Genomic DNA, 144,179 nt, shown 5'->3' on the forward strand with positions numbered 1-144,179 from the left:
CTGCACTGGGAGCCGGACCTGTGACTCTGATGAGATGTCACTCCCATGAGTAGATTACATCACAGGGCAAAGGTGAAGGAATTCTGCGGATGTAATTAAGGTCCCTAATCACCTGGCTTTGAGTTAATCTCAAGGGAGATTATCGTGGGTGGGCCAGACCTAATCAGGTGAGTCCTTTAAAAGAGGGTCTGGAGATCAGAGACTGAAGAAGTCACAGAGATTCAAAGCAGCATAGAAGCTCTTCTGTTGACTTTGAAGAAGCAAACTGCCTTATTGGGAGAAGACCACATGGCAGGGGATGGTTGGATGCCTCCAGGAGCTAAGGACCTCAGTCCTATTAACTACAAAGAATGAAATTCTGCCAAGCAATCACTGAGCTCGGAGGAGGACCCCAGCTTTCAGATGAGACCGCAGCCCTGGCCAACAACTTGAGTTCAGCCTGATGAGACCCTGAGCAGAGGACCAGGTTAAGCCATGCCCAGAAACTGCGTGATAACAAAAAGGTGTGGTTTTCAGCTTCTAAGTTTGCAGTAGTATGTTACAAGGCAGTAGAAAACGAATACAGGAAATACAGGACCGTGTTGCAGAAATATCTGTTGCTAACAGAACCCATGGGGCTCTGTTTTTGGCTGTCCATGAAAATTCCAACCAAGCCACATCCAAATGTCAGAACAGACATTTGTTTATTTGTTTCCCAGACAGTCAGGTCCTGAAAGCATTACTTCCAGGTCCCCTGTTTAAAGCCTCTTAAGCTTCTGGACTCCACATGCTGAGTGGGAGTGTGGATGGTGTGAGGAAAGACATCAGCTCTGTCAGCCAACTGAGCTCAGCTGTGAATTTCTGACACCCCTCACCCTCGCCCCCATACCTGGAGAATAGATGTGACCATTCACTGAAGAAGACGGAATTAAATTCTGGTGGACGAGGGGAAGCCTGAAACAACAGCAGTAGCCTATTCCAAGAGCACTGACAATTTATATAAAGAAAACTTCACTCGATCTTGTTAGATTTTTATTGTTATAAGCACAGAAAAGACACAGAGCTGTATGCTGGCATGCTATTAAGACACGGCTGAAAATCCCAAGTCATAAATTAGAAACCTGTAGCATCTCATTCCAAAGCTAACATCTTTGAAATGATGAGACACTATTTTCACTGGCGTTCAGAAAATACGTGAGAGAGACAGACCCACTGAAAGCCCCTCCTTTATTTTGGACACTCAGGGAATCAGAGTTCTGTTGGCCTGAGTTATTGACTTTCTCTTAGGGGTGCAGAGCCCCATTTAACATCACCTTCACCTGCCACAAATAAAATGCATTCCACCTACATGGCATTTCGATGACCACACTTGTTTCCTTTTGTCTTCTCAAATGGTCGTGACTTTCTGTTCCACTTGCCTCAGAATAACTCCTTCCCCCACCTGTTCTTGCTGGTTGCTATAATCTTTCTCGTCTCCATGAAACTTTTTTTTTCAGTCTTCCAACCTCTCTGAAGGTCCCTAGATAAACCACAAAGGGCTATGACTTCCCACAGTGTTTCTTAATTTCTGGCCTTAGCAACCTACATCCTGAAATCCCCATGGACCTGTATTTACCTCTTTCTCCAAGTAAACAGTAAGGCATGGGAAGGAGGATGGCAGATACGTGACTCATTCAAGAGATGATGTGTTGCACTGGCCTTAGAATATTATACTGGGCTTAGAATATTTCTGTAGTTTATATTCATTGCTCATTGGTGAAGGCTCTAACCTCACAACCTCTGAAGCATTAGCACAGATCCCTTTGCAAGAAACTGACTTCATAGGACATCCCTTAATGCAAGAAGGTTTTGGCCCATGGAACGGACTTTATACACTGAGAGATTTCAGGGACGTGGGGGAAGTATTGCCCACTTTCCAAGTGAAGTTGACCCCATATCTCACTTTGTATCAAAACCAGAGCTCATGTTCTCCCTTCCCTCGGAAATCTGCTGTGAAAAGCCTCGGAATCCTTGCTGATTGAGAACTGGTGACCTTGGGGCCAAGCACAGCTCCGGCTTTCATGTAATTTACAGATTCACGGACCACTCTTTTGTACAATTTTGAATTCTGTTGCTTATTTTAGGATCTTGGCAAAGAGCAGTGGCTGAACTATGTGTCTTGCAGTTGAGCAGAAAACCAGCAGTTATTGTATTTCTCCAACGTTTTGTTTGTATATCTTTCCTGGGACTTGGATCCGGCGCTGTGACTTGAAAGGTGGGAGGTACGTGCACACCTGTGTGTGTGTGTGTGTGTTGGGGGTAGTGAACGTGCCCCCCCCCCCATGGTAATCAACGTGGAGAGACAGCCAGATCCACGTCCTGGGGAGCCCTGCTGAAGGCTCCTGTCATTACAGAGGTCCCCTTCACAAAGTCAAACACAATGATTCCCAAAGGATCCCTACAGAAGTGGGTGGAAGGTCAGTGTTTCTTGTCACTTTGTGGTTTCGAACACGAGACCCACAGCCTCCAGGGTGCTGTGCTTTTCTTGGCCAATCACATCAAGGCGGCCGTGCTAACATACTGTCTAACCCTGCCTCAGTCCGCACTGATAGAACCCCAGAGGCGACATCAGCAACGCCGTGCTTTCCTTAATAGCTAAATCTAATTCAGTTCATCCTCCTAACCTCTGGGTCTGTCTTCTAAGTACCAAACTCTGCCCAAAGTTGATCATTCCCTGAAAAATGTTAAGCCTGACAATCATTTCCTTTAGGGACTTTAAATAATGAACTATTCAGCTGGGATAATGATGTGACAATTTGCAGGCAAATGTGGGCGTAGATGTCTGCGTCGTTTGTGAATAGGTATGAAAAAATAGTTCATTTCCTTGAAACATTAGGACTTCTGTCTCACCTCCCCCTCTCCATAAAGAAAAGAGATGAAAATGGAATTTAAAATTTAAAATAAACGGAAGAGATTTTAAAGAGTTAAAACATTTACAGAATACTCTTTCGAACCTCAATAAATAAATGGTTGCTGAATCTCGGACTCTTTTGGCCTTTCTTCCTGGTGGTTGGACCCGTTTAAATTTGTCCTTATGAAGACCACACAACCCACATTTTCAGAGAAGCCCCACATTTTTATTCTGTTTCACTGTCTCCCTGGGATCCGACTTTGATTTGGAATGTACGGTTGCTGTGGCTACAGTACATGGCTAACATTTTTTTTTAATTAATTAATTTATTTTGGCTGCGTTGGGTCTTTGTTGCTGTGTACGGGCTTTCTCTAGTTGTGGTGAGCGGGGGCTACTCTTCATTGCGGTGCGCGGGCTTCTCATTGTCGTGGCTTCTCTTGTTGCGGAGCATAGGCTGTAGGCACACGGGCTTCAGTAGTTGTGACGTGCGGGCTTAGTTGCTCCGCGGCATTACGTGGTTAACTTTGATAAGGATGCTATTTTAATCTTTGTATTTTTATGAAATGCACACACGCAAGCAAAATACACACATGCACATAATTCACAAACAATCTTCACCATCTGTTCATCAAGGTAAAGTGTCATCAGAAGCACAGACTAGCTGGTTGTAAAATTTCTTTCTAGAAGATTTCCAGGTGGTTGAAATAAACACGAATTAGACAGTAGAAAACTCTTAATGTATATTGGTCTAGGAACTTAGGAACTGAAAGAATTAATACAAAGAGAGCTATACAACACACCCAGGGCCCCTAAATCCACAGTAACTACAACAGTAATAATATACAATGCTGTAAGGTCATGAAAATCTATTCTATCATGCACAGAAAAGTACCTGGTTAAAGCTGTTAATATATGACAGTAGAGGGGGGTTCTGTATTTCAGTGCAATATATCACATTTGGAAATGAATGGATATAAAAATATATTTTTTTTGCTTTCAAAAAGTGGAAGCAAAACATAAGCCTTTTCTGCTAAACTATAAAAGTGTAATCAGCAGTTGGTCTGCTGTGGTCTAATAAGGCACGGCCATCACACTTTCTCTGTCTATTCATTCCACTTAGCTCCAGCCTTAACATACAGTAGCATATATGTATATGTTTAGCATCAGGAGAATCATGTCTTCTTCCATGAATTTCTTGTAAATATTATCATCCACTTGAAAGCATCTTTGATATAATTTCCTCCCTAATTTTTTCATTGCTTTTGTTTTTTTTTTTTTTGGTCCCTCTTAACTAAGGAAATACCAGGAAGATATTGAAGTTTCTCCACGGCTAATTTTCCATTTCCATTTTGGAGTCATTTTTGAATTTTCAGTGTTGCAGCACCTGAGAAGCAATTGTATTAGGTCATTAACATGGAAATCTTAAAATATGGTCCTTATGTTGTTCTCTATTTTTTTCTTTTCCTTCTAGTTTCCTCCATCTCTCCCTTCTTTCTTCCTTTCTTCTTGCCTTCCTTCCTTCTTTCCTTCCTAGAATTCACTGAAGTATTTCCTAGGTCCTAGCCTTTCACTTATTATTTTAATCAAAGCTTATCTCTGGGCCCAGGGTGTGAAAAGTAAAAATGTCTCTGAAATTCTATTTTACAATATAGACAGAGAAGTTGGCTTGAGTTTCACTTAAATACTATACACATTCGGTATCACACAAGGGGTGGGGGTAGGGCTGCAACATAAATGTAACAATTCCTTTTAGTCTGTATTTACAAAAGAAAGCCCCTTCCCTAATGAAAAAGTCTCTTCAGCATCTGTTCCCTGAAGCCTGCGGAGAAAACATTTTATCCATGGCTTGGAAAAGATCTCTTTTTCAGAGAACGTCCACTGTTCCCCAAGAGGTTCCATGGGCTGGATTCTCCTGTTCTTAGTTGAGCAATGAATAAGCACTGGATGTGTTTTCCAGGGATGAGCTGGTTATTTCCGGGGTGGAAACATTGTATGTTCCTGAAAAACAGAACAGCAGCTCAGCTGAAGGCCAAGTCTTCATGATTACCAGGGTGTGAACCTCTGCTCATGGACCAGGGGGCGCTCTACTCCAGGAGCCAGGTAAGCTCAGGCCATGCCTGGATAGGAACACATGCCTGCCCTCCTCCCCAGACCCAGAAGTCCTGGAGAACAAACAAAGCTGTTCTCAAGCATGCGTGGCGGCCGACAAGACAAGCACTAACTATTTCACATCATACCAGCAGCCAGATTTCTACAAAAGACAGGGAGATCGCGACAGGGGCAGCCCTCTGCATGCCACCACATGCACTGGCTTGGGGGCATCCGTGGGAGGGAATATCCCTGGTCCCTTTGGGTTGGTGTGACTTTGGGAAGCTCTTGGGAGGGGCCTGGGGACTGAGCTGGGGAAAGGGAGAAAAGGAAAGAAAAGAGAAAATTACAGGAGAAGAAAAGGCAGGACCGAAAAAGCAGCAGGAGTCAGAGAATGCCAACAAGAGTGCTGAGGTTGAGTGTAGCAGGGCGGGTGGCCCGCGAGCTACTGCACAGGCTCGTGTCAGCAGGGGGGTGGGGGCTGAACACGGGGACAGTACGGGCTGTGTGTTGGGCAGGGGAAGCGACACAGTGCCCCACCCTACCATCAGATGGGCGGACTGCCACGGCTAACAAGGTTTCCATCATTGCCTGGGGGGCCCTTTGTCGCTGCTGACAACACAAACCAAAGTTACAGTGATTATGGAAGCCTCAGATAGGCCAACCTGGATCTGCATTAATGACCCTGAAAGGCTAAGTGGCAATGGCCGGGGCTCTCAGGCCCCGAGACCTCGGGAACAGGACCCCAACTCTTGATCTGACTGGCTCAGAAACAATGAACACATTTTACTGACCTTACATATTGCATAATTCTGATTCTGTGGAATCGTTTCACAGAGTTTTCACTGTTCTTGCTTTAATGCAAACGATAAACATGATCCGGGGACAGTGCTGGCCAAAGGGAATAGTTCTAACATACCCTGGAGATCTGATCATTTCACAACAGGTCCAGTCAAAAGTGAAGGTCCTCCAGTTTCACGAGCAATGCATCAAAATGAAGCTCGAAACACCAAGTTCTCTGGAGTTTCAATAATTAATGGGCATTCTCAAAATTTGCTTTATATGAAAAGCTTTAGTCAGGAAGGCTTTTGCTACATTTGATACATGTCTTCATTTGTGAGATCTGTTCAGTTTTGAGGAGCTGAAAGGAAGTCTGGTGCCTATTTTCCTAAGGGGAGGAGGTGGTGGTGACATGGGACAGGAGTTTCAGTTTGCCAGAACAGCTGAAACCCACGGCCCAAAGTCATTAACATGCTTTACCTTATGTCTACAAGGAGGAAACGTTCACTGCGCCACGCCCCTAACAGAACAGCTAACTTGGGTGATCCCTCATATGTTTGCACAGTTTTATAAATGTCGATGTATAAAAGAAGCACACTCCAAAAAAAGAAAAGGGAAAAAAAAAGGGAAATGAAACTCACAGCATGGGATCCTATGGTAGGATTCTCTAAATATATTCTTCGCTGCCCGGTAACCCATAAACATGACCGACCTATTCTTATACAACAGGAATAGAAGAGAACTCCGTGTTTGACCAGGCCAGCAATTTACAGTTCCCAGTTTTACGGTGGATACAGTTTTTATGGAGAGCTCTCCACAGGTTGAAGGCAACTGCCCTCTGTACCAACCCCTTGGGTGTTTGGGAAAATATAAGCAAGTACTTAACCTCTGCCCCAAATAAGGCCATTATGGGTCAATGCCGTGAAGTGGGCAGTGGGACAGTAGGGGCGTGAGATTCCCCCCAGGGCAAATATGTTTAGGTCAAGCCAGGAAACATCTAGAGGTCAGCACGTACCTGTCTTACCAAACAAATTGTTAAATCTTCTTGATATTGGAGAACTCATAGAAAATACTGGAGTGGATGAACCTAGGGATGTTGACTAGAAAAGAAAAAAAGAATTACACAGCAAAGGTGTTAGACCAAGGCCCAGTTTTGATCTGTAGGATGATTCGTTTGCTGCCTGCCGGTGGTCACTGACTGCATCTTTCATTTCGCTTTAAGGAGAGAACCTGGATGAGCATGAATTTCTATTTCAGACAAACTAAGCAGGGGAGCCACCTTTTGAAACACTGTTAACATCACCACCGGTAGGAGGGAAATAGCTTCCAAATACATTTTTTACTGTTCGATAGGGTTTACTATCTTCTGACATAGGAAAACAAATATATTTAAGTGCAATAGTTATCTTCCAAGATGAACTACAGAAAATTCTATTCATCATTATTCTTCAAATTTTGTTCTTTATGGCCTTGAGTTTCCCCAGAAGAGTACTTCTCATTGAAATTTGGTTTTAACCTCCAGTTGATATTATCTGTGCTATTTGTAACCTTATTTAAAGATGTGGGGACAGCATCTTAATGCTAGTTCTGTTCCATGACTATGTTTAATAGGCAGAATCAGGTAAGAAGAAAACACAGTGGAATAATCTATGTTATAACTGGTAGTGGAGAGAGAGGGGTTTGTGTAAGTCTCTACAAAGGAAGCATTTACCTTTGAGTGCTGTGAAGACCATCTCGACAGTGAAAACTTATTCAGCAAGGCTTCCTGTACCTGCATCATTTAAAAGAAGCCATTGTCAACTCAACATGTCACTGCAATTTAGACTTTTCTAGAATCATGACGGTCACTGTTCTTACCTTCTGATCCCAGAGGCATCCAAAGAGTAAAATGAATAATCCCTGAAAAAAGAATTGGGAAGAAGTGCATTTTAATCATATTAATTATATTAATCATATTCTAGTCTAGCAAACTAGGAAGTATTGTTCACCTGCCATAGAATTTGTACTACCTCTTTCCACATCTGCATTTATGGTCCAGTAGATGGCAATGATGTAGTAGGTCCACACCAAGGGACCTCTGATGTTATAATGTCATAAGGATATTTTCAATTTCCCTATTTCCACCCAATTGTGCGCTGGAGATCCTGCTGGTTATGTTATTAAACATACCTCTTATGTCTACAGTAGCCCTCATGTAGTTGTGATGAGAACATAGGGCATGAGGTGGAATAATCAGTCCCTTCTAGTCAAGGCATATTATAAACATCATTAGACATGAGCCTTAGAGTTTGGAGCCATGGGCCCAGTAGCAGAAGTTAGAATTTGCATGGTCTTGGCGTTAGCATCTAGGGCAATGTCTCGGCATCACCTCCAGATGCCCTGGATCCTCACCAGCTCATGGGGACCTAGGCCTACCACTGGCTGAATCAGAATTAAGCATCCCCTTCCTTGTGCTCCAAAGGCTTGTTGTCTGTACCTCTGCTAAAGCCCACCTAACAATGTGGCTTGTATTATAGTTACGTGCTGCTGGAGAGCAAAGAGAATGTCTTTTTCATTTCCACATAATGGAGCAAAATGTCTACCTTACATAGAGCATTCATTCTTTCATCCTTCAGAAAAATGTTGCCTGAGAACCCACTATGTGGTACAGAGCCTTCATTGCATTTGCCAAGGTGCTCATGACTGAGCATCTAGTCTGTGCCAAGGTCTTTGCAGGCACTAGGAATGTACTGATAAATAAGACAGACGCTGCCCCTGACCTCACCAAGGCAGGGCTCATTTAATGCTAGTGGAAATTAACTGGAGAGATTGTTTGGTTTAACGGTGGTATTTTCATTTAGGAGATAATAAACGGCATCAAGATAATGTTAGATAAATAGCAAAATCCAGTGTAGGGAAGGGACTTTCCTCCTATTTGTATTATCAGGGCACTTAGAAGAGAGGTGCGTAGGCAACTAAATTATAATGCAGGTGATAAGAGGCATGCGGTTCCATGGGAGCAGAGGAATGCGCCCTTTCTATTTCACTGACTTCTCGTCATTACCGTTCTTTAGGGCTAGGGCCTCCTATGAACAAAAGTCCTTCCCCGTTCCTACCCCTGTTTGTGTTTCTATCATTATAGCTCCTTCCTGAGAGCGCTGCCCTGCAGAACGTACCTGGAAGGCATTGAGGAGGGTAAATACAATATGGAACACAGCATTGCTCCCCTGGAACACGGTGGCAAGACCGAAACCCCAGGTGAGCCCCAAGAGCGGTGTGAGGACCCCAAGGCTCTTGGTGATCTGGAACAGGCTGCTTTTCTCCTGCCTGCTCGGCTTGTCCCCGATGGAAGGTCTCAGGATCTTGGTGATGACCACGACCGTGATGGTCACGTTGACCACCACAATGATCAGTGCTGGGATGACGAAGGCCAGCAGGGCCTTGGTGTCCTCCCAGTTGAGCCAACAGGCATTTTTCCTCGTGTAGACCTCCCGGGGCTGGGTGGCCCCCACCGTGATGACGGAGATGACCAGAGGGCAACCGTAGCCGAGAGAAAACGCAATGGCCTTCTGAATGGACTTGCTCGTGTCATGCAGGATGAAAACCAACCGGTAGAAGAGCATGAGGCCCAGAGTCAGCATCCAGAAGAAGACGCTGAGGTAGGAGAAGTGGACGAAGAAGGTGGCAGCCACACAGGCCGTCTGGTTGAGCGGGTAGCGGTGGTTGTGGACGGCGGCGGCCACGATGAACCAGACGTCGGCGACCAGAAGGGAGGCCGCGATGTTCACGATGCAGATGTGGCGCATGGAGGAAGTCCGGTTCTTGGTGACCGATTTCCACACCACGGCTTCCACAGCGAGGCAGGCCGCCAAGCTCAAGATGGAAAAGCACAGCCCGATGTAGGAAATGATATCCAGCAGGATTTTCAGGAGAGAATCAGGGTCCGGGGAATCAGGGGACATGAGGATGGAGAAGGATGTGAGGTGGTCACAGCTGCAGGACACACTGTCCTCGGTGACTTCTTTAACATAACACCCGCTGCTGTCCCACCCCCCTGTGTGGTTGGCGAGGTTGAAGTTCCAGAAGACACACCTCGGTACCCCGCCCGAAGGGTTGTTGTTTTTGAAGGTCATCGAAATCCTGAATGGCGATGGCGCGGTTAGATTGTGGCTGACAGTGGTTGTCATCACTAGGCTGTTTGCAAAAGGCTTTCCTGGGACATCCTGGGCGAGGATGGTTTTGAGAGTTGGGAAAGCCACGGTGACGATAAATGAATCTGGTTGCAGGTGTTCCAGCTGGCATTCATTAATGGTCACATTGCCCCAGAGCTCAGAGTCTAAGAAAACAAAGCTCTGTGTGTAGGATTTGGGGTGGCCAGATTTTATGACCATGCTCTTCATCTGAACATTAGGTTGGGAGATGGTGCTATCTTCTGACCGCAAGGCTCGGGAAAATCTTTCCAATGAATCCAGTAACTGTGAGCTCTGATTGGTCTTTTGCTGTTGTGACATCATCCAGGTATTCAAAATGGGTTTGCCGAGGATGACGTTGACCGTGGAGAGGACGTGCTGTAATCGACAAGGCATGGGATCAAACCAACCGAATGTTTTCAATCATAAGACAGAAGAAGAGAACATCTCCCTGGAAACTCATCAAGTGGGTACAGGGAAGAAGAAAATAGAAGAGAAAAATGCAGCATCCCAGGCTGTGGAGGACTCTGATCCACCTTCTTATGGAGGGAATTAGCAGGGGATGGGGCCTCACAACTGCGAGACTTACTAAACATTTAGCAGTCGTGATGGTGAGAACTGCCCCCACCTCTCACTAAGGTCGACTCAGCAGGCTGACAGAGATGTTTATTAATTGTTTTATTTTATTTTAAATCTCAAGCCTGTAAAGGCTTTTGGGTGGGTGGTATCTCACCAGCAAGGGTGAGGTAGTCTCAGAAGACCCTCTCAAATGTTAAGCATCGAATACGCCATGGGAGTGTTGTTAAAGGCATCTTTCTTTTTAGCTCAACATTTTGATTCTCTCTCCCATAAACTTGGAATTGTCATTTGTGGCTTCTCTCCATGGAGAGAAGTGGCTTTTTCTCTCTGCCCTTCTTTGCCTTGTTCTGTTCTCTGCAATGATGAACCCTGCAGTTAGTTGAATGGTGGCCCTTATTTGGAGAAAACCTTATTTGGAGAAAGCATCTTTGTAGATGTAATTAAGGATCTTGAGAGAAAAATCAACCTGGATTACCTAAATGGGCCCTAAATCCAAGTATCCTTATAAGAGACAGAAGAGGAGAAGGTACATGGAGAAGAAGAGAAGGTCATGTGAAGACAAAGCCAGAGGTTAGAATGAAGCAATTTGTTACAGCAGCCCTAGGAAATCTGTATAAGCTCCTTAGACTCCTGGTACCCAAGCTGCTTGCCAGTTACCTCTGGTTGGGTTTGGCCAATGAGAAGCATCGGCGGGAGATGAGAGGATGAGAGAAGAAAGAAGCTGAGATATATTTTTCCTGCTACCCGCTGCACCTTCATTTCACTCTCAGCACACCTTTGGTGATAGTTCCATACTTCCAATACTGTAGTTCCTGCTCAGTGACCCCTCCTCCAACGCTACGGGTGCACTATTTCCTCTCCTTCCCACATTAGTCCTCAGGGTAGTAAGGGCTTCTAAATGTAGCTGGTCTCTGGGTGCCTTACGCCTTTTTTTTTTTTTTTGTAAATTCCTGGTTTTACCTCTGTAAGTATCCCTTCATTAAAGTCTCTTCATGTGAATTCTAGTGGGTGAATTCTCTTTCCTCTCAGAATGCGGATTGCTTCAAAGATCATGTTTTGTGAGAGACCATTGAGAATCCCACCTTGTACATATTCTGAAAACCTTTCACTCCTAGTTTTCATAGAAAGCAGGTAAGAATTCATTCTCTTTTAATGAAGAAACTAAAACAGACCTTCTCTAAAGAAATCTTAAGATCCCAAAATGTACACTGAAAATATTCACTGATATGCTAAAAGCCAGAGCTGGCAAAGCGTTGTTCGGGAAAAGACGGAGAAGAAGTTGCAATGGAGAGAAGTTATGTTTCTTGACCCCAGGTCCTGAGGGATGAAAAGACAAGACCCCAAACTCCTGCAAGGCTTAAGCAAACTCACCATCATCATTTCTGAATTCACTTGGCTTGGAACTGTTGACAGCAAATCAAGGATGTTAATAATGGCTCCCAGGCTCCCAGGAAATGACTTGACTTCAAGTTTCACCTGGTTTGTGCTAATGGAAAGATTCTTTAGGTATGAAGGGAGCTTCTCATCCTGAGAGGGGCTCTTCATCAAAGCCTAGTAAAACAAAAGCCGACACAGAAAAAAAACAAAAAACTTGCCCATCCGTCATCAAATACTGCTGATACATCCATGACAAAAATCTCTCACATCTGAGTTTCCTTTTTGATTCCTCCATTCTCATAAGTATATCCCATAAGGTAATGTACTTATCTCTTAAACTGTGCTTACTCTTCAGAATAGAATATTACAAGAGACCTCACACATAGAAGGGGAACAGTAGAGCATATGTCAACCTGATGACTAGTTGAAAAGAAAAAGGAAGGGAAGTAGATATGACTGCTAGAGAACTAGATTAAAGTTGCATGAAATTGTCACTTGACTGTCTGTATGAAAGCACATTTGCCACTCTGAGGTTTCTATCCCAAATTCCCTGGGACAGTTCTGGTTCACATCTGATGTCCCAGTGTAATTATAAATAGTGTCCTCTTTTATTTTCAAAAATGATACAAATGAACTTATATACAAAACAGAAATAGACCCATATACATAGAAATCAAACTTAAGGTTACCAAAGGGGAAAGGGGTGGGGGAGGGAAAATTAGGACCAACAAGGACCTACTGTATAGCACAGGGAACTATACTCAATATTCTGTAATAACCTATAAGGGAAAAGAATCTGAAATATTCTTTTTTAGATTCTTTTCCCTAACGCAACATTGTAAATTAACTCTACTTCAATAAAACAAACACACACACACACACAAACAAAAAAACCAAAAAGTAAAAAGTATCCTGGTTTGGATGATAAATTATATGGTCACCTTATCTATAATGATCACATTTGTGTTTTCTAACTATCTGACTCCTCACTATAATTAAAGAATGAATTAAAAGTTGGTCTTCTCCATAAAGAACTTTGATGAGTGTTCTAACCCAGGGGAGTTTCTTCCTCTGAATGCAGAAGTATTTGTTTTACTTAACGGAATTTACATTTGTGACATCTCTACCAATGTCATCCTGTGTTTTAATTTCAATCTCTCTCCCATTAAATGATAAGCTCCTTAACAATGGGAACCATGTGTTGCATTTCTTTGTATCCTTCTCATATCCCATAATCCCTAACATAGTCACTTAACTTCGTATGTAGTAGGTATTCAATAACATATGTTGGATGGATAAATTAGACAGAGCATGATAGGTCAGCATGCCCCCTTTCCATTGAAGGGGTATGTAGTATCTAGAATTGGGACCAGGGCCCAATGTTGAGTTCAAATTATAATTTCTATCTTCCTCAATTGGGATAGTTTATATTCCCGATGCTTTACCCATCAAGGTCTAACTCAGATGCCACGTTTTTCAAGCAGAACTTCCTGATTATCCTAGCCCCAATTAATACATATGTAACATCTATATTCCATATCCAATCAGAGGTCAAGTTTTGATTTGGCCGCTTTACCCTGATAGCACCTATAATAATGCTTTATACATAGTCGGTATTTTAAGGAATTTGATGTGAGACAAGAGATAATTAGATAAAATGCAAACCAATATCACCCTTTTTTCTCAGTCCTTCTTCCCGGGATGCAAGGATTTGGAGCTAACCAGATGTTAGCTCCAAATATAGCTCACAGTCTGAAGATGTTACCATGAGCTATAACCCCACTAATTGCCTCATTTATTGTAACTCATGGAATTTTAGGCGTCTCGAACTTTCAGCAACCTAAGTATGAGAGGTAATTTATATTTATTTTGATGAAGTGAAACATGTTTTTCCTACCACATGGCAGTAACCTCTATTCTAGGTAAGAGAGGTCAGCTAGGCCCTCCTATAACTATAGGCTACCTCTAAGGATTAAGGAAATCTCAGACTTGTAAAAGCGTAAAGCCCAACTATTTTTTTTGGCTGATGAACCTTACTTTTTGTGTTGCTCCCCTTTCTGAAAAGATTAGCGCTATTAGCTTGATATAAAAAATCTTCAAAGGAGAGCAGTTAGAGGGGATAACACGACTTCCATCTTGGAGGTAATGGAAACAAGGTATTAAGAAGTCAAGGTGACGCTGTACAGCTGGTCCTAGGGCAGAACACGTATTTCGCTGCCTCCATATTTGGATTCAAGCAAAATATTCAGCATTTCTAGGGTTGCATCTTCTTTGGAATTAAATAAGTATAGCTTTGAGAGCAACACCAAGCAGCTCAAAGCCCGTTTTCCTAAGTGCTGAGAAATAGGATCAGCTAGACACACCTCCCCACCAAGAGTTCAGAGTCAAGTGTTTAAGAATCACCTCAGGGGGCTTCCCTGGTGGCGCAGTGGTTGAGAGTCTGCCTGCTAATGCAGGGGACACGGGTTCGAGCCCTGGTCTGGGAGGATCCCACATGCCGCGGAGCGGCTGGGCCCGTGAGCCACGGCTGCTGAGCCTGCGCATCTGGAGACTGTGCTCCGCAACGAGAGAGGCCGTGACAGTGAGAGGCCCACGCACCGCGATGAAGAGTGGCCCCCGCTTGCCGCAACTAGAGAAAGCCCTCGCACAGAAACGAAGACCCAAGACAGCAAAAATAAATAAAATAAATTAATAAACTCCTACCCCAACATGTTCTAAAAAAAAAAAAAAAGAATCACCTCAGCCAGCTGGAGCAGAGTATTTATGGGGGCAGAGATGCAGTTGTTTTTCTTGACCTTCCACTGGTAGCCCACACATCTGTAAGTTATGATCCCGCCAATGGGACTCCCAGGGATTCTGGGAACATTAGAGAACTGGCAAAGCTTCTGGATGACTTTTCCGGGTTCCCCAACACCTATGATAGGATCTTGGCATGTGACGTTCTCCCCTGCATTGGAAAAATGGACATAAAAAGGACAATTGAAGAGAGGAGAAAAGATAGTGCAAATAAGGTCAGGCTTAGGTAGAGCTTTGATCTTTGAACTCATCTTCTTTTTTCCTTTCAGTGCCCTTTTTGGAGTTGCCCAATTTCTTTATTTTGCCCCTGATTTTCTAAAGCCCCTTAGGGGCTTTCCATGCAAATCCGATTCTAATCTGCGCTGGCTTTTTCTAACAGAATTTATTTCCTCAGTGCCTCTAACCTCCAGGAATCTTCCCTCTGATGCCTGTAAAACCTAAGCCATGGAAAATAATGAGAGCTTGACGTGTACTCATCCAGATGAAAGACAGGCAGGTTAACAAGGGTCTTAGGGACATAATGACTTAATCCAAGGGGTTCTCAGCTCTGGTGTATTAGAATCTTCAGAGGAGCTTGGAAAATACCAATGTCCAGGTTCACTCCAGCCCAAGAAGATCAAAACCCCTTGGGCTGGAATTCAGGCATCAGCAGTTTTTTAAGCTTCCCCGGTGATTCTAGGGTGCAGGCAAGTTTGAGAAGCACCACCTTAATCCAAGGATATAATTAGTAGTAGGAATCCAGGCACCCATGACCTGAATATTCTGGGCAACATTCCTAAGCATTTATTCCTTCTGGTTTCCCGTAAGGATGACTTTTCTTTACCGACTCAAGACAGACTTGAATGGGAAAATGTCATTTATTGCAGAATCTCTAGTCTCCAAGGGACCCTGACTCTCTGATGAGCAGACCCCCGCTCTCATCATCTTTTAAACTTAGCATGAATTGAGTTCTTAGCCATTGTGTAAAATCTTAGAATACCTAAGTAATGTTCTATTAGGAAAAAGAAGAGGAATCAGACTTGGTATGAAGAAAGAAGAGCAGAACAAAGGTAAGTGAATAAAACATGATGATGTCTAGGCTAAGATGGAGGGACAGTGGAGAAATGACCTTGGCTGCCCCCTGGAAGAGGTGTGCTTGGTGGGGTCCAGAGGACGGTGACTCAGAGAGACAGGGAGTTCTAAGTGGCTTCCTACTTTGTTGTCTAGGGCTCAGATACCAACAGATGTTGAGAAGGACCTCAAATCCCTCAGTAAACTCAAACAAGCTTGGTAATGAAGCCATGGATCCTACAGACGTCGCGGGTTCTATTAGAGAGAAGATTTCTGCGGGGAGGGGATTGCTTATGATGCAAGCCCAGGAGTATCCTTTATCCACTTGCCCCTCGGTTGCTACCGAGGAGAGCTCTTCGGTATTGGTTATTACAGAGATGACTCCACAAATCACGACCTTTTACCTTGAAAATAGTATTTAGGGGGATATTGGCTCAGTGATGACAAAGCATGGGAAAGACAGTTTCTGATTCTTTTTACGTAGCCCTTTTTACATAGTTTCTGATTCTTTTCACGTACGGAAATACGGCTTCATCTGCAAGGCTTTCTTGATCAATTTCTCCCCACCTAATCACTAGCAGAGTTAAACCAGGCAGCCCCTTCTAACCACCCACAACTGCCTCTAGTTTAGAATCTACCACATTATATGTGATAACATTTTTAAATCACATTTATCTCTCCCCTAGGCTTGAGGCCAAGAAACACAGCTTATTTCTTTTCAAAGCCCCATGCTTAGCTCAAGGCTTGCTACATGAAAGTGATTAACATGGATTTATTGATGGATGAATGAGGGAGTGAATGAATACATGAATCCCTGCTCATGACTATAACATTTTAAAATAATTTAAAATGTTCTCACCAGGAACCAGATTAAGCTTCATAGATGGGCTCCGGACTGAATTATTAGCGGTATTGGTAATGTGACAAAACACATCCATATTTTCTGGACAGGAAATTGAGTTTGCCACGAAATGGTGTTTGTAGCACACTTGCTTTCCGTTAACTTCTTTTGCTAAGGTACAATGAAAGAATGAAGTCACAGCATTAGTATTCAAAGCACAAATTTTGTTAAAATCATCCAATGTGGATAAACTTGTCCAAACTTTTCCCAAGAATGTGCCACATTCACTTTAATGTGGTTTTCAAAATGCCTCTAGCCTAGAAGTAGCAGTGAATGCACGCGTGTTGAACACAGAATGTCAAAACGCTTAAATAGGTCGGTACCCAGATTGATTTCATATCCCCCCTACCATGCAGTCTCTAAATTGTCCGGTCTCTACGGGATCCCCATTTTTCTGAACTTCCATTGTTCTTTCTATCTGTAGTGCTCATTTTGTATAGTTAATGCTCTATGTATTTTCTTTTATGACATATGCCCTTCTAGATATCGATATATATGCCCCACTTCTTTTGTCTCCTTTTCATTGCCTACTGTTATGTTTTGTATTAAGCATAGGTCCCAAAGAACAGTTCTTGAAAGTATGAATGAGCTTATAAATCCCTCGTGAAGGTGTCCATGCATTACGATTTGTGGTTGTGAGTTCATATTTGGTTGACCTTAATCTACAGGAATCCTGAGGGATCTGGATGGAGGGTACATTCTACCAGAGAGGATTTAAATTTTTTGGCCAGGTACCACTGAGTGCTGCCAACGGACTACTTTAAGTTAATTACTCCTCAGCTTGGAGTTATTGGACCACATAGGTTGTATAAATTCAAGCCCCAAATCTGAATGAAGGCAGGACAGTTATACTTCTCAGGGGATATTCTTGCCCACCCAGCGCTGAGGCTCTGAACTCTGTCAGATGAATTTTGTTTTTCTAGCTTCTTCTTTTACTGAGCATGTCATTGTCTGAGGGTCCTGACATTGTGTTGAGGGGATAGGTTGCCTTAGTTACTGCATTGGGAGCAAGCCCTTTTCTTTCATACACTTCAGAGCCTTCAAATTCAAATTCAAGATTCTGGGGTTTCTAGGCTTCCCTGGTGATGCAGTAGTTGAGAATCTGCCTGTCAATGCAGGGGACACGGGTTCGAGCCCTGGTCTGGGAAGATCCCACATGCCGCGGAGCAACTAAGCCCGTGAGCCACAACTACTGAGCCTGCGCATCTGGAGCCTGTGCTCCGCAACAAGAGGGGCCGCGATAGTGAGAGGCCCGCGCACCGCGATGAAGAGTGGCCCCCGCTCGCCGCAACTAGAGAAAGCCCTCGCACAGGAACAAAGACCCAACACAGCAAAAATAATAAATAAATAAATTAAAAAAAAAAAAAGATTCTGAGGTTTCTGATATTGGCGGATGCCCTCAGGGAAACTCCAGCATTAGCTAAAGCATTACCTCTATTTTTGTTTTCTTCTATGTTTTTGACCCTTGGTTATTTCTCTTACTCTCTTCCCTGCTCAACTGTGCATTTAAAAGGGTTTTTGCCATATTTTTTCTTTTATGCTGTACGCGGGCCTCTCACTGTCGTGGCCTCTCCCGTCGCGGAGCACAGGCTCCGGACACGCAGGCTCAGCGGCCATGGCTCACGGGCCCAGCCGCTCCGCGGCACGTGGGATCTTCCCGGACCGGGGCACGAGCCCGTGTCCCCTGCATCAGCAGGCGGACTCTCAACCACTGCGCCACCAGGGAAGCCCCTGCCATACTTTTATTGCGTGCTGATTCATAGCATAGAGGGAGCGGTGATCAGAATATCGAGTCTACTATACTGAGCACGTAGAAGGCTTGTGACGGTAACTTAACACTACCTTCAACAGCTGTCACTAAAAACAGTGGGCTCCACCCTCACAGACTCTCAAGATGTTGTCACAAACCAATGAGCCACTGGTCACATAGCAAAATAGAAGGCAATAAAGCCTCATGGGCTTCCCTCTGTTACATTATGTCCCTGAAGCAATCCCTCTCTGTCTCTTTACCCCTATTTTAAGAGTAAAGTTTTAGACTCGACATATAGGGAATCATGTGTCCTTACAATTCAACAGTGGGCATCTTACCAGCCGGAAAGGACGAGGAACCAGCTTGGAAAATGACCTTGTAGTCTCTGTCCTCCTCAATGCAGCACTTGATGTGACGGGAGCTCATGCATGGAATGGCAGCTTCCAAAGGATCAACCATGATATTGGGCTGTAGGGGCAGCGGGTGGACGGTGACATCTTTGGCCATGACGCTGTATGAATTCTTGTATCGAAATATGCAGTGATAGGTTCCTGAGTGGAAGGAAGCCAAGATGAGATGGAACGAAGTCATCGCTCCAAATAGACATTTGCTGAGAAAGTTGAGAAAAGGCTTGGTTTTCCTTGTCAAGCTGGGGCACAGGCACAGCACCCGCTCCTGGGCCCGGGACTAGAAAATGCTCCACAGGTTCCCCTCCTGGGTTCGCTATGCATTTGAAGGACTAGCTCATCGCCACCTAAATATTCACTTACTTCCGAATAAAATCAAGTGGTGTATCCAGAGTCATATAGCCTGTTGGGGGTGGAACTGAGTTTCAAATCTGGTTCACAAAACCTACTCCAAGGCTCTTTCTTTAGTCGGGGTTGCAGCGGGGGCGGGATGCGAATTTTGGGGTGTGCTGGGCTGGGGAGTTCTTTGAAGAAAGTTGCCAGTGAGAGGGAAATAGAACACTGCGGTTGCGAGGCCCCCTTTCCCCATCTTTAAGGGAGCAGGTGCCTCTGGTCTGGGACCTCAGGGCACCACTAAGGAATGTGGGGAGGAGTGGGGAGGGAGGGAGAGCGGTTGACTGTGAGTTCTGGGAGAGCTTGGTCTGTGGACTCTGAGATTAGATGTCTGACTCTTATCTAGAAAAGTCTAGAGAGGAGAGCGGGCCGACTTTGCAGGAGTGAAAAGAGAAGTCTGCAGCAGGAGTTGCCTACACGCCCAGTGCTTGGTGAAGCAGAGAGGACTGTGGACAGGGCTTGGGTTGAGCTTCATGAAAGGAACTTTTCCTACGGGACTTCACACCAGAGCCCATCAGAGGATGAACCACCATTGGATCAGCTGTTGTCGGGACAGTGGAAGATGATAACAGCATCTACAGTTAAGTAGGATCTTTCAATGTTCCTGACATTCCTTCTCTTTGCCAGAGTAGCTGCTAGCCAGAGGGGAAACACGTAGAACGAGAACAGAGAGGAAACGCTTTTTGATTCCCATTGGGAGGGAGGGGACATTTACATTGAATATAAAATAAAAATGTAGTCGATTTAGATGAGAATAGATGATTTTTAGCACCTGAGTCTAGGACTGTTTAATAGTTCAGTGTGACCAAACAGCCACAGCTCTTCCTAAGTTATGGCCTGATAGTAGGAAAGGGCAGTTGGGCAGAGCAACTCTCCTGTGTGAGTTCAGCACAGGAGAAAAAGACTCCCATTTCCCGATTGTATCTACCAAGTCCAGCCAGATAATAAGTAGTTATTTCTACAATATTGCCCAGGCCTTATATGAAAAAGTAAAGAACTCACAGGATCTGGACTGATTAAGCTCATAATGAATGAAAAGCTTTAGAATAGAGTAGTTAAGAGTTGGCCTCTGTAGCAACACAGTCTCTGTTTCCCTTTGACTTTGCTGTCTACTAGATGTATAACCTCAGGTAGTTTCCTTAACCTCACTGGGCCTCAGTTTCCTCATCTGTGAAATGGAGATAATACTAGCACTCTCGATTCCTGGAGTGCAGCAAACAAAGAAGCAGTGAAGCAAAGCCCTTGTCCTATTCCTGTGTCTTCCTGGGACAGCGAAAAGAATGACAAGGACTCCTGGAGTCAGCTTTGCACCGAGGATTCTCAGGGCCAGTGGGTCACTGCCCACAACTCTACAGTTCCTTTCCGAGATGTAACCAATGACCGGAATCAGGGCTTAGGACAGCTTCTTAACAGCCCTTGGGCTCAGTGCCAGGATAGGACCACTCAGTTAAATCTGCAGACTGATTTGCTCTTTACCCAGGACTCTGAAGGTAATCAAGTTATCAGACACCAAGTCTAAATGTCTTTGTGAGGGTTTGGTTCTAGAAGTATCTTGAAATGACATATAGCAAAGTATCTTCAGGGGGTGAGTATATTGGAGTAGGGGAATGTAAGACCTCTGTTTTAGAAGGTCATTCAGGAGCATGATCTTGGGTGGGAGGGAGGCATGGGATGATGCTGTTACGATTGAGCATTTCCTCTGTGTAAATAAAGCAAGTGGTGCCACTTGTTGAGACAGTATGATTGGCATCGTGCCCCTCCCTGAGGAGCAGGCGGCTGCTATATTCCCTCCATGAGTCTATGGTGAACACGGAGGAGGCAGGGCAGGTGCTCATCTCCCCACTGAAGAGCCTGCTACTCAGCCTGCACAGCGCCACCTCTCTGCCCTTTCAGATGCCTGACTGGGCTACTGCTTCTTATGGATGTGTGGTCTTTTCATCTCTGGCTGTAATCTTAGCCATGCGACCTAAGCTGTGACCATTATTCTTGACACTTTTTTGAGTGATAAGGCAAATCTCCCAGACCCAGGTGTACAGGGGCAGGGAGGATGGAGAGAGAGGTAGAATGATTAGGTAGTTTTGTTCTTTTATTTTTGTGGTAACTTTACGGCATTTTAAAGTTATATACTATATGTTTAAACATCTCCCTAAAAAAGGCTGACCTATATAACAATCTAAATGGGACTATATCATTCTGCTACTACAAGGTGGAAAAGAATTCCCTTTGTAAAACTATGAATCCAAATAAATGACTGTTTACAAAAAAATAAATAAATAATAGCACTCTCCTCTAGGTTTATTGTTTGAAATTAATTCATACACTTAAATACGTAAAACAATACCTATCACATAGCAACAGCTCAAGAAATGTCAGCTATTATTGAAGCAATTCTATCAAATGCCCTTTCTTTCAAAAATTTGCATTTCCTCCCAACCTAAACAATGTCTAGGGATAAGTAGAAAACAAAAACGTGTTTTTTCCCCCTTTGGAACTAGGCATATAAAATCTTTAGGCAGAATTTTTATACCTCAGTTGGGTGAAACACAAGAGTCTGGTAAAAATACTTTAAAAAAACAATCCTCCTAAGAGTTTGGAATTAACATATACAAATCACTAATACAGTAAGTCCCCTACATACGAACATTTAAGCTGTGAACTTTCAAAGATGCGAACTTGCCCCTGTATGCCAGCTGTTGTACTGTACTACTGTACTTTTCAAGGTACTGTACTGTAAGATTAAAAATGTTTTCTTTATTTTTGTGTTTTTTATGTATGAAAAGTATTATAAACCTATTACAGTACCGTACTATATAACTGATTGTGTTAGTTGGGTACCTAGGCTTAACTTTGTTGGACTTACGAACAACTTGGACTTACGAACGCGCGCTCGGAACGGAACTCGGTCATGTGTAGGGGACTTATTGTATATAAAATAGATGAACAGCAAGGACCTACTGTATAGCACGGGTACTATACTCAATATCTTGTAATAACGTATAATGGAAAAGAATCTAAAAAAGTGTATGTGTGTGTGTGTGTGTGTGCCTGTATAAAACTGAATCACTTTGCTGTACACCTGAAACTAACACATTGTAAATTAACCATGCTTCAATAAAAAAAAATCCTCTTAACTTAATGGCAAAGCACAGACTCTAGAATCAAAGAGACTAGTTCTAATCCTGGCTCTACAGCTTAAATTGTGGAAACCTAGGCTCACTTTGCACATCTGTAAAATGGGAATAGTGACATCTTCCCCTGGAAGGCTGTTGCACTTAGTGTGAGTACATATGTCATATAGAGTGGCTGGCACAGGCATGGCCCAGGGCAGGCCCTCCAGGGATGGTAATGATTACAGTGTGTTTCCAGGGGTCCAGGTATCAGGGTCCAGTGTATCTGGGCTTTCACTCACCGTTCCACTCCCTGGTCGAGGTCTTGACTGTCAGCACCGACTCTGCTCCATTAGGATACCTCCTTGTGGTATAAAACCTTTTGTATATTTTAATTCCAGCAGAAGTGTTCCAGTACACCTCATCATAGTTACTCATATCACTGATGCACTTTATAGAAAAGCTTTGTCCCTCAGAAACAGAAATTGGGTCCGGGGTTATTTTTAGGTTGGCTAAAAGAATGCAAACAAAACAGACAAAAGAAAACCAATAACAAGTAAAATGTTTAGTCTTTCTGGTGACATCAACACCTGAGTGAAATTTCACATAGAGACAGAAAGCATGGGCTGTCCTGACTCTACTAGGGTCAATGTGGGATTGGTACCTTGCTGCTCCGGAGGTTTACTTGTTTCTAGGCTGTTCTCGGTGGTGCTCTGAACTGTACCCATTTCCATCACATGCCTTGGGAACTCGCGCACTTCCCCTTTGTGGCTGGAATTATCTCCTAATGATCAGCAGGGCAAAAGGTTGTAAACTACGGTGTCGACTTAACCCAAACTCCCCTCCAACCTTTTCCAGGTGCCTCAAGGGGGACTCAATGGCTCAGTTCTTATAACCACACCATTCCCTACTCTTTTAAAATAACTTCAAAAAATACCATACTGTATTTTCATTTCTTTCTTCTGTATCTCTTCTCCATAAAAATGTGAGCCCCTTAAGAGTAGGACCCTCTCATCTGCGTCTTCACATCCCCAGCATTAGCACTGGGTCCAGTACCCAGCCAGTGCTTTCCAAGCAGACGAGTGGTTTTTGGAATTACATGTTACGTACAGGGATCACAGTGTTTACTGCCCAAATAATTATACCTGGGCTGGGAAGTATAGGCACCCTAATTTATGTCCCTATTTACTCCTATTTCTGAGAATTTTCTTGTAAGTTCATGAGGAACTAGTCACTGAAACTGTTAACAAGACCCTTATAAATAAAAGCTTCTATGAACATTCTACTGGTTTTGCCTCTGGTTCTCTTTCTACTCCTCTTTGAGCATAGCTGTCATTTCAAAATGCCATTCCCTCTGTCTTCTCTACGTGGACAATGTCATACCTTGAGCCCACAGATGCTGGCCAGTTTTTCCAATCAGTGTGAAATCTTATTCTTAGCCATAAACAAAAGAAATCAGGGCTTTCCATAGTACCCTCCAGAAGCTGGGATTCAAATGCTCAGATGCAGCCCCAAAGTCACAGAGAAAGGATTCATATGCCCTTCATGTTGCCCTCCCTGGCTATAAGGATCTTGAGATGGTTTTCTAAGGCTGAGTTGTTTCTGAGGGTGGAAAGGAAAAGGCGCATGGAAGCCTCAATCTGGTTCTCTTCATTCCAGATGAGAATCCAACTACCAGACCGGTGGTTTTCAGCGAAGACTAAGCATATCCCTGAGATAGCCAAAAGCCCACAGAATCAACACAACTCTCTGAGTTAAAACTTGCAGAGTATAACTGTTCTCATTCTAGAAAACCGCAAATACCTCAAAAGACCCAGAACTTTTCTATAGTAATAATGTTTCAGATAAATCTAATCTTGATCTTTGTAAAAGTGCTAAGTCAGGATAGTAGAAAATGGAAACAAGAGTAACAAGTATGTTTATCTCAGTCCTTTCTCCAAATTGTTCAGAAAGGGGAACTGCGGATTTATCTAAATATAATAGTTTGTATTTGTATGATGGGTGGGTAGAAAAACACGCTGGTCTGCCCCACTTTAGCAGATAGGGATGAAGTTATAATGCTTTATGATATGAGCGGAAGAAATGATACTTTTAAGAGGCCTAGAATTACTTAAAATATTTTTTAAAACCCATTTGTAACAACTGTAAAAAAATCACAAAATACCAGACTTTTAAATCTTCCTGCAGCATTCTCTCTGGAAAAGACGAAATGGGAGAGAAAGAGGGGGTGGAGGATGGTGGGGAGTGAGCCAGGCTATTGGAATTCAAGGGAGGCAGAATGGGATTATGGGAGGAAAAAGTGGGAAATTGGCGGTGTTATCCTCATTCAGTGACTAATCTGAGGGTGAAACCCTACTTCCCATCCACTTTCTGTCTTTCTAGTACAACGCAGGCTGTTCCTTCCCTGCAACCGCTGTTTCTTACCCCTACCCTTCCTGCTTTTAAAGACTTCGTAAGAATGTAAATGGCAGAGATGGAAATCCCATTCTGTGGTTGACCCCAGTCACACTCTCACTACCATGGAAGGCCCTGCTTTACTGCTCATGGATATTCCCAGTTGATTGGCAGCCCTTAGTTTGAAGTGCAAGGCAAAAAATTCTAGTGAAAGAGTCCTTACCCACAGAGTTGAATGTCACTTTTATGTCTTTACTGCCTCTGGCTCCGTGGGCGCTGATGAACTCACACGTGTAGATCACTGTCGTTCCAGACAATCTGCTCGGACACTGAGTGCCATTGGCCGTGAGGGTGTATCTGCTGCAGCGAGGGTCTGCGTCTGTTTCAGGGCTTCCTGCAACCACATAAGAGGTTCTTTTACTGTCACAGTTGGCTGACTGTCTGATTCGGTAGCAAAGAAGCCAAATCAGTGAAAAGGAATTCTTATTTCAATTTCTTCTCTTTGAATGGCGAGGCGGGATGGTGTAATGTTAGCCCTGCCACCTCAGCATCCAGGTGGCCCGGCTGCAGATTCCAACGTTACTACTTACCAGTAGGGTGTTACTGGGAAAGTCACTAAACCACTCTGTGCCTCAGTTTCTCCAGATGTAAAACGAGAATAAATAACAGCTGTGACCTGGGATTGTAGTGTAACTGTGTAAACACTTAGAACAGTGCCTGGCTGGGGCCGACCCCTAACAAAGACCCTTCATGATGGTAGTTGGAGTGTGAAAAATAAAAAAGGAAGCCATGTGTTTGGATATGACTTCAACTGGAAGGAAGAAAATGTCAGATTATTTTGACTATTATTATTGTTGAAAGGAGGAAGAAACAAGACACGGACTCTGATATTCATCTCATTTGAGACCTGTTTTCATAGCTTGTTCCTTATTAGTATATATGTTTTAGTGGAAGCTTCAACATCATGCTTTCTCAGGGTAACAGCAATTTACCCTTCAGAATAGCTGTTCTTCGCTATCTTCCTTTCCATTCCCGACGCTGTGCCCTCCAAGCCATCCTGCCTGTGGCTCTGTAACAGCCTCTTGGCCATTTTTTTTGGTTCGGTTCTTTCACTCTCTCCTCCAGCCCTGCCTTCTGCAATGTACTTCTGCCAGGCATTCTTCAAACACTGGCAATCTTCCAAAAATTAAAGAAAAAAAAAAAACCCTTCTGATGAACTCCATCCAGCCTTGGCTGGATGATCAATGATCTTTAAAATATTTTGATAAGTCACCAGCTTTTCTCCCCAGTCCCCAAAATGGTTGTTCAGAATACCAAACTGATTTCCCACCTTGAGTAAGTTACCTGCTAGTTCATAGGTACAAATGTCCCTTTCCTCTCCAAGGCTCACCCCTCTACTTATTTTTGGAAAACCTACTTTCTCTAATTCCTCCAGGACCTCACTCCATCTTTTATCGTTCCTCTCCCTTTACTGCAGAACAATGGAAGTTACTGAATGCAGCCTATAAGTTCGCGCTCTGTTTTCTGGAGTAGAGCTGGTAGGCAGTTAACCTAGCAGCAGCTCAAGGTTAAATAATATCCAGTGAAAATTGCCCACGACACTGAGGATACATAAAGGCATGATTTGCAAAGCTTTCATCCTTACCAGAAAGCAGTTATTGCGGCAGATGCAAAGTATGCAACTGTTTTAAAAGTTGACATTTATCTTCTTTTTTTTCCTCCTCTCAAAAGTCTTGCAAAGTGGGTACCATTGTCACTATTTAAAAGATGAAGGTCTGGGACTTCCCTGGCGATCTAGTGGTTAGGACTCAGTGCTCTCACTGCCACTGCCCAGGTTCAATCCCTGGTCAGGGAACTAAGATCCCGCAAGCTGTGCGGCGCAGCCAAAAAAAAAAAGATTAAGTTCTCAGAGTCAAGATGACCCAACTTGCTCTGCAGCAGGAACAGGGCAGAGCTGGAATGACAGCTCTTCAGGACCAGATTCTGTCTTACTGGGAAGCACGGGTTGTAAGGCTAATTTTTCTACAGTAGAAGACTGGGTTCAAGTTCTTTTTTTTCTTTTTTCTTTTTTAAGCCCAATTTTGTGTGCATTCCTACAAGTAGAGAAATCACTATTTAAAATCAGATTTGCCTACAGCATCATTAGGAACACAGAGGGAGGCACAGGGGGTAGGAGAGAGAGCAGTGGGTGAGGAGGGGACCCTTGGTGCTCTCGGGGAGATGGTGGGCAGCTCACGGAAAGCCTCAGTCTCCTCATGTGGAAGACGAGGGATGGGATGAAATCCGTGGTTCTCACAATAACATCTCCTGCGAAACTGAAGAAAATTAAATTGCCCGGAGCCCAAACGTGGAGACTGCGAATGAGTGGCTCTCAGGAGGAACCTTGACAGCTGGTCTTTTTCAAAAGACAACTGTGGACACCCTGAGGGGCAGCCAGGCTGGGAGAGTCCGCCTCTGACGGGGCTGTTTGCCACTTCTAGCTGCTTCTCTAGGTCTCGCCTCAGCCCCCGAGGCAGGCCTGTCTCTAGCGGCCCTTTATAATGTGACTTGAAGGCCACAAGGCCGATTTCTGCTCAATAAAGAAAAAAAAAGTCTCACTTATCTCTTACTTATGTCCTACTGGGCTACAAACATAACATTTCAGATGGCACAGAAGCATAAATAGTAACAAACAATTAGGGCTTCCCTGGTGGCGCAGTGGTTGGGAGTTCGCCTGCCGATGCAGGGGACGCGGGTTCGTGCCCCGGTCCGGGAGGATCCCGCGTGCCGCGGAGTGGCTGGGCCCGTGAGCCATGGCCGCTGAGCCTGCGTGTCCGGAGCCTGTGCTCCGCAGCGGGAGAGGCCACAACAGTGAGAGGCCCGCGTACCGCAAAAAAAAAAAAAAAAAAAAAAAAAAAAAATGTCAGTGGTAGGCAGGGCAAAGAAGAAGTTGACGAACTCGTCTGGAAACTGTTCTGTCAAAGAGGGAATTAGACTTATTTTTTCATCATCGCATAACAAGAGCTATGGTGAGAATACAAACGCTGTTGCCTTTAAATTTCCCCAAGTGGTCAGTACCTTCCCGTACAAGCAAAGCTAGCGCTAAGTACAGGCGAACCAGAAGCTGCACTAATGACTATTCGTACCTCTGTTATTACTACTAGTACTATTAACACTATTACTGCTGTTACCATTACCGTTTATATCATCAACCCATGCCCCATGATTTGAAATAGCCTCAGAAAGCCCTCCCTATTCGAAAAAGACCGCCTTCTTAAAGCTAGAAATTGTCACGCAGGTTACTTCCTTTCTGTCTTATCCTTTGCCGGAAGTGCTTTGAAAATCCAGTGCAACCGTTTCTGAGAAACTGTAATACATGCACTTCTAGATGCTTTGGGGTGAATCATCTAGCTAGACTGCTTTCTGCTGAGCTGGAAAAACGGGTGATAGAAGAACTGGTGGAATCTGGAGAAAGACTGCCGCAGAGAGGGGACGGCAAGGGAGACGGAAGGAGGGCAGGGTGTTGAAAGCAGGGGCTAAATTCATCAGAGAAACCACCCTGCCGGCCCCTGGCGGCCAGCCCTGTGGCAGGAAATCCACTGTTCCGCCGGTCGGTTCAGCCCACCCTGGGCGTTACGAATGTCTGTAGCAGCAGTGGCCACAGCGAGGTTCCTGAGCATCTGCACAGCAGACTTCCTGGTTCTCTTGCCAGATGGCGAGGCTTTTCACCTCTCACAGTTAAAAGCGTCTAAGTCAGTACTCCGGGAACTGTGCAAGGTCCTTCTCCCATCTGGCAGTTCCTCCAGGATGTCTACACCTCCTCTTCCTTAAAAATTAGGGAAGTGACTAAATGGACCATATGTCAACATGTTCAACAGTTACCAGATGCTTTTCCCATTCTCTGGAGCACTTTAAGGTAGAAAACAAATGTGCTTTTCAAACTAGATGTGCTCAGAAAACGTTACATCCAGATTGATCCTTATTTTATTTATGATTTAATAATGTCTGAGAGCAACGGCTTTATAAAATAAAAGCTCCACCACGCTGATGTATTTCATGGGTAAAGCCACATTTTCCTTTAAGGATTTTTTACTAAAAAAGGTGAGCAAGGGCTTCCCTGGTGGCGCAGTGGTTGAGAGTCTGCCTGCCGATGCAGGGGACGCGGGTTCGTGCCCCGGTCCGGGAAGATCCCACATGCTGCGGAGCGGTTGGGCCCGTGCGCCATGGCCGCTGAGCCTGTGCATCCGGAGCCTGTGCTCGGCAATGGGAGAGGCCACAACAGTGAGAGGCCCGCGTACCACAAAAAACAAACAAACAAACAACAAAAAAAAAACGTGAGCAAATAATACTGTCATTTCTTAAGGGAAAGATTGGATCTTGTTATGTGAGGTTTCTAGGCAGAAAACAGTCTTCTGTTTCAATACAAATTCTGCCGGATCAACTCACTCTAGTGCTGGCTCACCAGGCATGTGTGATATAGTTTGACCAAGGCGAAGGCTGTGAAACAAGGTGAGTCCCAATTCTTTTCTTTTCCTAATTATGACAATCTTGGATAAGTCATTTCATTTGAACCTCGATTTCCTTATTTGAAAATGGGAGGCAAAAAAACGCCAGCTTCAAACTTGTGGTCAAGTTTAAGTGGGATTAAAAGTGATAACATATCTTTTAAAAACTGGCTGATCATAAACTAGTATACAAAACAGAATCACCAATGCTATTTTAATTTCTTCTTCTTGTCATTCACCAGTATAAACTGGAAGGTGGGGAATTTCCAGTGATATCTCAGATCTGCAAACAGGATCGGAAATTGACATTGGTTGAGAGACACACAGGTTGACAGAGAAAGATATAAAACCAGAGGCATGGAGTCAGATAATACAGAAAGAGACATGGTGACAAAGGCAGAGAAGTGGGAAGGACAGACACCAAGAGGAGAGACACAGGAATGAGACTCTCAGAGTCAGACCCCAAAGCAAAGCCAATGACCTCATCCTTGGCTCTCTGCTGAAGAGGGAAAGGAGAGGGCGGTGGGGACAAGCTTGTCTTGTCTGTAGGCAAGACACCATGCACCTGCATCATCCCATCACTCCCTCTTGGGTCTTCTCTGCCAGAATCTTGTCTACAACCCAAGCATGAAACTTGTGTGTGTATATTTTGGGAATTTTGTTTTAGAATGGCTAAGCTGGAGCTGGCATCAAACCTCATACTTTTTCAGTCTGGAAAAAAACCCAGCCACCTGACATTTGCTCTTTCACCGACCGCATCTCCCATTTTTACTTGGCCAAGAGGCAAAAACCTGTTTGCAGAAGGGCTTCTAACAGTCTCACCTGGAATGCTTACAGACCCCTGTTGCTTCCATTCAACTTGACTCCAATTCACCATCATCTCACTGCAGCAGTTCAAAGACACAGGACTGTTGTCACACATCACCTTCATGTCTTCATTTGCCCAAATCTGGATGGATGTGACATCTATTTTTTTTCTGGACCCATATTCAAAAATATCTAATGTCAGTTTGCAAATATATTCACCTGTATTGAACACACAAAGGCATTTATTATTACTATTACACATGTCTATTTCCTTAGAAGAATGATAGCCTCATCTCATGTGTCATGATGGTACTTCGTGAAACATCACTTTCAAAAGCATCTGACACTTGGTCTAAACAACCCTAAAGGAACACTCAGGAAGTGCAGAAGGTCAAGGCAGGTATTTCTGATGCCATAAGGTAAAAGAGTAGAGAGCTGTTCTCAGGAAAGAGCGGAAATCTGAGTCCTCGCTAGTAAGAAAAGAAGTGTGGGGATGCTTCAGAGGTAGAAAGGGAAAATGGGAAAACCTTGGAGAATTAAGAGATCATGGATAATTTTGGCATCCTGTTTAACTCTGTGGCAGGTCAGAGTCAACAAACATACGATAGAACCCATGTGTCTGCAGCCCAGTTTCTCATTCAGAGAAAAAGAGATGCTCCTGTTGACATCTGGGTTACGATGGGGCTATTAAATTCTAGAATGTCAGGTACAAAACGTATGCTTCTGTGGTTGCTGGGGAGGGACAAGTGGGAGGGATTAAAACAGAGGACAAGAAAATGGGTGGGGGAGGAGAGCAGGCACCCATATGTTCATACCTTGATTGTGGTCATAGTTGTACGGGTGTACACACATGTCAAAACTTATTAAATTATACACTTCACATATGTACAGCTTATTATATGTCAATTCTACCTCAACAAGGCTCTTCTAAATTTTTTTTAAATGTTAAAAAAAGGAGTTTACTTTTTGTCTTAGGTTCCAACTCAAAAGCTTCAGTAAATGTGGAAAATTATATTTGTCTCCCAAGGCTAAAGTTGCTTGGCTCATTCATCATGGGATTAATCTTCAGTTTTGAAAAGCTGAGCCTGGTGACTTCGTTTTGAAGAGGAAAAGGCTATCTACACACACCACCACGGTTTGATTCTTTCTTAGCCCTTCATTCCTTTCCTCGCCCTGGTTACTGGATGGCAACCCACCCGCGTCATCCTGAGTGATGTTGTAAATGGTGAGGCGAGACACGGAGGTCATGTTGTTGAGCACGTAGGTGTAGATGGAGAATCTGCTGCTGTTCTGGATGTCGAAGCCTGTGTCCACGTGCTGCCAGGATACGTTGGAGGACAAAACTTCGTTCTCACACATCAGAGTTACCGTATCCCCTTCAAAGATGATTTCTGGGGTGATGGAGAACTTCGTTTCATCTGGAAACCCAAAACAAAAGATATCAGGGTCCCAAAGCAAATACATGGAATTAATGCTACTCTCTGAATGCCACCACCACTGGGGTTCTCGAGAGGTCTTCGTGGTGATGAATGAGGCAACGCGTCTTCCTCACTCCACCCCTGGGCAGCTGGGATCTGAGGCCCCAGAGTGACAGTCTGCCAGCTACTAGGGACATGGTTCCCAGTTTGGGATCTTTGCACACTTAACAGTCCTCAATGGTACTAATGGGGATCCCAAAGCTATTTTCAATATTTCAAATAATCTGTCACAGACATAGAGAACAGACTTGTGGTTGCCAAGGGGGAGGGGGGGAGGGGAGGGATGGACTGGGAGTTTGGGATTAGCAAATGCAAACTATTATATACAGGATGGATAAACATCAAGGTCTTACTGTATAGCACAGGGAACTATATTCAATATAGTTGTGATAAACCATAATGGAAAAGAATATGAAAAAGAATGTGTAATATATATGTATAACTGAACCACGTTGCTGTACAGCAGAAATTAACACAACATTGTAAATCAACTATATTCAATAAAATTTATAAAATAAAATAAAATGCAAAAAAAATTTTAAATAGTCTGGTAGAAAATTGCACATTTGCTTATGAAAAAGCCACCCCAGCTAACCTAAACATCAAGTTTCTTTGCTACTGATTTGAAAGATATCAACTGCTTCTTACTGATAACTGATACCTCATGCTGACTGAAAGCTCTGTCCTGTGTCTTTGATGAATTAAGAGTGGGAAAATAAATTAATTTTTTACAATAAAGTATGCTTGGGAAATAAGAATGTTTTTAAAGACCTAACACCCATGGGCCCATAAGAGTGGGAGCTTATGAGATACACAGGTCTGTATTTGAATCCTGGTTCTGTACCAGGCATAGCTGTGTGGCCCAGGGGAACTTGCTTAGCATCTCTGAGCCTCAGCTCCCTTGTCTGGAAAACAGGAGCAGTGAGCACTACCACGGGAGGTGATTTGGAGGAATAGTAACTATTCTTATTGTTTTCACAGTAAATTTCTGGGGAACCCTGGTATTAAGCCATTTCACAGACAGAAATGAAAACACGGTGTTTGCTGTTTTTGTGTGTTTTTTTATGGCTGTCCCTTGTTTACACAACATACAGATTTTTCCCTCTAAGCTGTGCTATGTCCTTCATGAGCTCCATGTGCTGAGAAAATCAGAGGAGCTGGGGAAGCAGGTTTGGCAACTCCTCTTTTGGATGGTTCTTTCTGCCCACGCCACACCCTGTCCGTACTGTAAACGTGGACTAAAATACCACACAATTAATTTAGGGTGCTGTGATGTTCTGGTCAAAATATCAAGGTATCTAAATATTTCTTATCCCGTTTTTTAGGCTCCTGGATAAAATAAGATTTCAGAAAATTGCATTCAACTATTAGGAAGCAAGGCCATCCGTGAATATTTCATGTAGTGAACTGACCAGGAAGGCACAGAAACTTATGTTACTTACTATGTGGCCTTGAGCAAATGATTGAAATCGAAGCCTCCACTTCCCCACCTGTAAAATGGCGATAATAGCATCTACCTCACAGGATGTATGAAGATGAAAAATGTATAAAACACTGGGTTTAACATAGAAAAGGTACAATAACCATGCCCACTTTTCATTAGCACCATTGCTAATTACAATGATCCGGAAAACTGCCAGTTTTCCATGGTTATATGGAATTGATCATAAATATATTGGGAGTGATTAAAGAAAGGGGCGTTCTGGTTAAGGGACCCTGCCGATTGGTCAAACATCACTAGAGGATTAATATATGGCAAACTAAAAGGGACCATTCTGAAGACTGCCATGTGCCTTTCCTGACATAGTTTCATGAAGATGGACTTAAAAATAATTTCCTGATACCACCTCATTCATTCAGCATTTTTCTTTCTTTTTCTCTTCCTCTCCCCTGCACCCCTCACTCTTGCCGCCAGATAAAATTATAATTTAAGAAAAACCCACCCAGGGACTTCCCTGGCGGTGCAGTGGTTAATACTCTGCGTTTCCAATGCAGGGGGCGTGGGTTCGATACCTGGTCGGGGAACTAAGATCCCACATGGTGCGCGGCCAAAAAAAAAAAAAAAAACCCTACTCAGCTACTTGACTTTTTTGGATCCTTGTATTTTGGATAAACCCCACTAACCCTATGGAGAGCAGGCTGGTATTTAAGCTCCCGGGGGGTGGAATTGCATGTGACATAGTTCATGGTCATTGGTCTAAGGCTGTGCGTAGCACAGAGATGAATGTAGATTCTGAATGTACATCTCTGAATGTACATTCAGAGATGAATGTAGATTCTCTTGCAAAAAGGGGCATCGAGTGCCATTCACAACAACTTCATGGCTCTTTGGAAGAATAAGCCACAGACACTAGAGCACTTCCGTGGTTTTGGACTGACTGTCAGCCACCGGTCAGGAAAACTGCTGGATACTTATTCCTGTAAATGTCTGACTATATTCAGCACAATGGAAATTTGGGGGAAAGAGTCATCATAATTGAAGCTCATGTATGCTAGAGCTTGCTATTCTCCTGTGCCCTCAGAACCATAAAGAAAAAAGTTTTTTCAGGCCAAAGCATCTGCCGGTTGGTGGGATGGCATTAGGGGTGAGGAAGGGGTTGGCGATGCTGGGATTACTTCCATGTGAGTCCGCACCTGGAGGCCACTTATTTCCCTGCGTTGAATTTTTCAGTTTTCATCTATGTGGTTGCTGCCTTATTCATTCTGAATTTTTATCTTGCTGTTTTTCTCTTTCTTATGTTGTAGCACTTTCTTACCATTGTGTATATCCCTTTCAATATTTTATTTTTAAAAATGATCCAATGTTTAAAAATATTAGCAGCGAATGTAGAGAGAAAGAGTATGGACCTGTTGTAAGGATGGTCTGACTCCTGAGAAGGGGCACTTTTCCTTCCAGCTGTGCCTCAGACAATCCCTTCAGTGCCCTCCCCATGGTGAACTGTGTTGTTCCAAAGAGGAGTCACCTTCACTCTGGAACCACGGACCTGAGTTAGACAGAACACCTACCGGCCAGTACCGGTCCACCAAATCTCTGCTCAGTTGGCTCCCCTTTCTATCCCCCAAGTAACAATCGATCCACCCACCTAATTGCGCAACAGAGCTCAACTCTATACCCCATTTGTAAAATGAGGGAGAACATCTACAATACCAGGACTCTTACCACTGCTACATCTGATCCAAAGCAGTGTTTCTCAAACTTTCCATGCATCAGAATCACCTGGAGGGCTTGCCGGAACAGATTGGCCCAGGTTGGTCTGGGGTGGCCCCAAGAATTTGCTTTTCTAACAAGTACCAAGATGCTGCTGATGCTGCTGGTCTGGGGGGTCACACTTTGAGAACTACTGCTCTAAAGTAACAACGGTCCCCCTAGTCAATATCCATGCATTTCATGAATATCCCCCACTTCCACCGCCACCACGTTAGTTCTACTTTTTTGGATGTTTTGGGTCTGTTAATTTAAAAAAAATCCATAAACCCAGATGGCTCTGTGGCCCCCTTGTAAAATCTCTCCCTCCTGGGAACCCCCCCCCCACTTCCCCAGTCGCAGTGATATTAGCAGTGTAAGGAGGCTCTGAACAGGCCTAAGATGGGGAGAAGGTACCAAAAGTCTATGCCAGGAACTGGAGAGTCTCTCTCCACGGAGGACACTGTAATGTGATTTCCCAGATTTAAGCATCATGATAAATGCCGTTACCATATCTAAGTAGAATCTACACATTGGAAAAATGTAGCGATGTTCTACTTACTGCTGTAAGTAACCTGGAAGGAACTGCTGTCCATCTTGTAGGTCTGACTGAGGTTCTGTGTTACTTGCTTGTTTGCTTTGCGCATTAATTCAGGTGACGCTGCTGTTGTAGTGACTTCATACACCACAACCACACTTCCAGGCCTGGATGGAGACCACTCAGTTCAGTAAAGCAGTAAGTGATCTGGAAGAGTCTAGATCCTTATGGTTTATTTGCATAAGAAAACAGAGCCTGGGGACTTTATCTTCAAGGGTCCACTGAAATCCAACCTGTTTCTAAGCTCTAGCTGAAAGCCTGAGGCAGGGCTCGAACACTCAAGTGTCTGCAGATGGGTAACATCAATGACTGGAAGAGCCAGATGGGGCAGAGTGAATTGAATCCTACAAATGGGTCAAAGGATATAAGCCACAAGGTAGAGACTGTTGTCACACAGTCTGCTGGCCCAGGTTACCAGCTATGCTGAATATCCAGTGAAGCCAAAATCCTCAACGTTTCTGTAAACATTCTTCATTTTTTAATTGGCAACTAACTTTTTGAAACACTGTGCAAACATACTTAGGGCTGCCCGGTGCCTAACTCCACAGGGATGCATTCACATGACAGTGTGCAACTCTGTGGCCATGGCTAGCTGGCTAACTTTTTTTAATAAAGGCATCATTGCATGCATGACTTTATTTCATGCTTGTATTTCGGACTTCCCTAGATGGCAAATGTATCCCACATCTTTGTTTGCAAAATTTTTGCGTGCATAGAATGAACACAAGTCTTTTTCTCACCTTCCTTCTAAGTAGGTACATCTCTAAGGAGTGAGCTACTATTCTCAGTGTTTCCTTTCACTTTAAGCCCTGGAAATCTGACACTGTCTTCACCTTTACCAAACTGCCCCCACTGGGCATCCCAGATGGTGCCCTTCTAACGGGCTTTTGCTTTTTCACTAACGTTTTGGTATCTGCCATTGGATAAAAATGACCCAGTTATAGCATTCTTACCTGAACTCTGTCACTGTCACCAATTTGAAGCCTGGTAAAATACTGTAACCCTTCCAGAACTGGAAAATAAAGCAAGACAAGTGTCACGGATCAAGGTCCACTGAGAGACGGGTCAACAATTTGAAACAGAGTGAAGAGTGTCTATTTCTTATCACCCTGGGTAAAATGCTCTCCTGTATATTTTGTTAGTGCTAGCACCGGAGATCTTTGAAGAAGTGATTCCTATCTACCTAGGTCATTCTGGGTTCTCCAGGAAGCAAACACCAGAGTAAGTGTGCAAAAAGTGAATGTGCAAGAGTAATGTGCAAAAAATTTACTTAGGGAAATGCCTAGGGGAAAATAATGGGAAGGCAGTGGGGAAGACAGGGAGAGCCATCAGACCCGAGTGAAATTGTGCAGGAGAGGCTGGATGAAATCATCCTAGACTGAGCCTGGGAAGGTTCAGTACAGCCTTCAAAGGAGTCCCACGTGTGCTAGACAGACCCGCCCTGCTCATTCACTAGCAGCAGGCAGCCAGCCCTGCCACGCGGCAGCAGCCGGGCCCTCAATCAGTTGCATTTCCTGTAGTTGGAAATCTTCGAGGTGCCTTCTTGCGGCTGCCACACTGCCGGATCGGATCCCTCACTTAACATTTCACAGCTTTGGTTGAGCCAATGTGGTTTTTACTGATGTTTTTACTTCATTTTGTTTCCCTGGATTCCAACCCCACAGGAAATTCAATTTGAATCAAGTCATATTTACAGAGCGGATGCCGTGTGCAAAGTGCTGTGTTAAGTAGCTGGATGGGTGGGATCCAAAGGTTAATGTGTAACTCTCCTTTTTTCCTCAAAAGTGTATAATTTAGTGTGTCACGTGTGTGCATGAGGAGGATTCTCATGCTGTGCAGAACTATTACATGTCAGATATGCAAATCAGAGATCCTACAGCTCATCTGTATCCGAGTTTCATCATGGCGCCCATGAACAATGGTAATATTTGACTGGGTAAACAGGAGGCCTCTCCTGGCTTGAGGCAGAGGGTTGGCTGCCCAGAGGGTTAAGGGGAGTCATTACCTCAGCCCCCCTGTAGCAATTTGTACCACACCAGTTGAGAAGCTCTATTCCAAATGAACTGACTCAGCAAAGCATTTAGGTTTAGATGAATTAATCCAATGTAAAGCACTTAGAATAGTGTCTGGCCCACAGTTTACAATGAGAGAATATCCTCTTTTTTTGCATGAGTAAATTTACATATGTATACAGTCTTTTTCATATTCTTTTCCAGTATGGTTTATCACAGGATATTGAATATAGTTCCCTGTGCTATACAGTAGGACCTTGTTGTTTATCCATTCTATATATAATGGTTTGCATCTGCTCATCCCAAACTCCCAATCCATCCTGCCCCTTCCCCCACTCCCCCTGGGCAACCACAAGTTTGTTCTCTATGTCTATGAGTCTGTTTCTGTCATGTGGAATCTACAATATGACACAAATGAACCTATCTACGTGAGTAAATTTAAATCTGCCTTAAGTGTGAACGCCTTGGGACCTGCAGTGTAGAGTGGTGTGGAATCCTCTGTGCCAGACTTGGGCTGGTCTGCACAGAAGATGTGAGGGGTTTCACCCATGTGATGTGCGAAGATGAACAGAAACGCACCATCTGGTGCTTCTAGACCAGGTTCCTGGACCTTTTAGTAGGTTTCTGTGAGTTGATGCTGCCAAATTTTATGTGAATCAATTCAGTCCTGGGAGGAAGTTCCACCTATAGGTCAAGATGATGTCCCATCATCCCCTGAACACTGTCTGATTTGAGCGCTTCTTAATTCATCGTCCCAGAGGTATAGAAATAATTCCAACATTCACATTCATAAATTCTGACAGATTCAAGCAAACGACCCACTGTAAATGCAACAGATTCAGTTCAGTTCAGAGTTTGTTGGTTAAGAGCCTCCTGGGACCAAAACTCACCGCTGTTTCCAAGTCAGTCTTGTAGGACCTATAGAGGGCAGAGGAAGAGTTCTTGAGTTCTTCTTGAAAGCCCACATTGAGTCTGACCGACATTCGCAGGGTAATATCTGCTGAAGAACACAGGGCAGTATTTTAAAAATCCCACGTCAGCATTTGAGTACACACAGGACAGAGAAGCATCTGGTTGAGTTGATATCAAATAGCCACTCAACAAACAAACATTCAGTGAGCGGTTACTTACCCCCCTGGAGCTGGCAAAAAGGTCCCTTGGGAGGCAGTCCCTTAAGGAGACTGCAATGATGCCCTGAAGGGGAGCCATCATGCCCTTGACAAGTGAGATTGTGGAGGCACGTTTCCTGAGGCCACTTATAGCCTTTCTCACAGGAGCACCAGATTTCATTTCCAGTAGGTCTGCAGACTGCCATCAAACCAGAACAATGAGGAGAGAAAAGGTAGTTACCGCTTTTGTGTTTATAGACGTCAAGTATTTATACTTGTAGGAAACGCTAACTCCACTTCATATTGCCCTTCTGGGAAGTTCAGTAGTTCTGCATGAGATTCTCATGATTCCCGTACATGTCACCTTGCTGTTAGGCACGGCCATCTAAAAGGTGACAGCTCTGCCCATCCCAGGGGCTGCCTACAATGATAAAGTGCTCAACAGATTCCCGGACTAGAGGGTATGGCAGCCGGCCTCCAAGATGGCACGACCCATCCCCGCCTCTGGGTACTCACACCCTTTTATAACTCCCTCTCATGTTGTACCAGGGTTGGTCTGTGTGACCGAGAGAATATAGAAAGAAGTGGTGGTGCATCGCTTCTGAGGTTAGGTTATAAAAGACGCTGTGGCTTCCCTCTTGGTTATAGTCTCTCGCTCTCTCTCTCTCTGATCACTTGCTCTGGGAGAAGCCAGCTGCATTGCATGAGGACACGTCCTAGAGAGGCCCACATGATTAGGAAGTGAGGTCTCTAGCCAATAGCTAGTGAGGAGCTGAGGGCTGCCAACAACCGCATGCGTGAGCCTGAAAGTGGGTTTTCCAGGCTCAGCTGAGCCTTCAGATGATTGCAACTCGGGCTGACGGCTTGACTACCACCTCATGAGAGACCCCAGGGCCAGTGCTATCCAGCTAAGCTCTTCCTGGATTTTTGGCCCTCAGAAACTGTGTGACGTAATAAACATTTGTAGCTTTTTGTTTGTTTTGTTTTGGGTTTTTTTTTCGGCCATGCTGTGCGGCTTGTGGGATCTTTGTTTCCCAACCTGGGATCAAATCCGGGGCCTCGGCAGTGAAAGTGCAGAGTCCTAACCACTGGATCGCCAGGGAATTCCGAGTTTGTTGTTTTAAGATGCTAAGTTTGGGGTTAATTCATCACGCAGCAATAGATAACAAATGTAGAGTATAAGGAAAAATTCTAAACTTGTGCCTTTTACATTTCAAGTCAAATGTGAACAGCCCAAACAGACTCCAATCCCATTAAAAACTGACACTGAAAAATGCTCTGAAAACAGAGGGCTTGGAATTGATGTCTAAAACTGGACTAAAGCCACATCACTGTGAGCTGTTTGTTCTGCAGGTGGGCATCTAGGCAAAGGCCCTCAGAGTGACCACCCAAAGGAAAGCCGTCAAATAATTGTTCCTGAAATAGGAGGGACAACCAAGTCCCCTGGGATCCTTGGACACCGCTCCCGTCCTGTGCTCCAGCAGCAGGAGGGGGTGAAGGAGAAGCAGAAGGAATGGAGGAAGTCAAGGCTGCTAGTGAGTGTGGTGAACATTGGCCGGGGATAATTCGAAGGGAGCCAACAAGATCCCCTTTGTCAAAATCTCTCTCCCGCTGACGTGAAAAGCATTTTTTTGGTTGTTTTATTTTTGTTGTTGTTGTTTTTCATTTACTTTTTTTTTTGCTGTACGTGGGCCTCTCACTGCTGTGGCCTCTCCCGTTGCGGAGCACAGGCTCCAGACGTACACGCTCAGCGGCCATGGCTCATGGGCCCAGCCGCTCCGCGGCATGTGGGATCTTCCCGGCCTGGGGCACGAACCTGTGTCCCCTGCATCGGCAGGCGGACTCTGAACCACTGCGCCACCAGGGAAGCCCTCATTTACTTATTTTTGAGATGGATGTGGAGGTGATATTAGCAGAACTTTTGACTCCATGTAAGATACAAATGTGCCTTAAGAGGATGGCGGAAGCGACCACCCCTGGACCACCTACCGCATTTGGGGCTTGACACACATTGGCCATAAAAATCCTCGGTTTTGTGTACTATGACTAAAAATGCCTTTCTGATAACTAATAAGACCTACTGAATAGCACAGGAAACTCTATTCAATGCTTTGTAATGACCGATATGGAAACAGAATCTAAAAAAAGAGTGGATATATGTGTATGTATAACTGACTCACTTTGCTATACAGCAGAAACTAACATTGTAAATCAACTATACTCCAATTTAAAAAATTTGATTAAAAAACATGCCTTTCTTGAAAGGATCGTAAGATAAGCTGTTGGAAGAGTGGGTGGGGGAGGCACAGGAAGAGGGGAACGGAGAAAATTTGGGGTGCTTAGATATGAGTATCATGGTCAGTAAGTCTAATCTTCCTTACCCAGCCATCCCATTACCTCCCCTCTGAGGTCAACTCTCCCCAGGCTACCCCCCTCCACACCCCACATCCCCCTCTAACAGGAAGGGGCTCAAAGCAACATTTCTCCTGATTGGCCCAATCCTCCTATTTCAAGCAATGGGTCTTTTACTCACCTGTTGTCACCTCGATGCTCAAAATGTTGGTAGCTGGGTCAGCGTCATCCCCTTGAACTGGAAAACTGAGGTTTTTCAAGTAAGCTTTGCTAGGCTCCAGGAAGGAGGCATCTTCAAAACTGACCTCAACATTGACAGTGAACTCTTGGGCTGCAGGACTGCTCACGGCAGCTGGAACGAAAGCATATGAAGGCTGTGAGAACTCACTGTGGTGGGCAGAGAGAGAACGTGATGGACCTTTCAGCGCTTAAAGCCAATGACGTTTTAATTAGGTGGTTGGGATGAACAGACGCACACTACTATATATAAGATAGATAACCAACAAGGACCTACTGCATAGCACAGGGAACTCTGCTCAGTGTTCTGTGATAACCTGTAGGGGAAAAGAATCTGAAAAAGAATAGAGGTATATGTACGTGTATAACTGAATCACTTTGCTGTACACCTGAAACTAACGCAGCATTGTAAATCAACTAGACTCCAATATAAAATAAAAAGCAGAAGTTTCTTGGGAATCCCCTGGGGTCCAGTGGTTAGGGCTCCACGCTTCTACTGCAGGGGGCATGGGTTCGATGCCTGGTCGGGGAACTAAGATCCCGCATGCCGTGTGGTGCAGTTTAATTAATTAATTAATTAATTAAAATTTAAAAAAAAAGCTAATGACGGGGACATGTGGATGCTGGACACATCACCCTTTAAGAATTTCTAATGAACTTTTTTAGAGAAAAAGAAGTTTGTTTACTGATCACCACCAAGCCCTCCCTTCATGATTCTTCCTCTCTACGACTCTGCTGTATTAGAGGAGAAAGGAAACAGATCTAGCTTGTATCAGCGCTGTGGTCTCTGGCCATCTGAGAGCTTCACAGGCCAAGCTGAGGACTTGTCCATCCTCTCCATTCCCACACCCCCCTTGGTGTCCAAGGCCAAGGGTGACTGTGTGGAAAATGGACTCGAATGGGACACGAATAGAAAAAGGGAGACCCGGCAGGGAGGCTTGGCAGCCATCTAGACAATAAAAGCCACGGTCCTGACTCACCAGCATGAGTCAGTATGTTTCTGACACCAGTCAGTGGTCATGCATGTATTTTGAGAGCTGAAGGACGCACTCACGGCCTGAAGACCTCTGGGAAAAGTCATGTAGTTAGTTCCCTTTGTTCTTAGCCTGTGTGCAAAGCTTGGGCTCTTTGTTCTTACTCTGTATCTCTGGTGTTCAGCACATGCTAGGTACTCAACAAAAGCAAAATTGGCAAATTGGAAATTAAAATAAAAGAGATCTTCAGCAATTCATTGTTCTTCCAAATTGTCTCCAGACTGGTTGCCCGGCTGGCATTCTAGATGAGTCTGTTTCCCAATCCAGGCAAGCCAGACAATAGATCTATTGGAATGTTCCTGCATAATTACCACTATTACATCATGTCTGGGCTGTTGGTTGTAAGTTCTCAAGGGCAGAAATGGCTTCTTTTACTTCTCATGGCCGTACCCACTCCATCTGGCATGCAGCCCAGCACATAATAAGTTCATGTCCAATCAATTCTTGATAAACCTGTGATTTCTGAGTTGAGTCACAGATTCACCTTTCTGTCATGGCCAGAATCTTTGGCTCATTCCTGGTTGAAATATATAACTGGAGCAGAAGCCATGGGCTTGGTTAGTAGCTAATGACGAACCTTCAAAAAATAGGAGAATTTTTAATACTGATGCCTTGAGAAGACAAGTTGTGGCTTATTTTATCCTGTCAGTTAAATAAGGAAAAGATTAGTGAATACCTGCAAGCCTTTTACTTTAAAATATAAGTAAAATCTGGAAGTACGATACATATATATACATATATGTATATATATATAAAACCATAACATTAAAGTTCTATGTCTGTTTTCTAAAATGACAAAGAATTTCCCCCATAATATCACAAGATTTGTTTTAAATATTCCAAGGATTATTTATGAGAAACACTAAAACGGAGTAAGTTTGCTATGGGAAACTCCAACTGATAAATGTTTATTGTAGAAAATGGTAATATTTGTCCACTTACAGCTGTAAACTATGTTTGTCTAGGAGTTTGGTTTTACTTATCAACCTTGTTGAGAATTATTTCATTTTGGCATCCTTCAACTTGCTGTAATTAACTCAAACTGTAAAAAATATCTGTGCACATTTTCTTAAAATTTGGAATGCATCTTGCGGTATGTTTCCTCCTTATAAAAATGTATTTACAAGTAGAACACAGTGACTTTTAAAACCCCGTGCGGAATCTCAGTTTGTCACGATATTATGGCATTGCTTGAAATTTCCTGTTTTCTTTCTGATTTGCAAACGGTTCTGTGATGCAGACAAGCTTCCTGGAAGGACTGCTAATCTTAATCTGAGTGATCCTAACCCTAGACATAGTATGTGGCCTGCTGGGAACATCTGCAAGGAGGGCGGCTGCATGGTATTTATAAGCTCTGTTTTAGAGCACATTCTTTTTCCTGAAAAGTAATGCAGCAATGTTTATACCCTCCAGAGGATTCAGAAGCTCCAGGATCCTCTTTGCTGTGGTCAGTCTACTCTCCTGCCAGGAATGAATGTAAACAGGATTTCCTGGACGGTAGCTGCTTTTGACATGAGTGAGGTCAGTAACAATCCCGTATCACCCACTCCATCACCTGCATTATGGCCTCCCAGGGTCTGATCCCAGCATGATTTCCATGCCTGCCTGAGGGTCGTGAGTATCACCCATCCCTGAGCCCACCTCTTTCTGCTCTTTACAGATGTAATTGGAGAACGAGCATGTGCCTGAAAAGCACATGGTGCTTCCTGGATGTCATCATTCCCCACTGAAGCCAAGGTAGTTCTTCCGCTGAGGTCCTACAAGGAGCTGAGCCAAAAGCTTAAAATACGACTAAGAGGACAGTTCCTGTGACTTGAGCGAGTTCTAGTCTATGGCGTTTGTGCAAATATTAATTGAAGCACCAGCCTCTAAGACCCCCTTCCCCTCAGCCACCTTTTATGTTCTTGACAACTTCTAAGGGGGTTTCAGAGTAACCCTCAGCCTGAGCATCAGTCCTCTATAGAGACTGATAAGGATGGGAAACATTTAATAGAGAAAGAAATGTCTTCTTGAAAATGGTCAATTCTTCAAAACAGGCTTGAAAACACCACAGTAACTCAGAAGGCTACAGGTCTGCCCTTGGCGATCATCTATTCCCGTGGTCCCCGCTCCTGACTGATGATTACCCACACGTAGGGATTCTACACACACAGATACCGTGGAGCCTCGACCCAGGTGAGTCAAAGTAGAATATTTATAAGCTAGTCCCAGAAATCTCTGCTTTTAGGCATGAGAAAAATGATTCCCCCAAAGAGTAAATGACTTTCCCCAGCTTCTGCTGCTTGTTGGTGGTGTCCACAGGACCAGAACTTGGATCTCTGGACTTCTAGAACGGGGTTCTTTCCATTACCTCACTCTGACAGTATGACTGGTAGAATCGTTTCTCCCTTAATGGTGCCACTTGTTCCTCAGGAAAAGAGAATAAAGGATGTTTTGGAGGTGGGGTGGGCGTGCAGTAATTAATAACTTCAAAGATAGAGATAGCTTGGCTGGACCTACCAGCGACCATTGGCTTGGCCCTGAACCCAAAGCATCCTGGTGTTATGGGCAAGCAGAACACAGAAACACCACTGGGCCTCCAGTCCCTGTAATGCCCAGGAAGAGCATCTGATTAACGGAAGAAGCCCAGATGCTCAGGATTAGTATGACTTGTGTAGGGTGGGGTCAGGGGCCCAAGATTTGGGGTCGAAAGGCCACGCCCTGTCCACCTCACCTCCTCCAAACCTGAGGACTTCAGAGCTTCGGAAAGCGATCCTGGTGGGCTTGCCCCAGGCTACAAGGGACCCAGGAGGAACAGGAAGGTTCCTCCCACTCTGTGTAAGTGTGTACTTTAGAGACCCTTCCATGCTTCTCTGCTGCCCCTGGACCACCTGATTCCAGACAGTTCAATGTGTTCGCTTCGCCTCGGGCTCCTTCGCCCTGGTGTTGTTTGTCTGAGTTCTTCTGACTCACCGATGCCCCAGTGGAAGGTAGCACATTCCAGGGGTCATCAGTGTCACAGACACAGGCTTATCCCTGGCCTGGGAGGCACAAACCAACCAGGATTTCCCCTCTCCTTTCCCATTAATCAGTGCCCGCCACACAGCACTTATCTTATAGAGACATTTCTGGAAAGTTGGCCACAAACTGTGACAAGCAGTTCTGGGTCTTCATCACAGCTGTTTAAGCAAACAAGACTATTTTTGCCTGGCCACTCTACTGGTAATTACAGCTTCTCAGAAGTCGGGGCCTAAATCAATGTATAAATGAACCTCTCACCTGCAAGAGAGTGGGGCCTGCTGACATCACTCAGGAGAAACGAGGTTCGTGCGGTTTTCTCTTGACCAAAGGGGCCCATGCTTCCTTATCACTGAAGATTTAGATTTGTTTCTCCCCCTTCGTCCTGTAGCAGGTAAATATTAAAGCTACCTGCTCTGCTTTTTTTCTTGACATGTTCTCGTAGGTACCAATTTGGCAGCATCATCTGGGTCTGCTGTACCTTTGTCAGGAGAGAGTCAAAGATCCTGTTCTCCCTTTAGGTTTTGAAAGGTTTGTTCACACTATGGCTATGGTCTGGGGGGCAGGCATGGATGGGGGAGAGGGAGGGCAGCACTGTGGCATAAAACAATGGGCTGGGAGGCCTGGAGAAAAGAATCAATTCCACTAGCTCATCATACACCGAAATCATCAAAGTCAGCCCCACGTAAAGTGACGCTAGAGCCCCTCACTCAACAAATCTGCCCCGAGAATCACAGCTGCGTAAACTTCCTCTAAATGTGGTTAGCGAGAACACAGTTTCCTTCTGCAATACATGCGTAAGAAAAAGCCCCAGGCCATCAAGAATCTCCTTGTACTCCCTCTGCCTGGAGCTTCCTCCTCCCTCCCTTCTTCTGTCCCATTTCTGCTCCTTCTTTCATGCCTCAACCTCAATCAATTCTCTCCTGGTCACTCTCTGAGCCTATGTGCTCAGTGACCTGAGGACTCACAGAATCAAGGCATCGTGAAGTTGAGTATTTTGAAGATCATCTTGGGTAACCACTCATCAGATGCCGTGATTCCCCCTATAAACGCTCCCGCCAGGTGCTTATTCAGATTGGCTTAAATACCTTGCATGACATGAAACTCACCTCCATATAAGACGGTCCAATCCACCTTTAGTTAGTTCTGTTAGAAACTTACATTTAGCCCAGACCTATCTCTCTGTAGCTCCTACCATTTTCTAGCCAGTAGCTTTGCCTTTTTCTCCCAAGACGGGATGACTCTGCTTTTGATATTACAGAATTCGAATTTAACTTAGGGTGCGTGCATATCCTATCCTTACAACCAGATTAAAAGTTGATAGCAGCAGTCAGCATGTTTTATGTTCCTTGTGCCCGATAGGTGCTTAATAAATGTACACTAATTCAATATTAAAAACACTTCTTTGCTAAAAAAAAAAAAATCATGGCACGGAATCTCATAGGCAAGATCCAGAAAGTCATGTTGAAAACTCTGACTCTTAACTCTGAGCTAGGACTCGGAGCCTAGAGAGCTGGGGTAAATGCCCTCTCACCTGGGAGGCTACTGAGCCCCTGTGAGCCACGCTTTGCTCATCTGTAAATCAGGAGCACTATTTTCTCTGCAGAATTTGTTGTTAAGGAGTTGGGGTATGAAGACCCCTAGCAAATTGCCTGGCATATAATAGGCATTCTGAAACAGCGTGTAGAAATAATAATACTGATCATAATAAGTGTACGGATTAACATCTATGCAGCCATCTGCTGGTAGGTCAACTAAACCTAATTCTCTTCCAATCAGGTCTCACTTTTGAGACAGGTAAGCAAAAAAAAAAAAAAAAAAAAAAAAACCCACCAGGCAGAGAGAACCAGCCTTCTCTTCTTACTTTGCCACCACTACTGCCTGCTCAGAGCACGAAATGCCACAAGTTATCATAAGAAAGATTAAAGCCAGGAAAATCCCCAAATGTGTTTCTCAACCTGGAGAATGCACAGCATTTCCTGAACACAGATCAAAAGGAGACAGCACAGCCGGTGGGGCTGCAGGTCTGCAGAAAGGTCAGGATTTCCGAGCTGGCAGCTGGCAACCCAGTCTGGTAGGAACCTTGCTCTCACTGGATCTGTGAAGATGTATAGTGCCTCCAGCTCGGGCTTAGGACACCCTGGGTCTCCCTTTCTCCTACCAGCCATTCCTTTTGAAACCAAAGAAGCACCAGTGGGGACTCTTCAGCCCAGGACCCAAGACACATTCCCAGTTAAGCTCAGAAATCTGACATGGGGAACTTCATGAAGCCTCTTTTTAGGGAAAAAACCTTTAAAATCAGTGCATCCCGGCACTTTATTTATTTTTGGCCGCACGCATGCAGGATCTTAATTCTCCAACCAGGGATCGAACCCGTGCCCCCTGCAGTGGAAGCGCGGAGCCTTAACCACTGGACCCCCAGGGAATTCCCAAGAAACTTCTGCTTTCAGTCCCCTGTGAAGATTGCCCTTAAGACTAAATTTCCCGCTGACTATTGTACTTCCAAAATAAGATTTTCATTCTGGCTCCGGCTTCTACCCGTGGCCTCCACCTCCCCAGTCACCCGGGTCTGTGCACTCCCAAGTATCATATAAATCATCCCTCCTGTCACCCCATGTCAAGTCTGTCCCCAAGTCCTTTTGACCCAATTCTCCAAATGTCTCTCACAAGCGTTCGCCATGTTCCTTTCCTAACGTCATTCCAGGCACCAGGGCCAATGACAGTCCACACTGCTGAGCACCCTTGCTGGTCTCCCGGCACTAACCTCTTCATCTAATTCCTTCAACCGTAACCATCTGGCAAATTTTCACTTCAGACGGCTTCCACCAATGCCTCCTCTGTGCCAGCCTCTCGGCTGGTCTAGAATCCACTTCCTGGTGGAATCAGGACAGAATTCTGGAGGCTTTGACGGATGCTTATTTCCCTCTGCTCCCCAAGAGCCACTAACAAGCAGGTTCATACGCTTCTTGCCTCTGGCCTCCGAGTTTCTGGTGAAGGTTTCTCTGCCCCCACAGAGTTTTTGAGATAGTTTTCCTAAAATGCTAATATTGTGGCATCCAACCTCCTGCCTTCAGTAGTTCTACAAAACCTTCTCCGTACCAGGTATATTTCAGGCTCTGTCAAATGCAATATTTTTATAAATAAGTCCATTAAATTTGTTTTTAATTTTAAAAACCATTAAAGCAAACAAAAACATCAGATACTCCCCCAGATAACTATATTAACATTTAAAAAATAAGTACATACTATTATTTAATCCTCTCAACAACCCCATACAGTAAAAATATATTTGTATATTTGTATGTATGTATATATATGTGTGTGTGTCTGGATGTGTGTGATATATTTGTGATACCTAACATGTGGTAAAGGAAGAAGTCCACAGCTCTGAGAATAAATGTGAGTGTTGATCCTACCTTTAAAGGATCAAACTTTAAAGCTCTATAGAGTTGGTCCAGTGCCTCAAAAGGAAATTCCTTCTGAGAATTCTCTTTCTCTTGGAAACTTTGTTTGCCACTTTCTGGCACGAAGGCTCCAGAACACAGACACTTCTGTGTGGCATCTGCTGAACGTAACCTTCCTATTGCTTGCTTTCCTAGTTTTCCTGGAGAGCGATGCTCTCAATTGCAACTTATATTCTGAGCATCTGCGGCCCGGTGCCTGGGCCTTTCCATGACCACTTCTTACTTCAGTGATTTTGTACAAGTACCAAGGCCAATCCTTCTTCTGCAGATGATGGGTTGAGTCATCAACACCTCCAGAATGACCCTAGAGAGGCCCAAACCATGTATAAAAAATGGAAAACATGTTTTCATGGCGATGTATCATCTTCGTGACTGTTTTTAATGAAAGCACGTCTGGAAAAATTTTGGAATGTCAAATCCTTAGAAGTGGAAGTGGTTTCCTCTCTGAGAGCTAACCTCTCATGCTGGCACCAGGGATCACAAATAGCTAGGACTGGAAGTGCAGAAAGATGTTACTTTTCCAGGTGTAAGGTCACCAACTGGTTCCGAGGCAGGTGGCAGCCTGAGCCCTAGGAGAAGCTGGCAGAACCTGGAGCTGGAACTTAACGCAAGTGGTTTGATTTTAAGAAGAAAAGTCTTTCAAAATATTGAGTGGGGACATCTCTGGTCCTGTTCCTGCCATGGGGGTGGGAAGGTTCAAGGGGTTGTCGTGGGGGAGGGGTGGGTAGAGGTGATATTGCTTGTTTTAAAGCACAGGAAGTACAAAGTACAGTCTGTGCTGTAGATCACTTTAGGGAAGGAGAGGAGGGCGAGTGAGGATCCCATAGGGATATAAAACAAGGTTAAAATAGAAAAAAAAAGGGAAGGAAGGGAAGGAGAGAGGACCCATGGTATGAACTTCCGGCGAGCACTGGTTGAATTCTCATTTCACGCACGGGGCAGCAGGCAGATCTTGTTATGGCCCTGTAAGGGGCTCTACCGGACACCTTTATCCTGCCCTTGGGGCAAGCCTGCTCCCTCTGGCAGCCTAAAGTCTCTTTTAGACCACCAGACTGAACAGACCAAGTCCCAACATGCTTGGAAAAGGATTCAGTCCCAATGTTACAAGTGAAGAAGTTTCTAGACGGTTGGTCCAGCCACGAAGCCAGCAGACTCTTAGCAAAAAGGAACATATCCTCTGAACTCACACAGGGACAGCTATGACAGAGACATGCCTTCTCTTTATTTGTTCACTCATCTGTTGGGACACTGGGCTACATGCCAGACTGCAGAGAGGAAGAGGGTTCAAGGGAGCTCATGTCTCCTGGGAGTGGCAAACAGGAAGCAAAAGAATTACAATGCATTGGGATAAATGTTGGGCTACGAGGATGTATTGTGGGTAAGGGGAACCCAGGAACAGAGCCCCTCCCTGTCTGGGGAATTGATGGAAGAACTTCCAGGGCAGGAGCCTATGTGAATTGAGTCCCCCAGACAAGCAAAGGGGTGTGGTGAGTGGGACGCTGACTCTGCGAAAAGCAGCAGAAGGAGAGTGAGTGGGCAAAGCACTTAGGGTCCAGTGAGCGGATAATCAGATTTTATCTCCAGAGCAATTGGCAGCCCTTGAAGGATTTTCTGCAGGGAAATGAGAAAATCAGGTTGATGCTTTTGCAAGGTTGCTGTGGTGGGAGGAGCTGGTCCTTGGAAAATGCAGCCTCCAGATGTACCCACCTGCTCAGGGTCCCACATGAGGGAGGAGACACTGACCGTCACCATGCAGGTGTTCACAGCTCTCACCTGCCCCCAACCCTCCAAAGGGCAGAGCCCTGTGTTTTCCAGACAGCTTCTTGGGAATTCAGTGGGCAACTGGAGTGGCAGGCAGAAAAGGACTTGGGTCTAGAGATTCAACTGATTCACAAAATAAAGTGCTGAGTGAGAGGAGACGAGGTTAAAAGAAAAAAGGAAAAAGAAAAAAGGCAAGGCTGCTGGGCTGAGAAGAGAGAAGCAGGCTTTTTGGTGGTGGCAGAGGGCAGCTGAAGGAAGGGGCCTCGGGGAAATCTTCAGGCTCTGAGGAGAGGTGATGGGAGAGGACACGAGCCCTGAAGGTGCTGATAAGACCCCTTTAATGTCATTGGATAGAGAATGGAGTTCCTTTGCAGTTACTTCTAGAAACTGAACACTGAGGTGCTCAGAGCCTGTATTATGTGGATCCCAGTGTTTCAGAAAGTTACAACAAATGTCATTTGTTGGGATTTACTAGAAAAATGGCCAAGCAAAGGGTTACATACCGGCTCGTTTTTGCCTTATTGGGTCCTCCCCTGCTAGTTCATGTTCATGGAGAAGCTGAAAGAACATTTTAGAAAATAGTCAGTGAGTGTTAGAGACGTCTTTTCACAATGGTTCTCTGTTCACATGCCCCGGGACGTTCAAGCTGAGGGTAGGGCTGCAGATGCTGGGTCAGCACCTTGTGCCCCGGGGATGGCGGGCAACCAGTGATTGAAGGGTCGGGGAAATGAAATGGATTCGTCTCTGTGGTATGATCTGGGCATCGACTTTTTATAGACCAGTCTCTAGATGCAGGAGCGGAAGAAATCAGCCTATCTGAGTTTCTCAGAGTTCCTGCAGCTTGAGGCCTGTCGAGAAATATAAATGACGCTGTCCTCCACTGTACTGAGACTTGAACCCTGAGTCATTCGCATGACCTTTTAGACGAGTCTCACGACCTCCCCTCCACACTCGGCCTGTCCCCACCCTAATATTTCTGCAGCATTAGAGCGGTTTAGATTGTGCATGCTTAGAAATTATTTTCTCCTCCTCTGGCCCTTTTTCTCCTAGATGGTTCGATGGTTGCCTTCTGAGGCGGGGGCTTTGAGAGCCAGCTCTAGAGCCAGAATGCCTGGGTACAGGCCCTTACTAGCTACGCGACCTTGAGGAAGTTACTCGTCCTCTCTGAGCCTCAGTTTTCTTTTCTGTAAAATGGAATAATAATAGTGCTGACCTCATAGAATTGTTATGAGAAATAAGCCAACCGCAACGTGGAACATAGTAAGCTCTTAATAAATGTTAGTTAGATCATATAGTACAATAATTAAGCATAAGGACTCTGCAGAAATTGAATTCAAATCCTAACTCTGCCATAAAATGGCTGTGTGACCTTGGGCAAGTTACTTAACCTCTCAGTGCCTCAGTACTCACCTAAAGTAGAGTGATAAAAATAGCTTTCCTCATGAGGTTGCTGTGAGGATCAAATGATTAATCAATGAAAAACACTAGAATAGTTTTGATGACAGAGTAAGTGCTATTCTGGGACAGGGCATCACGCTGTCCTGGGGGCACCATTCACGTGGACCCCCCCCATTTGCATACTGCCACTTGCTTCATCTCCATAAAGCTCATCTACTGTCATCAGGTGGCTTCTTTGTTTAAGACCTGACATTGATTGGCTTTGCTGCTGAGTTCACTGCCAGCTCCGTAGCTTATAACCTTACCTCGACCTGATGTGGGGCTCCTAGCTCATCCCTGCCTCCAAGTGAATTTTCCTATGATGTGTTTCCCAATCCAAACTTCCTTAAGTCTCAGTAGAAGAGCCAGATAACCCCTGCCCTCCAGGGTGTGTGCTTTACCATGAACCCCATGCACCAACGAACACCCCCCGAGAGACAGAGAGCTCTGCCACCTGTGGTCTCTACCATTTTTTCCTAGTTATCTCACATCATAATGATAACAAAAAGAATAATTCCTAAGACTTCTTCAACACCCTGTGCCAGGCACTGTTAAGTACTTGGTGTGTGCTTATGTATTTAATCCTCATGACAATCTAAGGCATAGATACCGTTATTATCTCCATTTCACGGATGAGAAAACACAGGTGCAGAGAGGTCAAATAACTTGCCTAAGGTCACACAGCCTTGAAATGGCAGAATCAGGACTCAAACCCAGCTAGCCTGCATCCTAAGTTTGTGCTTATCCACATAGGTATGGCATCGTCTTATCAGGAGTTACCCCGGAAACTGTGGGGGAACTGGGTTCCCCTCGGTGACCCAGTATCTCTTAACTAGTGTCTTTTCTCTTTCTTTCTCTGTTGTCTCCTCCACCCCCTCCTTCTTTTCAATGACTAGCATTCACATCCACAGGAACTGTGGAGGGACCTGAGAGTTCACAAATGTTCTTGAAGAAATGAACAGAGGAATGATGGCTGATGATTAGAATTTCCAAAGCCCAGGGTGCTGCTTTGTTTGCAGTGAGATTATCTCAGGTCTACCCCAATGTGCAGAAACCAAGAAATAACAAAGTCAATGTACAGGGCTGGCTCCTGTGCGGCTTGCCCTGGAGCCTTCTCTGGCTCTGTGCCTGGGCAGAAAGAAGAGTTCTTCCGCTGCCTTGCTGTCTCCATCCTCCCTGGGGCTTGGGGTTGGGGAAGGGGAGCCACCAGGAAGCTTCCTCTGTCCACTCTCCATGGCTTGCTGCTGAGGAACTCAGCCCAGGAGAAGGTGACTACTGGTGGTCGCTTTTGGGAAGCTCTCCCAAGCTGAGATTTCATTTCTCCCATTTTCCAGGGGTGCTAAAAAATTAAGGACTTGCTGCCGGCAGTTGTGGGTTAAAATCAAGGAACATTTCAATCCTCTCATGCAGAGCATTTCAAATCTCTGTGGGCATAAGGACCACCTCCCTCCCTCCCCTAATCCGATTCAGCAGGTCTAGAATCGGGTGAAGAAAACTGCTTTTTTAGGGGCTTCCCTGGTGGCGCAGTGGTTAAGAATCCACCTGTTGGTGCAGGGGACACAGGTTCGAGTCCTGCTCCGGGAAGATCCCACATGCCACGGAACAACGAAGCCCATGTGCCACAACTACTGAGCCCACGTGCTACAACGACGGAAGCCCGCTCGCCTAGAGTCTGTGCTCCACAATAAGAAGCCTGCGCACCGCAACGAAGAGTAGCCCCCACTTGCCACGGCTAGAGAAAGCCCGCGAGCAGCAACGAAGACCCAACACGGCCAAAAATAAATACATAAATTAATTAATTTAAAAAAAAACTACCATACGATCCATTTGATGGATAAATGGATCAACAAAGTAGGATATACATACAACGGATCCATGTTCAGACTTAAGAAAGGAAGGGAATTCTGATGCAGACTACAACATAGATATATTTTTAGGACATTATTCTAAGTGAAATAAGGCAGTCATGAAAAGACAAATACTATATGATTCCACTTGTATGAGGTACTTGGAGTAGCCACAATCATGGAGACAGAAAGTAGAACAGTGAGTTCCAGGAACTAGGAGGTGCAGAGCTAGGGAGGTATTGTTTACTGTATACAGAGTTTCAGTTTTGCGAGATGGTTCTGGAGATTGGCTGCACGAAAATGTGAATATATTTAACACTACTAAACTATACACTTAAAAATGGTGAAGATGGTACATTTTGTATTTACCACAGTTTTTTTTCAAAGCTCATCACCCCATGTTGCTTTTAAAATGGTAGAAGTGGGAGCTGAGTGGCAGCTTAGGCTGAGCTGATAAGGCAGGTTCAAGGGCACCTCTCCAATGGAGGTCTTCAGCCTCTAGGCTGGATGAAGATATTATATCTTGAAGGCAGATCTAGGGGGGACAATTGGGGCCTTTTGGCATGGTGGTGGGAGCTTTCAGGAAGACAAATTTAAAGTTCCACCAGCAGTCCTGGGAGGCCTATCCCCTGATCAGCCTGGGCCATGAGGCAGATGGAGTGACTTTTTTAAGGATGCTGTGATGAGGGCCGAGCTGGCACAGTGGGAGGGCACTGCTGCAGCTAGGAACACTGGGACACTCTGGAACAGAGGTAAGGCTGACCCCATTGCTGAGATCACTTCAGGCTCCGGCTTTCTCCCCACATGCTTGGGGAAGGTAGAGCTCTGTACCGACCGTGCAAACTCACAGGAAAAGTAATGTTTCCCTCCTCTATTTATAAGAGCAAGTCTCTGCATATGATTGCATGGGCTGCATCCCGCATAGCGGAGCTTGGAAGAAGACATACAAAGTATACCTCCCAAGTCATGAGAGACATAAAAAAGATAAAACCTAGGTCCAAACAAAGAAAGACACAAAAACAGAAGCGAGGATGGAAATGCATAAACTCATAAAAAAACATCCTGAAAGTAAGAGCAAGCATTTTAAATAGGACACCAAATGTGAATAAATTATACTCCCCAAATCACAGTCAGATGAAAAAAAAAGAACCTCAAACATTCCTTGTTTATAAGAGAACCGGTAAAACAAAGGAATAGACTGAAAGCTAAAAAGAAGTAAAGAACAAAGATCAGGCACACACAAATAAAAAACAGAACTGACCACTGGAATATAAGACAAAGAATTAAAATCGAAAAGCACCAAGCAGGGCAAAAGGAGACATTTTCCCATGGTAAAATCTACCAGTGAAGCTCTAACAATAGTGACAGACTGGACAAAGTAACACTAAATATCTTTTTAAAAAGTCAGTAGAAAAAACGCTATTACAAGAAGAGAAATCCTAATAGCAAACACTGATACAGCCTTTGAGGCACAGGGAGTTTACTGGGTCAGGAGATGGAGGGCAGTCAGGACTCATACTTCTTTTTTTTTTTTTCCAAACGCCTGTTGGAGAAAAATCTCACGTAACCTGTGTGAGTCAGTTGTGAGTGTTTCTGCTTCTGGAAGAATACGTCTGTGACTATATTCGAGGGCATCAGACAAAGAGACGCTGCATTTCACCCTCTCCAGAGAATAAACTTCCAGACTTCTGCCAGGGTGGAGGAAGGGCAGCTTGCCCAAGTTCATGGCATGGGAGAGGGGATATAGGGACCCAACCACTTTTCACACATCCTTCAACCAGTCTCCTTGTATCAGCATTCTCTTCATGCCCCACTTTCAGAGGGTTTCATCAATTCTTGAACATTTTGATGAATATTAAGTTAGCTTTCTCCACTGTTGGCTTAAGATTCAGCTTTCGTGAGTTTTCCAATTTGATTGCCAGTTGACTATTTGTCTTCTTGTCTCCAAAATTCTGTTTTATATTTCCTTTTCTGATCCATCATTATGATTTTACTTTTATTGATGCTGCAGTCAGATTTTAAGAGGACTGTGCTCAGCATTATGTTGTTGACCAAGCGTATTCCTGGCTCTGCTCACTGCTACTGAAAAGATTTATTGCAAAAATAAAAACTATATTATCGGGACTACGGGAAGGCTCAAACCAAAGAGTACTTCCCAGAACTTCTGCTGCCAGTGTCTTGTCCCCGCAGTGAGCCACAGCCACCCCCCGCCTCAGCAGGAGACCCTTCAACACTAGCAGCTGTGCGACTGGCTGAAACACAGATGGGAAGTAGAGCTGTGGAAATCAGAAGAATTAAAAACTGTGAGGCTGACAGGGTCTTGGTGCTCTGGCCAGGTGTCAGGCCTGAGCCTCTGATGTGGGAGAGCCGAGTTCAGGACATTGGTCCACCAGGGACCTCCCGGTCCCACGTAATACCAATTGTCGAGAGCTCTCCCAGAGATCTCCGTCTCAATGCTAAGACCCAGCTCCAATCAACGACCAGCAAGCTCTAGTGCTGGACTCCCCATGCCAAACAACTAGCAAGACAGGAACACAACCCCACCCATTAGCAGAGAGGCTGCCTAAAATCATAGTAAGTTCACAGACACCCAAAACACACCACCAGATGTGGTCCTGCCCACCCGAAAGACAAGATCCAGCCTCATCCACTAGAACACAGGCACCAGTCCTCTCCACCAAGAGGCCTACACAAGCCACTAAACCAACCTTAGCCACTGGGGGCAGACACCAAAAACAACGGGAACTACAAACCTGCAGCCTGTGAAAAGGAGACCCCAAACACAGTAAGTTAAGCAAAATGAGAAGACAGAGAAACACACAGCAGATGAAGGAGCAAGGTAAAACCCACCAGACCAAACAAATGAAGAGGAAATAGGCAGTCTACCTGAAAAAGAATTCAGAGTAATGACAGTAAAGATGATCCAAAATCTTGGAAATAGAATAGAGAAAATACAAGAAACGTTTAACAAGGACCTAGAAGAACTAAAGAGCAAACAAACAATGATGAAAAACACAGTAAATGAAATGAAAAATTCACTAGAAGGGATCAATAGCAGAATAACCGACGCAGATGAACGGACAAGTGACCTGGAAGATAAAATAGTGGAAATAACTACCACAGAGCAGAATAAAGAAAAAAGAATGAAAAGAATTGAGGACAGTCTCAGAGACCCCTGGGACAACATTAAACGCACGAACATTCAAATTATAGGAGTCTCAGAAGAAGAGAAAAAGAAAGAGACTGAGAAAATATTTGAAGAGATTATACTTGAAAACTTCTCTAATATGGGAAAGGAAATAAGTCCAGGAAGCACAGAGAGTCCCATACAGGATAAATCCAAGAAGAAACACTCCAAGACACATATTAATCAAACTATCAAAAATTAAATACAAGGAAAAATATTAAAAGCAGCAAGGGAAAAGCAACAAATAACATACAAGAGAATCCCCATAAGGTTAACAGCTGATCTTTCAGCAGAAACTCTGCAAGCCAGAAGGGACTGGCAGGACATATTTAAAGTGATGAAGGAGAAAAACCTGCAACCAAGATTACTCTACCCAGCAAGGATCTCATTCAGATATGATGGATAAATTAAAACCTTTACAGACAAGCAAAAGCTAAGAGAATTCAGCACCACCAAACCAGCTTTACAACAACTGCTAAAGAAATTTCTGTAGGCAGGAAATACAAGAGGAGGAAAAGACCTACAATAACAAAAACAAAACAATTAAGAAAATGATAATAGGAACATACATACGATGATTACCTTAAATGTAAATGGATTAAATGCTCCAACCAAAAGACGTAGACTGGCTGAATGGATACAAAAACAAGACCCGCATATATGCTGTCTATAAGAGACCCACTTCAGACCTAGGGACGCATACAAACTGAAAGCGAGGGGACGGAAAAAGAGATTCCATGCAAATGGAAATCAAAAGAAAGCTGGAGTAGCAATTCTCATACCAGACAAAATAGACTTTAAAATAAAGACTATTATGAAAGACAAGAAGGACACTACATAATGATCAAGGGATCAATCCAAGAAGAAGATATAACAATTGTAAATATTTATGCACCCAACATAGGAGCGCCTCAATACATACGGCACATGCTAACAGCCATAAAAGGGGAAATGGACAGAAACACAATAATAGTAGGGAACTTTAACACCCCACTTTCACCAATGGACAGATCATCCAAAATAAAAATAAATAAGGAAACACAAGCTTTAAATGACACATTAAACAAGATGGACTTAATTGATATTTATAGGACATTCCATCCAAAAACAACAGAATACACTTTCTTCTCAAGTGTTCATGGAACATTCTCCAGGACAGATCATACCTTGGGTCACAAATCAAGCATTGGTAAATTTAAGAAAATTGAAATCACAGCAAGTATCTTTTCTGACCACAACACTATGAGACTAGATATTAATTACAGGAAAAAAAACTGTAACAAAATACAAACCCATGGAGACTAAACAATACATTATGAAATAACCAAGAGATCAATGAAGAGATCAAAGAGGAAACCAAAAAGTACCTAGAAACAAATGATAATGAAAACACGATGACCCAAAACCTATGGGATGCAGCAAAAGCAGTTCTAAGAGGGAAGTTTATAGTATTACAATTCTACCTTAAGAAACAAGAAACATCTCAAATAAACAACCTAACATTACAACTAAAGCAATCAGAGAAAAAAGAACAACAACAACAAAAAAAAAACCCCAAAGTTAGCAGAAGGAAAGAAATCATAAAGATCAGATCAGAAATAAATGAAAAAGAAATGAAGGAAACTATAGCAGAGATCAATAAAACTAAAAGCTGGTTCTTTGAGAAGATAAACAAAATTGATAAAACATTAGCCAGACTCATCAAGAAAAAAAGGGAGGACTCACATCAACAGAATTAGAAATGAAAAAGGAGAACTAACAACTGACACTGCAGAAATACAAAGGATCATGAGAGATTACTGCAAGTACCTATACGCCAAAAAAATGGACAACCTGGAAGAAATGGACAAATTCTTAGAAAAGCACAACCTTCCCAGACTGAACCAGGAAGAAACAGAAAATATAAACAGACCAATCACAAAGAATGAAATTGAGGCTGTGATTAAAAATCTTCCAACAAACAAAAGTCCAGGACCAGATGCTTCACAGGGGAATTCTATCTAACATTTAGAAAAGAGCTAACACCTATCCTTTTCAAACTCTTCCAAAATATAGCAGAGGGAGGAACACTCCCAAACTCATTCTACGAGGCCACCATCACGCTGATACCAAAACCAGACAAAGATGTCACAAAAGAAGAAAACTATAGGCCAGTATCACTGATGAAAATAGATGCAAAAATCCTCAACAAAATACTGGCAAACAGAATCCAACAGCACATAAAAAGGATCATACACCATGATCAAGTGGGGTTTATCCCAGGAATGCAGGGATTCTTCAATATATGCAAATCAATCAATGTGATACACCATATTAACAAATTGAAGGAGAAAAACCATATGATCATCTCAATAGATGCAGAAAAAGCTTTCGACAAAATTCAACACCCATTTATGATAAAAACTCTCCAGAAAGTAGGCATAGAGGGAACGTACCTTAACATAATAAAGGCCATATATGACAAATACACAGCCAACATTATTTTCAATGGTGAAAAACTGAAATAATTTCCACTAAGATCAGGAACAAGACAAGGTTGCCCACTCTCACCACTATTATTCAACATAGTTTTAGAAGTTTTAGCCCCAGCAATCAGAGAACAAAAAGAAATAAGAGGAATACAAATTGGAAAAGAAGAAGTAAAACTGTCACTGTTTGCAAATGACATGATACTATACATAGAGAATTCTAAAGATGTTACCAGAAAACCACTAGAGCTAATTGATGAATCTGGTAAAGTAGCAGGATACAAAATTAAAGCACAGAAATCTCTTGCATTCCTATACACTAATGATGAAAAATCTGAAAGAGTAATTAAGGAAACACGTCCATTTAATATTGCAACAACAACAATAAAATACCTAGGAATAAACCTACCTAAGGAGACAAAAGACCTGTATGCAGAAAACTATAAGACACTAATGAAAGAAATTAAAGATGATAGAGGGCTTCCCTGTTGGGGCAGTGGTTAAGAATCCGCCTGCCAATGCAGGGGAGATGGGTTCAATCTCTGGTCTGGGAAGATCCCACATGCCACGTAGCAACAAAGCCCATGCGCCACAGCTACTGAGCCTGTGCTCTAGAGCCTGCGAGCCACAACTACTGAAGCCCACATGCCTAGAGCCCATGCTCTGCAACAAGAGAAGCCACCACAATGAGAAGCCCCGCACTGCAACGAAGACCCAACACACCCAAAAATAAATAAATTTATAAAAATAAATAAATAAATAAATAAAGATGATAGAGACAGATGGAGAGATATACCATGTTCTTGGATTGGAAGAATCAACATTGTGAAAATGACTATATTACCCAAGAAATCTACAGGTTCAATGCAATCCCTATCAAACTACCAATGGCATTTTTCAGAGAACTAGAGCAAAACATTTCACAATTTGTATGGAAACCCAAAAGACCCTGAATAGCCAAAGCAATCTTGAAAAAAGAAAAACGGAGCTGGTGGAATCAGGCTCCCTGAGTTCAGACTATACTACAAAGCTACAGTAATCACGACAGTACGGTACTGGCACAAAAACAGAAATATAGATCAATGGAACAGGATAGAAAGCCCAGAGATAAACCCACGTACATATGGTCACCTTATCTTTGATAAAGGAGACAAGAATATACAATGGAGAAAAGACAGCCTCTTCAATAAGTGGTGCTGGGAAAACTGGACAGCTACATGTAAAAGAATGAAATTAAAACACTTCCTAACACCATGCACAAAAATAAACTCAAAATGGATTAAAGACCTAAATGTAAGGTCAGACACTATAAGACTCTTAGAGGAAAACATAGGCAGAACACTCTATGACATAAATCACAGCAAGATCCTTTTTGATCCACCTCCTAGAGAAATGGAAATAAAAACAAAAATAAACAAATGGGACTTAATGAAACTTAAAAGCTTTTGCACAGCAAAGGAAACCATAAACCAGATGAAAAGACAACCCTCAGAATGGGAGAAAACATTTGCAAATGAAGCAACTGACAAAGGGTTAGTCTCCAAAATATACAGGCAGCTCATGCAGCTCAATATCAAAAAAACAAAAAACCCAATCCAAAAACGGGCAGAAGACCTAAATAGACATTTCTCCAAAGAAGATATACAGATTGCCAACAAACACACGAAAGGATGCTCAAAATCACTAATCATTAGAGAAATGCAAATCAAAATTACAACGAGGTATCACCTCACACTCGTCAGAATGGCCATCATCAAAAAATCTACCAAAAAAAAAAAATCTACAAACAATAAATGCTGTAGAGAGTGTGGAGAAAAGAGAACCCTCTTGCACTGCTGACAGGAATGTAAATTGATATAGCCACTATGGAGAACAGTATGGAGGTTCCATAAAAAACTAAAAATAGAACTACCATATGACCCAGCAACCCCACTACTGGGCATATACCCTGAGAAAACCATAATTCAAAAAGAGTCATGTACCAAAATGTTCGTTGCAGCACTATTTACAATAGTCAGGAAATGGAAGCAACCTAAGTGTCCATCGACAGATGAATGGATAAAGAAGATGTGGCACATATATACAATGGAATATTACTCCTCCATAAAAAGCAACAAAATTGAGTTATTTGTAGTAAGGTGGATGGACCTAGAGTCTGTCATACAGAGTGAAGTCAGAAAGAGTAAAACAAATACCATATGCTAACACATATATATGGAATTTAAAAATAAATGGTTCTGAAGAAACTGGGGCAGGACAGGAATAAAGATGCAGACATAGAGAATGAACTTGAGGACACGGGGAGGGGGAAGCGTAAGTTGGGATGAAGTGAGAGAGTGGCATGAATGTAAAATAGCTAGTGGGAAGCAGCCTCATAGCACAGGGAGATCAGCTCGGTGCTTTGTGACCACCTAGAGGGGTGGTATAGGGAGGGTGGGAGGGAGACGCAAGAGGGAGGGGATATGGGGGTATATGTGCACGTATAGCTGATTCACTTTGTTGTACGGCAGAAACTAACACAATATTGTAAAGCAATTATACTCCAATAAGGATGTGAGAAAATGTATCAGACACAGTTCTAAGGCATCTTATAAATATTAACTAATTTAATTCTCATGGAGATCAGTAAATAAATACTCTTATTTTCATCATTTTACAGATGAGAAAACTGAGACACAGAATCACATCAGTCTCGTGAGATTTCATAACCAGTAACACGCCCTGTCTCTGGTGCATGGAGTAGCCTAAGGAAAGAAGATACCAAGGATTCCCACAAGGAACAAGGGGGTACTTATCACTCTCTTGAGTTGAGCTAAACTCCCATTAACTTCCCAAAGGTAAACGACCTGGTTAATTTGTTAGCAAAAAGCCTGGATGATATCTATGGCCCTTTCAACTATATCAGTCTGTGATTATAACACAGACACAAATTAACACCTTTTGAAATGTGTTGTAGTCTGATGCTCGAGTTCAAGTGAATACTTTGAGAACATAGGTCCTGCTCAGTCCTCAAAATCTGCTTTATAGATGTTGTTGTCAGTTTCACAGGGTGGGGCTTCAGGCCTAGATGTGGCAAATTTCTAAGGAGGGAAGCCAGGAGGATGTTCCCTTGACACTACCACTGATTTCAGAGTGTGGCAAGGTGTAGCCCAGTAGATACCTTAACATCCATTTATGTTCACCACCCCCTCCCACCATTTGTGACATTTTCTCAAAGACCTTAAACATTTGTTTAAAGCAATTTCCGTCTGTGACATGCCCAGGAAATCAGAAAAATGTGACAGGGAAAATACAGCAGACACGGATTTACTCACCAAAGGATAAACAATAGACTCTAAATTCAAGTTCAGTGTAGCTTGGGAAGAAAAAAGCACAATAATCATGAAGCACAAAGTGGTTCTCCTTGGGGATTTCATGTCTTCAAGTTTGAGTTGCCTTGCCTGAAATGGAAATAGGATGGTTTAGAGATACAGTAATTCATTTATCAAACACAGAAAGAACTAGCAAACCCTGTCTCCAAGTTTGCACTACAAAAGGACCTTTTCAGTGAAGGGGAGAAAGGAAAAAGCATAAATACATCAAATGTAGACAACAGTGTCTGCTCCAGACCCCGGGTGAGGGGAGGATGGTGTTAGGAAGGATGGGGGTTGGGAGGGCTGGGGATGGTACCTGCAAACAGCACAAAGAGGGCAGATGTCTGGGTACCTTTCCTAGAGACATAGAGAAGGAGAGAGGGAAGGAAAGAGAAAGGAGAAAGAGGAAAGAGAGGGAAAGCAAGAAAAAGGGAGAGACTACTCAGTACAAAGTACTTTTAACCTTGTGGTTCAGTACATAGCATATGAACAAAAGGATTCAGAGAACAGTACTTTCCTTTGCTATGTGCGACACAGTCTGATATTTTCAATTCTATTCTAGTATCTTACACTATTTTTTTCTTTGAATTCTGGCAGTAAACCATTCCATTGACTTTATGACCCACATTAATGGGCTATGACCCATTAGTATGAAAAATTCTGGGCTCAGTCATAAAAATACAAGTTGTATTTTAGAGATTTGTAGAGTGTATAATATGGAACATTGACATATATCTCAATATATTGATTTTTTATAGCTATCTCTTTACAATGCTAGTAATGAAAACAAACTTTTTCAGCGACCAGATGAATCATTGTTGCATTTGAAAGTTAGAGTATCACGTGGAATAATCCCACCTCTCATGGGTCTGAGGACCACGACAAACTACTTTGTGTAGATTCCTTTCCTTACTGACATTTTTATGTCCGTGTGTTTTTGTGAAAAGAATACTTGACTAAGGAGATACGGGTTAGGATCCAGGATGACTACAAACTAATTGCATCCTTGACACTTTTCTGCATCCAGTTTGCTCATCTATGAAATGGGAATACTTAGAGCTCCTCTAATTGAGGCTCAGATGTGACTAAAAGCCGTGCAGAGCTCCAGGGATGCCGGCTGCAATGGTTTCACCCTGACCTTAGTGGAATCCAGAGAGCCGCCATCAAGGACAGCCCTTGGTCCAGGTGTTGCCGGGGACCTGGCCAGGATAACACACGGAGAGACAGCCAAGACTTACATGCCAGGGAGGACTGTGTTTCAATCACCAGCTGTCGCTGTCTCCTTTTCCTCTTCCCCAGTGGAAAAGAAGGAAGAATAAGGCCCTGGAAAACTGAGCCAATTTGCAGATCTGGCAATCAAATACATTTTTAAAATTCTACAACTCAACGGCTTTTGGAAAACGCTTTGCAATTTAGGTTACAGGAATAGATATTTAAGACCAGATGCATCTACTGCAGGGAAAGCATAACCCCTCATTCCTTGTTGAAGGGAGTAGGCTTTTGTGAGTGTGGAGCAGGCTGATTTAGCCTGGGGATAACAACTGTTTTGGGGATGAATCGGGTATTTTGGAGGGAATTTAATCTTTTTAGGCATTGACTTAGTGCACTGGACTGGCTGGTTCCATTCTGAGGCAGTTAATCAAGGAGACGAATAGTAACTGAATAGTTAATGAGCCTCCCTTAGTACGTGACAGCCATGGAGGGACTCGGGCATTAAAGGAATTCAAGCTGACTCCACGTCTTTCTCTCGTCTCAGTGTTGGCCTTTGTCAGAGTTAGCAAGGATTATCTTGGTCATGATAATGACCAAATAAAGGGTCACAACCTAAATGGTCATGTCTGGCCCTTTTGTATAATAGCCACTGGCCAATACTGTCCACTGTCCCCATTTCCCCCAGCCTCCCTGGACATAGCTCTTGATGAAATTGACATCCTTTTCTCTGTTGGCCTATTTTGTGGCCACAAAATCACAATTCAGTAGAAATACAGATATAGGAAGGACTGCACTGTGGGGAGGGGATGTTCTCTGGATACAGAAGAAAACAGCTACATACAGTCATCAGTTACATGGTAAGGGTAAAGGGCAGGTCCTCCACTTGAAGGAAGAAGGCCATCGTTTTGAGGGAGAGGTAATATTAAAAATATTTGACAACCAATATGGCGTGAGCCTGACCAGTCTGAACAGTGATACCAACTGAAGATCAATTCAGTTTTTAGGGTTCCTGCTACGTTTGGGGAGAGCCTTCTGAAGACACACTATTCTCACCTATATCAATAAGGTCTCAGTAACCGTCCAGCTGTTCTCATCAGTGAAGAATCTAGTGGAGGCTGTTTAACTTGGCTAACAGGGAAGAGAATGTAACGAAAAGCCCAGAGTAGCAGCCCACGTCAAGGCAATGTATCTTCAGGAGGGCCCCTTTAATGGTAAAGCCCTGAGAAGTTTATATTTATTCCAAATTCCTGGAGTAAATGGCAGAGCACAACTAAGAAACTCAGAGACAAGCAGAGGCAGAAAGGGAAAGAAACATATCTGATGTCATTTCCAATTTCCTTCTCCTTTTACATTATAAATTCTGGACACTGTCTACTAAAACTCACCAACCTATATGAGCCTGCTATATCTTAGAAAAAGCTGGGAGATATGACCTCATGCTCAGGAGTAACCCTGGGGAGATGAGCAACTTCCTGGTTCCTCAGACTCTGTCTTCCTGTCTGTGAAGTTAGAAGAGAGGGGGAGGGAAATCAAGCACCCTGACATCATAAGCCTCCTATGCCAGGAAGAAGTCGCCAGGACTCTCAGCATCACTGCACTTGGAGGACGAGGGCCGGGGTTCCTTGGAGCAGTCTTTAACAGCATTCTCGTTTGGAGGGATGTGCACCAGAAACATTCATTGTGAAACTGACCTGAAACACATCAGGGAACGGTTCTCCCAAATCTTCTAAACAACCAGTGCTTCAGATCAGCTGGGCTCCAGGAAACCCTTCATCAGCCCTGAGCTGCCGCGATTTGATGGAGGGGGTGGGAGCAGGAGTGAAGAGGCTTGTACACCTTGCAAGTTCAGAAGCCTGTTCTTGAAATGACCACATCTGTGTGGTCTGATGACCCAATGTCATCATCAATTTATGATTCCAAGCTCCGTATAAATAGGGCAATCGTGAGACTCGTTCTGGGAATGATTTCCTAAGCTCTACACAGCTCTGCCCTCCCGGTGCTCTCTGGTGTTCTCGGCCCCTCTCCCCTGGGGACCCCAGCCTCGATACTCTCCTTGGCTCCCCCTGGGGAGAAGGAAGGCAAGAGGTGAAAGCAAGCCCACATTTGATCAGCCTCTGCCCAGGTGCCTCGTCCTTCCTCCAGTCCAGGGCTCCGCTCCTGGCTTGGTCCCTGCGCACAGCCCCTCCCCTTAACATTGCCTGGGTACCACCACCCTGGAAGGAAGTTCCCTGGAGTATCTGAGCACCATCTGCTTAAGTGCTTCTTATCCCTGCCTGCACGTCAGAACAAGCACCTGGGGAATTTCTCTTTTTTTTTCTTTCCTCTTTTCATTTGTTTATTTGTTGTTTTAATATCATGCCAGACCAATTAAATCAGCATTTCTGGCAGGGTAGGGGACTGAGCATCTGTATCTGTCCCAGCTGTTTCTGATGCAGAGGGAGGTTTGAGGTCTGCAGGTCCACATTTTCAGCATCCCATTGCTCTATCCACACTCCTGTCACTTTCCATCACCAGCCTATGGTCCTCTGTCTACTAAAGAAACTACATAGAAACAGAATCTTAAGGGGGATGCATTTAGGAGACAGTCAGTCAATGGTGGATGAATGAATGGTTTCATGGGATTATGGACTCAAATGTGATCTACCAATAGTTTTTGATGCAATTAAGCAGCCAAGTCTGTTATTTGAGGTTTATTATATATCTCACATAGAATCAATCATGGTGCACAATTACGAACCAACAAACATTGAGAACTTTCTGTAGGCCTAAACTCGTGCCACGCATTCATGAATTTACGTGAGTCATGGTCCTTGTTCCTAAGAAGTCCTCAATCTCATTGGGAAGGCATGCAACAGAGACTGGAAGAAAAAATGTAAGTTTAAAAGATGCTATTTACTAATCGCCTACTAGGTACCAGGCACAGCCCTCAGTGCCATTAATATGTTCATTCACTTAATTTGCCTCTCACAATAAGCCTGTGAGGTAGGTGTTTTAATCCTAATTCATAGATGAGAACGTGAAGGGTCTCAGAGAGGTTACCGTACTGACCCAGGCCGCCCAGCTAGTAAGTAACAGAGTGAGAATCGCCCCCAACTTAGCCTGTCTCCAACGTGAGCTGCAGTGTGAAGGGATGAGATGACTGGAGGAAGTTGGACAGGGGGAAGTTGGGTGAGTTTGGGAGTGACCGAGGTCGCCAGCCAGACCCTGAAGGACGGGTAACGTTTTAATGTAAAACGGGAAAAGAAAAGAGAATCCCAGGCAAAGGAGAAGAGCCTAAGCAGAGGCCCTTGTCTCTGTTTAAAGGGAACAAAGCAGCCCAACGGGCGATGTTTAGCTGTCCCTTGAATTCCTTGTGGACGTTGCCTTGGTCAGCTTGTCCAACCACTGTGACGAAGGCTCAGCCACGGTCCCTGGGTGTGCGTTGCTCTCCTGAGCGATCACCATCAACAGAGAAGGCAGAGCTATTTTTTGCTCTGACTTGGAAAGAAAATGAATGTAATGACATTAGGGGTCCAGTGATTCTCTCCTTCCTATAACAGACTGTAGTGGAAAGAGCACTAGCTTTGATGCAAAACAGGCCTATGTTCTGATTCCAGCTCCATCACTTAGTAACTGTTGGTGAGACACTTAACCCCATGGAGCCTCAGTTTCCTGATGTGAATAATGGGGATCACAGTACCCGCTTTGCAGCATTGTTGTAAAGATTAGAGATTGTGCCCACGAAGCACAAGAAAGCCTGGTCACAGCTGAATTTCTTAAGGGCTGAGTTGTGTCCTCCAAAATTAATGTGTTGAATTCCAACACCCCAGCAGCTCAGAATGTGACCTTATTTGGAGACAGGGTCTTTAAAGAGGTCATTGCATCAAAATGAGGTCATATGGGTGGGGCCCTAATCCAATATATCCAGTGACCATATAAGAGGAGATTAGGACACAGACCCACGCAGAGGAATGACCACATGAAGACACCAGAGGAAGACAGCATATACAAGCCAAGGAGAGAGGCTTCTGAAGAAACCAATTCTGCCAACACCTTGATTTCAGACCTCCAAGCTCCAGAACTGTGAGAAAATAAATTTCTGTTGTTTAAGCTACCCAATCTGCAGGACTTTATTACAGTGTTCCTAGCAAACTAATATAGAATTCAATAAAAATGATACCTCTTTTTATTTTTTATCACTCAAAAAGTGTGAGTGTGGCCCTCTGGTCTGCTGCCCAGTATTTACTATTTATTCTGGGAATGTTTTTATGAAAATTGAAAAATGGATTATTGGTGTGTCTGAATAGAGCATAAAACATACACAGTTTAAAATTGAAAGACAAATGAGAATTCATCTCTAGTTCAAGCACTCTTGCCAGCCCTCTACAAACACACACACACACACACACACACACACACACACACACATACTAACACACACACACACATGCACGCACGCACACCTCTTAGTTTTTTAGATGAGAAAACTAGGGCCTGGCAAGGGCTATGTGTCTCAAAGGCAGCTAGGGGTTGAGTCAGTCAGGACTGAAGAACTCAACCAAGGATTCTTAAAATTCTATCAATAGATAATAATGTTGTCCTACAGTCAGACAAGTTGTTTGTGATAGGATGGTGGAGAATAATTATCAGCAATGAAGATGGTGATGATGCTGATGGTGATGATGATGCTGATGGTGATGATGATGCTGATGGTGATGCTGATAGTGATGATGATGATGGTGATGATGATGCTGATGGTGATGATGGTGGTGACAGATCCCTGTCACTTACTGGATCTGTTTCAGGCATGGTGCTAAGCTCTCTCCAAGGATTATGTCATTTAACCCTCTCAATGATCCTATGATACCACTAAATTATCCCTAATTATTCCATATTCAAAAATGGAAATGGAAGGTTAGAAGGATGAGTAGCTCACCAAGATTGCACAGTTGATATGTGGTAGTGACAAAATTATAAATTTTGCAATCTATTCCATTGGGAAAAGGTACCATTTGGCCTATGAGATCTTCTCAGTGGGATATCAATAAGAATAAATGAAATACTTTCTCTATATGGACCTTAGACCAGGCAACTGAATTCTAGCCTCACTTTGGCATTGATTGGTTCGTGAACTGGGGCAAGTCACTTCACCTCTCTGAGTCTCAGTTTTCTTTTCAGCAAAGCCAGGGAGCTGATGGCCCCTGGTGATTTCAAATTTGGGGTAGAGGAATTGTCCTCTGAAGGTGCCAAAATTTCTCACAATTATTTCAAATCCATTGTAACCTCACTTAGGCTTCTGAGCCTAATCGTAACTATCTCTTGCACTTATCTCTCACATCTCTGGTTGACTACACAAGTCCAGGCCTTCACTGCCCCTCACATGCACCACTGCGATGGCTGGATTCTTTTCCTCTCTGTGCATCACCTATGTAGATGCAAGATTGACCTTCTGGAAGTGCTCTTCTCACGTGTTACCTCTGTTCAGCTCCCAGCTGCCTTCGGAACAAAGGCAATGGCTTTTGCTGATGCTGGAGGCCTCATGACCTGGAGCTGGCTTATTTAATAAGCACCTATCATATTTTCACTACTGTAGCTGGTTGCTTTTTCATAATTTAAAATAGTGCAAGAGATTTCCCAGTGTTCATGCAAAAGTAATAATATGAACATTAATCTTTGAGACTTAATCCTGGGAGTGGGGAAGGGTAGTTATTATGGTCAAACTATTTTTCAGTGTTTGGCAAAACCAAAGTAATCCTGTCATCATTTACTTGGTTTCTTGGTCTCCCTTTTTTTCCTGTCCCTTTGCCTCAACATAATCACCACATATTTAAATTCTATCCACCCTTTAATGCTCAGGCAGACGACTGCCTCCTGGTTGGAGATTCCCTGCTCTGTTCAGCTATGAATGGGAGGTCAGGACTTGTGAATGTGGTGGGCACATAAAACTCAAGGTATTTGGTTAAAAAGTGGAGGAGAGAGTAGCGATTCTTCCCATAGGTAAACTGCTTGGTTTCTGTGTCATGCACAGAAGGTGATGTTATATGCATGGCTTTCTTTTTAAGAAAGGAAGAATTGCATTGCATGCTAGGACACTAACAAGGGAAAGCCATGCATCTTACTAATCCTTGGCCTGTGTGTGACTAACTAGACAGGTATTGTATCCTTTGAAAAAGCCAATGGTATATCTTCCTATGCCCCGTTCCCTATGTTCTGGGGCACATATATCTATATTATGCTACTACTAGAGAATAATTCAAAGCAGAGTTCCTCCTGATGGCAGGTGATGAATGGTAGTATGAAATTTCAGGACTTCCATTGCAAATTTGACTGAGATTATTATTCTTTGCTCAGGGTTGCAATTAAGACAGGATGTCATCAATAACCTCCCTCCTGAATTGCAGAAGTGCAGATTAAAAGTCCTCAAGGACAACTTTAAGAGCCTGCCTTCACAGATCTGTATTTTCAAACACAGAAGTGATAAAACTTACCTTTGCTGACCTTATCTAATGAGATGATTCATCCGTCACACATGCAGAACTATAAGCTAAATATTTATTTAACACAAACACGAAACACAATACCAGTGAAAGAACTGCCTTGAAATTTTTTTTTTCTATTTAATTTTCCTTTGCCTTAAAATAAAGTCCTGCAGTTGCATTGTGTCAGGGTCGCTCAGTCCTATCAGATTACAGAGGAACATTTGTTTGTACACAATGGGTCAAGCTTTCTAAAACACACTGCACATGTGTGTGGCATTGATAACCTTTTATCCTTCTTTCCTTGTTGTAAATCACTGGAGGATTTTAACCTTTGAGCAAGAGATTGCCATCTCCACAAAAACATTAAGTTCCTAACTTTGCTCTTATCTCAACCATCTTGCTACTTTCATTTACCACATGGAGGGGTTTCCCTAAGCCCTGGCAAGACAATGCATTTCGACTGCCATATGGGGTTGGCTGCCAAGCTGTATAGAGCCTCAGGGGACTTGGGTGTTGGTCCAAACCTTTACAGTTCTGTGGTTCTACTCTTTACGAGGTGAGATTCAAAATAACAGAGTATTCTAATAACAACAATAGTGGCCCAATCAGAGCCAGTCCGTGGTCGCTGCAAGAGCAGAGGCCTCAGGGCCCTCATTGCCAGTTAGTGGGGAGGTCTGTGCAAGGGTCCAAGGCAAGCAACTGGGTGACTGAGGCAGAGGGGGGAGGGGGCACTTCAGACAATCCAGGGGCCCCGGGACAGCAGTTATTTATCTACCTTGTGGTTTCAATTATTCCAACATTTTAATATTTGTCAGGGCCATCTTAGCCCTCTGTGTTCCCTCCGTTCCCAGCCCCCATTCACTCCATATCTCTGACATCAGGCATTGGTGTCCTTAGCCAGTGACTTCACTTCTCTTAAATTTCCATTTTGTTAGACTTTAAGAATAATGTCTGTATGTGTGCTACTTAAAATGAAAAAAGTATTATTTTCCCCCCCAAATACAGTACCCTGAGAAGTCATGGCCATTCCAAAACTTCCTTAATCTGGTTGGTCTGACTTTAGTCCTCACCTTATTATGAAAGGTATTTTCTAAAGGGTAACCTGGGACAAAGTGAGAGAGAGGCATGGACATATATACACTACCAAACACAGATAGCTAGTGGGAAGCAGCCGCATAGCACAGGGAGATCAGCTCGGTGCTTTGTGACCACCTAGAGGGGTGGGATAGGGAGGGTGGGAGGAAGGGAGATGCAAGAGGGAGGAGATATGGGGACATATGTAGATGTGTAACTGATTCACTTTGTTATAAAGCAGAAACTAGCACACCATTGTAAAGCAATTATACTCTAATAAAGATGTTCTAAAAAAAAAAAAGTATTTCCTTTTTTTTTTTTTTGTGGTACGCGGGCCTTTCACTGTTGTGGCCTCTCCCGTTGCGGAGCACAGGCTCCGGACCGCACAGGCTCAGCGGCCATGGCTCACAGGTCCAGCCGGTCCGCGGCATGTGGGATCTTCCCAGACCGGGGCACGAACCCGCGTCCCCTGCATCGGCAGGCGGACTCTCAACCACTGCGCCACCAGGGAAGCCCACATCTATAGTTTTAATTATCATTTTAACTTTATTTCCACCTTGATCTCTTTGCTAAATATTAGGAGCATCTTTCCAACTGGACTATTTCCACCTGGGTGTAAATTCAGCTCACCCAGAACTAACGTGTCTCTTCTCTCCTAACCCACCTCTTCCCGGGTTTGCCAGCTGCTGGCTTCATTCTTCAGTTTCACAGACTCACAACCCCACAGGTATTCCTGGTTACAAGAATCGAGGGCAGGAGTCGGGGGAGCAATTCAACCATTCGCTAAGTCCTGTAAATACCTCCACTGCCATGTTTTCTTTTCCTCGGCCTCCATATTGGTGTGGACATTACCATCTCATCATTATCACTATCACCGGGATGACTGCAGCAATCTCCTGAACCCTCCCTCCTTTCCTCCCTGTCCAATATCCAATATCATCAGCTGATTCTTTTGCCTAGAACAATAGTTTTCATAGATTGCTACTGTACCACATTCAAGTACTCTGAACATTCTCAAATGCCCAGAGAATTCACCTGGCAAGCATGGTCACCGCAACCTAAGGAAAACCCAGCCCTGCTACATTTTTCTTCCATGACACTTGGATACAGAACAGGCTGACCTACTCACAAGCTGTTATTGTACCTTTTTTTGCAAAATGTGTCCTAAATATTAACAACAAATATTGGTTGAATGGATTGCTAGCTCTTAGCTTCTTCTCACACTATTCTTGGTAGCTGAAATGACCCATTCCTCCCTTCTGAGATTTACTCATTATTTCGGGTCTTGCTTATTCCCTTAGTAACAACAATTGCTATCATTTATCAAGCCCTCGCTATATGCTGGCATTAGACTAAGCGCTCTGCATGTACTAGGCTCATTTAATCCTTAAATCCTATATTGTTTGAAATAGCAATATCCCCATTTTACTGATGGAGAAACTGAGACTTCGGTAGATTAAATCACACCCCCCAAGTCACACAGTATGTAGCCAACTCCTTTGCCGAATCTGAGCTCTTACCCTTTATAGCACATGCCTCTTTTCTTGTCTTTTCAAGCGATACATCATTCTTTGGAATACTCTGCATTTCTCTCCTCCGCTACTCTGCTGGCCCTGGCATTTGGATTTTTTTGCAGCACTGTTGTGGTTTTGGGAGCACAGTGTAGTAATTAGGCCTCTGGACTGGTAAGTCAGGCTGCCTGAGCTGGAATCGCAACTTCCCCACTTGCCAGCTTTGTGTGCCTCGGGCAACTTACTTAAAATTCTGTGTCCTTTTGTCTATAAAGTACGTATTATAATAGTACCTGAGGTATTGGATTATTGGAATAACTATATGACTTAACAGTCTTTGTAAAGCACTGAACACAGTGCCTGGCACATAATAAGTACTCAGTAAATATTACCTGTTATTATTAAAATTCCCAAGGCCTGTGCCTTGCCTCCCATTCCGAGTATAAGCTGATTAAAGGAAAGGATTCTCTGTCTTTGTAATTCCACAGCTCTTTGCACACCTATCACCGTAAATGCTTCCACTAAGCTGTGACTTTAAAGGTTTCACCTTTGTGATTATCTTTTAGGAAACAGGCAAGACGCCAGTTATTTTAACCATCATCACTAGAATCAGACAACGTGAGTTGAAATGCTGAGCTGGTAAATAACGTGTGAATTCATAGCACCTCAACACAGATATTTAACCCAACAAGCCTTCCTGCAGGACCTACTCTGTGTTGAAACTTCCAGGACCTGGGGAAACTGAGGCTGAGAGGCCCCCCCCACCCAGTGCTCCTTATAAAGGAGACAAAGATTACAGCGATGAGTGATACTGATTTGGATTTTACTGAGAAATGTCAGCGAGGAAGTTTCTAGGGACACATCTTCTGATTAAAAAACAGCTCTGGGGATTCCCTGATGGCGCAGTGGTTAAGAATCCACCTGCCAATGCAGGGGACACAGGTTTGATCCCTGGTCCAGGAAGATCCCACATGCCGCGGAGCAACTAACCCCGTGAGCCACAACTGCTGAGCCCACGTGCCACAACTACTGAAGCCCACGCACCTAGAGCCCGTGCTCTGCAACAAGAGAAGCCACTGCAATGAGAAGCCCAGGCACCACCACGAAGAGTAACACCCGCTCGCCACAACTACAGAAAAGCCCGCGCGCAGTAACGAAGACCCAACGCAGCCAAAAATAAATAAGTAAATAAATAAAATCTATTAAAAAAACCCAAACAGCTCTGAATTATTGTCTATCCATCTATAGATCAATCCAGAAAGTGGCAGATCATGCAAAGGATAATTAGTATTTCTTTTTCTGGGAACTGAGACACATGTTAAAATGACACTGAGTAGAATAGATGACCCCCCACCCCCGTAGTCATTTGGCGGCAGAAGAGCACGTCCTGTTTACCTAGAACATTTCATCTGATTTTGTAAACTCTGCAAGTAACAGGGAGCCCGTGAATCTGCAGGGAAGCCAGTGGGGTTGTTCTGATTTAAACTTGAAAGGCAGTGCCATTGTCTGGGGAGTAGAGATGCCTCTTCATTCTCACCTGCAGACGTGAGACGGGACTGTTCCTCTCATAAATAGGGCCGCTAGAATCCTAATCCATGATGTTCACAGCTGCTGGGACTCCTGCCCCCAACTTCTCAGCTCCACGAAGCGGTTATCACTTCTGCTTCTCAATTTAGACTTTATCTCTTACAGTTTGGACTCAGTGGTTCTCAACCCTCACTGCATAACAGAATCACTTTGGAGGTTTAAAAACAAACGAACCACACAAAAAACCATGCCCGAGCCGTTTCCCCAGAGATTCTGACTCAGCTGTTCCAGGGAAGTTTCTGGGCATCGTTTTCTTTTTGTTAACTTTCTGGGGGTGATACCAATGGACAGCAGGCATTAGAATCTGCTAAAATCTGGACCAGGCAATAGCTTAATCTGTCTACAGACTTCCAGCACAACTGGGAATCCATGTTGCTACCAAGTTGATAGAATCTAGCCAATCACATTCATTCTCTATTCCACATGACTTTTATCCTTATGTTGGAAAGGCAGACATCTGGGCTTCTTATTTCAGTACCCCCAAAAGATTAATTGTGAGATGCTGAGCAAATGACGAAACCTCTGAGCCTCTCATTTTTGTACTCCATAAAATGGGAACAAGTTACCTGCTTTACCTATGACATGGTGAAGGATGAGGCGGTCTCTATCAGGGGCTAGCACTGCGCAGTAGGGTGAAATGATTAACTGAATTACCCTGAGAAAGAGTCAAGGCAGGCAAATTTAACAGGATGGTCAAGAAAGCACCAGAGAATGTCCAAAATCAGCAGGGCCAACAGGCCCTTGGGAAGGGCAAGAAGATGCCAAGTAGCAACTGAAAGTATTTTGTGATTATTCTCGGACTTGACGTTGCTCATGCAACTTCGTTCCAGATCCTCTCCCCATGACCCATACCGACTAGTTCACAGTGCTTTCTTCTTATTCACTTGTCTCATAATAATGTATGGAAGGAAAAAAAAAAAAAAAGGCCACCTTTTTACAGAAAGCTAAAAGACATAGAAAATGAACCCATCTGTTAAACCCAACTATTATCCACTAAATGAAAAGGGAATCTCTCCCACACTCTCCCCATTTTCCCAGAGCCAACCACTTAATCTAGCTGGCTAGCTATCATCTATCTATCCATCCATCCATCCATCCATCTATCTATCCGGTTAATTTTCTTTTCTTTTCTTTTCCAGAACAGAATGCCTTTGATGGCCTTCAGGAGAGAGGCCCGAACTACTAGTTGAAAAATCTAGAATTTAATCCCTGGGAAATTGTTATGAATACTATTAGTTGCCAAAACCAACACAAAAATAATAATGCTGAAAATGAATAAAACTCTTCCAAACTTTTCTAAATATTAAAAGAGCTGTTCACATTCCCCATGTATTAGTTTTTCTTTCCAGCGAGAGGAAGGTATTGTTAAAGAACAATACATGGATCTGACAAGGCGAATTTCTTGTACTCCTATGTGCCCTGACTTGTCCTAAGAGCTGGGAAGACAGAAAAACAAGTCATTTAACTGGTAACATACACAGCAAACAACTGATGGGATAACTTTGGGGAGGGAAAAAAACTAATGCATATCGGGTGTGCGGGACTTGAAAAATTGTTAGGCATAGTCTATTATAGTACGAATATAGCCATGCATTACTTGTGTAATTCAAAAATGAAAGGCCCCAAACATTAGCCCTTTATGAAGGGAAAAACTGAGCTGCAGTGAAGTGGTGTGGCCTGGCTTTCTACAAAGTACAAGAAAACATGGTTTAAACCCAATCCAAAAATGGGCAGAAGACCTACATAGACATTTCTCCAAAGAAGACATACAGATGGCCAAGAGGCACATGAAAAGCTGCTCAACATCACTAATCATTAGAGAAATGCAAATGAAAACTACAATGAGGTTTCACCTCACACCTGTTAGAATGGGCATCATAATAAATCTACAAACAACAAATGCTGGAGAGGGTGTGGAGAAAAGGGAACCCTCTTGCACTGTTGGTGGGAATGTAAATTGATACAGCCACTATGGAGAACAGTATGGAGGTTTCTTAAAAAACTAAAAATAAAACTACCATATAACCCAGCAATCCCACTACTGGGCATATACCCTGAGAAAACCATAATTCAAAAAGAGTCATATACAAAAATGTTCATTGCAGCTCTATTTACAATAGGCAGGACATGGAAGCAACCTAAGTGTCCATCGACAGATGAATGGATAAAGAAGATGTGGCACATATATACAATGGAATATTACTCAGCCATAAAAAGAAACGAAACTGAGTTATTTGAGTGAGGTGGATGGACCTAGAGTCTGTCATACAGAGTGAAATGTCAGAAACAGAAAAACAAATACCGTATGCTAACACATATATATGGAATCGAAAAAAAAAAAGGTTCTGAAGAACCTAGGGCAGGGCAGGAATAAAGACGCAGACATAGAGAATGAACTTGAGGACACAGGGAGGGGGAAGGGTAAGCTGGGACGAAGTGAGAGAGTGGCATGAGTGTAAAATAGGTAGCTAGTGGGAAGCAGCCACATAGCACAGGGAGATCAGCTCTGTGCTTTGTGTCCACCTAGAGGGGTGGGATAGGGAGGGTGGGAGGGAGATACAGAGGAAGGAGATATGGGGATATATATGCACGTATAGCTGATTCACTCTGTTGTACGGCAGAAACTAACACAACATTGTAAAGCAATTATACTCTAATAAAGATGTTAAAAAAAAATGGTTTAAGCAAACCACACATCATAGGGCATTTCCTTCCTTCTAGAACACTCGAGACAAGCCTGCCTGCTCTTGATCCCAGCACTTTTCCTGACATCCTTCCCAGCGCTGACCTGCAAACCCCTTTCCCCTCAGTCTGGGTGGGGCAGCATCTTACATTTCACATTCCCAGGACTGCCTGGGACCTGAGGATACCCATGGCCCTCCTGCTACACTCGGGGTAGCCTCCCCTGCTGCCTGGCATGGATACACTCACATAGCAATTCAAAAATGCTCTGGTCTTTACGGTATTTTCTGGCTCAGGGATGGGAAAACTCATTAAAAAGAAAGAAAAAGAAAAGGAAAGCTTTTTTTATTTTAGAGGAAATCCTAAAAGCATCCCAGCTCACTGCCTGACACTCAGTCTCCCTAAACGCAGTGTCACCAACTTAACCAACAGCCTGCATGCAAAATGCCCTTGACCAGACATGCTCTGTGCTCCCAACACACAGGTCACAGCTACAGAAAAGAAAATCAGGCAGAGGGTCGTAACTGAAAGATGACTTAAAGCAGTGTCAGAGTGACCTAGCTGCCCCTGAGATCTTGCTACAAAGGGAGACAGACCCCCATTAGGAGAAATGCCTGTTACCTTCCCAGCACCGTTGTCCCAGGCCGGCTCCTGCTCTGATCAGAGGTCTAACAAACTTCCAGGTCTCCACTACGAGGCCATTCACCCCACAGCCTCATGCTCGGTGAAGGGAGAGTCAAGCAGGACTCGTCGGGAGGGCTCAGGCAGGTCCGGCAGCTCCAAGCCGAGCTTAGTCTCGCTGCTGACCAGTGCCTTCCTGCCGTGGTCCTCCGAGCCTCACAGGGCCATCCCCGATGGCTAGCCGCTGTTTGAAAGCAAGAAGTGATTTCTGGTCCTCTTCCCTGGATGGCGCATGCGATTTCCCTCACGCCCATGGGAAGTCCTTCAGGTCATTCTTATCTGGAAACCTATTCACTGAGTGGCCAGACTTGTTTGGCCAATGCCCTAGTTTTTGTTTTCCTTTCTCCAAGAAAAAGTTCAGAAAATGAAACCAGAGAGAACCCCAAATGTGTTAGAGCTCATGGCTGGTGTAGGATGCCTGGTTTAAACCTTTGAAAGATGTCCACTAAATGAGATTGCGTTTTCAGAAAGGAAATTACAATTATCAATGAGTTTCATTTCTAGTGGCACCAAGAAATCAGAGATTTAAAAAATCTTGAATACGAGAAGACCTAGTGAGGTTGTTTAGTCCTAGCCCCGGGCTTAAGGGAGGGTTGCACTTCAAATATATCACATTCAGGGGCATCCAGTTCTCCAAGATTTCCAGGGAAACTCTATGAATATTTGTGCATCTAACTACAAATTTTGTAACACTTAAAATATCATCTCAATAACACTAATGTTTAAAGATAAGGAGATACCTGGAAAAAGGCAGGTTGGCAGGCTGCAGTCAGGTGGTTGGGTTTAAAATGAATTAGAATCACTATGTATAAAATAGATAGTCAGTGAGAACCTACTGCATAGCACAGGGAACTCTACTCAATGCTCTGTGGTGACCTAAACGGGAAGGAAATCCAAAAAAGAGGGGATATACGTATACATATAGCTGATTCACTTTGCTGTACAGCAGAAACTAACACAACATTGCAAAGCAACTATACTCCAATAAAAAATTTTAAAAAACTGAATTAGAATCAGAATCAGAGTTTTTGAGCTGAAAGTGACCTTACTCATCCTCTTTTTACAAGGGAGGAAACTGAGGTTCAAAGAGAAACGGTGATTTGCCCAAGGTCAGAACACAGATGGGAAGTAATAGGTGGTCATCTAATTGTTCTTAAACTTCAGCATGGGGAATGATCTTCAATTTCCTACTCTAAAACGCTGCCCACGGAAAGTCTGATGAATGGCTCCTGTTCTAGAGCCCAGGAATCTGCATTGTAAGTGCTCCAGTAAGTCTGACGCAGGCCGTCCCCAGACCTCATTGAAAGAAACCCTCCTAGTGTCAGGACTGTGTGTCAGTGCCAGGACCCCAGAGTCAGACTGCAGGGGTTCAAACCATAGGGCCACTGATTCCTACTTCTGTGGCCTTGGACATGTTATGAGACCTCACTGAGACTCAGTTATATTATGTGTGAAAGTGGAATAATAATACTGCTGAGGCAGTATATTCTATAGGCTGTGGTAAAAGCCTGGCATAGAGGAAGAGCTCCAGAACTGGAGACCTGGGCTCGAATCCTCCAAGCTCATGGGCCTTCCCTGTCCCACACCATCTCCTTCCCTCTTCACCAGCCTTCCTTTCCAGCCAGAGCTATCGCCCCGAAGGCAAGTCAGCAACAACCAGTCGTACTCAGGCTGGGGGCAATGGTGAAGTATTTTGGCAAAAAGAAGATGACTTCAAAATATTATTATTCTACTTCTCGGTACTGATTCTAAATTGTATCCTCCAGCCCACTCCATGCCATTGTGGAAGATGTTGGTTGCCCGCTGACAGCTTACCCTCCATTTCCTCCCTGCTGCCAGCCTGGGCCTGGCTGTGCTCAGGGGGTGCATTGTGATAGGTTTAAAGCACAGTGATGTCATTCTCCTTGCCGGGCCCTGGGTGTGCTAGGACATGTGGCACGTTGTGGATGTACTTTACCTCTGGATTTACTGTCAGTGGCACAGTAAAGGGCCTTATTATTTAATCCAGTTCTAACGGCATTACCTATAGTAAAGTGTGAATCACTATAAAAAATAAATCTTTTGATTCTATAGAAAATACTCACTGTCATACAGAGTGAAGTAAGTCAGAAAGAGAAAAACAAATATCATATAATTTTCCTTACATGTGGAATCTAGAAAAATGATACAGATGAATTTATTTGCAAAGCAGAAATAGAGTCACAGATGTAGAAAACAAACACGGTTGCCAAGGGGGCAAGGAAGGGTTTGACGAATTGGGAATAGGGATTGACATATACACACTACTATTTATAAAATAGATAACTAATGAGAACCTACTGTATTGCACAGGGAACTCTCCTTGGTGCTCTGTGGTGACCTAAATGGGAAGGAAATACAAAAAAGAGGAGATATATGTATACATATAGCTGATTCACTTTACTGTACAGCAGAAACTAACACAACATTGTAAAGCAACTATACTCCAATAAAAATTTTTTTAAAAAAGAAGAAGGAGCAAAATAACATCCCTACAGATAAGAAAACATGGCCTAATCTTACCCACAAACAAGAACTGTGAATTTCTATTTCAAAATAAATTTAAATACATTTTTTAAAAACATAGTAATCAACTATACTTCAATTTAAAAAATAATTCTATAAAAAATAAATAAAATACTACCCTTGACCAATAAGTAAATAAATAAATAAGAAGAATATTAAGACACAAACACACAGAGGCAAACAGCTTAAATCATGTCTTAGAATACAGTTGATCCTTGAACAATGTGTGTTTGAAGTGCTTGGGTCTACTTACACGCCGATTTTTTTCACTAACTACACACGACTGTATGACACGATCCACAGTTAGCTGGTAGCTGGCTGACTCCTTGTATGTGGAACCAGGATACGGAGCACTGATTGTAAAGTTATACACAGATTTTCGAGTGTGGGGGTGGGGGGAGTGCCCTTAACCCCTACGTTGTTCAAGGGTCAAATGTATTCCAAATTTCTTACACCAAATATTTGTGGTATTGACTTTTTCTATACGAAATGGACAAAGACATTCCAGATTCTTTTTTATACTAAAAACCTATAATATTAAATTTAAGTAGTAGAGAACACCTGAGTCTTGAGAATGCGAAGTAGCCTGGGGTTAAGCGTGTGGACACCAGATCTGCCCACTAGTAGCTCCTCAGAAACTTAACAGGTTATTTCATCTTTCTGTGCCTCAGTTTCCTCTTCTGTAAAATCAGATTAATAATAAGACCTACCTCAGGGTTGTTGGGAAGATTAAATGAGTTCCGTACATGTATAAAGGCTTATAACAGTGCCTGGCATTTAGTGAGCATGTGTGTTAGCTATCGGTATTTCTGCAGAAAAGAGGTTTTTGTTGTAATATCACGTAGGGATTTGGTACTGTCTTTGCCTTTGTTTTCTGCTGGCTTTGCCTCTGGTTCCGTACAGGCGGGCACTTTGAAGATGCCTCTAAAATATACCTTCTTGTGTTTGTCATGAGATGTGGTTCCTTTGGGGGTATCTTGAGTGGATTAGTATAGATGTAGATGAACGACACCAGCTGTGTTGGAAGGAATGAAGAAAATGTAGGAGGAGCCTGTACATTATCATGGGGGTAAAGGACACTAAAAGAACGTTGCAGGCTGACAGCTTTGGAAAGTAACTGTAAGAGAGAACTGAATGTCTGGTGGCAGAGTTCGCCCACTCCGGGAGAGGAAAGCTTGCAGACCTTGATACTTCAAAAAAGAGTGACAACGTGGGGGACCTTGACTCAGATGCATCTTGTCTTAAAAAACACCCTGCTGTCAGTCAGCTCCTGGGTTAACGCTTCTTTGAAAGCTCTGTCTTTTCCCTATTTCCCTATTTCCCTATTTGGTTTGTGGGATGCCATCAACTCTGACATGGGACAGGGCGCTGTCAAGGTGGCTGTCCCTTTGCCTCACTGAAGAGCAATTCCTCTCTCATCCATAGTCCTGTTTGTTGCTAGGAACACTCTGTGCTCGTGGCACTCACTTTACAATGAAAACAAAGACAAACAGAAAACGGGACCACCATATGGTCTCGGCTGCAACCCAGAATCCACTGCTGATGGGAAGACTTTGCCCTGTCGCAGCTACAGCCGCCCTGCCGTTGGCTGGGACAGAGCCCTTCTCCTGAGTTCTAAGATGTTGTAGTTGGTGGCAAATTGAACCCAGACTTCAACCAGACTGCGATGGTGCAGCCTGAGTAACTAACTCACTAGTCGTGTTAATCTATGTTTGCGTTAGGATGAGGCGCCTCTTAGGGCTTAAGGGGGTAACCTCATTGGAGACAGAGCTATTTGCTCAGGCAGAAATGTCAGCACCAAATAAATGTGTCTTTCCCAGCTTGCTCCAGGCTGTGTCACGCCTCTGCCCTTCCCCCTTCTTCATCTGGCTAACTTTTAATGTCAGTTAAATTGCAGATGTTATTTCTTCCAAGGACCCTCCTAGCTCTCCCCGGCTGGGCCATGTGTTTCCTCTCCCTGACCCCAAACTATCAGGTATGTGTCTTTCTGCAGGTACCAGACTGCGCTCAAATGATCATTTTAATGCTTAATGCATTGACTGTAAGTGCCTTGAGGGCCGGGCCCCGTCTTATTTATCATATGCCCAGCTCCTCACTCGGTGCTGGCATGTCCTAGCTGATCCATAAAAGCAAACAAAAGGACTACCAAATGGTCCAGCAATTCCACTCCTGGGCGTATATCCGGAGACAAGCATAATTTGAAAAGGTACATGCACCTCAATGTTCACTGCAGCTCTATTTACAATAGCCAAGCCATGGAAGCAACCTAAATGTCCAGTGACAGAGGAACGAATAAAGAAGGTGTGGTACATATATACAACGGAATATTACTCAGCCATAAAAAAGACTGAAATGATGCCATTTGCAGCAATATGGATGGACCTAGAGGTTATCATACTAAGTGAAGTAAGTCAAAGAAAGACAAATATTATATGATATCACTCATATGTGGAATCTAATTTAAAAAATGATACAAAATGAACTTATTTACAAAAACAGAAACAGACTCACAGATTTCAAAAACAAACTTATGGTTACCAAAGGGGAAATGTGGGGAGGGAGGGATAAATTAGGAGCTTGGGATTAACATATGCGCACTACTATATATAAGATAGATAACCAACAAGGACCTACTGCATAGCACAGGGAACTCTACTCAAGATTCTGTAATAACCTATATGGGAAAAGAATCTGAAAAAGACTGAATGTATGTACAACTGAATCACTTTGCTGTACACCTGAAGCTAACTCAACTATACTCCAATAAATTTTTTTTAAAAAGGCAAACATAAGGAAACTGCTTCATCTCATTCCATGGCTGGGTTCTCCTCTTAACACTGGCATGTCCCATGGCTCAGTCTTTGGAACTCTTCTCTGTTGACACTTATTCCCCAGGTGATCTCCACCAGTTTTGTGGCTTAAATCTTTGTGCTGGTGACTTCCAAACATCTACCTCAATCACAGACCTCACTCCTGCCCTTCTGACCAGTACATCCAACTTCTCACTCGATAAATCCACTTGGATCTGCAATAGGCTCTCAAACGTAACATGTCCGAAAACAAAACTGGTCTTCCCTCCCAAGCTAGCTTTTCCAACAGTCTCTCCCATCTCAGTGAAGGGCGTCTCCAACCTTCCAGGTTAGCCAGACCAAAACTCTAAGACTCATCCTCGAGTCCTCCCTTGCACACTTTAATTTGTCAACAAATCCTTTCTACCTCCAAAATACACGTGTGGTTGGGTATTTCTTACCGCTTCCACTGCTATCACTCTCATCAAACCATCATCACCTCTTGCCTGGATGACCATCTTTACCTCTAATTGGTCTCTGTGTAAGACTGCAGTTAAAATGGTCTTCATAAGATCTAAGCTATGTAATGTCCACCTGCGCTCAGCCATGCTCTCATCTCACACAGTCAAGGTGAAAGTCTTTTCAGTGGCCTGTAAGGTCTAGACCATTGACAGCTTTGCTCCTCCCACCATACCCTCCCTTAATTCCTCTCCTTCTTTCCACGTTGCTCCAGCCATGCCGGCTTTCCTGTGAGCCAGGTTGTGCCATCCCAGAGTCTTCGCACTGGCCATTCTCTCTGCCTCGATGCTTTTAGCCCAGATATCCTCGTGTCTCACTCCCTCACCTCATTCCCACCTTTGCCCAAACATTGCTTCCTTAGTGAGGCCTTCCCTGACCACCATACGTCACAACTCAGTCCTCCCAACCCCCTTCCCTGAGGAATTTTTTCCATATCACGTATCACCTCTAATACACTATAATGTACTTATTTATTTTATCGGCTGTCTCCACCTTCTAACCCTCCACTAGGGTGTAAGCTCCCTGAGGGGAGAGATGCCTATTTGGTTCACTGAAGAAGCATATTTGAAAGTGTGACATGAAAGCAAAGGTAAGAATGCCACGATGTTAGTATACACACAGCAGAGGTAGACACCAAAGTCCATAATTATTCTACTTGTAAAACGCTCACACATCCTCGTCTTGGCAGGGTACGCCCTATTTGTCTTTTTTTAATCCACAACCAGATGTTGGTAACACTTTTGACCCAGTGTGACTCAGGGTCAGCTCTCCTTTGTTATTTCTATAACGAGGCCAGGAAAATTCCCCTCTGGCACTGACCTGTCCTTATGCAAGGAAGAAACCGACAGAAAACTGGGCGGTTTTATGGTATACAAATGGTCTTCTTCTTATCTTGTGTGTGTATCTTGGCAGACTCTGCTAATTGGAGTTGATCATATTTGTACTCAGCTGCGGCCTCTCAGGTTTTATTTGCATTTGCTGTTACTGGATCCATTCCACCGATAGACAGATTTATTATGCCTTCTTGGCGTAAGTATCTTTCAGATACTTATATTATTTTGCTGTGGTAGATCCCAAAGCTTTCATCTTTTGGACCAATTGGATACAGTTGACTGCCATATTCCACCCACCTTCTTATGTCTCCCGTGATGGTCCTAGCTTCGGTCAGAAATCCAAAGCACCCTCCAAGTGAAGTCCTATTTTGGACCATGGCCAAGACTACCTTCCCTGCCTTTTCTTGGAAGAGGGAGAGACAGCGTATGGGAAAATGGAGACAGATGCAGGACACAGATCTGTAGAGGTGACATCAACAGCCTTCTCTTGGCCTTTGTTGACCTTTTCTTATGCAGGGTTGACCGTCAGTGGCCTGGCAATCATCCCTAGCCTTTGGATTCCACCTTTGGCTCTTACAGGTGACCCACTAGCCCATCCATGCAGCAGGAAGTTGCCCATATGTCAGCCACACGCTGCAGCCTTGGTGTGCACGGATGTCAGTTATTGATGGACCACATGTATCATTGACTCCTCCTCCTTTATCCCCACCCCCATCCCCACTGCCCTCTCTTTCAGCAACATGGAGAAGAGCTAGGTATTTGAGGACATGGGCATTCCTTCTTGTCTTGGTCTGGGAAGGAAGCTGTTTTGAAGGAAGCTGAATCTGGACTCAAGTGTGCAAGTTCCTTTGTACGTGAACATGGGTGGCCGCTCCTCTTCTAACTTCTGCTCCTTCACTGTGTGTCCTGGGTGCAGGTGCTCTGATGCAGGTATCATATGCCTCAGGCAGCAGTGAGGGCATCTGCTAACATCCCTAGTCCCCATAAGGGCACTTTCCATCCCGATTCAGGGCCTCAACACTTCCTCCGCCACCAAAACAAAGGTTCCCCCATTTTTGCCTTTGATCGGAGAGGTGATTTCCTCAGAATTTATCAAGCCAATGAGTGAATAGCCATGATGCTAAAAGCACCAGACAAATGAGAGCTGAAGAGTCACACATGCCAAGACAAAAGTCAGAATCACAGGATCTGAGAGCCAAGGGGACCGGGCGAGCATTCATTCCAGCGACCGTGCTAGAGGGAGTAGAGAGGCTTCACCAAGGCCACAACACCCATTAGTGTCAGAACCAGAATTAGAATGGATATCTCCTGTCTTCCCAGGCAGGACTCTTAGCATGGTGCCTTGGCGCCTGCCCCAGCCCCCACTGGATACTCAGATACCCTTTCTTCTTACCTCTAAATTAAGACAATTCCCCAGGTGCAGGTAAGGGGTTGATCCCTATACCTAATGCCTAAGATACAGTGATGATTTCTGAGTAGAGAGAGACAGTATTAAGCTTGTGTTAGACCTGTAGTCTTTTCTTTATGATGCTTGGTCCACAATTTAATTAGTGCCAGAAATGATGCTCTAAGTAAGTTATGCCAAAGCCTATATCCTTTCAAGAAAGAAGGTTAGATGATTCTTTCTATTGTATTAGGATACAGTTGAACTGAAAGTGTAGTGGAGGGCACCATAGTGGTCTGAAAATTTTGGCGCCAGGTAACGTAAGCAGTGTAGACTGTCACCTCTGTGGGAGGATTTGAGAAGCAATAGATAAACCTATGTCCACCTGCCTCTAATTCCTAAACTTACACCTTTAGAGACAAATTGCTTTAAGCGAAGGAACAACCTCTGCTCTGACTCAAATGCCTTTGAAAGGTGGATATATTATCCATTTCCAATGAGTTGCATGTAAGCATGGATTAGTTTAAGTCATCAAAGAGGCTTTAATAACAAGAAGGCAATTGGGTAAGGGGGGGAGGGATAAATTGAGAGGCTGAGATTGACAATATACACACTACAATATATAAAATAAATAACAAATAAGGATCAACTGCAGAGCACAGGGAACTCTGCTCAAAACTGCATAGTGGTCTATATGGCAAAAGAATGGATATATGTATATGTATAACAGATTCACTTTGCTGTATACCTGAAACTAACACAACATTGTAAATCAACTACACTCCAATAAAAATTTTTTTAAAAAGAGGGCAATGGGGTTAGAGAGAAGTGGGGGATAGTGGAAAGGGGGGAGTATTTCAGAGAGCAGTTCTTATCTGTGTCTGAGAGCAGACAGACAGCTTATTTATTAAAATTATCCTGCTAATTGTTGGTGGAATTGCTACAATCACGTGGCCCAACAATCCTCTTATTTATGTTCGTTTTCTCACTCCTCCAAATCACCATTTCACATTTTCTCTTTTTTCCTCACTCCTGGCTGTAGTCTTGCCTCCTACTTCATTGAGAAAACAGAATCAACCAAACGCTCATCTTCCTATGTGCAAACTTCCCACACTCTTGCACCTGAACTGCCCTCTGGTTTGAGAGGATGACTCAGCCCTGCTCCTGCCGACGACCTGCCTCTTCCTCCACTCGGCACTGGGTGCCATTTCCTCTTTCATCTTCAGCACTGGATCAGTCCCAGTAGCACACCAACATGTTCTAGAATCTCTCTTGAAAAGCCTTTGACATCTGTCTCTTTCCTCATTGACTGCAATATTTTTCTGCTCCCCTTTACAGCAACTCTTGACCAAAGAGCTGAACACGTTGACTTTGTCTCCACTTCTTCACCCCTCTTCTTTGGCTCCCAAGTCAGTCAAACCCATCTTCCTTCCCTAGCTCTGCACTAGCGACTCTCATGACCGTCACCATGGTTTCCACATCACCATGGTCAATGGCCCATTTGCTGCTCTCATCCTCCTTGACTCTGCAGCACCATGTGACAGAGCTGGCTGCTCCTGCCTCCTTGAAATCCCATTGGCATCCAGTCTTCTGATGTTCCTCCTACCCCACGGGTTCCTCCCACCTCTCAATCCCCTTGGCGCCCTTTCTTTCTCTACCTGCACTCTAAATTTAGCCTGCCCCAAGCCTTGTCCATGGTCCCACCATCCTTTTCCACCTGTACTTTCTTCCACGGTGGCCTCACCTGGTTCCACACTTGAAAAGACATTCATGGATGAGGGCAAAGTAAAGATATTTCTAGACATACAAAGACTGAAAGAGTTTGTATCTCCCTGGCCCTGGATGAAAGGACTGTAGGATAAAAAAAAAAAATGATTTGGGAGCATGGACCCTTTTGGCCATCTGGTAAAGACTATGATTCCTTCTCTGAATAATGCTTTTAAATGTGTAGAACAAAATACATAGGATTACAAGAGAAAATAATTATATTGAAATATAGTTATCAAAATAGTAAAACAATGTGATTTAGTAATATATTTACTTCTTTCTTAATTTATTCAATTAAAAAATTTAATGAGGCAGCTTTAATGACTATCACACATTTCATGTGGTGATGGGAATAAACTAGATTTTTGAGGGTCTGCAATATAGTAATGTGATACCAAAATATCTGCGATTTCTATTGGTGACAAAGTCATAGGTACTGCTAATACTGCTGTGGCTTGTTACCTAGGTTCCTAATTAAAGGAAATCCTAAATTGCAGTTAGAGGTTAGTAAAAATAAAGATATATTTTTCCCATTCAAGTTTGTGGACCCACCACCAAATTTTATTCATGTGACGTCCATGAACTTAAGATAATGTAGTTAAGAAAGAAAAATGGACACTCAAGAACTGATCACTTAAAATCTATTTTTTAACTATTAGTTTTTTAAATTATTAGTTAAAATGACTAATTTGGAGGTGAGATTATAATAGAAAATATGAAAATACTAAGTAGCTGTGACAAGGAACATCGTAGGTATTCAACAAATACATTTTTAATGACTGAATCAAGGGGAGATTTTGTTTTACGTCTCATCCCTTTTTCAGGGGCTAGGATGTCTATACCGTCAGGAGAATCCAGTGCTTTCAAGGGCACAGTCACGGCGTGGTTATGGCTGCTAACACACCATGCCCACCAAGGCACCCCAGTAGGGTTGCAGGAGTCCCCCTACATAGATGGGGAGGTATTCCACCATCTTAGCCAAAGAGTGAAGATAACTTCTAAGGTACAGCTAGAAATCCCCAACACATAAGAGGTGCTCAATAAATTTCCCAAGACCTACAATACAAAGGTAACACTGCTAGATCAGTATCACCTTCTGGTCAACCAGCGAAGGCCATCCCTGTGCTAAAGATGGCCACTCCCCGTCCCCCAGGGACACATCCCACCTCCCTCCTGAGTCCCTGCTCCGTGGCTCCTGCTTCACGTCTTAAGAGTGGGGTCCCTCCACCACCACTTCCCTCAGTTCTTCAGAGCCATGATGTATTCTTTTTAAAATGCTCTTTCAAGAATACATACTATGTCAGGCACAATGACAACATTTGTTTGAGAAAGAACTCGGAAAAGGTTGGGCTGATGCCTGTGTCCGTGAGCAACAATGGTTCTGAACTCCAGCCCCAAGAAGGGGCCTAAAATAAGCTCGCCAAGGAGAAGCATAAAGTTGGGAGAACAGTGGTGAGAATGGAAAATGAAGCACAAATGGAAATTAATCAACATTTCTGAAGTTCAGCTACTTCGGGAGCAGGAAAAATGTGCTTTTAAAAGCCTAGAGATGTGGGATGCTGGAAAACCAGATGGCTTGTAATTCAGCCCTGGAGAAACGAGCTGTTCCATCATTAGCAAGACCTTGTTAGACCACTCTTTATTTTACCTGAAGTGAATCTTTTAAAGAAAATGGAAAGGCACACACTTTCCAGATATTACACATATTGCTCAGTAAACTAGCTCCTGTTCAAAACAACTTGCTTGTTTTAATATTAGGAAAAGCGTTAGTTGTTCACTTCGAGTGCCCTACCCATAGGTTTATGAAATTCTGTCTCCCCAAATCTAAGTTGTGCATAAGACATCTCTTTGGAATCTCCTTTATTCACTGGTCTGTTCCATTTCATACCATGATGGCAAACTCTTGAGACCCTGTCTGACCTTCCAGTGTGCTTGGTGATCAAGTTGGTAAACCCAAAGTTTAGTTGCCCTGCGTTCTAGCCTGTACTTTTTGAGTGTTTCAGGGACAGACGGAGTTAAGAGATGAAGGGAAAGGTGTTCACAGTGGCTGCTACAGCCCTTGGCAATGGCCCAGCACTGTGCAAACTGTCACTGTGCTGCATGGAAGTTGCCCAGCTCCCCACCGCTCCACGACCTGTCCCAGAACAATGAGTCCAGGTTTCCAAGTTCAAGACTGTTCCTAACTACATCACCACCTATAATTCAAAGCTGGCCTCTTGGGACCACTGAACTGTTTTTAGACCTGGTGCATAGTACACAAAACATAGCTACCTATTAACAATTACATGGTGATTCCAGGACCACACCCCTTCGGTTTACCTTGTCTGACCTGGAACATTAAGATAGGGAAAACAACATATATTGATATTTTTAGTCTTTTCCTGAATTCCTCAAATGTTCCATTTTCCATTTTACTTAGAGTCAGTGAGATCTGGACTTTGTGCTTTACCCAGTGGGATATTCACACACATCCCTCTTCCTAGGACTCTTTATTTGAACCGGCTGGACCCTCACTAAACAAGGGTACTCTTATGAATGAGCTCCAGCCCTTGGATCACTTACTGGTCTACATCAGAAATGGTCCCATATCTTCCCTTCTTAAGTGCCAGAATCACCTTATACAACAAATGCCTGATGAGGGATATTTATATATACTAACAGGAGCGATATTTAAGTAAACTTCTATGGTTGACACCATAAAATTTCCCAGGAATCACATAACAACAAAGAGTGAAAACTGGTTCCCTACACCCATGAATACACACATGCACACGGGCACACGCATGCACGTGTTCACCTCTCTCTGTCTCTCTCTGTCTGTCTTTCTCTCTCTCTCTCACTTCTCTGCATTGTAAAATCCAATTGAAGAAGGCAATAGCCTGCACTCATAATTCTGGACCATGGAAGCATCTAGTATATTTGACATCTGGACCAGATTTTTTTATTAACTCTACCCTCTTTTATATGAGAACATCATTTTCAGTAATAGTCCTTATTTTCTTGATTAATTCTTTAGATTTAAAACAACTAAAAAAGAGAAAAAATTTTCACTTAAATATTAATTTTCGGTAAAACATTGAGGTGTGAGCTAAAACGTGTAGTTGTCAAATAAAGAGTACACCATGCGGGTAGTACTCTCCTTCACTGTTTTCAACTTTAAACACAAATCAGAACTCTATGAAGTCCCATAGAATGACAGAATTGAAGCAACTCGTTCCGTTTATTTGTCTCTATAATTACTGTGCTAATGTTACTTATTTTTAGCCTGCTGTTCAAATGCAGGGATATGTCATGCCCCAGGAGATAGAGTCACTTCCAGCAACCTCAGACAGTTCCAAACCATTAGGAACTTATTCTTGGAACACGAACATGTAGTGGAGTCCCTCTGTGCCAGGAGCCAGTATATGACTGAGTTTTCTGAATCAACTTCTATGTAGAACACAATCTTTATTAAATATATGTGGAATCTAGAAAAATGATACAGATGAACTTAGTTGCAAAGCAGAAATAGAGACACAAATGTAGAGAACAGACATATGGATACGGGGGGCGCGGGGAACGGGGGTGGGATGAGCTGGGAGATTGGGATTGACATATATACACTACTACGTATAGATAACTAGTGAGAACCTACTGTATAGCACAGGGAACTTTACTCACTGCTCTGTGGTGACCTAAATGGGAAGGAAATCCAAAAAAGAGGGGATATATGTATACGTATAGCTGATTCACTTTGCTGTACCGCAGAAATTAACACAACATTGTAAAGCAACTATACTCTGATAAAAATGAATAAAAAATAAGTAATACAAATATGGTAACTAGCAGCTTAGATTCTATTACTGAAACTCACCCGTGATGACAGCAATTGTTTAGAACTTAGACCAACAAAAATTTTTTTTTGGAAGAGTATTTTGCCACTGACATTGTTTGGAATTGCCACTGCATGGTGATCATTAAAAAAAAAAAAAAAGACTTTTAGTTGGTTTTATTATTGATTTTAAGTTCTCTCCAGACATGTACCACCTTATTGCCTGCAGCCGGGGTGACATTTCCCCACCACCAACCCTCGTGCCCCGGATTCCAGAGTGTTCCTTGTAAGCTTGTCATGCAACCACAGGAGACCTTGGTGTCAAAGGGTAGCTTGTTTTCTCTTTATCAGCCTCCTCTGTTTTAACTTGGAGCAGTCATTTTCTTTTTCAATGGGAAACTAGCTAAATTAATTATATTGCATATACACAATAAAATACCACGAAGAGAGCAAACACATATATAGTCTTTGGTTGAACCATATACCATTCTAAGTGCCCTACATTACATATACTATCTCACATAATTTCCCAACACTACTCCTACTATCCCATTTTACATATGAGACAAGAAGTTAAGTAACATGCCCAAGATGACACACATATATATATATATTTTTCTATGTCATAATATTGACATTCAGTCCAGTAATCCTCCACTGTAACAGCGTGGAGCAGTCATTTTAGCGATACAGACCCGAAGAGCGTGGAGGAAGGACTTGCCACCAGCAAATGTAAGTGGTGGAGAGCCCTTGGCAAAGGAAGACCACGTGAACCCCCAGACCCTAAAGGCATTGCCCATCTTCTCCAAGGGAAGCTCATCTTCCCAGAGTCCCCCACCTGCTCCTCATTTCAGCTCCCTCTGGGAACACCTCCCTGACCCTGAGGAAGGAAGAACTGCACAGTCTCTTTCCCAGTGCACTTCTAAACCACCCTAGGCCACCTGGAAAAAAAAAAAAAACAACGTGTGTGTGTGGTACTGACTGGGGGTCAGAAGGGAAACCAGCTTCTGCTCCACTTAATCCTGAAGGAAGGAAGCAGGAAGCCCTGCTTTGGGGATTGCGCAAAGCCTCCTCCAGGACGGTCTATCCTGTTCCCTCCTGACCCTCTCCCTGATCAAGGATCCAGTGCAGAAAACAGAGCCTCTGCCGCATGTCCCACGCCTCTCCCAGGAGCAGAGACAAGAAACAATCCTTAAGGCTACTACTAAGTGTTTACATACTGCCAGGCAGTGGGTCAGTACCCAGCTGGGCCTCACATCTCTGAAAGGGGGGCACGATTGTCATCCCCATTTTACAGAAAGTCTGTAAAGCTCAGCCTCAGAGCCTCTGAGTTGGCGAAGATAGAACCAGAGCAGCCCATGTCCTAGGCCTATCTGTCCTGCCTGGGGTAGGGTTGGCTGGGGGTGAACCCTCCCATGCCTCTAGCATCTGTAGAAACCAGAGCATGAACCTTCACAACCTGCTGTTGTGCTGTCGGATGTACAGCATTGGGGCCCGTCTATTACCGTGAATCAAGTCTGGCTGCTCGCAGAGCAGGACTGAGAAGTGGGCATGAAACTAACACAACATTGTAAACCAACTATACTCTAATATAAAATTTTTTAAAAACATAAAAAAAAGAAATGGGCAAAGTGAATTTCTTGATAACTTATTAGTATAATATGTGTATAATCAGATGCTGGGCATCTTCTCACTCTTACATCCAGGTCTTCCTGCTGTACCTGCCCCTCAAAATATCCCTTCGCATGAAAACATTGTGACCAAGGATGAATTGAGTTAGGTATCATAATAGGGACAGTGTGGGGGTTTGCATCACACATTCTGTGGAATTCTTTCAATATGCCTCTTCTTCCAAGTCATGCATCATTCATTCCTTCACCAAATGTTGTTGAAAACCTGTGCACCAGATACTAATGGAGACCTTGGAGATAAGCAGTAACTAACACAACTGTCCCCGAGGAGTTTCATTCCAGCTGGAGGAACGGGCTGGCTGGCCTCTCGGTTCATTTCCACCCTTCTCTGCCGTGCTCTGTGCCCCAGGGGACCCACCCCACACCCTGCAGTGCCTTGTCCTCTGGGAGAGCAGGAGATGCCAGCAGGAGATCGTAGGATGGGAGGAAAGGGGAGTCAGGGATGTACTCCCCCCTCCTCCTTTTGGGGCTACAGTTTGGCAATGGACTTATTGTGTTGCTCCACCCTCAGCCATGATTCTGGGGGACCCCCTCTCCCACATCCACAGGTCTTCCCAGGCTCCTCTGACACCCCACCCAAAACATCTGGCCCCTTCCTGCCCTACGGGAGGTGATCAAGGGCTTCCTGGTACTGCTAGTGGCTTGTTGACAAAATGCCTTCACCTTTTCAGTTAACCTTTGAGAGTGATTTCCTTCCTGGTGTGGCCTTGACTGATACAGTAATATTGACAATAAACAAACAAATAAGTTATGTACCAGATGAGCAAAAATGCTATACAGAAACATAAAGGCAGTAAGGAGTATGTGTGTGTATTCACGTGTGTTGGTGGAGGTGGCATCACGCCCCTCTTTCTAACAAGTTACTGGAAATCCCCTTTCCAACCCTCGCCACATCCGTCCCCAGCCTCACTAGCTCAAATCCCACGTTATTGGGTTTTCCACTGGGTCCTCAATTTTTCTTATCTGTATTAACCAGAGCAGGTCAGCCTATGACAGCGCCAGCCTTCAAATGTGTATCCCAATTTCCCAAGCAAAGTGCCCTCCACCAGTCACCATCCTAGTTCCGAGGTGATAGTACGAATTATCGACAACCAGAAATGTTTTTTTATGACATGTAGTTTGTAAGTCAACATGACTTATAGTTTAATTTTCTGTGTTTGGGAAGCCTGTACACTCTTCAACCATGGAAAGCCCGCAGAACAAATTCCAGTACTTGTTCTGGAAACTATTTGCTAGAAAAAGGACAATGCTCAGGGTGCTTTCAAAGTATCTTCCTCTCCTGCCCTGCCTTTCTGCTGGACTTAGACTCCACCACCTGTTGACTGCCAAGTCACGCTCATCTATTTCTCTATTTTTTGTTGTCCTCCTCCCCTGCACCTCAGATCCATGGGTGAGACCTTGGGGCCCACTGCTCTTCCCACCATATGAGGGAACCTCTTGGGGGGTACCGTTCAGCACTTAATAAGCCTACGTGGTCCACTGACCGGGACTTCCTGGTCCTGCCTGCAACCTTCTCACCGGAATCTCAGGATGGGGTCCAGAATCATTATGAACAAGGTCTCTGGGTGACTCCTGTGCAAACTAAACCCTGAGAAGTACTGTCCTAGAGACCACCCACCCTGTTCCACCACAAAGGGCTTTGCAGGGGCCTTTACCTCTCCCCCCAGTTCACCTTATTTTTCCTTTTCTTCCCCCATTTTTCAGATGACTGCAAAGCAAAAGAGACTCACTCTTCCCTCGTTTAACTAGGGATTCTTTTCTATGTGTAGGAATCGTGCCATAACATGGTCGGCCGAGTGGCCAAGCTCCAGGCATTTAGATTGAACACAAACGGACAGGGCTAAGCTGGGGCTGGAACCCAGGTGAGTTCAAAGGTGTGGGGGAGACATCAGGAAACGTGAGAGCACTGGGCACCTGTGAGCTTGGGGAGGCACAGGGTAACTAGACAACCAGACTGGTGTATTTGGGGGACTTCCACTAAAATCCCTAGGTGAAAATTAAACAAATGAGGGGAAAGAGCAAGTTAATAAAAGTTTGTTTCTTGGACTCAATGAAAGTAGTTTTCTGCTTATTTCCTTTGCATACAATCACAGTTCATTCTGATTATTTTTAGTAACTTCCCTTTGACCTCATTGTTTCAAAACTCCAAAGTGACTTTCAGTAAAGGTTGAATTTTATTGTAAGGATATAGAATGTGGAACTCCACTAATTAATCTTCCTGGTAAATGAAGGCGAAACATTGTGTAGTACTGAGAAGTCTTAAAGCATATATTTAGCCCTTTTCTTCTTTTTGAAACAGAGATAGTTAATAGAATTGATCCTACTTTGGATGAAAGAGTTGCTTCCAGATATTCAGCAGGGCATTTGCATTTCAGTACTCCACATAGAGGAGTTTAAGATACCAGACTGGTAATAAAACCCTCAGAGGAACTTGGATTTTTATGATTTGTAGTTATTTCTGTTCCAGGGAGCCTTGCTTTGATTCACCACTCACTTGTACTAAAGACTGTTAATTTGGTCACATGAATATTTTCTTCTAAATCTTTGGTGTGAGAAATTTAGTTTGTGACCATGACATTTAAAAAAATGGTAGTTTTGGGGGGTTCTGTTTTTTATAGGCAAAAGGGAAACATTAAACATCCAGGATTCTTTTCCCCCATCTATCCTTTCCCTCCTTTCTTTCTTTCTTTTTTTTTTTTTTTTGTGGTATGCGGGCTTCTCACTGTTGCGGCCTCTCCCATTGAGGAGCACAGGCTCCAAACACGCAGGCTCAGCAGCCATGGCTCACAGGCCCAGCCGCTCCGCGGCATGTGGGATCTTCCCGGACCAGGGCATGAACCCGTGTCCCCTGCATCGACAGGCGGACTCTCAACCACTGCGCCACCAGGGAAGCCCCCTCCTTTCTTGTTCAAGGTGACTTTGGGTTTCCCAGCCTCTTCCTGCCTTATCTATGAAGGAAGAAATAACAACCCTTGGGACACATGTTGGCCTTGGCCATGGCTACCCTCAAAGACACCCAAATTTCTACATTCCACATCTCACATTTCTACATTTACAGCCCATTCCATCAAAACCCAGATTCAAGTTGTTCTAAAAACATAGAGAGACCAGTCCCTCCCATCAGGAAACTTGCACAAGCCTCTTAGATAGACTCATCCACCAGAGGACAGACAGCAGAAGCAAGAAGAACTATAATCCTGCAGCCTGTGGCACAAAAACCACATTCACAGAAAGACACAAGATGTAAAGGCAGAGGGCTATGTACCAGATGAAGGAACAAGAATAAAACCCCAGAAAAACAACTAAATGAAGTGGAGATAGGCAACCTTCCAGAAAAAGAATTCAGAATAATGATAGTGAAGATGATCCAGGACCTTGGAAAAAGAATGGAGGCAAAGATCGAGAAGATGCAAGAAATGTTTAACAAGACCTAGAAGAATAAAAGAACAAACAAACAGAAATGAACAATAAAATAACTGAAATGAAAAAAACCCTGGAAGGAATCACTAGCAGAATAACTGAGGCAGAAGAACGGATAAGTGACCTGGAAGACAGAATGGTGGAATTCACTGCTGTGGAGCAGAATAAAGAAAAAAGAATGAAAACAAATGAAGACAGCCTACGAGACCTCTGGGACAACATTAAACTCAACAACGGTCGCTATAGGGGTCCCAGAAGGAGAAGAGAGAGAGAAAGGACCCGAGAAAATATTTGAAGAGATTATAGTCGAAAACTTCCCTAACATGGGAAAGGAAATAGCCACCCAAACCCAGGAAGCACAGGGAGTCCCATACAGGATAAACCCAAGGAGAAACATGCCGAGACACATAGTACTCAAATTGGCAAAAATTAAAGACAAAGAAAAATTATTGAAAGCAGCAAGGGAAAAATGACAAATAACATACAAGGAAACTCCCATAATGTTAACAGCTGATTTCTCAGCAAAAACTCTACAAGCCAGAAGGGAGTGGCATGATATACTTAAAGTGATGAAAGGGAAGAACCTACAACCAAAATTAGTCTGGCCGGCAAGGATCTCATTCAGATTCGATGGAGAAATCAAAAGTTTTACAGACAAGCAAAAGCTAAGAGAATTCAGCACCACCAAACCAGCTATACAACAAATGCTAAAGGAACTTCTCAAAGTGGGAAACACAAGAGAAGAAAAGGACCTACAAAAACAAACCCAAAACATATTAAGAAAACGGTAATAGGAACATACATATCGATAAATACCTTAAACGTGAATGGATTAAATTCTCCAACCAAAAGATGCAGGCTTGCTGAATGGATACAAAAACAAGACCCATATATATTCTGTCTACAAGAGACCCACTTCAGACCTAGGGACACATACAGACAGAGTGAGGGGACGGAAAAAGATATTCCATGCAAATGGAAATCAAAAGAAAGCTGGAGTAGCAATACTCATATCAGATAAAATAGACTTTAAAATACAGAATGTTACAAGAGACAAGGAAGGACACTACATAATGATCAAGGGCTCAATCCAAGAAGAAGATATAACAATTATAAATATATATGCACCCAACATAGGAGCACCTCAATACATAAGGCAACTGCTAACAGCTATAAAAGAGAAAATCTACAGTAACACAATAATAGTGGGGGACTTTAACACCTCACTTACACCAATGGACAGATCATCTAAAATGAAAACAAATAAGGAAACAGAAGCTTTAAATGACACAATAGACCAGATAGATTTAATTGATATTTATAGGACATTCCATCCAAAAACAGCAGATTACACTTTCTTCACAAGTGCGCACGGATCATTCTCCAGGATAGATCACATCTTGGTTCACAAATCAAGCCTTGGTAAATTTAAGAAAATTGAAATTGTATCAAGTATCTTTTCTGACCACACTGCTATGAGATTAGAAATGAATTACAGGGGAAAAAACATAAAAAAGACAAACACATGGAGGGTAAAAAATACGTTGCTGAATAACCAAGAGATCATGGAAGAAATCAAAGAGGAAATCAAAAAATACCTAAAGACAAATGACAATAAAAACATGACAATCCAAAACCTATGGGATGCAGCAAAAGCAGTTCTCAGAGGGAAGTTTATAGCAATACAAGCCTACCTCAAGAAACAAGAAAAATCTCAAATAAACAATCTAACCATACACCTAAAGGAACTAGAGAAAAAGGAACAAACAAAACGCAAAGTTAGCAGAAGGAAAGAAATCATAAAGATCATAAAGAGCAGAAATAAGTGAAATAGAAACAAAGAAAACAATAGCAAAGATCAATAACACTAAAAGCAGGTTCTTTGAGAAGATAAACAAAATTGATAAACCATTAGTCAGATTCATCAAGAAAAAGAGGGAGAGAACTCAAATCAATAAAATTAGAAATGAAAAAGGGGAAGTTACAAGGGACACTGCAGAAATACAAAGCATCCTAAGAGACTACTACAAGCAACTCTATGCCAATAAAATGGACAACCTGGAAGATATGGAAAAATTCTTAGAAAGGTATAACCTTCCAAGACGGAACCAGGAAGAAATAGAAAATATAAACAGACCAATCACGAGTAATGAAATTGAAACTGTGATTAAAAATCTTCAAACAAACAAAAGTCCAGGACTAGAGGGCTTCACAAGTTAATTTTATCAAACATTTAGAGAAGAGCTAACACCCAGCCTTCTCAAACCCTTCCAAAAACTTGTGGAGGAAAGAACACTCCAAAACTAATTCTATGAGGCCACCATCACCCTGATACCAAAACCAGACAAAGATACTACAAAAAAAGAAAATTACAGACCAATATCACTGATGAATATAGATGCAAAAATCCTCAACAGAATACTAGCAAACAGAATCCAACAACACATTAAAAGGATCATACACCATGATCAAGTGGGATTTATCCCAGGGATGCAAGGATTCTTCAATATATGCAAAACAATCAATGTGATACAGCATAGTAACAAATTAAAGAAGAAACCATATTATCATCTCAATAGATGCAGAAAAAGCTTTTGACAAAATTCAACACCCATTTATGATAAAAACTCTCCGGAAAGTGGGCATAAAGGGAACCTACCTCAACATAATAAAGGTCATATAGGACAAACCCACAGCAAACATCATTCTCAATGGTGAAAAACTGAAAGCATTTCCTCTAACATCAGATACAGGACAAGGATGTCCACTCTCACCACTATTATTCCACATAGTTTTGGAAGTCCTAGCCACAGCAATCAGAGGAGAAAAAGAAATAAAAGGAATACAAATTGGAAAAGAAGAAGTAAATCTGTCACTGTTTGCAGATGACTTGATAGTATACGTAGAGAATCCTAAAGATGCCACCAGAAAACTACTAGTGCTAACCAATGAATTTGATAAAGTTGCAGGATACAAAATCAATGCACAGAAATCTCTTGCATTCCTATACACTGATGATGAAAAATCTGAAAGAGGAATTAAGGAAACACTCCCATTTACCATTGCAACAAAAAGAATAAAATACCTAGGAATAAATCTACCTAGGGAGACAAAAGACCTGTATGCAGACAACTATACGACACTGATGAAAGAAATTAAAGATGATACAAATAGATGGAGAGATATACCATGTTCTTGGATTGGAAGAATCAATATTGTGAAAATGACTATACTACTCAAAGCAATCTACAGATTCAATGCAATCCCTATCAAATTACCAATGGCATTTTTTATGGAACTAAAACAAAAAATCTTAAAATTTGTATGGAGACACAAAAGACCCCGAATAGCCAAAGCAGTCTTGAGGGGAAAAAAAGGAGCTGGAGGAATCAGACTCCCTGACTTCAGACTATACTACAAAGCTACAGTAATCAAGACAATGGCACAAAAACAGAAACATAGATCAATGGAACAAGATGGAAAGCCCAGAGATAAACCCACACACCTATGGTCAACTAATCTATGACAAAGGAGGCAAGGATATACAATGGAGGAAAGAGAGACTCTTCAATAAGTTGTGCTGGAAAAACTGCACAGGTACATGAAAAAGAATGAAATTAGAACAATCCCTAACACCATACACAAAAATAAACTCAAAATGGATTAGAGACCTAAATGTAAGACCGGACACTATAAAACTCTTAGAGGAAAACATAGGAAGAACACTCTTTGACATAAATCACAGCAAGATCCTTTTTGATCCACCTCCTAGAATAATGGAAATAAAAACAAAAATAAACAAATGGGACCTAATTAAACTTAAAAGCTTCTGCACAGCAAAGGAAACCATAAACAAGACAAAAAGACAACCCTCAGAATGGGAGAAAATATTTGCAAACGAATCAACGGACAAAGGATTAATCTCCAAAATATATAAACAGCTCGTGCAGCTCCATATTAAAAAACAAACAACCCAATCCAAAAATGGGCAGAAGACCTAAATAGACATTTCTCCAAAGAAGACATACAGATGGCCAAGAGGCACATGAAAAGCTGCTCAACATCACTAACTATTAGAGAAATGCAAATCAAAAGTACAATGAGGTATCACCTCACACCAGTTAGAATGGGCACCATCAGAAAATCTACAAACAACAAATGCTGGACAGGGTGTGGAGAAAAGGGAACCCTCTTGTATGTTGGTGGGAATGTAAATTGGTATAGCCACTATAGAGAACAGTATGGAGGTTCCTTAAAAAACTAAAAATAGAATTACCATATGATTCAGCAATCCCACTACTGGGCATATACCCAGAGAAAAACATAATTCAAAAAGACACATGCGGGCTTCCCTGGTGGCGCAGGGGTTAAGAGCCTGCCTGCCGATGCAGGGGACATGGGTTCGTGCCCCAGTCCAGGAAGATCTCACATGCCGCAGAGCGGCTGGGCCCGTGAGCCATGGCCGCTGAGCCTGCGCGTCCGGAGCCTGTGCTCCGCAACGGGAGAGGCCACAACAGTGAGAGGCCCGTGTACTGGAAAAAAAAAAAAAAAGACAGATACACCCCAGTGTTAAGTGCAGCACTACTTACAATAGCCAGGTCATGGAAGCAACCTAAATGCCCATCGACAGACAAATGGAGGTGGTACATATATACAATGGAATATTACTCAGTCATAAAAAAGAACGAAATTGGATCATTTGTTGAGACATAAAAGGATCTAGAGACTGTCATACAGAGTGAAATAAGTCAGAAAGAGAAAAACAAATATCGTATATTAACGCATATATGTGGAACCTAGAAAAATGGTACAGATGAACCGGTTTGCAGGGCAGAAGTTGAGACACAGATATAGAGAACAAACGTAGACACCAAGGGGGAAGGCAATGGGGCAGTGGTGATGGTGGTGTGATGAATTGGGAGATTGGGATTGACATGTACACACTGATGTGCATAAAATTGATGACTAATAAGAACCTGCTGTATAAAAAAATAAATTAAATAAAATTCAAAAATTAAAAAAATTAAACATCACAAGAACTTTAAGGATTACTTTTCCTCACTTATTTATAAATAAAATCTAATAAATTAATTAAGATTATCGCTAACTTAAGGAAGTAACTATCCAGGGAATCAATAAAAATTTTTGTGTACTGATTTTATTGTTTGTTTATTTGTTTTGTTTACTGTAATGCAAGTGCTGTCTCTGCCTCAAGAACATACCTAATGGCTGGGTCACTGGTGGCCAGGTGCAGCACATGCACGGTGGCTTGCTGTTCCAAGATATCAAGTTCAGATCACTAAATATTTCATATTTTAAGAGCAGCAGGCATTACTAGTATTCATTTATGCAATACACTTTTGGTCTCTCGCTATAGATAGATAGATGATAGGTAATAGATGCATGTGTATATATATATATATACACACACACACACACACACGGAAAAAACAAAAAACAACATAAAGAAACTTGATCAAAAGCTGCAGCGCTAAAGCCTGCAAAGGGACAAACCCTCCACCTGAGTGTTTGCCCTGGGTAGCAAGTGACTTCCTGCTTTGCAAACAAACGTTTCAAAGGGCTGATGTTTAAAATTCCAAAGAACCCTACATGTCACCATTTTTTGACCATTTACAGAGCAAAATGAACCAGAATATCAGGAATATTGGGGTTCGATTTTCTTAAGCTACAGAAATATTTAAAAGTTAAAGGAGGGGCTTCCCTGGTGGCGCAAGGGTTGAGAGTCCGCCTGCGATGCAGGGAACACGGGTTCGTGCCCTGGTCCGGGAAGATCCCACATGCCGCGGAGCGGCTGGGCCCGTGAGCCATGGCCGCTGAGCCTGCGCGTCCGGAGCCTGTGCTCCTCAATGGAAGAGGCCACAACAGTGAGAGGCCCGCAAAAAAAGTTAAAGGAGCATTACAGCAAAGAAGATAAGAGATTTCAATCACTCGTCCTTCCAGGAATTTTCAGATTTTAGTGCAGCTTAAGAATCACCCAAATACTATGGCCTAAGTTCCTGGCTTCCTGGCTTCACACTCTGAGATTCTGCTCTGTAAAGTGCCAAAGACCAGCAGCCTTAGCACCACCTGGGAACTTGCTAGAAATGCAAGCTCTTTATTTTTCTTAGGCTGCACCGCTCGGCTTGTGAGATTTTAATTGCTTGACCAGGGAGTGAACCCGGGCCCTTGGCAGTGAAATCATGGAGTCCTAACCACTGGACCGCCAGGGAATTCCCTAGAAATGCAAATTCTTGAGCCTACTCCAGACCTCCAGAATCTAAAACTCTGGGGGTAGGATCCAGTCAGCAGTGTTTAAACAAATTCTCAGAGGTGATTCTGATGCACACAAAAGCTTACTAATCAGTGAGATATAGCACGATTATTTTTACCATGGTGGTTCTCACTTTGCAAAAGTACTGATGCCTCGTCTCCAGGTCCAGGCCAGTAGAATCAGAAGCTCTGCCTACATTTAGAGAAACACTGGCAGATAGATAGCTGCTGGATTAGTTTGTGGAAAGTCTCTCCTCTCTCTAAAATGACATACAACTATCTTCAGCTAAAACCCTGAATAATTATAGCTTCTGCCTACACACCCATCTTCACTTCTCTCCATCACTTTCTTCTCTTCCTACTCTCCCCTCTCTGTAGCCCCTCAGTGCCCTGCAAGCACTGTGTCCTCCAGCCTCTGCCTAGAACTGCCACCTTGCCCCATATTCATTGGTCTAATACCCATTGTCTTTCAAGGCCCCAGTCAAGGTCATTCCAGGCAAGAATCTGCTTTGACTCCGTCTAGTTGTGTGTACATCTCTGCCCGTCACTTCCCTCCATCAAGGCATTTCCTGAACTACATTAGAAAGGCTTATTTGTGAGCTCCTCCTCTATCCTATGATTCTCCTAGAGCCCACCTTCACGGCCAAGGCGAGGCCTTGTTTGTCTACTGCTGTGTGCTTAGCATCCAACACAGTGTAGGCCGGTGCTCCATCACTGTTTGTTAGGAATGACTCCCCAGGTGGCACATTATTAGAGGTGCTATAAAATGTTAAGAGCATGGGCTTTAGCACCAGACTACTTGGGTTCACGTCCTAGCTCTACCATTTACTAGCTATGTAAGTTTGGACAAATTACTTCATCTCTGTTCCTCCGTGGTTGGTGTTGATGAAACTTTTGTTGTTATTTTTTTATTGAAGTATAGCTGATTTATAATGTGTTCATTTCTGCTGTACAGCAAAGTGATTCAGTTATACATTTATATATACATTCTTTTTTTCTATTCTTTTCCATTATGGTTTATTATAGGTTATTGAATATAGTCCTCTGTGCTATACAGTGGGAGCTTGTTGTTTATTTGTTGTTTTTTTTGTTTTTGTTTTTGTTTTTGCGATACACGGGCCTCTCACTGCCGCGGCCTCTCCCGTTGCGGAGCACAGGCTCCGGACGCGCAGGCTCAGCGGCCATGGCTCACGGGCCCAGCCGCTCCGCGGCATGTGGGATCTTCCCGGACCGGGGCACGAACCCGTGTCCCCTGCATCGGCAGGCGGACTCTCAACCACTGCGCCACCAGGGAAGCCCTATTTGTTGTTATTTTTAATTGCTCTCTCTTGCTGAGAAACTACTCTGGCCCAGGGTCTGTGCTGAGCGCCTTTCAAAAAAATTGTGTTGTGCATGATGTCATTTAATTTTCACAACAATCTGGGAACTGGTTAGCTCTTCCCACTCAAGGGAGGGAGGCTTGGAGAGGTTACTCAACTTGCCAAGCCCCGTTTAAAAAACAACGTAGATTGGAGGTCACATGGAAGAATTTGAGGCAGAATCCAAACTCCAAACCCAGCTCTTGCCTCTCTACTACCTCGTGCTCTGAGACGAGCTGCCAAGATTTAAATACACAGAGTTAAACACGCGATGGTGCGAAGGATGGTACAAAGCGGTATAGGATTCTCTTCCAAACTTGTGGCCCAGAGAAGGGCTACAAATTCAGCAGGAAGGATGTCGCGGCAAAGATGAGCCCAGATGGCAAACTCATTAACCTACCCAGTGGGATGCACCGAGGGTAAGGAGGCCGACTGCAGACACTTTTCTAAACAGAAGCTGGCAGGCATTTCCTAAATATCGTTACTGATGGGTAATACAATGTCCTTCCCACCCCCAGCCTCACTTCCCCCTACAGGCTTGATTTAATAGATCCAGGTAGAGCGTGGCAATTTGCATCATGACCAGTGCCCCAGTCCATTCACCTCTTGGTGATCTCTAGACCACACTTGGACAAACGATGCTTTGTATCTCTCATATAGCCATTTTCTGTTGTTTTGGGCTAATATTTTATAAGCATTATTACAAAAACCTAACATAGAGATTTTAAAGGGATGACCTTTTTCAACATAAATAGCGATTCTCCTATTTTCTCCTCATAGCCCCAGGGAGGATGCAGAATACTGTCACCGCCCAGGGTTGGGTGAGCCTCTCTGCCCTGCCTTCTGAGACCCATCCCTGCCCTACGTGCTCCCAGGAGACAGGACCTTGGGTGGATTCAGCCCTGACTCAGTGATCAGGCTGATTCTCCTGGGGTCGCCCTGGTTCTCCTTCAAACAACTCGGCAAATCAATCTCTGTGGCTTCAACGGACCTGCAGGTGCAGCTGTGGAAAGTTTACATAATGCCAGCTGCACGGTGAAGTGGCAAAACCTTGACAAAATATTAGCTCTGTTCCACCTGGCAACCCCACTGCAGGTGCACGAAAATATGGTGTCATTCATGACGCATTCAGACATTTTCCCTGAGGGGAAATTTAAATTTAACATGAAATCAGGTTGTCGTTCCTTTCGGCTTCTAAACAGAGATGGAACACTCAGATAGGAAGTGCTCGGAACTGTGATTTTGATTTTAAGGAAAAGTGAAATATTGTTAGTAGTCTAAATGTGAGTAATTTAACTTTAAAGATTATATTTAAATATAATTTTTATATTTTTAATTTAATTATGTATTTAAATTAAAATTTACTAGTACTTTTACCCTCAAACAGTAAAGATGTTATTTAAGCTCAGGGATAAGTTCACCAAAATGTCTGTTTGTTAAATGAGACTTTGATGTTCCCAACTCTTTATCAAACATTTATCGAAAACCCAATGTGCCAGGTGTTGTGCTGGGGGCTAGGAATAAAAAGATCAATAAGATGGCGTCTCTATGTCCTAGGAAAGAAGTGCATGGGAACAATTACTGAGAATACAAATACAAAAAGCACAACGAAGGAATGTGAGGGCTCCGAGAAGAGAGGTCAGATCTGCACGTGGATGGAGAGACTTGTAAAAAGGAAGTAATCTGGTGGCATTTAAAATAAGCTTTGACTAAGAACCTGCTGTATAAAAAAATAAAATAAAATAGGCTTTGGATGATCAATAGATTACTTAACAGACAAGGGAGAAAAGAGGACTCTGGACAGAGAGGTGAATTGCAGCTGGGTGGTGATGTAGATGGAGAAGGGAAGGTGGTCCAGATCACGGCCATCAGGAAGTGGAGGGAATAGCAGAGGGAAAGGAACCTGCAAAGAAAACTGAGTAGTAGTTGAGAAGCCAGGAAGCAGGACAAGAGCAGAGAAGGTGGTGGTCCATGAGGTCACATGCTGTAGACAATGAAGTGAGAGTCTTGACAAGACTAAGATGCCGAGGTGCCGCTAAGGTGCCCCAGGGGGTCGGGCAGATGAGGAGATAGAGCAGAATGGTTTCCTGGGTGAATGGCTGACGATGACACGAGGATGTCATCAACAGTTCTTTCATGCACTTCCTGATGGGGAGGAAAGGAAGATGGAAGAGTAGCTGCATGGTCGGCAAAGGTGGTTTTGCCATGAGGAGGTCTGAAGCAGATTTAAATGACAGTGGAAAGAGCCAATCAGAGGGGAGTGTAGTGATGGGGAGGGTGGGAGGGGGTGAGAGCCAGCTTTGAATGCAAGGAAGGGCCGTCTCCTCCCTTGAGGCAGGAAAGGAGGAGGAAGAGATGGGTGTGGGAGGAGATACTTTCGTGGAGTTGGTGGTGAGAAGCGATTTCCTCTGAGATGGCAAAGCTGTCTCCCGAGAGTGAGGTGTGTGTGCACGTGCGTACGTGTGTGTGTCCCCCATGCGTGGGTGGGGAAATGTATCTGGGAATCATTAGCGTCTCCAGCAGCACGAGGGCTCAGGTGCCTCTTCTGATATTTCTGGACTTAGATCACACTGTTCCCTGGCTGCTTTGTGCTCTCCCATACAACGCATGAGTGTGTGTGTCTGGATTTAGGTATAAAAATTCAGATGTGATTGCACTTTCTTGCCGGCAGAACTTCTACTTTCCCTGGGTTCCTGGTGGAGCTCAGGTACGTAGCATGTGCTCCATAAAGAACTTGGTTCATGAAAGATCTTTCCACTCATCGTGCCCCTACTTTAGCCTGACTCCAAAGGGGAAGAGCAACTATCATTCTAGAGGGATCCCGCCCTGGGGACAGGGAACTGAAATTGCGTCAGCATTTTTAGTACAAAAGTCTATTATGGTAAAGAAAGCAGAAATTTTACCTGGTCTGAACAATGACTGGGTGTATGCTGTGATATTGAATGAGAGCTTTAAAAAAAAAAAAGTAAGTTTTATGCTTTATTGCCTATCTCCTCCACCAACACACACACACACACACACACACACACACACACACAGCCTGTTCTGCATATGCACTTGTGGGTGCCCACACACAACCCAAGTCTGAAATCTTTCTGCACCTTCAAAGGCTGGCAGCAGGATTTGTCTGCGATGCGGCAGGCAGGGAGAAAGGGTTAATAAGGATTGGAGCAATGCTTCCACTTGTCCTTTGAGGAGTAACAAAGAGAGGAAGCACAGCCTTTGTGGAAGGAAATTCCCAGGCCCCACGTGACCTGCCCTGTGAACCCCTGAGGGGTGTCTGATAATAAACACTTGCAAACAAAACAATCCATAAAGGTGTTTTTTTACTAACATTTGCACATTTTTCACCAAAGGGCTAGAACAGCTTTTCCTGCATCTGCAGACCCCAGAGGGGGCCTGGTCATCCACCTGCTGGCAAAGCCCAACCATCTTGTCCAGGCTCAGGGCTGGCGTTTCTATGTGCAGGTCCCCTGGCCCCTGGGGCCTCTGATTGTGCAGGGGCCCCATCTTCACAGCAGGCTGCTGGGATGCAGATGGTAGACCCCGCACAGGGTGGGTATGGACCACTGTGTGCAGACCTGAGACCCACCTTTCCTCCTCCCTCGTAACCCGCAGACGGCAAGCCTGAGCATTGCAACCTTGACTCCGTGCAGTGACCTTCCCAGGAGTGGGGAGCTTGACAAAGGCATGAAACCTCTCCTAATAAAGTGTGTCCATTAAGTAACAAATTAGGCTTCCTCCTCTGCAAGAAGGAAGAAAAAACAAACCTAACCGAAACCAAAACAAAATAGCAAACCCCCCAAACAACAACAAAACCCCCTGGAGACTTGATGGTAAATATTCCTACAAAAATTTCTTGGAAGGAGCTCAAAGCATATTAAGACCAAAATGCAAAACTTTGAGCAAAAGTCTAGTTTGGGTCAGTTTATTTGTAATTTTGTACCTTATTTCTCCCAAAACTAATAGGATGTGAGGTTTATTGCATCCATTTTGTAGATAAATAAATCAAGGATCAGAAACTGGTCTAGGATAATAGGAAAGATCTAGGTGACTCCGGTGTCTTTTCTCCTCTGTGTGTGTGTGTTGGCGCTGTGTGTACATGCATCTATGCTTTTTAAAAGCTATAATATGCTTTAAAACCCCTTTATTAATTGCAATCTAACCCAGGATCTTAGCATGACAACCCCATTTCTGGGCTAGACCTGAATCCACCTCACGACAAGGGTGAGGGTTGAGTAGATCCTCAACTACAAACAGAAAGCTGAAACTTTATTTCCGAAATGCCATTGCTGATCTCTGGGATATTTTTAGATGAGATAATCATACACGTCTACTCATTTGCATGTGCCCAGAGCTGCCGGACGACCTGCATGGTGACCCCAGCACTGAGGACCATGTAGACCGAAGGAACGATAAGTTCCAGATATCATGCGGGCAGGGTTACCCGAAGCCTTGCACTCAAGCCCCCCGCTGCCCTTTGTACTGTGACAATGAGCGGAAGCACAGGCTTGTTAGAGGAAATTCCCAGGGCCTTAGTTTGGACATTAGACCGCTGCTTTGCCATGCTGGGCCGGCATCTAAAAATAAACACGCGGGTCTGCACGGGTTTCTGTGATTTTGTCCTGCACAGCTGATTATATTTCAAGGGATTTTTAAAAATTTCGTTTTCAATAAAGTGAGCCTGGGTAAACCTGGAGAATCAAATATATTGTAGTTTTGTTTCAATTTGACAAAATGCAGCGTTTGCTGACATCCACTTCTACTGAAAGAACCACAGCTTCTTTTCCCTGAGATTTCAAAACAAAGATGGAAGAAATGAAAAGCACGTGGAGATGCTGCCCAAGCAACTGCAGAAAAGATGTGAGGGTCCAAAACTGCAAGACCAGAAAGTTCTTATGAGTCCTGGAAGGATGAAGTATTAGCAAAGCCTCCGAGGGGACCTGGAGCAGTGAGTGATGTGTTTAGGCCCCTCTCCCCATAAGCTAAATTATCCCTTTTGTAAAAGCCTCCAGGTCCTTAGCTGGCAGAGAGGCTGTTATCACGTGTCTCATTTAGCAGAAAAAGAAAGGTGGGTGGAAAACAATGGCTGATGAACTAGACTCAGAGCAGGCAGCCAGCGGCAGCCAGCTCTCCTCTCCCCCCAAAAGTCAAATTCCACATTCACAGTCCCCGTAATTTAGAGGATGGTAGAACCATTTATTTTGCACTTTTTTTTTTTTTTGGCGGTACGCGGGCCTCTCACTGTTGTGGCCTGTCCCGTTGCGGAGCACAGGTTCCGGACGCACAGGCTCAGTGGCCATGGCTCACGGGCCCAGCCGGTCTGCGGCATGTGGGATCTTCCCGGACCGGGGCACGAACCCGCGTCCCCTGCATCGGCAGGCGGACTCTCAACCACTGCGCCACCAGGGAAGCCCTATTTTGCACTTTTGAAAATTAGATTTCGAGATGGCAAAGAATACATAGACGTATCGTCGTGTTTTCATTTTATACATAGAGCAAAAATCAGGGACGAAGCTTGGAGTCTTGCTGTTAACTTGCTTGATCCAGTTTGGGTGAAAATGTACCAAAATGTGGCAGTTTTCCATCAAATAGGAATGTGACTGCAGCACAAGAAGTAACCCACGATCTAGTTAAAGCGTAACCCAAGAAGAGCGGTTTGGAGTGAACTTTTCCCATCTCATTGTTCTCGTTTCTTTTTTGCTTTTTCCTGGAAATCCAACCTTTTGACTGTTGCTGCAATGACCCTATTTAAAAAGCATCTCAGCTGATGTGTAGGGCTAGCTGGTCAAAAGGCAGCCTCGATCACTCTGTAGTCTGATGGGGTTTTTTTGCAGACTTTTATTTTGTGGCTTGGGCTGGAACCCTGATATCACGAGACTCTTGGTAGCTTTGAGTGGGAAGGACCTTGAGGTCATCACCCAGGCTCCACCCAGTGCGGGCTTCCCTTTGGGAACACCCTGGCCATGGTCTTCCAAGGTGCTGGAACACTGCCCAGGACAGGGTGTTCACCCTGCCACAAGGCAGCTCACCCAGTTTTAGACAATTCGAATGGTGGGTAAATCCTTCTGTACATTGAGCTAGGACCTGTTACCCTATAAGTGCCACTGATCCATCCTCTGTTGACCCCTTTTCCCACCTTCGGCAATCTTTAAATATTTGAAGGCAACCTTCATGGGCTGCAAGACTTACTTCTTACTTCAAATGTCCTCTGGTTCTTTCAACTATTCTGCACATGCCAATTTTCTCATTTTCACCATCTTGGTCAACCTCCTTTTTTCAGATCTGATGTACTTTTTGAGGCAACATACTAGGTACTTAAGCTAATTAGTCTTCTCTACAACCTTGCTTGGTAAATATTATCTGCATTTTCAGAAACAAATCTAAGACTTGATGCGATACAACCACTTATTGAAGGAGATGGCAGATAGAGGATTCAGAAGTGGGTCTACCTCTTTCTAGCCCACTCCGTGCCTCTGATGAAAAAACAAATGTTGGTCAGGTACAGGCAAGGTTGATCTCAGATACATCCCGAGACCTGCAGTAGGTCATTAGAAACCTCCCATGCAGGTGAGCCTCTGTTTTTTGTTGCTACAAGGTGTGCTTACTGATAGAGACTGATGTTAACTTGAGGAGTTAGGAAATGACCATCAGAAAACACTGCCTGCTGGGAGGCAACTATACGCAAGGTGGGTGTGCAGGAAATTTGGAGGCAAAGAGGGACACGAGGAACAGGAAGCAAGAAGGAACTCAGAAGGTTTGGAAGCTGCACACGTGATGAAGCAGGAAGAGAAGGCTCAGACAGGCAAAGGGTGAACCCTTGCGAGTGCCTGAAGAGTCTGCTGCAGCCTCAGCCTGGTGGTTGTATCTGGAGAACAAATAGAAAGTATTTGTTTCCTCCCAGCTGTGCATGCACCCCACGGGGGTGCAAAGCTCGGGGACAAAGGATATTATGCCCGGCCCCCAACCTCTGATTCTAGGTGAAATGAACACAAATTAGAAAGAACCCAAGTGGAATCAGAAAGGGAGTCCTTACAACCATGCCACAGTGGGGGTCAGGGATCCCTTCTTTGCTCTATGTCTACAAGTTTCCAGATTTTTCCTGCACGACTTGGTGGAGCCACTTCCTTCCCTTCTCCTGACTGCTTTCCAAAAGCAGAGACTGCCTGAGGATGACACTGCCTTTCTCCTCAGCTGCCCTACTTCAAACCAGCTCTCCACCCAACAATGAATACCAAGTGGATTCCTCTAAGCTTCAGGGCGCTGCTCCCTGGAAGCCACTGCCACATCGTGTTTGATGGAAGGTGCCAAAGGACAGCATTAATGTCACAGCCGAGCTCGTGGGCAGAGTCATGAAATGTCTCCCTTAAGATCTCCTCTTTGCCAGTCTGACCCAGAGAACGACAGAGCCCTGCCCTTCAGATCATCACGTAATGTGACAGCAGTGAGTGCAGAGGCTCCCTGGATATTATCTTCTCTGTACACTCATGAAGGCAGGGGCCTCTTTTCCTTCTAATTCTCCATCTTGTTCACCACTTGAGAAAATCCAGGTCCAGCAAAGGGATGTGGACGCACCCAGGGTCACCTGGCTAGGGAACTGCAGGTGCTGGGCTAGATCAAGGTGCAGAAACACAGCCCAGCTTCCTTTCCACTAAATCACTCTGCCTTCAAGCTCCTGCTGTCTTTACTAGGATGCGCCAGCTTTGGTTAAAGATGAGGCTTTCAGTTTTCCTTCAGACTTTATAAGGAAAAGTAAGACAGAGGATGATAAAAGGCGCACCTTGTCTATGGGGAGCTGCATGGAGGCAGGGCTCGCATTTGTGTCGTCGGTCATCGTATTTGTAGCAGGGAGCACAGCAACTGGTATGGGGAAAGTGCTCAGTACCTATTTGCCGAAAGATGAGTAAGTCTCTGACTTGGAGTGGTGGCGAATGAGGGGCACTGATAGAGAAACACCTTCTGGGAGAGACTATTCACAGCGACGTAAAGAAATAGATTCGAAAAGGTATGGCGTAGGGTAGGTACTCAAAATATTTGGTGAAAACAATGAATCCAGCCAAGTCTCATAAAGGAGAGTGTGGAAAAATATTATAGAGAGCGGCAATCTCCTTGGAAGACTTTAAACTACAGATCTCAATCTGGGGATGATTTGGGCCTCTTCAAACAATGTATCCATTCATTTGTCCATCCATTCATTCATTCATGAATTCAAAAACACTGAGCACAGGCTATGTACCTGGCATTGGTTCAAGTGCTATAGATTCAGAAGTCAATCTCCAGTAACTCCTCAAGGATGAAAATACTAAAGCTAGCAACGATCATTTAATGTACTAAGGGCTATGGCAGAAGCACTTCGCTAAGTTGCCATAAAATACCAGACTTGATGGGCATTTAGTTTAAGGTAGACTGGATGGGGGGAGGGGGGAGGAACAATCAGGCTGCAGTGGGTAGTTGCGTGGAGAAGATGAATGAAGTTATGGGAACAGAGAGAACAGCACACACAGACATAGGTAGGCGTTAGAGCTCTCTCATATTGGGGAAATGGAAGGTATTAGGTACAGCTGGAAAGTCAGAGGGTGAGAGGTAAGGCTGGCTGTATGATAAGGACCATACCTTGAAGGTCTTGTCTACCTTCCTTAAGTTGGGGCTTCACAAACTTTAATGCATATGAATCACCCAGGGACCTGGTTAAAATGCAGATTCAGTAAATCTGGGGAGCAGACAGAGAACCTGCATCTCTAACAAGCTGCCCAATGATGCCTGATGCAGCTGGTCCCTGGACTACCCTTTAGGAAGCAAGGCTGTAAGCAATGGGATGCAATGGAAATATTTCACTGAAGAGAGTGACATTAAGAGAATTGCATTTTCCCAAGAACCCTGTAGCAGGGTATGGAGGACGGAATGGAGGGAGACTCTGCTGGGGTAAAATACAGAAGTGGCAAGAAATTTTGAGCATCTGAACTAAATAAAGTTAGGAAAGAACAGTCAATGTTCAAATAAACAGGTGCAGACTGGTATTCTATGAAGTCGCTGTAAAATATTTCTCCCAGAGGAAAGGTTGCTTGTGAGGACGACGATGAAACAATGAAAGCATAAGAGGCAAAAAAAAAAAGTCAAAGAGGCACATAGTGTTATTTGAATAAGTCTAGACCCCCCTCTGGGTCTCAGTGGACACGTCATCTCCAGCCCCAGTAATGACTGAAAAAGCAACCAGCTAAGGGGCGCAGCATCCCTGCAGACAATTATCACAACAGAGCAAATAAAATCAGCCTTCTCAGCCATCACTTGAGAGACACTTGCATCTAGTTTCAGGAAGCTTCAGGAAGAACAACTGTTTCATAGCAAATTCTGGAAAATAACATGGCAGTCCACCTGATCTTGAACACAGTGCTTGTTCATTTCTTATAACTCATAGGTACCCGAAATTAGAAACACCTATTTATATTGCTGTCAGAAAATACCCTATCCACTCTAAGCCATCTTTAAATGAAAGGAAAAACTCAGAAAGGAGTTAAAAAAAAAAAAAATCAAGGGAAGGGTCTACATTGTTGAAAAGGAAAGGCAGGTGGTAAACATTTTTCTCATATACTGAAGTCCCCAAAATGCAGCTTCTAATGGGATTTCCCTCCAAAGAAAAGAAGAATCAGCTTTGCATTCTAGGTACTATTCTGGGTGGCATTCTGTATCCAAAGATGTCCAGAAGCAAAACCCCCAAGGGTCATCTCCCCTCTCACTCTTTTTCCCCACATCCTGTAAATGAGTAAACCTCAACCAGACACAGAGGTTGAAAACATGCAGCCAACTGGAAAAGCCATATGGACACACACTTCAGAACAGCTTGTTTCACAGTACAAGGCAAAAGAAAAGAGTGCAGGAACCTACCTTTCTCGTCTGTGCTTTGCAGCCTCCTGAAGTTTAACTCTGTACTGGAGAGCTTCCCAAGAACCTCTTTGGGGAGGTGAAACTGAAGGGCCTCCCCTTCAATCACAGCCGCGGAGAGGGTGGGGTTGCCCAAGACCAGACTTCAGCTCGTTGGCTCACGGGGACCTCAGGGAGCAGAGGTGAACTGCCTTCTAGTCTCTGCTGCAGGAAGAAACTGGGTGACTCCGTGTGGCTGGAAGTGGGGGTTGGAGGCTGGGGGAAGGGAAGTAATCTGGGAACTGTATTAAATAAGAGATTCTCTCCACATGATTTCCTGTAGTAGGTGCCTGTTGCCTCTCTCCAGGCTCCCCAGAGGAAATAAGACATTTAAATGTGTCCTTTGGCCACTGGCAAGAAGAGAATAAACATGCTAAGAATCGTGGAAATAAGAATTAGCAGGGCAGCAGGCAGGGGGCTGATGGGCCAGCTAGCTTTACCTTGTACTAAGTGCTTTCTTCCTGAAGTTTCTCCAAGTGTTCAACTCTGCAAAAGTCAAGCATGTCCTCATCCTCTTCCACCGAGCTGAAGAATTTTCTGGCCACACTCCAGATGCAGTGCTGCAGAGCTGTTGGTCAGAGGCAGGCCAGAACCGGCCTGAGAAGGGTCTGCTTGCCAGCAGAGGCAAAGACTCTCTCAGCTCTGTCTCTGGAAACGCTGATGACAGTCTGTGTCTAATTCTGGAACACTTCCTCAAGTCCTCAGGCCATTTTACCCTAGGGTTTAAAGAATTCTCTGCAGGCAAATGTCTGTAGATTGCTAGAAGCAGGACTCCCTGCTACATAATTGATGGGGCTCAGTGCAGAATGAAAATGTGAGGTCACTCCTCCAGAAATTAAGGATTTCTAGATGACAGCAGATCCTTAAACCCAGTGCGGGCCCTTCTGAGCACAGGGCTGTTTGCAGCTTATGTAGGTGGTACATCTGTGAAGCCCATCCTGCCCATGTGTCACCGAACGCAAGCTGTGTGCCCGATGCACAGTGAGGCCAAACAAAGCGAAACATCGGAGTTTGGAGAAGAGAAAGTTTTTTTTGCAGGGCCATGCGAGAAGAACGAGGGGCTTATGTCCCCAAAACCCCACATTCCCGAAGGGTTTCAGCAAAGCATTTTTAAAGGCCAGATGAGGCCGGGGTGGGGGGGGGTCCCAGGGTATGGGATCGGCTTGTGCACAATTCTCTGATGGGCTGGTGGCACAGGGGTGAACATTATCAATCCTTAGGTGCCAGAAGGTCCTGGGGGCTACATGCTCATGATCATCAAGTAGTTAATTTCTTCCATCTGGTGGTTATTTTTAGCATCTGAAAAACTCAGGAAATATGCATGAAATACGATTATCTGGGTACTTCAGAGAGGAGCTAAAGCAGAGGACATGGGGGAGGGGTCCGCCCTGGGATGGCCCCATAGGGCCCTGCTCGGTTCCAGTAGGAAGAAGGCTGGAACTGTGGCCGTGTTGGTTTTAACAAGCTGTGTTATCAAGAGGCCTGGACTATTGCCACCTTGTTCTGAGGGGTGACAGTCAGCCTTTGAAGAGCAATGTACTCAGAAGCTGGTACAAAGGGGGGGGAAAAGCTGGGTTGTGGTTGTAAGCGGGCACAGGCCACAAACACATCCCTGGGTTAAAATCCCACCAGTGGTCTCCTCAGTGCTTTTGGGTCCAACCCTCACACCCATCCATTCTCTTCCCCGAAGTCAGAGCAACCTCTCAATTGCTGTCTTCATGAAATCATCACATGCTTAAACTCTTCCAGTAGCCTAAGGATAAAGGCCAAATGCTTGCCCATGGCTCCCAGCCCCTTCAGGACCAGAACTGGCTATCCTCTTGCGCCTGACCTCAAAGCCCACCTCCCCCTCTCTCTCTTCACCCCCCTTTTCCTTCTCTCCATCTCCACCTCTATCCTCTCCTGGAAATTGCTCTCTGAAGGATGCCCTCTACGAACCCCTACTCCTTTGAATCTCACGTCTTCTAGAAAGTCCTTTTCTGATTCCTGGGCCCCTTCTGTGTTCTTCCGTAGCCAACCATGCTTATCTCTCCCGGAACACGCATAACTGGAAGTGGTGAAGGTCTGTTACTTGTCCATGCCTCCTGCTGGGCTATAAATTCCATAAAGTCATGGACGGCGTCTAGTTCAGCATTACACCCCTAGACCTAGGACCCACCAGGGTGTTATTTGTGTAAGGTGAGCATTAGCAGGAAAGGCACTGTTAATTACAGCTCTCCACTTTTTGAAAAAGGGAAAACATATGACTCAGAGGAAAACATAAGATTGTTGTTATGGTTTTACAGTTTAAACTCTGGCAGAAAAAGGGGAGCGATTTCACAGGCAATACGGCAGGGCTATTATTAAAACACCACAGTTCGTCATGTGCTGTCCGTCCCTGTTCTTACAGGGACTGTATTATGAGTAGAAAATGACCTCTATTCAGAAACTGAAGTTCTGGACATGCCAAGAGGATGGAGGACTGAAGTTAAAAGAAAGGGTGAAGGAAAATGGGAAGTGGTTGGAGGTGAGAAGGGGGTGGGGGGATGCCAAATGGGAGAGAGGAAAGGAAAGAGGAGGGGGGAATGTAGGAGGAGGGGAGGGGAGACAGGTAAAGATGGAGAGGTGGGAAGAAACACAGGGTCCAGCAAAGGCTGGGAAACTGTGGGGTAGAGGGATGGAGGGGGGTGACTCTCCAGGTCACTGTTTCATCTAGAAGCATCTAGAAACTCCTTGTTCCCTCCATGACTCCCCAGTGCCTTTCCTGTGCTCCCTGATAAATCAAGCTGGTGTGTTCTAAAACCCAAAATGCAGAAGCGGGTCGAGGGTTGTGCCACAGAGCTGCTGTGAGGACACAGAAATTAGCTTCTGTGTTTTGCTTGGATTTGGAAACATTTTGTAAGTCACCAAATTAGTTTTCTTTTCACGGTTGTAAATACTTTGTGACAATGTTCCTGCTAGAATTTCCGAGTCTGTATTCGTGTATTCTGGTCATTTGTCATAGTTCCTATGAACCAAAGGGTCACTTCATGTATGTATAAGAGCTGTGTTTAGCTGAGAGGCCTCAGCTGAGCCTGTCGGATTGGAGCACAAGCTGTAGTAGTGGAGATGCATCATCTAACATCTATAAAGATAAGGTAAAAGTCCGTTATTCTGAATATCTAGTTTTGTGCAGTTAATTGTAATTTAGTATATGCAGAGATCTATAATAAAGCAAAGATATTCCTTAAACCAATGGTTTAAATTTTCTTCACGGAGTCTCAATATTGTTCCTACTTAATAGGCATTACTTCCACTGAAGATGGAATAGTCGAGAAACATAGTGAAAGACGTTAAAGTGGAAAAAGATGACTGGGTGCCCTGTCAACAGGACGTTGAGTATCGTCTGCAGACCCTCTGTGAGGCGCTGAGTCTATAGAGGTCAGTACCTTTGATTCTTTTGGCTATTTTATAATTCTGAAAGATGTAGAAACTGATAGAAATGCAGATGATTCTTGTCCATAGAAACACAACTTACCTTTCTCCAGTAGAGATACCGTTGATTTTTACACTGTAGAAATGACTACCCCAAACATGGCATCTTAATGCTCTAGAGGCTATGAGTCAGTTTTGCATCTATGAGCCAATTCGGTTTAGCATTCCTGATTTGCCTGCACCAATATGTCTGCTCTTAAGATTTGTCTTTGAATGAGCTTTAACGTCTTACCATCCCTTCATTAATAGATGAGTTAAATAAAAACTTTGTCACATGCTCATTTTATATTTGTATGAGAGTGACGATTTCACCTTTGGATAACGATCTTTTAACAGAAGTCAGGTGACAATCAGTGAATACAGTAAGTCATGTTAGGAGTTTGCTTTAGCGGAACTCTTTTCCCTCAGGGAAGGAATGAAGCATGTTGATTACCAAAGTAAATAGAGAAACTGCCTCAGCTGAACAATGAAGAGTGCACAGAGTTTCAGGAAGGGCAGAAGTATAGGCAAAGCCCCAAGTGGAATGTTACAAAATGTAACTGGATGTGGATTTACCAGGTAAGGAAGAAGTGCTAAAGCTGGACTCATTGAAACTAGTAGCTTGGAGGAAAGAGGACCTTGATAAACAAAGGGCACACATTTCGGGTGTTTGATAATTCTTTAAAATGTTATTTTCAGAATCTGTAACCACATAAGACAGCCATCCAGAAATATCTTACTATCAATATATTTGTGTGGTTTGTTTTTTTTTAATTTTGGTATTTGTTGTGTTTTTAATTGATGTGACTTGCAAAATACATTTTTTAATATCAAAGATGTAAACGATTTATCTCTAAGGAATGTTCTGGTCAGTCAGTCCAATCTGCTCCTTAATGCTCTTGGATCCAGATAAGCAGGTCAACATAAAGGCTTTTATGTTTTGGTTTTTACTTTTGAAATTAATTTGTCATTGATTCCATTATTTTGAGGGGAAAAAAAAAAAAACATACCTAAGAGCTCAGTGTGGTAGTTTGGATGTTTTCCTGAGAAGATGGTTCCTCATTTGGGAGGCATGGTGAGAAGTATGAACAATCATGGTAAGTAACAGAACAAGTGTGTCTGCTGGATGCTCAAAGATCACTTCCTGCAAACATGGGGCTCTTTCTGCACAAGCTCCAAGTGTCTCCTGAAAAGAGAGTCAGTACCGCCAGCTTTGGCTGCACCTACATTGGAGGTGAAATTAGTCACGTTCCATTAGCCTTTTTTTCTCTTTGCCAAATACTAATATCACATTTGTCATTGAAGACAGAGCACTGAGAGGCAACTCCTAAGGAGTTCTATGACTTTCATTGTGTCACTGAGAGATGAAGAGGAAACGTGTGTTCCATAGTATCAACCCTGTCAAGGAGACAACATAAAGCGAGAAACATCGGTAGGATTGTTCTTGGAAAATAAATGTTCGCCTTAGGTAAAACCACTGTCATATGCTTCCCTGGAAAATTAAGGTGTTAGGAAAAATTAAGGCAGAAAGAAAGAAGGAGAGAGAGAGAGAAAAGGAGGGAGGGAGGAAGGGAGGGATAGCTAAGTCCAAATATTTTGGGGAACTAGGAATTCTCATACACTGCTGTTTAGGGGGGCAATTGGGAACTCACACCGCTGAATGCGTGTTACTTAAATCACTTGCGAGAGCAATTTGACGTATCCAGGAGAGTTCAAAATTCTGGATATATACTACTATATATCTGAGAGAAATGCTTGCCTATATATACAAGGAGAAAATACAAGAGTGTTCAATTCCATTATTATTATTAATAGTTAGAATCTGAAGAAACCTATATGTGCATCAGTAGGGAAATGGATAAAATATTTTAGTATTATTACAGTAATAGTGAACTAGATCTATATGTGTCAACATGGATAGATAATTTTTTTTTTTTTTTTTTTTTGCAGTACGCGGGCCTCTCACTGTTGCGGCCTCTCTCGTTGTGGAGCATAGGCTCCGCACGCACAGGCTCAGCGGCCATGGCTCACGGGCCCAGCCGCTCTGCGGCATGTGGGATCTTCCCGGACCGGGGCACGAACCCATGTCCCCTGCAACGGCAGGCGGACTCTCAACCACTGCGCCACCGGGAAGCCGGGCTAGATAATTTTTTTAAGTGAAAAAAAAAAAAAAGGCCAGAATGAAAAAAGCCAGCTTCAAAACTATATATACACAATGATATATAATGGAAAAAATGAACTATACAATCCAGGAAAAAGAAGGTATGGGATATAGGACTAAGCAGACGATATAAGATTTTGCATTTTATTCTATGTCTTTGGTATTAAAAAAAGAAAAATCACAAAATATTAATAGTTTAATTAGGTTTGGCATGTAATACAGATGCTGGTTTTTCTCTATAGTTTTTCTTTATAAAAAGAAAAAAGAAAAGTCACTAAAATATTATTTTAAAAAATAGAGACATGTTGAGTCATAGACTAGATACATTCTTTTCACATCCTCCACCTGCAACTGTGGTAGAAAAAAATTAAGGGAAGAGAACTCTGGGAAAATGCGAATTATCTCCAATCCTTGATGGAATTGCAGTACTATCCTTGGCTAGATCTCAGATTCTCTCTCTTCTTCCACGTGAAACAAAACCTTGAGTGTCCTCAGGGCCCCCTTCAGGTACACAGTCACCTGCATGTTTACTGACAGCTCAGTATTGTCTACCACCTGCTCTTTGATGTAGTTCACAAGAGAACCTGTAAAACCTCGATGAATATGTGTAAAAATTTCCCGAAGACAACGTACTTTAAAAATATATGGGGCTTCCCTGGTGGCCCAATGGTTGAGAATCCGCCTGCCGATGCAGGGGACATGGGTTCGTGCCCCGGTCTGGGAGGATCCCACATGCCGCGGAGCGGCTGGGCCCGTGAGCCATGGCCGCTGAGCCTGCGCGTCCGGAGCCTGTGCTCCGCAACGGGAGAGGCCACAACAGTGAGAGGCCCGCGTACTGCAAAAAAAAAAAAAAAAAAAAAAAAAAAATATATATATATATATATATATCTTAGGAAGTTTGAAAGAGAAACCATTTTATTTGGATGATGTAAATAGAAACTTGTTTTTAAAAACTAAACTCGTTTGTTTGGTTGGTTTGGTCGATGGAGTTTTAGCAACAAACTAGTGTGGATTGAAGAAAACTGGGGGTGGGGGGCAGAGGAAGAAGCTGTGGGTTTGTGAGATGTGTCCTAAATTTCTCTAAACTCTGACTTTCCTACCTGGTAAGGAATGAGAGGTAAGTGAGTCTCAGACTCACCTCCATCCCTGCTAGTCAACGTCTCCGATGTAAAAGTGAATAAACAGAGACCGTGTCTCTTTAAAGATGTGAGAGGGAAATCACTCATCATCCAGGAGATATTACTGTGATGATGTTACAGCCCCTGGTGATGCAGGGCTTCCTGGGTCAATGCACCCTAGATTGTCACCCTGAGGCATTTCCGTGCCCCATAAACACACAATGTGGGTCTGGGTTTAAAGCCTTCTCCCTTCTCTGGAGCTTCTGACCCCAGTTCCCTTTCAATCTCCCTGGGTGACGAATCCTGGTCATCACACCTGCCCCACTATTCAAGCTACAACCACCTTCCTATTAAACCAGATGCCTTGCAAAGCTATTTAAATACTCTCTTTGTCAACCTTCCCTATATCATTCCCGCTTGACATTCCACTGTGCCACTGGCCACTCCTGGTCCTGGGGGACCTATCAATCCTCCCTGCTCTCTCTGTGACTGATGGGGAAGGCCACAGAACGTTAGTGAAGAGATATTCCCATTGCAAAATACAACTGGATCCTCATAGCTGCTTGACAAGGATGTGCAGTACCCAGTAGCCTACTTGAGCTCTTGAGAGCTGACCTCTCACACGGCCTTTGTAACAATCCTCTTCTAGCATATTAATCTCTCCGTTTCTACTTGCTTCTTTATCCTTTTGCCTAAAAAGGTGTTCATACCTCTTACTCCAAAAACATTTCAACAACCAACTTTCTGTTAACTCCGCCTACTCTTGAATTACCATCCTATCTTTTCCCTTCTGTTTTCAACCAAACTTATGAAAAAAAAAAATTGTTAATCACCCAGCCTCTTCCTCCTCTCTCTGAAGTGCTAGTAATCCATCCCTCTCTCTAAATCCGACTCTTAAAGTCACCAATGACTGTAGGCTAACAAGGGCTTTTCTCAAGTCTCCTGTTTCTCAACTTGAAGCTTTTAACATGTCAATCAATTCTTTCTTGAAAATCCTCTCTCATCTTCCCTGCATCTGTACCGCCCGGGATCTCTATCCTAGGACTTCCCATTTCCTCCCTCCTAATCTGGCTTTTCTTCATTCCTCTTTTTTTTTTTTTTTTTACATCTTTATTAGAGTATAATTGTTTTACAATGGTGGGTTAGTTTCTGCTTTATAACAAAGTGAATCAGTTATACATATACATATGTTCCCATATCTCTTCCCTCTTGCCTCTCCCTCCCCCCCACCCTCCCTATCCCACCCCTCCAGACGATCACAAAGCACCAAGCTGATCTCCCTGTGCTATGCGACTGCTTCCCACTAGCCATCTACCTTACGTTTGGTAGTGTATATATGTCCATGACTCTCTCTCGCTTTGTCACAGCTTACCCTTCCCCCTCCCCGCTATTTACAATAGCCCGGAGATGGAAACAACCTAAGTGTCCATCATCGGATGAATGGATAAAGAAGATGTGGCACATATATACAATGGAATATTATTCAGCCATAAAAAGAAACGAAATTGAGCTATTTGTAATGAGGTAGATAGACCTAGAGTCTGTCATACAGAGTGAGGTAAGTCAGAAAGAGAAAGACATACCGTATGCTAACACATATATATGAATTTAAGAAAAAAGAAATGTCATGAAGAACCTAGGGGTAAGACAGGAATAAAGACACAGACCTACTAGAGAATGGTCTTCGTTACTCTTTAAATGAGGGCGTTTCCCAAAATATCTCACATCCCTTGTCCTGCTTTTGGCACCACCATCCTTCTAGTTCTTCAGGTTCAGATCTGGGGTGTGATGATTAACTTTGCTTCTATCTTTATTTTCCCAGCCCCCCCCATCCTTTCCCCAACCCCAAATCAGTTTCCCAAACCTGCTGATTATGACTTAGACAGCTCCCATATGTCTCTTTCTTTGCATATTCCCTGCCATCACTTCATGTTTTCATTTATCTCTTCCAGCCTGAATGACAAAAAAAAAAACTATCCTCAGCAGTTCCTCTCCTGGATTCCCTCCTCCCGGCCACTGACACTCTGCTGTCAGGTGAATTTCCTTAAAGCAGGGCTGTGATTTTGATTCTCCCTTCTCAAACATCTGTCCATGACATCTGTGTTGCGTATACACGCTACCTATCAAGAGACTTTGCTCTTTGTATTGCTATGCAAAATGCTCCCAGTCTATGCCCAGTCTGCCTTTCCAGTGTAACTTCTGCTCTTCTGTCCTTAGCCTTGGCTCCAGACCCAAATGAATCTCCTTCCCTCCCTCCAACAAGCGTTGTCTTTTCCTTTCTGCAAAGAGCTGGGCTTTCGGGTGGAGTTATCCTTCAGTCTCACGTAAGTCCACATGCACAGCATGAAGCCTGGCTCTTCCATAAACTTTTCCCTGATAAATGATGACAGAGGTAATCTCTCCCATCACTAAAATTCTAGAACACATATTGTTTGTACCATTTAGTAACTTTTCCCGGTCTTGTATATTATCTATTTATGATTTCATAACCCAGCTGTTCAAATAATAATAAAATTAATAATACTCCAAACCCACTGAGAGTTTACTATATGCGAAGCCCTTGACATAGTAACCTATTTGATTCTCCCAACACACAATCTTTTGGTATGATTTCAGCCTTTTCTATATGATAGCAAAAGGAATGGCTGGAGTTTCCGTCCCATGCACTGTGGGAAATCCACCACCAGTTTTCCCACCCTCCATTCCTCTGGGATCCTCAAAGAAGGAGGTGGGGGAGAGAGTTGAGTTCTTGTGAGCCATCCTCACTGGAGGCTGCGCTGGAACCAGCACTAAATGGCTTACTGCCAGCATATAGCTCTTGGTTCCTGCCTTTGAACCCTCAATCCTTCATTTCCCCAGAGCCTCATTAGCATAAGGCTGCTGGGTGGAAGAGATTTTTTGTTAACAGTCTGGGAAAAGAAAGAGGGTAATTACATCAAAACCCAGAAAACAACTTACATTGATCACTGGAATCAGTGTCCTATAGTCCCTCTGCCCCACCCCATGTGGAATTTTCCTGGTTAATATTCTCCTGAAGCCTTTATCTATCTCATATGTCTGGGCTCTTCTTCCTTCCCAGAGCCTCTGACATCTCCCTCTTCCCATCCTCTCACTGCTGAACAAATTCTTAGTTCTTCTCACCCTCAAGATACAGAGTAACTCAGCTCTCCTTTTGTTTTGCACTCACTCATCCGAATGCCCAGTGGGTTTCAGCTTTCACCTCCAAAATGACCCAAGTGAAGTATCTTCTAAAATAAGCTTCCACCTTTATGCTACTCACTTAGAAGGCTGCTGTACTTTTATCAATTTAAACAGCAACATTTTATTTTTCTTCCTCACCTGTGTATGTCATCTCTTCCTGGCATATGCATGGCTTATCTTTTATTCTATATTGTAAGCATCTTGACTGCATCTTTTAATCAGCTTTGTACCTCCTCTTTGTGCCGAATTCTTATTGAATAAATAAATTAAGAAGAGAAAGAAAAGGCATGAGGACAGATGGCTTTTAAGATGGTTAAAGAGGGCTTCCCTGGTGGCACAGTGGTTGAGAGTCCGCCTGCCGATGCAGGGGACGCGGGTTCGTGCCCCGGTCCGCGCCCCGGTCCGCGAGGATCCCACATGCCGCGGAGCGGCTGGGCCCGTGAGCCACGGCCGCTGAGCCTGCGCGTCTGGAGCCTGTGCTCCGCGACGGGAGAGGCCACAGCAGTGAGAGGCCCGCGTACCGCAAAAAAAAAAAAAAAAAAAGATGGATAAAGAGAAGCAACGACTGGTTTCTATCGATGGCTAGGAAAGCTTAGAAAGCCTCTTTTTCAGGGTTGCAGATAACCCAAAGCTGGGAGGTAGAAAGTACACAGAAAAATTCATCAAGATCTTGAGAGTTCTGTACTATTTCCAGAATATACTGACTCTTACTAGGGCCAAGATTACAAAAAATGTATTCTGTAAATACTGAGCATCTCAGGAAATGACATGAGGTATTCTCCCCCGACTCCTTTTCTTTCTGGAATGAGAAATGTAGGGGAAACTAAGCTGCCATAGAGGTCTCCCTGGACTAAACCCTCACACCAAGGCGTGGGCAGCCCTGGGTTGAAATCACTTCCTCTGGTTTATCGTTGTTGAAATGACCACAAAGCTAATGATTCAGTTCATTCCCAGGGGATAACTTTCATTCTCTCTGCTTCAATAAGCTGTCATTTCTTCTCACAGAAACAGCAATGTTCCCAGATCTTAATTCTTCACATCAACTGGAATTTATAAAAACATGTTCTTGGTTCCTCTCTGAGAATCACAAAGAATCTTCTTCATTTAATGTTTGTTCCTTATCATTCCCAGCTACCTTAGGGAGAAAACCTGCCAACAGCACCGAAGATGTGACAATTCCAGCCCAGTCTCCCTCTGAGCAGGTTTTGTTCCCAAGACTAGAGACCCAAGAAGCTCATAGTCTAAGCGATTAAGTAATTTCATAACTACTTAAGTTTAGAAACATGTTAAACTCAGAATGTTAATGTCATCCAGAGTCTGCATACAACTTTAAAGTCATTTGGAAAAATTTACTATCTACTATTATTTCAATTGTTCCCCTCTTACTTCCATATCGGATGGAAATAGGATAGAAATGAGGATAAAGCAGTTTAGACGTCACAAACAAAGCTCTACTCCAAAACATAGTCATTTATTTGGGAATGCAGAATGTATTTTTAACAAAAACAGAATTTCTAAAATAACAACAACAGCAGCAAGAAAAAATGCTATCATTTTCTGAGTACTTATCATGTACCAGGTACTATACTAGGTTGAATGATATTTCACTCAATTCTGATAACAACTCTAAAAAGTGGGATTGAGGCCTTCCATCTTTGCTAGGAAACTAAAGCTCAGAGAAGTTGTGTAACTTACTCATGGACACTTAGCTGTACTTTAAAAATATAGAGTTACTTTTCGACTCTCATAGTAAATACTGAATAAATAAATTAAGAAAAGAAATAAATGAACCAGTGGCTTCTTGAAACCATCCATGAAGCCTATGTAATTGTCCACATGCAAAGAAAAATAAGCACAAAAATTAAGTACAATCTTAGTAATAAGGTTATGCAGAAAATCAATTATTTTGGATTAAAACGATTTTAACATTGAAGTCTGATGTTTGAGAGAAACTGGTCTAAATAGAGGAGGGAGATGAATATTTTGGGGAGATAATTCTAGTCACTTTGAATTGTACTCGAAAACTTTTGGCTTCACTTTTCTTTAATACATAAGTGCCCTACAGATGAACTAGTTCAGTTCTGAGAGTGTGTTCGTAAGTCCAATTTGTTCATCAAGTCCAACAAAGTTAGCCTAGGTACCCAACTAACACAATCGGCTATATAGTACTGTACTGTAATAGGTTTATAATACTTTTCGCATAAATAATACATAAAAAAACACAAACAAAAACAAACACAAAAAATAAACCTTTTGAATCTTACAGTACATCACCTTGAAAAGTACAGTTGTACAGTACAACAGCTGGCGTTTCTTAGCGTACCAGCTACATCACCACTGATTTTATGCTTGTTTCTGGACATCCTGGGCTTGAAATAAAGACTCTGTACTATTGTACTCTCTACAGTACTGTACAGTAAAGTACACAAAACACAACCACTTGCAGAGGACGCAAGCACACGACCATGTACGCCACACATGTGAACTAACTTATGTGATTGGACATGCGAAATGCACGTTTGCATCCTTGAAAATTTGCAACTTGAAGGTTCATAGGTAGGGGACTTACTGTGCTAGTATTTCTCTTCACACTTCTATATTTATCATCCTGAGAGGTTTCCTTTTACTGTCATATGGAACAAAATGAAACATACCTAGTTACAGGTGGCAGAAATCCAGGCAGTGACTCTTCCATATTTTATATCTTATGATCCTTTGTCATTATTAGAGACTCTGGATCAAATCCTGATATCAACAAAAATCCCAGGCATCCCCCTTCCCCCAACCCAAATAGAGAAATAAATCAGCTTTGTGGTAACTGGGGGGAGGGGGGAGGGGGGAGGGAGGAATTGGATGCAGGCAGTCAAAAGGTACAAACTTCCAGTTATATGATAAATAAGTACTAGGGGTATAATGCATAACATGATAAATATCATTAACCCTGATGTATGGATTATATAAAATTAAGAGAGTAAATCCTAAGGGTTCTTTTCACAGGAAAACATTTTTTTTCTATTTCTTTAATTTTGTATCTTTAGGAGATGACGGATGTTCACTAAACTTGTTGTGATCATCATTTCATAATGTATGTAAGTCAAATCATGAGGCTGAACACTTTAAATGTATACAGTGCTGTATGTCAACTATATTTCAGTAAAACTGGAGGAAAACAAAACAACTACTTTACAAAAAAAAAAAAAAAGACTCAGTGTCTGGAGAGTCGTCAGAACTAAGGGAAGGTGTGGGCAAGACCCTGAGAGAACAGGGACCCACTCCAACCAGAGTCCCACATTCCTGGGAAAGGGTGGCCATCTGAGCTTCAAAAACCTTTACTCGCCTCACCCAATTCCATATGCAAGTGTCCTGGAGGTATCAAAAGGAAGCTGCTGACAGCAAAGAAAGGAGAAGGACGAATTCTTCTTGGGCCGCTGGAAAAGAATTGGTAGCAAGGAAGGCAAAATAGTATTAGAAGCTGAATGGTCATGGGTGAAGAATAAGAGCCTAAGGAGTACCTAATTCACAAGTAAGGGTCAAAGATATTAGCTTATGAGGGGCTTTGCTGCCCCCCCAGCCCAGTTCTCACATCTGAGGAGCATTTGTCCTGGACCATCAGCATCTGGGCTCGCGGGAATACTGGGTAAATCTAGAGAACAGAGGAGGTCAGAGAAGATACCTTGATTCTCGATGGAATGGTCAAAATCCTACCAATGGGCAAAACAGAGCAGACACAGTAAAGAGAAGATAAGGAAAGAGAAAAGGTCAGATTTGGAGAAGGTCAGATTTGGAGAAGACATTTTTGGGGAGAAGTACCATGCATGTAGGCCTGTCCCTCCATCCAGAGAGCTGAGTAGTGGACATGTGGAGACTCACACACTCTGTGTGCCAATATTTAGAAAATTATCAATTAAACTAATTGTATCATGCAACATTCCACTGTTGAAACAGATCCTGATGGAGATGTACATTAGGAGATTTATTGGAAAAATTGGTTTATGCAGTTGGGTAGGCAGGTGAGTCCAGAAGCTGTAGGGCAGGCAATCAGGAAGCATAGGCTGAACACTTGGGCACCAGCTGAAGCCCCTGCCCACTGGCAAAATTTCTTCTTGCTCAGGAAAACTCAGTTCTGCTTTAAAGACTTTTCTACTGATAGAATCAAGTCCACCCAGATTATCTAGAACAATCTCTTTTACTCAAAGTCAACTCATTATAGATGTAAATCATATCTACAAGATACCTTCAGGGCAATACCTCCATCAGCATTTGATTGAATATCTGTGGACTCTAGCCTGGCCATGTTGACACATAAAACCAATCAACACACTGACAAACTGTTCAGCAATAATGCAACAACTATCTACCTTGACAAATATGCATCATGATGATAATATTAAAAAATATATATAGAGCAATGGTTTTTAAATGAGTGAAAAAACAGCAAAATATCAAAGATGGTTGAAAGTTATTATTACCTATTTCTGGGTATTCTCTTGACAAGTCAGGGATGTTTGGATGCTTCATAAAATAAAGATATATGTAACTTTCCAATTATATATTTATTTCATAAAATCTATTTTTCTTGCCTTAATGTCCACAAAATTGCAAAATATGTTGTTATCAAGATTTTGGTATGTTAATAACAACGTCACCTCACACAACTTTTCTTGAGTCATTATCATTTCTAGGTAGTTTTATAAATTGATTTAAATTTGGAAAATTTTGCTCTGTAGGGGAAGAGGCAACTAGAATTGCCAATAGATGTCTTAAAGAAATGCTTAGATTGAGAAATAATTAGGAATTTTATATATTTTGTTCAAATATTCTAATAGAATCACATATGATAAATTAGCATTATCATAGAAAATTCTATGTTTTATCATATAAATTGCTATCATATATTGTGATTTTAATCATCTCAAGGCAAAATTTAGATCCATGTGATTTTTTTTTTTGCAGAGATATAACATCTTTATTGGGGTATAATTGCTTTACAATGGTGTGTTAGTTTCTGCTTCATAACAAAGTGAATCGGTTATACATATACATATGTTCCTATATCTCTTCCCATATGATGTTTTAAAATTGCCTTTTCTTTCAAGTTTTTCCAAGTTGGGATAGTATAAAGAAAACTGAAAATAGCACTATGTTGCTGCATTTGCCCAAACCTCTCTTTAATAGGAGCATGCCGTGATCCATAAAGACCAGGAAATCATCCTTACAGAAATACGTTTTGGGATTATTTGTACATGAATCTTCTTTATATTCATGTACACATTTTTGTTTCCTTGTTCTAATATTTTATTGGAATGTCACTTTACTTGTACAGGTTATATGCAATTTCTTTTGATTTATAAAAACACTTTTTCCTTAAAAAAAAATTGTAATCCTTTTAAAGTGAAATGGCCAAACTCTGATCTTTTCTTTTTATAAGGTTTTGCTTAAATGCTTATACCAAATAAACAAAGTTCATTCCAAATAACAAAATAACGTGAGAAGCTCACGTTCAAACTGAATTTAATTTTCTGCTGAAGACCACAGTTGGCTGTTTATTTGAAACTCTTCTGTTACTTAACTCTGCTATACATCTGACATATTGTCTAAATTAAATCTTACCGCTTTAACAGCACTCAGTTCGCATTGCCATGACGTATTTAAGGATAGTTGCATGGCTGAATTTGATATTGGTTACTTCCATTTTCCCCCTTTTGACATAAATAGACAATAGCGTATATAAATGTTTAAATTGGTTCATAGAATGCCGTTGTTATCCACAAATTGAAATCTTGTCTCTTGGTAACAAATTCAAACTATGTTGAGTTCTCTTCTGGCTTAAACGTGATTTTTTCTTCATCTGAGCACAATTCTCATCAAACTTTAAATCAATGCCTAAAATTAAAAGGTTTTTTTTTTCAGCTTCTTATAAAAGCCAAAACTTAGCTTTACAGAGAATGTAAAAGCCAATGAAACATTTATAAATGTTCACTTCTTTATTTCTTCATCTAGTAGTTTTTAATAATTTGTATGATAAATGTACGCATACAAGAAGACTTTTATTACTAATAGAATCCAGTTGACCTGAGATATGTATTCTTAAAAATTTTATATATTAAGTATTCTTATTTTACTACTGTTGATTAACAATCCCTTTTACAATTTTCCATTCTAGATACTGATCATTTGTTTCATTCTTTTTTTAATCTGTGTTTTTAATCTGTGTTTGGCTATTTTAGCATCAAATTTGGAAATCATTTCCGCTTAACCTAGAAATTTTCCATTGTTTTCTGTAAATATTGTCCTGTTATTGCCACAAACACATCATTATGCTTGGATAAATATTAGATGCAATATTATTCTTTTAATAATATCACCCAATGCCCAGTGGTCTATTTTAGTGATTAAATACTATGAATTGTTTTCCAGTTATTCAGCTTTTTTTTTCAGTTCTAATAATTGCTATTTTTCATGTGTATATCATTTTTGTTCCTCTTATTGAGAGCGTAAGAGTTTGCAGTCACAGATATCTTCATTGGCCAAAGCTGATCTTAGAAATGGATTATAAAACTTGCACCAGTAATATCAAAATACTCTGTTTTTGAATTTAAAATAAAAACCAATTACATAGTTAGAAGGCATAGGTTTTATTTGTTTTGTTAAAATGCCCAGAAACTTTCATACAAAGGTGCCTGTGAATTTTAAAAAGAAAAATTTTAAAGAACATCTCTAATTAGGTGTTTCAGGATCCAGCCTAATATTTATATCTGTAAATAAATATGTTTGGAAGATAAGGCCATTTTGTCATACCATTCAAACTACCAAGAAGGACTAAGATGAAAGTTATAAGCTTTCTCAGTGGTAGTTCTCAGTGCAAAGACCAAATTTTCTCCTTTCAAATTATTTTGCCTGCTATATTGGAATTTCAGCCTATTTCAAATGTGTTAATGAAGACACTTCTTCCACGTTTAGCCCTTCTGATGATAGCATGGCCGTTCCTCCCGTCCCTTGGGCTGGACACTCATTCCTCTCTTTCACCCCATGATCAATGGCAGTTGTTAAGCACCGACAGTCTTATCTTAGCAATGTCTCTCCTATCTGTCCTCCCCTTTCAGTTTCTACTAACACTTCCCTAGTTTGGGCCATCATTACAAAATGTCTAGACTTTTAAATAGGTTTCTAAGTTGGTTGCTTTTCTCCTGCTCAAGTCAATCCACCCACTGGTACACATTCATTCTCCACAATCTAGACTTTTAAATAGGTTTCTAAGTTGGATGCCCTTCTCCTGCTCAAGTCAATCCACCCACTGGTACACATTCATTCTCCACAATCTCAGCCTGATTTTCACTTGTGGATATCCTATGCATTCTTCAAAATTCATCTCAGTTGCTTCCTCTTCCATGAAGCTTTAGCTGATCCTCCCAACCAGAGGATACCTCCCATTTGGAATCTCCTAGTCTCCTCTGGGAAGAACGTTCTTCTCGCTTTATTGTCTGATTCCTTCTCTCAGTCCCCTTATAAACTGTGCGCTTCCTGTAGTCAAAGTCTTTCTCTCTATTCTTTATCTCCCCCGTATCCCTAACACATCCCATATATACAGACAGTATCACTAAAAATTTGCTGAATTAAATAGTGTACGGGTGTTCCCTTTTCTCCACATCCTCTCCAGCATTTGTTATTTGTAGACTTTTTAATGATGGCCATTCTAACCCGTGTGAGGTGGTACCTCATTGTAGTTTTGATACAAGGGGAACAATCTAATTGCCGATTTGGAAAAAGATATCTCAGTTTTCATGGGAATGAAAACACCCGTAGAAAAAGGAATCAATACTGCTTTTCAGAGGTGGGAGACTGTGGGACACATTTATTTTCAAAACTTCTGTTTGAAAAATCTCAACAGGAACCACAACATCAAACAAGCGAAACTCTCTCCAAGCCTGTTTTTTCCTGTTTGTTTCAATGAGAATACGCTATGATATTTCGGCTACCTGGTCTGCTTGTTTCCATGCTGAGGGACATTCTGTCCTCTGGAAGGAAAAAGGAAAGAACAAAACCTGAGTCTGAGAAAAGTGGAAGTAATCTCTTTCCCTAAAGCTAATCTTTTTGCAAAACCATAAATATGACACATTATTAATGGAGGATAATTAACTCATTCCTCATACATGTCATTCTTATTTCATCAATGTGGCTATTTTCTCCAGTGCTCTTATTTGACCCAAAAGTACAGACAACTCCCGATAAGACATGGATTGCCTGATGAAATTAAGTCCCTCCCTCAAGAAAGCAAACATTTTGAGATTTACTAGGGCAATTCACATTGAAGGCAAATGATACATTTATTTCAACCCTTTGCTCCTATCTCTCTGAAACTTTAAGGCAAATATGTAACCACGCCATCAGGAAATATGGCTGTCATCAACACAAAATTGATTTTTCATATACATGTCAGTCTCAGAAAGGTAAGTTATAAAAGAAGAGATTCATGGGTCCACAGGGGACTTACTAAAAATTTGAAAAGGCAAGCTATTTTTCCTTATTCTTAGTTTGAGGGGAGGGGGCTTTCAAACAACATGATTTTAGCAGTATAATTTTAAATATAAAGTGAAAATCTTAAAGGTCTGCAGTCAATTATTAGCTTGTGTGATTTACACATGACTTTATTGCACAAAGTCCTGATATAATACAAAATATTTGCAGAAACAACAGTATAACACACCTGTAAAGGGCAATGGAACAAAGTGAGAGCATTACAACCTTGAATTGTTCTTCAATCCTTGACGCTTTGGGGACTACTGGTAAACCCCAGACCTGGCCTTGAGAACCCAGGGCTTAAGCCAAGCCGGGCTTTGTACATTCATCTCCAGAGTCCTTCTCTGAACTAGTGGATGCAGTGGCGATAAAGAGGAGGGGGCAGATGGGAGAAGTATTTAGGATTTGCTAGTAGACTGGTTGATAGCACGGTGAGAAGTCAAAGGAGCTGAGACAATGCCCACGGTGGCTAGAGGGACCGAGGAGATAAATGATGGGGACATTTTCTGAGACAGGGAGTATAAGAGGAGGATCCTGTTTGGTGTTTAAGCTCAGAAAGAATCATGGATGCCTGCCCTCACTACAAAAAGCTTCCTACCTAGGTGGAGGCATTAGCATAGAATCTGGAAATAAGAAGAATCTGGACATCTCCCAGTTAGATTGTAAAGGCTCCCTACACCTCAGACTCCACCTGCATCACTTCTTGTACCCTTAGCCTAGCCACGTGGGTGTTCGCAGCACATTTAACGATCAAAGTTAAACTGATTCAACTATGCGCCATCAGCACAGTTGGTGTGAATAAGTACATTTTAATTGAGGCTTGGAGAAGTTAAATACTTGCCCAAAGGCAGTCACACAGTTAGTAAGTGACGAAGCTAGTATTTGAACCATGCTGTCACTCCTACGCAGTGGTGGAACCACCAGGCTATACCACTTTCTTATTCAATGTCCTTGTAGTCTGCACACAGCCTCATACAGCTATCACTTCTCAAATCCTTTGAAATATAGTCAAAAAGCGAGAGAGAGCTAAGCATGAAAACTAGAGAGAAGACAGTCTTTTGCTGAGAGTGAGACCTTGGTTAAGGGGCATACATGCTTGAAAAGAGAATATATTTCTCCCTGGTTACTTAGGAGCCAAAAGTAGGCTCACTTTAGACTTGACCTTGGTTCCAAATATAGCTCTAACTGTCTCTTCTTGGAACTCAGGGTTGCAACTTCCAGGAAGAATACAGTCGGCTGATGACACTTTTATTCTCTTCCCATGAAGTAAGGAAATATTTAATATGTCATCCAGATGGAAAACTCACTTGAATGAGCTTTTTCTCCCCCATAATGCTAACAGTCCAAAAACAAAAGTCTAGCTATCCAAATGAAACAATGTGATAAAATACATTTTCTCCTAGTAAGTTTTGCTCAAAACATTTCTTTTGGTGAAACTAGCATTTCTCACACCAGTTAGTCTCAGAAACACTTTACATTAAAAATTAGAGCTTTTGTTGGTGTTTATGTTGTTATTGTGCTGTTAATGTTTATCAATATTAACCATATTGGGAATTAAATCAGAATTTAAAGTATACATATTTAGTAATTCATTTCATTTCTTTATAGTTATTTCAAAATACTGACTATGTGCCCCATGTGGTACAGTACATCCTTGTAGCATATTTTACACTCAATAGCTTGTACCTCCCACTCCCCCACCCCTATATTTCCCTCCCCTGCACCACTGTAGCCACTAGTTTGCTCTCTATATCTGTGAGTCTGCTTCTTTTTTGTTATATTTACTAGTTTGTTGTGTTTTTTAGATTCCGCATATAAGTGATATCATGCAGTATTTGTCTTTCTCTGTCTGACTTATTTCACTAAGTATAATGCCCTCCAAGTCCATCCACATTGCTGCAAATGGCAAAATTTTGATCTTTTTTATGGTTGAGTAGTATTCCATTGTGTGTGTGTGTGTGTGTGTGTGTGTGTGTGTGTGTGTGTTTATATAAAACACATCTTTTTTATCCCTTCATAAAGGATGGACATTTAGGTTGCTTGCATATCTTGCCAATTGTAAATAATGCTGCTTGAACATTGGGGTTAGTAATTCGTTTCAAATGGCAATAGTAAACCCATTACATGTTAACAAAAGATTTTGTGTGTGAAAAATAATCGTGCTTTCCAAATAAAAAAACAAACTGAGTGACTAGTGTCACTGTTTTATATTTTTGCAAACCTCTTTAATGTCTTTAATAGGAGACATGGACCCTCATGTTTGCTTCTGTATTCAGTCTGTGCTGTATCACACATCATGCAGCCTTTAGACAGACCCACATGTGGGAAAACGAGAGTAAAAAAAGGCAAGTTGTATTTTAATATTATTTTGAAAATGGTTCTGATCTCATGATCTTCTCAGGGACTCTGATCACTGACCTATCCTTTGAGAACTTCTGAATTAAGCTCTGCCAGTCTTTATACATTTGTCTGCAGGGTCCTTCTCTGAAGGACTTCTCCTGGTCTATCCTGTGGGAGGCTGAATTTTGAGAGGACACCATGGTCTCCACTCCCTGGTGTTACTCCTGTATTAGGTTATTTCATGTGGAAAAAGATATTTTTGCAGATGTAATTGAGGTCAATAATCAGTTGACCTTAGGATAGGAAGATTTTCCAGTACATCTAACCTAATGACATGAGTCCCTTAAAAGCAGAGAGTTGTCTTCAACTGGGAACAGAAGAGGATGTCAGAGATCTGAAATGTGAGATGGAGGGGTCCCTGGAGCAGGGAACTGAGACAGTCTCTAGTTACTGAAAGCAGCCCCAGCCAGTAGCCAGCAAGAAAATGGGGACTTTTCCTTAGAAAAGGGCCCAAGTCCCAGATGAGAATGCATCCAGCCAATACCTTTATTTCACCCTGAGCAGAGAGCCCAGCCATGCCAAGCCAGACCCTGACATACAGAATGTGAGTCAATAAATGGGTATTGGTTTAACCTGCAAATACACATTAACGGAAAAGTTTAGAACCATTTCCTTACTATCATTTTTCAGAAGGAAGCCTATCACTGTTTCAAGTTGTGTGTAAGAACTATAAGAATTCTGAGGCCTTAGTAATTACCCTTCTACTAAGCAGCCTCTGAGTCTAGGTTCTGTCCATGTGACAAATGATCTGCCTGTTACCTATTTCCTCTGGATGCTCTGGAATGATCAACTTTTAAATAGGTTTTGATGGGAGTTTCAGCTCCCTCAAATCCTTTGTGGAATGAGGTTCAACAACAGCTAGCCTCTTGCAAAGCCTGAAAGTCTTAATTTCTCCTACCTTGCAGGCCTGTAAGCATCTTGGATGACTTCACTATAACTTCACTATCATAAGAAGATTTATCTTCTTAATACTTTTCCTCAAATACTCACCTGTCCAAGCTTTCATTCTGTTCAGCCCAGATCATTCTGTCACTGGCCTCCCTGTCTCCATGCAGCAGCCTCCTCTCATTGACCCACCTGGAAGGCTCTTTTCCTCCTTCCCCATCTCTTTTTTTTTTTTTTTTTTTTGCGATACGCGGGCCTCTCACTGCTGTGGCCTCTCCCGTTGCGGACCACAGGGTCCGGACGCGCAGGCTCAGCGGCCATGGCTCACGGGCCCAGCCGCTCCGCGGCATGTGGGATCTTCCCGGACCAGGGCACGAACCCGTGTTCCCTGCATCGGCAGGCGGACTCTCAAACACTGCACCACCAGGGAAGCCCCTTCCTTCCCCATCTGTTGCTGCACATTCAAAGCTCCACATCCTTCAAGCTTGATGTCCAGGTCTTTCAACCAATTAATTCTACTTTTATGAATCTAATGTAAAGAAATGGTCAAAGACACATATCCAAGTGCATACTATACATTACTATATTATTTTATATTATAAAAAAATTGAAACAATTTGCTTAATTTTCTTAATTCTAAGAGCCATATCTTAACACATTTAGTCTTTCTAATGCATATTACAAATGATGTATATATGTAAATTTTTCTTTATTCTACAAAATGTTATTTTAAACTCATATTTCATTTTAAAGTCATTGACAACTTAGAACAAAGGGAAATATTAATGCTCCTGTGAAGTTAGGGAGTACAGTCCACAAAACCACCCTCATGTCTGATGCCAACTGCAGAGTTGGGGGTTCTCAAGGTCACCCTCTGATTCGATCATTCGCTAGAAGGATTCGCAGAACTCACTGAAAGCTGTTATACTTCTGGTTACGGTTTATTACAGTGAATGACTGCACATTAAAATCAGCCAGGGGCAAATGTGCACAGGGCAGAAAATTCCACAGGTGGAGTGTCCATTTGGCCTCTCCCAGTAGAGTCATGGACAGCGTGAAGTCCCCTTGCAACAATGTGTGGCAATATGCCTAGAGTACTGCCACCCAGAGAGGGCCACCTGATCCTTGGGTGTCCAGAGTGTTTACTGGGCTCAATCGCGTAGACTTGAGTGGCTGCCTGTGTCGCTGTGTGGCGCATCCTACTTAATCTCCTGCCCCTCTGCACCTGGGGCAAATGCTGTGTGGCCTAAGGGGCCCATTATAAATCACACTGTTAGACTGTCCAGTTTAGCACAAGACCCCAAGTTAAACAAAGACATTCTTATCAGGCAGGACATTACAATGGCCAAGAGAATACCTCCCCGTAGCCAAGGTCAAAGGCCAGATCTCTCTCTGGGTGAGATTAATTCTTTGCTACAGAGCCCCTCCAAATGAGTTTAATTCATTAAATTAAATATAGTCCAACATCGTGATGGAGGAGCAGGCAGCTCACTAAAGATATGTTTTGAAAGTTACTTATGATATGGAGAAATTTATAGAGCATAGTCTTTGTACTTCTTTTAAATTGTGTGTGTGTGTGTGTGTGTATGTGTGTGTGTGTGTGTGAAGTCTTTCAGCTAACCAGTGATATATTTACATTCTGCTTTAATGATTTTGCAAATTGTCCACAAATTTAGTTTCTATGAAATGTATTTTTTATTCCCCAGTTCAAGTTCTGAATTTTCTTACAGAATAACAGAGGCCTCTCCTTCTTTCCTATTACGTTTAACCCCAAACCGGGACTTGTGGCAATGTTTAAAGTCAAAGAATGGAAAGTCACTTTGGAAAGTCAGTTGTAGAGAGCAGAGAATTTCGCAACAAGAATTCTCTGTTTCTCCACCTATAGAATCTATTCCTCACTCCTTCTTTCATTGAACAAACCCCATGGAATGTGTGCAAGGCTGGGGCTATAGAGATGCATGAGCCATGTGGTCTCACACTCAAAACACTGGGAATCTGACGACAGAAGGAAACATATAAAGGCTAAGCTACCATATAGGACAGTGGTGTCCTCTCACCCCCTAAAACCCAAAGTGCCACAGCAAGTTCCAGTCTAGAAACTTACACAATCAATGAGAGGTTACTCTAGCTGGAGCCATAGAAGTAGGGCATCCACAGTAGATCTCACCTCTCTCCATAAGTCCTATACCTTCCAGGCCACAAACAGATCCCAGAGGGCAGTATTAGGATGGTGACCCAGGCATCTGCCACCTTATGGACCCAGAATCCCAATTATCTTTCTTTTCTTCTATTAACTTTGGAGTTTGACCACTTGCTCCCCTTCCAACCCTCATACTCAAAAGGCATATTTCATTGCTATTCAAGACATTAGAATAGCAGGACTGACACTTAAAGGAGGTGCTTCCAGTGACTCCGAGGTTTCCATACCTAATCTGTACTGATTTCATGGTCATTCACCCGGCACCATTTCTGGTTTTGCCATTTGCTGCAGAGCAAGACAAACAGACAAAATGAAGCAAAATAAAATATAAAGCACAAGTTTATTTTCCATCAAAATAAAAGATTGATTGAATGAAAAAATAAGTTATAAAAATATTCTTCAATATATTCAGGTACACACACACATTCACACAAAGTGGAAAATACCATAACATCTGAAAAAAGACTATAAAAATACAGAAAAAAAATTGGCATATCCTACTCAGGAAGTAAGATGTCACTCCCCACCCCCTCAAACACAGAATCTGCCCCAATGTCCTTTGGTCTGAGGACCCATAAAAATTGTCTTTGACCCTGTCTCTGTTGACAGTCACCGCTGCTCTGTGTCACATCTAAGTCAGCTGTTTTTGATGCAGCCTTAGGTATTTTCTCAATTGCTTCGTAACAGCATTGTTATTGCTAAGTTAAAAAACAATCTCCACCTTTCTGCTCTATTCAAAGGCCAAGGGCGTGGGGGAAATCTGTCTACCTACCAGCTGGGCAGTGCACACACAAACACACGCACACACAGGTCTACAGACCAAACAATCACCGAGAAGGAAATACGTTGCATCTTGCCTTGTCCAGAAGGACTTGGCAAACAATGGGGAGACCTGAGATGGGAAAATACCCAAAAGCTGCTTGAAGTGCTTATTTGCGTGTTTAAAAAAAAACGGAGCTGTGAGTGGCTCTGGATCATGCTGTGTTGAGGTGAATACACAGTCATTAAATGAATGAGCTTTACTTTCTGCATCTCCTCCAGCCATCTTTTCTCTCCCACACCCAGAGCCACTTTCTTCTTACTCCAAATTTACAAACGAAGGATATAGAAGGCAAAATTGTTTTGACCAGAGGGATGCCCATTTTTCAAATTGCATGAAGAGGGGAGATGCCTGTGAACAACTGCTGACTTAGGACTAACTCATGAATTAGTAGCTTAGTATTGAGAAGATGCAGGTCAATCTTCTGGTGGTTTCTTTTCTATGTTTTCAACATCTGGATAATCAATTAAATCTCTTTTGGCTTTTATCCGATCACCTGGCTTTCCTGTAGAAAATTGTAACGTATATGTATACGTGTAGATGATTCCCTTTGCTGTACAGCAGAAACTAACACAACATTGTAAAGCAACTATACTCCTATAAAAATATTTTTAAATTTATTGTATTCAAGTGTAGTTGATTTACAATGTTGTGAAAAGCTTTTTAATCCGCAAATGAAAATGTATACTTCAAAGGTATGCAATTCATTTCTTTATTTTTATTGAAGTATAGTGGATTTACAATATTGTGCTAGCTTTACATGTACAGGAAAGTGATTCAGTCATATATGTATTTTTTTCAGATTCTTTTCCATTATTGACATGATACTGAATATAGTTCTCTGTGCTATACAGTAGGCCCTTGTTTATTTTATATATAGTAGTGTGTATCTGTTAATCCAACACTCCTAATTTATCTCTCCCTCCCTTTCCTCTTTGGTAACCATAAGTTTGTTTTCTGTGTCTGTGAATCTGTTTCTGTTTTGTAAAGAAGTTCATTTGTATTATTTTTTAGATTCCACATAGAAATGATTATCATATAATAGTTGTCTTTCTCTGTCTGACTTACTTCGCTCAGTATGATAATCTCTAGGTCCATCCATGTTGCTGCCAGTGGCATTATTTCATTCTTTTTTATGGCTGAGTAATATTCCATTGTATGCATCAAATATATGCAATTGATATTCAAGTCTAATACCAATGAGTCAGCTATCATCAAAGTATAAAGCACAGTCTTCACTGGTGAGAAATGCATAATCCTGCAGGTGAAACAAAGTTAATAGGGATAAAAAGCAGCAAATGATAGAAAAACTATGCAATCAATACCTCCTGCAACATCTTGGTGGCTACTCAAGTACGATAAGATTCAGAGGACAAGGGAGTCGATTCAGGCAGGAGCAGGCAGAAATGTTTTCAAGCAGGACGTAGGCTGCCATCTGAACCTTGAAGAACCAAGGAGGTTTGCAAAGGTGGAAGGGAGAGTGGGCGGGCTTTCTAGGTTGAATGAAACAACACGGGGAGCGGTAAGTTTTTCCTTTGGAAGTAGAACATAAAAGTCGATGAATATCAGATCATTTATTGACAGGGCCCAAGTATTGCAAATCAATAAAAAATAACCTCTCGAAAAGTAGCAGAGCCTAGGAGAGACTGACCAGACAAGCTGAAAAGTTGTAGACTTGTGATGGGTTTGTACCCACATGGATGGTGAGAAGCACATAGGAACCTCATCTCTTCATCTTGTTCACCACTGTATCCCCAATACCTAGAACAGTGTATGGCCCACAGTAGGTGCCCGATAGGTTTTTGTCAAATGGATGAATGAATCTTGGAAAGACTCAAAGTGAGACCTGGGCTCATACACTTCCAAGCAGAACCATTTCAGACCTACAGAGCTACTGTTAACGTCTGTTTTCCTGAATGGGTTGGTCTTCAGTGGCGTTTGCTAAGAATACGAGCCCATTTGCCCATTGGAGTAAAGGTGAAAGAACTCAAGGAATGTTCTCTTCCCTTCAGAAGTATGTGAGAGTAAAGGTCCTTTTCTAAGCTGACCTGTTCCCTGCCCATGCCTGGAAGCTTGAAGTTTGACTGCTCACTCCAAAGTCTGCATGACTACTAATGTTAATAAAGGTCGCACAAGTGTTCGGCCCTTTACAAACAACTCAATTATTAATTTTGCTGGAATCATCTGCACACTCTGAGGGTTGAATATGTATGGTAGAGTTTATTGTGCATAATGGCTCCAAATCTAGTCAAATTCCCTGACTGAGCTCCAACTAAATACAAAGGAAAGATCTGTCCCAAGATTTACAAGATATATTTGGAAGGAGGAAATGCTCCAACTAAGAAAACATGGTGAGTTCAGGTGCCCCTTCAAAAGATAAAAATAAAAAGGAGACCATGTTTTATTCCTTTTCCTAGAACTAAGGGTAACTGTGATATTTCAGGGTTGTTGTTGTTCTTTTTTCTGAAAATGGCCCTTTCCTCTCCTTTCCACCTCTTCCACCTTGATATTTTACTTCTGACAAATGGAAGAAAGTAAAGAGATTCTCCCAGCACAAATCTCTTTTTCCTTGTGTGGTCTCATAAGCTCTTCAGGAAGAGAGGAAGGTCAGTGTCCTCTGTACAGTAATCCCCAGTGTCTGCACTTTGTTTTCCTTCTAGGAATATAGAACCCTTTGCAATTTCTCTGCCACGTGCTCTCAGTAGCAGTAGAAATAGAAGTGATTTCTTTTTCCCTCCTTTTTACTTTTTTTTCCTCCCCCTCATGCCTCCAACATCCAATAAGGGTTTTTTGTTTCGTTTTGTTTTGCTTTGTTTTACATATTTGATTGTTTCTTGGACAGCTCTCCCCTGTCCCTATCTCCCTTGGAGATGAGCTGAGAATGAAACTGGAAGATTTCCTAGGGGCTTCTCAATGCCTGTCTTTGACTTTTCCACTGTGGGAGAAAGAACAACAGTTAACCTTTTCATTCAAGAAATTCAGCCTGGGGCTTCCCTGGTGGCGCTGTGGTTGAGAGTCCGCCTGCCGATGCAGGGGATGCGGGTTCCTGCCCCGGTCCGGGAGGATCCCGCAGGCCGCAGAGCGGCTGGGCCCGTGAGCCATGGCCGCTGAGCCTGCGCGTCCGGAGCCTGTGCTCCACAATGGGAGAGGCCACAACAGTGAGAGGCCCGCGTACCAGAAAAAAAAAAGAAGCAGCAGATCTCTGATACCATATCATGTTACTCCTACATACTCCAGTATTAAAAGCACTTATTTTTAATAAGATGTGCTCTGAGAGGACTGGATAAGGTGGAGGTGATAACTATGAACATCACTAAGTGATGGCACAAGAAAAATGTACTTGTATCTAGGCAACTGTTCAACCAGGAGCCAGAGCCGTGTCTTAAAGTGATACATACGGACCCTAAGTCCTGGTCTGCTTGCACCCATTCCTCGCCCTGGGAGTCTTGTAAGATAAATGAGCACATGTAGGAACCATATGCTATCATGTACTGTTGTTTATCTGAAAGAAACCTTTGCAAAGGAAGAGCTGGACTTCAATAGTGAACTCTCACCTCTTGACAGTGGAAGCTGCCGGTCCCTGCCAAGACAATGTCAGATTTTGAACAAAATTACTCATTGCCCATCTCTGTGTCTACAGTGTAGTTTTGCACATGACCGTGGGTTTATCGGCTGCGCTGGAGGGAGGATCCGAGTTAACACTTTGATTTGGGGCTTTACAACACTATTGGGCTGTCAGGGAGATGGGAGAAGAAGGGCATGTGTGTGCAGAATTCACATTTCCCCACCTTCAGGGCCAGCATCACCATCTTCTAAATATCTGCTATGATGACAATACCAGCAACTTAGAGAAAGGTATGAATTTTTTGAGAAACTCACATGTATCCAGACCCATTCTTTTTGTAAATAATTCAGTAGCCACGTAGAACAAGGCAGTTTTTAGTTTGAAAATTAGGTATAACTCCAAAGCTCTAATGTTATGAGATCTATTCCTTCTGTATTTCATACCTGGTTCAGTCTCATAGAAATTTTCCAAATCTCTTCTGTGATTTTTTTGAAGTAAACATCAAACACGAGCTGACAAGGGAGAATACGTGCACATAGAAAGTGTATCCTTTGTGTGGAAGGATAAAGTCTTGAAAGATATAGTCCAAAAACAATGCTTATTTACTGTGTGTGGTGGGGTACTGGGGAAGCAAAAGTAAACGTAGAAGTAAGGAAATGGATTTTTATATTCTATCATATGTATTTTTTAATTTATAATAAAATAAAAGCTAAAAGTGATTATAGCTAACATATATTGAGCACATACTATGTTCCAGGAATTTTGCTACATATGTTATTTCATTTATCGATACTTCTCACAACAACCCTATAGGCAGTTCCTATCACTGTCTCCGTTTTACCATTGAGCAGTTTGAGGCCTTGGAGGGACTAAATCACTTGCCGGAGGACAGGGCCAAGTGCAAGAGCTATGCTACAGTGGGAGTCCAGATTCCATACTTCCTGCCACCGTACTCAACTTCCTCAAATGAATAAACTTAAAATTCCTTTTTGGGAAACAAAGAATCAATCTCACTCACTCATAGTCACACCTGTTATACATCTTATGCTCAATACTTGGAATGTACACTTTGTTTCATTTAGACACTCAACCAAATGTCTATGACTGTACTACATAACCCCTCCCAGCACCTGCAACGCCAGGATGAGGAAAATGTATACACATTGGGCTGGGGAGAGGCAGAAGGGAAGAGAGGCCGGAAAAAGACGTCTGAGGCTGGTGACAAGTCTTCGTTAAAGTAAAAAACAAAAAGCAAAGAGAGATGGGCTAGAAAGGCATTGTCATTTAGGAACCTGAGAGTCCTGTACATTTGGAAATGTCCTAAGCGGAAGTTATGGCAATGCCTTTGATATTCTTAAAGTCTATTTTATATTAACAAGGGAAAAATAATTAGACATTTCTTTTGGTTGTGAGTCTTCAGGATTCTTCCCTGTAAAGCCTTCTTTGGTCTGGACTATTTTTCTTTCTACTTGTCAAGGGTCATTACACTTTTCTATTGGATAATGAACAAGAAAAAGAAATATACATCCAGGGTCCTTCTCTCCTTCACAGCTGCCCATGGCCTTTCTCCTCAGCTTTAAACAAGTATTTTGTAAGCCACCTAGACAGAACGCTCCGATATGAATGTTCTGCATGATTAAATTGCTGACACACTGACCTTCATACCCTTGAAAATTGGGTTTCTTTTCCCACTGAAAGAAGAGGAAGAAAAAAGAAAATGTACTGGACTCCTATATATTCAGGCATTAAACAAGCCTGAACATGATGACAATAGATAATTATCATCTTTCCGATTTTTTTTTTTTTTTTTTTGCGGTGCGCGGGCCTCTCACTGTCGCGGCCTCTCCCGTTGCGGAGCACAGGCTCCGGACGCGCAGGCTCAGCGGCCATGGCTCACGGGCC

General features: G+C 43.0%; 1 protein-coding gene across 3 annotated transcripts; it reads right to left on the bottom strand.

Moving 5' to 3' along the window:
* Positions 1 to 3,623: 3,623 nt before the first annotated feature.
* ADGRF5 (adhesion G protein-coupled receptor F5) lies at positions 3,624 to 114,065 on the bottom strand. Of its 3 annotated transcripts, none has more exons than XM_082848784.1 (21): positions 113,943 to 114,065; positions 62,431 to 62,556; positions 50,681 to 50,735; positions 40,866 to 41,036; positions 38,355 to 38,531; positions 38,114 to 38,223; positions 36,165 to 36,223; positions 35,176 to 35,318; positions 31,148 to 31,369; positions 29,967 to 30,170; positions 24,884 to 25,054; positions 22,569 to 22,778; positions 18,698 to 18,910; positions 16,568 to 16,720; positions 14,601 to 14,809; positions 11,857 to 12,036; positions 8,893 to 10,284; positions 7,595 to 7,636; positions 7,449 to 7,508; positions 6,753 to 6,837; positions 3,624 to 4,867 (listed from the first exon to the last, which is right to left on the bottom strand). In XM_082848784.1, exons 2-21 carry the CDS (start codon positions 62,530 to 62,532, stop codon positions 4,788 to 4,790), a joined length of 4,038 nt encoding a protein of 1,345 aa, XP_082704910.1. In that variant the 5' UTR covers positions 62,533 to 62,556; positions 113,943 to 114,065; the 3' UTR covers positions 3,624 to 4,787. The 3 variants fall into 3 exon arrangements, with proteins under 3 accessions (XP_082704910.1, XP_082704911.1, XP_082704909.1); XM_082848785.1 differs by lacking the exon at positions 113,943 to 114,065 and adding an exon at positions 77,615 to 77,704 and having other exon boundaries at positions 38,114 to 38,220; XM_082848783.1 differs by lacking the exon at positions 113,943 to 114,065 and adding an exon at positions 77,615 to 77,704.
* Positions 114,066 to 144,179: the final 30,114 nt, after the last annotated feature.

This window comes from Leucopleurus acutus (assembly GCF_964270905.1).
Source record: "Leucopleurus acutus genome assembly, chromosome: 10".
Taxonomy (NCBI): Eukaryota; Metazoa; Chordata; class Mammalia; order Artiodactyla; family Delphinidae; genus Leucopleurus; species Leucopleurus acutus.

What these genes read in the sequence shown, in the direction of transcription:
- ADGRF5 (XM_082848784.1), bottom strand. Translation starts at nt 62,532, where the DNA reads ATGAAATCCCCAAGGAGAACCACTTTGTGCTTCATGATTATTGTGCTT. An exon ending in AGTGACATTCAACTCTGTGG is followed by an intron (nt 22,779 to 24,883) that starts GTAAGGACTCTT and finishes GCATTCTTTTAG; the next exon opens with CCAACCTAAAAATAACCCCG. An exon ending in GATGCCTCTGGGATCAGAAG is followed by an intron (nt 7,509 to 7,594) that starts GTAAGAACAGTG and finishes TAAATGATGCAG; the next exon opens with GTACAGGAAGCCTTGCTGAA.